Source organism: Necator americanus, chromosome I (assembly GCF_031761385.1).
Source record: "Necator americanus strain Aroian chromosome I, whole genome shotgun sequence".
NCBI lineage: Eukaryota > Metazoa > Nematoda > Chromadorea > Rhabditida > Ancylostomatidae > Necator > Necator americanus.
The window spans coordinates 25,998,589-26,131,607 of NC_087371.1; the positions used below are offsets into that span (position 1 = coordinate 25,998,589).

Sequence of the window (133,019 nt, forward strand, 5' to 3'; positions counted from 1 at the left end):
AAAGCTAGTTGATACCATAGTGAAAAATCCATATGTCCGAATGTAGAAGTGCATTCTGTAGTTGACGAGAATTCCATGTGTCTCGAAATGATTCCTTTTTGGCATGGATTTTCCGTTTTTCTTGTAAACTAAAGGAAAGAGAAATGGTAGTTTTGAACATATTTCAATGTTCTATTTTCCATTTTCTGATTGAGGTGATTTCCGCATTGTGAACCTTTTTATGCAGAGTTCCCTTTTTTTGTTGCATCAAATATGAAACATTCTATTGCAAAAGCTGGTTCCGTCTGTTGTTCATGCCTCATGGGAATTATGTGTCCTTTTGTCGTATTTATTGCTTGCATCATCATTAACAAATTGAAAAAAAACGATCTTGATCCTCATAATGAGGCCTTCTCTTCTGGTTTCGTCTCGGTTCGTGTGTTGGTATTTTTGACATTTTCAAAACAGCTCGGTTTTTATTTCCCACTTGTGTTAACTTGTACACAAAATGAATGTTGCGATATTTAGAGCTGGTATTTGTACAAAGAGAGAAAAAAACTAGATCTATGCATCGGATAATTGGCTGCACACAATGTAGTGTGGTTCTCGATAATTGGATTCTTATCGTATCATCGCAAGACAGCTAGCTATTGGCTGGTTTATTGCGAGGGCGGAGTTAAGTGAGCGTCTCTCGTCTACTGTAGACCCATCGAAAGCAAAACACTCGTAAAGGTCGAATTCTAATTTGGCTAGTTTCGTCGATGCACGATTCACTTTATTGTTTTTGAATGTACATATTTTGTTTAGGTTGAAATATCTAAAATCTGTAAGGGATCCGTGCATTCTCTGTCCCACTGTTCAGTGTTTTCGCAAAAAAAGTTCTCTGGATAAGTAGTGTAATTTAGGTTTGGAAGCAAGGGACGGCACTAGCACTAGCAAAGGACAAGATAGAAAGTGCTTGTAACTCTTATGTGCCATCGCTCATGGGTGAATACGAACAAAAAAGATATAGTACGCGTTCTGCACAAATAGATTAGCGTTGCAAAAATTTTTACAGCTCATGAGCAGAGGATTCTGTGGAATAAACGTCAAAATTGAATCTTTTGGTCAATGGCATGATTGTGTAGATCCAAATCCAGTTTTTGCAATGATTGAGTACATGTGAATGTCTGCAGCTTTGGTACGAAGCGGTAATCTCTGATATGCTGGCTATGGACCACCGCGCGAGTAAATTTCGACTCTCGGATCAGTCTGCCTTGAGAAAGACATGCGTATCATGCCAAACGGGCCCATAAACATCTATCTGTATTTGCCACGTTGAAACCTCGATCCTACTCACTCACATTTCGATGCTTCCATCGACCCAAGTAGGTGTGACCGAGGTGGGTCCGCTCCTTTCCACGTTTGAAGTCAGGAGAAGAATAACTTCGCTCTCTTGCTGTTGTTAGTTCGTGGTTTAAAAACGACTTTGACTTGATGGGAAAACAACATATCTTGAGAAATTGACTACAGAGCAAGTGAGCAACACCACCTTAACTTACCTAGGTGTGTCTAGAAAGAAGTATTGAACCCAGGTAGCACTTCTACTCAGTTTAGCGATGACTAGCGATGACGTTGCCCTCCGAGAACGAATGTTTTCCAGCAAGGAGCAAAAGAAAGGCTTCTCTTTGCGACGAAACGCCGTCATTGTGAAATAATTTAAGAATCAGATGACGGGGAACTTCCTACTTTTGTACCCGGAGACAATGTGCATAAATATCTCAATATTTGTTTTCGCCAGTATTTGTAGAATAATTATTCTTGTATCGCAACGTTGTGACGCACATTATTACTTCACTTTGAGGATGTCTGCAGAATCTACATTAGACGTTTGGGATTTCTACTTAACACCGTCGTTGGGCTTAAAAGCAGCATATCAGGAAATTGACGATGCTGACCTCTCTGTGGATTAATATAGGGTTTAAGGTGTAGATCACAAATATAAGTGTGGCCACCCTCAATTTCCACCAAATGTCCCGAAAAAATGGCGTGGGAAAACTCACGTATTACCTCCTACGAGGTATGTTAGGAAGCGTGGCTCCCTCCACACGCGGCGTGGCCGCGACGCGAGCTGAGACAATCGAAACGTGTTCAAGAGTGGCAGCAACGTATCTCTCCAATACCTATCTTTACAACGTATCTAGTAGGAAATAAGGCGTTTCCGACGCCGTTTCTAGGACGATTGGGTAGAATTGATGTGGCCACACTTATGTTCGTAATCTCTGCGACAACCCGAACTGTACATTGTCCCACAGAGATCCCATTGTAGTCAATTTTGTGGCATTCAGCCTTTAAAGCGCTAGATATGCCATGATGCGGTCCAGCCAAAGCCAGTCAAGCCAGTCATGTTTGTCTCCGAAGCGGTTGTGTTCGGAACGACGAAGTTTTTAAAAATCTTACCTGCTGACCACGAGTGTATCATTTTAGAACACTCAGTGTTTGATTTTCAGCCTTAGGGTGGAGGTGAACGAAGGTCCGATCGCGCCCACTCTACGTCCGTCGGATGTATGTTGGAACTCGGTACGGTGATCGCGGGTTTCTGTCTGCTCGCAGTCACCAGCAAAGAATTTGAAGCCGCTCCCCATATCACCATTAACCAAGACGGCGAACTATACCATGCTAGTCACGTGGCACTGTCATATCCGTACCCGTTTTCTCTAGAAACATGTTGGAATGATACTTGGGTAGATAATGTTAGGAAAGTTCTGGATACTGTCGTAGCCGTCATTGTTCAAGAATATTTTTAAAACAATTATAACGGCAAGAAGCAAGCTTTGAATTTGAAATGTGATTTCCCCCCAGAGAGCTCGGAATCACAACCAGCGAATACATGGACATGCTTTATTCACGGGTGATGATGAACAATTGCGTTCGCCCCTTCTCGTTTTGTAGCGTCGATTAAAGGCATCACCCTGAGCTGGTGCAGATTTCAGGTGGAGCATTCTTACAAGAGATAGTAGATTATGGAGAGGAGGGTGATTCCGTCCATTTCTTCCTAATTACCGTAAAAAACGGCCCGGAAGATGCGGCGCCGCACAAGGCTGGCGCGCTCTAATCGAACTCCCTGTAGAGAATAGTGCGCCGGAACGCCTGAAGCAGTATCTTCCGGGCCGTTTTTTTACGGTAGTTAGGAAGAAATGGACGGAATCACCCTCATCCCCATAATCTACTACCTCTTATAAGAATACTCTACCTGAAATCCACACCACCTCAGATTCGTGGAGCGATGCCTTTATAAAGAAGCGCAAAATGTCATTCGTTAATAGGATAAGGGTCAAATGTTCCTGTTAAAAGTTAATGATTTTGTAGTGAGATTTACTGCACTTTCCATCCGATCCTAACTAGGAGTACGACGGGATCTTCGCTCACTTTAAAACTGTCTTCAAGCTTGTAGCCAGCTAAATTTTAGTTGAGTTCTAATTACACGCTGAAAATTCTACCGCCATGTTACATCACAAATCAAAACGTTCCGACCAGAACTTAGATTTACTGCCCTTTTCGCAACAAAAGAGCAAGCCTTTTTTTGAATAGTGTCAGTTTTATCCAAAACTCCGTATTCACGTAATTTCCTGATGTTCCAGCTTTCAGACTCACCGACGATCTCGTTTGAGAGTGTGCGCGGTATGTGGGATGAAGAAGCACCAACAGTACATGCAAACATTTACCGAAAACGCGACTAAAAGGTGTGAAAATTGTAGTCTTTTTCGGCCTTCTAAGTGAAGTCAGTACGACATGCGTTTATCCGTATGTAGCTTGGGGCGAGGAGTAGTTCACGAATATGTACGTTATCACGCTCAATTCCCCCAATGAACCAGAAAAGCTCTTATTTGCACTCGTGTCCCCAACAATGCAAGTTATTACGGGCAGTGATAGAACGATGGCAATCCGCAACGCGTCTGCGATTGCTTAGGTAGGTCAGCTTCTATTGACTTATTTGACCAATATTGGGATTGTGGACTCTGGACAATGGCAAAATTGCTCGCATCCTGTAGCAGCAACTTGCGTTGTAGAGGAGACGAGTGCACCGAAGCCCGCATCTTACTCCTTTTCATCCGGACTGTTAGGCGGAATTAGTCTGGACTACACCTCCAGTCAAATATATTCGCTTAAAGATCCAAACCTTGGGAACTTCGTTTTCTACTGCCCTTGATGTGGACGAGTACCATGGTTGCATCACTACAGGCTGTTTATGCGTACGGTCTGTCCCGTGCTGCTGAAATATTTTGCCAGGCGGGTGCCGCTGTTGCACCAAACTTGCATACGGAACCGGTCCATCGTCTCGTCGAGCAAAATTTTCCTATTCACGAAAAGATGGGAATGCCGCGAGGTTCACATTCGAAATCCAGGAGCGATCATTGAATTTATTGGCTGGGACTCCTTCGGAAGGGTTTCCAAGACGATAATTTTAAAATCATTAAGAGGTGCTCGTATCGGGAAACTCTTAAGTTGTTACGTCAACGTGGGTCAGTGCGAGATCCAGACAATTACGAGCTTACGTAACAGCTCGCGAAGCTCTGCAGAGAAACGGTAAAAGAAGACTACAAAGAGCAGCAGTTTTTTTCTGTAGTTGCGAAGGTGGGCAAGAGCATTTGCTCGGCCAGTCGGAGCTTCGTCAATCGTGAAGCAAAAATGACAGCCTTTCGGAAATCAAATGGCACAACAACAGCATTGAGAAGGGGAATAGAGAGGGTCAGTCACGACTTCTGCTACAATATCTTCAGCAGTACCACTTGTCTCTTCACCATTTGAGGGAAGATGAACATGTCATTCCAGAGTCCCGCATGCCATCTTTGTTGCAGACCCTTTCTTCGCATTTGGAACCTTTTTCCTTTTTGGTAACGAAGAATTATTTAGGTGGAAATAAAAATAATAAGCTGTTTAGGGAAGAATGGGTTAAACTTCTCTACGACAACGATGCTGTTCTGATGGAACACCAAAGACAGAAACTGGACACCTACGGTCGCAAGTGATTTTTTCGACATTTCTGACCGCGTTTGCCTGCTTTTTTATTAGACTATGGAAGGAGAGAAACTGTTTTTATATGGACTTCGCGTCGTGATTGTTCTGTATTTCTTCAGCAACGGTTCAGGTTCATCTGCTATGATCATTTCGCAGCCGATCAGTTCGAGTCTTCTGCTCAACGTTCGCTTATTCTCAAACGGAATGCGGTTCCTTTGCCGTATGTGAGTAGTTAGTTATTTTGCAATTCTTCTAAGTCTAAATCAAGAAATTTTTGTGCTACCGAACACAGTTAAGGAAGCTTCTACGTTTATACCTAATCGACATCCATTAAATGGTGTAACTGAGAACTCACTCAAACGAGGCGGTCCTTGCGAAGATGAGGTGTGTTGGATTTTGCAGTGTCCGGCTGTATTTTATTTACACCTCTTTCTTTTCTTTTATTCCGACAATTTTTCTAATTTCATGCGTATACTCCTACAGTTGTTTTTCTCATACCGCTTTTGGCTAACCAATTAAATTAAAAAGAGCTCAAAAGCATTCGGTCTTTCAAGAAACCGTCGGTGTTCCTGGCTTCTAAAAACTATATCTTGAACATTACCAGTGGTTCTTCTTTCCCATTGGAGGGCAACGTACAGTATAGTCGGCACCAAAGTCTGTACGCGGCAGCTCGGCGAGTTGGCGGCCTGAATCCGATAAAAGCGACTGAGACTCGCTGCCGTCCACCTTCTCCACGATCACGCGCAGCCGCGAGTCTCTTCAGATATTTGCAGCCAACTTGACGCCTTACGTTGGAAAATGGTCCACCCAGTTCCCTGGACTTCGCCCATCAGGCCACCGCTTGTTGTGGGCCTTTAGGAATTTGCTAAAGCAAAAACTGTTCTATTCTTTCACTAAACTGTCTTTCCAGTGACGCTTTGATTCTCACCCCTCCCCCCAAGCTTCTGCTTCCAGGGGAATAAAAATTCTCCCAAAATGATGGAACACTGTGATAGGCACTCATGGTGAATACGTCGACGGATCGGCAGATGACAATTAATGAATGGTTAAGAAACTACGAGATGGAAAAGTTTTTGCATGTATTAAAAAAATAAGCAGCCAATCAAATCTAATAGATCTACAGCGTCGAAGTAGTAGGAGGGAAACGATATTTTAGAAAGAGCCAAGAATAGCAACTCAGCAAGAAAAAGTTGGTCCTGTAAAGAGCTTGGCTCGAACTTGAGCTATATGTATGTTTAGCTTTTGTTCTCAGGTCGCTAGAACTTACATCGCTCAAAAGAATCTGATACAGCTGAAAATCTTAGATAATAGCATCATCTTAATGTTCGTCGATTCTAGTTATGGGCTACTCCTTGCTATAACATGACCGAACTCGAAACTGCTGAAAATATTGAGGACGACCCATAGTTTCGTTTTAATCATAAACGCATAAGTGTGATGTACATTCTGGCAAAATTAACCACCTATGATTTCAGCCCATTCATTTGGATCTACTTCTCATCCCACCACAAATTTCTTCAATGGAATTTCTTTTGAAGAATATTGAAGTTTATTCGAAAATAAAGCCGAATAATGATTGAACTTTTTTTGAATAGCTTTTTGTTAGTGTTGAATCGTCGTTGTTCGTGCGAATTCACACTTTTCAAATTAGGTGCAAAACTACACATATTCTGCTGACCATTCTGGGGCCCTTTCCACGTGAATGCAAAATTTGCAACAGTGTTGTATGATTGTATGATTTTTATGCCAAGAACCTGTTTTCGTTATTTAATAAACAGATTTTTTTAAACATGGTCCTTTTTGCAATTTTTCTACAGTCTTTTTCGCAAATGTCTTTAAGAAGAATGTCCAGAATATTTATTTATCTGCACACAAAAAAGCATTTAATCAAAGATAAACGTGCACCGGCTAGACGTCAGCATCACCGCTCGCGCCGAAAAGCGATGATATTTGGTCGATCGGAAGGTCTGAAAACAATAAATAAGAAACTGTCAGACCCTACGCAATTGTATGACTGCGAACGCATTTGATCATCCGACTTGTATAAGAAATATCACTCAGCGATTAAAGGCAGCGTTGGGTGAATACGCGAGACACTCCTTACAAATTCAGGAATCAGAGGGATCAGAAATTACCCTTGAAAGGCAACTCTTCCACCCGTTCAAGTAATGAAATCCATTTTACAGATTTCATATCGTCGATGCTATTGGTCTAAGAATTGCTTTGTTTTTTTTTTTAAAGAAACTGATGCGTTTGATTCCTGGGTGTGTAAAAACTTGTACTGTGCATTTTCGGCAAGTGATACTATCGAACACTTTCCTACTTGAATCCAACACCGAAAATTTCACCGAACGCTGCCTCTTAGTATAAGATGACCATTTCAATTAGCTAAACGGCCCAACCGAATGACTGAGGGTCCCTCCTCTCCTTAAGGTCTTCAACTTACAACTTCTATTAAGAACCTGATGATTTTTCAGAATTCCAATATGGTCCTAGCATTGTAAGAGTGAGGTTCTCAGTAGACCCAAGCAAACACCAGTTATGAATTTAACCATGCAACCGTACCCATTTTCTCGGCGAATGCATCTATGCTGCTCAGCACGGCTATTTGTTCATCAAATTTCTTCACAAATACCGACGTTTTCCGTAAGGTATCCAACAGATGTGTTTGTAGCCATTCCATACGATCATCAGAATCGATCTGAAGGTTAGATCTGGTCATCGAGCTCAGCAATGAGGCAATTCCAAACAGGGAAATATACCGGTATAACGTCATTGAAATACAGGTCGACGAAAGCCCATGTTAAACAGATGGGCCGAAGTGTCTCCCATGTGCTATCATGACCTTCTGTAGAGGAGTCAGAAAGCGCGGCTCGCAGTACCTGGAAAAAATAGTTTGCACAGAATGCTGATGATATTAACGCAGTTTACTCACATCGACTCTTTGTTCGCGCCAACTTTCAACTGTCAATTCGGTCATCAAGAAGGACATCACACGATGTCGGGCATTCCTGGTTGGCAAGTCGTCAGCGGGAAGTGATAGTGCTAGCAGGTGCAATACAGCGAGGTACTGAGCATTCGATTCTCTTCCACCGCCTTGCGAAGCCTCGGAGAATGACCTGAATTGGGAAAGCGATCATAAAATAAGAACATCAAATCGTCGAATGAGGTAAACTTATGACTTAAGTTAGGCCTATGACCTGAAATGGACGAATTTATCGATTAATTCGCAGATATCTACGAAAACGATAGCTCGACAAAGGGGAGGGACAGCAGCGGCCACCTCGAGATCAGTTTGGTATCTGGAATCACTTGATTGCGATGATAATCACCAAGAATAATCAAATCCTCACCGGTTTACAGCGGCAGTCCAATCAGCTTCACTTGCTGAACCGCTTGCGATTGGAGTGAGCACGTTGCACTTCGCACCAGCATTATGCAAAGAAGCCTATAAGAATTTATTTTTGGAAATTTTAAAAAATTAACTATTTTCACTATGGAACTCACCTTTGACCATTCATCAACATTCCGTCCGCCTCCGCTTCTTCTGATGGCGTTTTGATGGCAGTCAATATGCACCATAACCATCTGACTGACAGTAGCCAGTTGAGGGACTCGTGATTCGCCGGGTAATGGAGAAGCGAAGGCGTAACTGGAGTAGAATTCAAAAGAAATGAAATTGAATCAAAGCGATCAAGAACTCACGCAGCTGCCACTCGTGTTCCGTGGAAAAGAGGTTCACGACAAATGCAACAGGAAGCCAATGGGTCTACCACACCTTCCAAAGCAGGTTCGTTTGCGATGCGCCTATGGGCCACCTGTAAACGAACGCGGTGGTACTTTTCAGTTAGCAAGCTCATAAAAGACTTTGATAAATTCCCACCTTCACTTCGCCCGATTTTCCCATTTGCATACCCATTTCACGTAATTGTTTGTTGCGCATTGCCATTGCCATTTGCCTCTTCTTCTGGCGAGTTTCTTGCCGGACATTCTCGATTTGCGCTGCTACCTGAAGCATTTCATAAAATCACCACCGAATCAGATCGTAACGAGCACGCACCTCCGAATTTTCTTTGAGGGCTTCAACAACATTCTCGGCCAGAGTGCCAATAGAGTTATCCGACGCCACCTAAACTGTTAATGTTAATGCGCATGCTATGACGGGGTAACGCACATGCACAAAATACCTGCTCCAAACGATGCAAAATATGCAACGTCTTTTCAGCTAGGGCGCGTTGACTAGCTTCATGGGAACAAGCCATACCATGCATGAATGACAACATCTGAACAAAATAAAATATTTCACTTCTATAAGAAAGCAGACTTCTATCACATACCAATTTCAGCGACGGGCGAAGGAGGAACGCTTTCCATTCTTGAGATTCTGTGGCAGAATAAAGTGGTGGATGATTGGAAACGAGATGCGAGCAAGCCTAAGGCGAAATAATGAGCGGAATTCACGTTTGTTCTCAATATTGCACAAATTATACCTTTGAAACGACTCCACTATCGAGTATCAGCTGCTTGAGCTTTGCTGCCTCTGGCGAATTGAGGATACCTGCAGTCACCTCGCACAATCTTTCCACCGCAACGACCCTTTCACTTCGCAGTGAAACATCGCTGAACTTGATATTTTGAATTGTGAAAGAAGCCTTTTTGTCAAGCCACCTCACTTTGTTTCGTCGATCTCCTTCCACAGACATGTTTTGGTATACACCGAAATCAGTGCTTTTTCTGCTTCCTCATTCCCGAGTACGAGATTTCCGATAACGCGTGCCACTTGGTTGCAGAACTTATTCACACTATCCGTACCTTGAAGTACTCTATTAATTACCTTACAGTAATATACGAGAAACTTTGGATGTTACCGGAATCAGGGCGAGCCATAACAAAAGACAGAAGCCACTCGGCATCTTCCTTTGAAATTCCAGTCAAAATCTTTAAAAATAAGAGGATAAATTAAAAAAAGCTTGAAAAACTGGGAGTTAATGAGAGAAAAAAGAAGAGAAAGGAAGCGCTAAGCGGCAAGAAATAAATGCTCACAGAGTGCACAGCTGGATCACTGACTATTGCTGAAATCATCTCAAGATATTCGAGGCCGAGTTGCAGAACTCCTTCATCGGTGGATCGTAGAGATACACATGAATGTAGTACCTAAACGAAGCCTAAGCGAACAAAGAAAAAAAAAGAAAATTGAGAACGAAATTCTAACCTTCATAAACGCGTTGATCGCCCCAGACGAAACTAGGTCGATGCGTCCTTGCTCAGTCTTTACACAGCGTTCGAAAAGCTTCCGGAGCTGACTCAGAAGAAATCTGAGGGCGGTAAATTGGCAGAATCATTGGCAATGTGTTGTGTTATGTTTTGAATCACCTACCTGCCAGCCGTGCCAACGTCAGCCAGCGTAAGCAATCGGAGAGCGCGACTTAAGCCACCACATTGGGAAAGGGCACCCGTAAGGGAAGAAAGTGTTTCATCCTCCTCTGCTTCGCCTACAGAACAATAAGTGATTTGACAGAATGTTTGGAAGAACGTTACAACCGGTTATATATTAACCATCATTTGAAATTTGTGTTCCAAAAGTGCGGAGTAGCACGTTGTCATTTTAAAATTTAAATTTAGCTATTTAAATTGCAAATTTAGCTTACACTGTTTACTTTTCACTCAACTTTCACAGCACTATTTGCAATAACTTCTTTGGCCAATGACCTACAAAGTGATAATATAAGAATGCTTGACTAATCCAATTTGAATCCAATAATGCACCTTCTCCACCGTACGCTGCTCAATCCCCTTTCGCAAACACTATTTCTTCGTCTTTTAAAGTAGCATATAGTACCTACATGTATATTGAGGTCCATACTGAACTCTCCACAACATGAGAATCACGACATGGGAAACGACCACGTCGATCGAATTTTCCCACGAGGCACCAAACAGGGCGTCATGTATGCAAGCGGAGGCAAACCTGCTGCGCCTGCCAGCGAAGGGGAGAGACAGCAACAAAAGCCCATTGATTCTGGGAGAATTTGATCGACAAGATCGTTTCCCGAGCAGTTTTTCATAGTATTTAGGTGTAATTGAGCGCTATCGCGCTCTTACTTGTGATCTACAACCTTAACGGTATCTTCGTGGAGAAATCTAAAAATAGTCAATTTCGTGAGTATGCTACTTTTTAAATGAGATGGACCACAACAGTCCCACATTCTCTCCAACAGGAACTTCAAATCCCAAGCACATTATGAGAATTAACCCGTACCTCCTTCAGCCTCGCCGAGAGTTGATACAAATGTCTCCACCGCATCTCCGAGTAATCCTCTCATCCTGTATACAATCACCATTGGTTGTCCGGGATTTGCTTTCTTCCATAGTTTGTCATAAACAGCTCTCACAGGGAGCGCTAGAGAGATTATTTGGTTGTTCACTAGCAACTGAAAAGAAAGGACAAATATAATACAGGTATGGTTTAGAAGGCATTTCAACTTAGTTCTTAGAAAGTTTCGCATTACCTCCATGCCATTGTCGTCTTCCATCAGAGCAATCATTTCCGTATCTCTGCAGATCTTATTCTTGATGTCACGCATAAGTGGACCCAAACCGACGTCGGTAGACTATAGAAAGAGTAATATGGTAGAGCGAGGAAAATTTAGAGTGGACACACAATTTTCAGACCTTGTATGGGTTCCCAGTCATCCTTCCTTGTAGGAAGTCCTCTTGTGCCGGGTCTTTCTCGATTTGAATGTGAAAATCTTCTTCCTCCTTTTGTTCAGGGTTTAGAACATCTAATATCACAGAGACAATGTGTGCCTATAAGTAGGATTGTTGGTTATACACTTTTTTTAATGATTCGCGAATTTCTATCAAGTTCACTTGAGTATTTAAATCATCGATCGCATCCAACGATTGTACTGCAGCTCTCATCAATGTGAGTGGATCCTTGGCAGAAACACGACGGAGAAGCCTCTCAAGCGAGCATCGTGAGGCCTCGACAGCACGCGTTCTTCTCAACAAAACCCTAAAAAAATTCTCTAGTATCATGATTTTGTCGGAACTCGGCTTTTTGTACCTTTTGAGGAAAATGGTGGACTGCAGCAATGGTACGAGGATATGATCCCTTGCTGCTTTCAACTTCATGGATTCAATTCCACCTCCCGTTAGCAATAAACAAAGCAGTTCTGGAAAAAGAGAGCATACAATTGTTTTTATAGAAGCCTAACAATTTGGTTCACCTACCAACATAGCTGCGCAGGAGGGTTCCGAAAGAATGATCCATACTGGTTTCTTGTTGCTCTTCTTCATGCATTCTTTTACATTCCTGAGCACCGAATAATCTTCTTGTTATTTACAGAATGCGCGCTGAGAATAGAACATCAACAAACCTTGTAGATAACTTTGATGAGCCACACATGAAGACCTTCAGAATAGAGTCGCGCTTTGATGTTAGGCCCACCGCTAGTAATGGTATGAGCTGCTCGGAAGAAATGGTCTGTCATCGCGGCTGGAACGACGGACGCTATAGGAAGGCCGCGCAAAATAACTGACACTGCCGTTCCGAGATGTCCCTGAAACAAATCTAGAATGACCTTCGATAATAAAGAAACACATCCATATACACTGAAATGTTTTAATCCGAAATTTGCGACCATTAAAATGGCTAGAATAAAACGCTTCATTCGACAAAACGCGAATCCTGCCGAAATATTTTCTAAATAGCAAAGGAGAAGGAAAGAAAATTGTTGTCACTGATGAAACTAGAGGGATGAGTAAATTCATTGCAATAGACGATTGCATTTCGAGAGCGTCATCTGTTCACCAGTCATGGTGTAGTTTTGAAGAGACTGCGAGTAAAGAAAGTGCAGTGCACGTTCGGTTGGTTTTTAGTCAACTTGTAACAGTAAGTTCGCCCTATCAGATTATTTTTCTGCTAGCGGGATCACAATTTAGAAAAGATTTCTTTAATCGAAAAGTGTGTGGTCGTCAAAAAACCCGAATTTAATCAAGTTGAGGATAATCGTTAAGCCTGCATACAATTTGAAAGAATTTGTGTTGCTGTTTGAGTTTGCCTACCATTTGGGTGCTTTCTGTGAGGTGATGAGGCGCTTGAGGGCATAAGTCACTAATGGCTTTGAACTTTCCAGGCTCTGACGAAGGCGATAACGCCGAAACGTTAGCCGTTGTTTAATAAAGACTATCAATACCAATGTTGGCTACAGCTCAAGGAAATCCATCTAAAAATTTGAAAGAAATTGGTGTACACGTTGGGTATCCTTTATTAGCAAAAATTACGTGTGTTCAGTGTTCATTTCTGTATCTTGCTCCGGTAAGGACTAAGAATGCTGCAAAAATGTTGGAAACAATAATACAGTGTGTAGATTTTGCTGTTCTGTATTAACCGAAAAAATCAAAATCTTAAAACAATCGATTCATGCAATTTCTCTTATTTGCAAGAAAGAATCATCCATCATAAATGTTTCAGATGTTAGGAAGCGTTCTGCTAATATGAGTTCACAACCACTAAAATCTTACCGGCTGTGCAGCCACAGCAACGATAATTTTAGCAGCAGCTGCACGCACAGCAATCCAAGGTGAGAACAAACATCGCCACATCCAAGCGTCATGCTCCTGTGAATACATGGATGACATTATGGGCCCCTAACAAAATTTTCAGACGAACTTTAACAGAATCAGCAGCCTGGATTGTCGAATGATTCTTCGGTTTCTTCTCCGGAGGTGCTTCACATTCATTCCAATTTAGTTTCCCCTCTAACCAATCACCAAACGTAGCGCAGTTATCGAGATGTTGGTTTGTGATACGTACCCTACGGTGATCGAGTAAATTCTGAACAAATAACATTAACACCCTATCATGAACCGAATTACAATGGAAATGAACCTGTGATCCATCGTTTTTAATTCCGCGCCTTCTTTGTTGAAGCTTTCGATAGATTCTTTTTCTCACCGGTTTCGCATCTACAAGACATTTGTCGATGATGGTTAGAGCGGCAAGAGTTGTGTCATGGTCGTTAAATTTCATCGCACTCTAAAAGATATGCGAAACTTTCAAATCGCAATCTACCTCAACCTCTGCCAAGAAAAATAACTACAAAATAATTATATTAATATGTCTGCAAGTCAAACCTTCAACAGTCCACGGAATTTCTGCTGCCATAACGAATCCGGAAAAGTGTTGAGCGATCGTGCCAGTACTGTACCGCTTATTTTTCCATTCATAACAAGATCGCATAACCTTAAAGCATTGATTTCGCTAAACTTAAGCTTCATCCAAGCTACAGCTCCAAGTTTCAGTTCGCGGTTTTTCAAGCACAGATATGTAGATGGATGTATGTATGGGGGGGGGGTCTGGATATTATTGCCACTTCAACAGTTATGACAGTGATCCGATAGAGATTCAAAGTTTTCCTTTTCCATTAAGTTAGAACACAGTAAAATTTCAGAAACGATAAAACTATTTCGTTACATAAATTAACAAAACAGTTAAAACAAAACTTAATTTAGTTATTAAAACTCCATTAGTTAGTTCCAAAAAAAAAAAACTCGGTGCAAACGCTTATAACACATAAAAAATGTGCTCAACAATAGTTGGGATCTCACAACCTTACGATGTTGTTTCTTTTTCAAATTCAATAAGAATAGAGGATTGGGTTCCAGAAAGCAGACCCATATATCATCCCCGAACCAAGAAAGAGTAATTACATTAGTCTTTCTCATCATCTCAAGTTTAAATAATTTTTATATATGTATTTTATAAGTCGAAGTTTTTTTTTCATAAGTTAAACAACCAAAAAGTTACTTTGCGCAGCACTTTCACTTTTCCGCGAATGATGACGTAATGAACCACTTACATTTTTCGCTGCCGCAGCATGATTTATTGAACCAATTAAACCCCGAATGGGTTAAATAAAGAAGCTTACATTTAATCTCGACTTATCCAGATTTATCATAGGTTTTTGTCTCCTGCCTTTTTGCCTTCCCTCTATCCAACGTATCACGAAACTGACAGCTGGGACCCCTCAACAAGTAGGCAAGGGAAAAGGTGTACTTCATCGCTATGAGCGTTATCATGCTGATTTCTGCCTAGTAATTCGGAAAACAAAGTTAAAGTAAAGTTAAGGATAAGGCGGGTGTAGTGTAGCGGCAAGAGATTCCGCTTCCTGCACGATCGATCGGAGGTTCGAATCTGCCCTAGTGCTCACCAAGCCTTTCATCCCTCCGGGGTCGATAAATTGGTACCAGGCTTGTCTAGGAGGATAAAAACACTGGCTTGACACATCGGCTAGCCACCGTAAGTCATTGTATAGGCCAGCTACACGTTTGTAAACCTCAAACGATTCGATTTGAAGTGAACGTGGGGGCGCACCCAAGCGGATTGATCAACGCCAGAAGCTTTATTCTTTTATCCTTTGATTCGGAAAAAAGGAACAAGAAGCAGATCTAGTTGCACCCGTGTCCTCTACGACACATCTTGTTACGTGGCAGAACTCAGTCAATTCAACAGTCTTGCTCAAGTAAGTAACAAGAGCTTCCACAGCTGCACAACTGTAAGCATTGCGGATTCCCATCGTTCTGCTACCCGTGATATGTTGCATCGTTGGGGACACGAATGCAACTAACGCTGTTTCATGCACCTTTTTCAGGAATGCTAGGGAATTGCGCACCATAGCGATCACGCTCATATTCATGACCCACAAGCCTCAACATCTAATTGCTTGGAGATCCCAATATTGCCAATTTATTGATACGCTGCCTTTAAACTATCTTCAGAAAATCTTTGCAAAAAATCACTGCGAGGAGTAGTGGGTAGTTGTGTTGGCAGCTAATTCTGCAACACCTTGGATACGTCTTAAGCTGAGAAAGTGGAAACTCATCTGATTAAAAAAGCAAAGAGTTAGCGTCTCGATAATCCCTCTGGATGCTTATAAAAAAATAAGAAAAAAGTTAGGAAAAAGTATCTGTGGAATCACAATCTATTACCCCAATTATACTTCCACTGAAAGCATTCTCACATGACTCCAAATTTTTCACTCCACCTTATCTGTTCTATATAATTTGTAGCTCCCGATCCAAAACAATGAAGAAGGCAATGTTTATGCTTGCTTTAACAGCAACACGTTGAAATCCACTCTACACTCCACCTACCGGCAAAAAGCCTAAATCGATCACATTACCGTGTATTGAAACTTTAATACTTTTATCACATTTCTAAAATCTATATCCTTCGCGTAAAATCATCCGATAAGCGCACTCTATCCAAATATCTGCGTAAGAAGTTCTTAAGAGAGAAAGATCTGCTCGCAAAAAAAACTCATCGACAGCCTAGATAACAATGAAAAGAGCCTACTTTTCTGTTCCTCTTTCGTTCTCCAACGAAATCCGACAGAGAAGCATTTCTACTTCCTCAGAGATCGGTTCATATCTTTTGCCGATGTCCACCTAAAAAAGGAGAAGAGGATATGCTCTGGTTTTCGTATTTGTTAGGAGTAAAAATAAGTGTTAGAAAGGACTAATTTTTGGTACTGCTGTCAGTGTCAGTCTGTCAGTCAGTTTCCTCCAGTGTTTGATTAATTAGCTTTCTCAAAAAAAAAAAAACAGTTTCTTATGTCCAGAAAATAATGCTCTTTTAAAGGCATCACCCCACGAATCTGGGGTGGTACGGATTTCAGGTGGAGTATTCGTATACGGGATCGTAGATTATGGAGAGAGGGGATCCTGTCCATTTCTTCCTATTTGCCGTAAAAAACGACCCGGAAGATACGGTTCCGAGCGTTCCGGCGCACTATTTTCCACGAGTTCTATTGGATCGCGCCAGCCGTGTGCACACGCCGCGTCTTCCGGACCGTTTTTTTACGACAATTACGAAGAAATGGACGAAATCACACCCCTCTCCATAATCTACTACCCCGTATACGGATACTCCACCTCAAATCCGTACCACATCAGATTCGTGGATAGTACAAATAAAACAGCACCCAAGTCTCCAAAATATAGTTAGAAGAAAGTTCTACCAGAGTTTCGAAAACTATGTCGGAATTTAGTAGTCGTTCGAGGCAATTTTCGTCATCACAAGAGCTCTGAAGAATGGCCAGCGAATGAAGTATACTTGCACGCAGACATCCGAAGCAATTCGAGCTGAAAAAATGTTCATTGAAGTAATTTTTGGAGATAACGTTGTTAGTACATCGGTTTTTCAGTATGTTATAAGAAACAGAGCCGATAGAAATCCATGAGATTCTGGATTGCGTGGAGCGAGTATTCCACAGGACATACACAATTACTAACTAAATTCTCTGTGCAGTGAGACAGAGATAGAAAAAAATACCTGGCGTTGTAGAAACCTTGGTTAATGGCCTGATGCAGAAGTGGAGCAGTCTTGACGGAACGATCATAGTTACGTAGTTCCTCTCGGAATGCTATTAACTGTTGGGTTTGCATGCATAGCTCTTCGTGCAACGCTTTGCAGTGCGTTGTCGTCAAAAGAAGAGCATGAATTGCTGGCTAAAACAAATTCATTTTCATTATTTTCTCATGGTGCTCGGTCAAGTCATCCCTGCTACACCTGCTGATGATTGATGGGTGGAACAGCAGCAATGAGGGCGTTAGCAGCATCCGGACTTTCAACGTGGAAGCAAATCGGAGGCAATGGACGCGATTGAAGCCACAGTGATTCGCAAAGAGCTCGTCCAGCGGACAGTTGAGCGCGAGTTTGTTCCATTTCACATAGAAGGCGAGCCATTGACTCCACGCACTGGAAAGCAGGGAACCTTGTGAAGACAGCCATTAATATTCCCTCTCGTGATCCAAAGTTCCAAAGTATTGGGTTCAGAAACAACTCGCGGGTGTTTTTTTTTTAATTAAAAAAATGCACGTAAAAATAAAGTGTTGACGAAGTGTTATCCATCACTTCACAGAGAATCCCTTACTCTACAAAGTATTTGTTTTTCGATTTTGTTTCATTTTATCGATCCTTGTTCTCAAATCATTGAAATGGAACGTCAAATGAATGAGACGAAGCGATTCCGACACCGTTTGATTTTTGCATTCAATCGAGAAGATAAGCTCGCTGAAGCTAAAATTATTGTTGTACTCAGCAGCAATGCTTGAAAATACCGCGCACAGTTAGTCGTCACTCTTCAAAAATAGAAATTTTGAGCTCGAAGAGAAATCCCACATCGGTCCACCAAGTGTCGTAGGTTGAGGAAAGAAAAATTATGCTTTCCAATTTCTTTCGAGAACAGAAAGCATTGCAAATTAATTAATAGTGTACTTCTCTTCGCTGTCCACTCTATTGCTCCCAACGTTTTTCGCCCACAATGCAATATTTTTTCGATCCCTGATATTGCTTGTCAGTCCTCCATTATACTTTGTTTTTCATCCTCTCCTGTAATTTTTTTTAGTGGCTTTTCCTGTCTCACTCGGTGCCATCCATGCAAAGCACAAATCTCAAGGGCAGCCTTCAGCAGCTTTAGCAGCTTAATTGAATGCAAAAAGTAAGCGTCCAAAAAACTTTGCATTGTCCCCTGGACACTCCACATAAATGATCTAAAATTAGGAATTGAAAAAAATTAGGTCCTTTTAGAGCGAGAAATTCCCTCTAATGATGAATTACATTTCGTCAGTATTTTTTTTTCAATTTTCATTCTTATGTGCATGTTTGACTTTGTAACGAAAACAGCCGGGAACTATTCCCCAACCCATGCTGTCACTTTCAGCAAATGTGAGAATTCTAAAAGCGGAAGAAAATCGTTGAGATAATTTGCTGAGGTTTTCGGTACTTTCCAAAAGCCTCTGCTGGAAAATGCGATAATTTCAGTCCGTATCCGAAGCTGTGAAGGAATAAAATAAAAGTTTTCCTAGCTCAAAAAAAACCCACTGATGATCTTTCAGCGTCAGTTGTGATCGGTTGCACTCCTGGAAGAGGACGACACACTACTGATATATCCATGCGTGCGTATTTGCAGAAGCCGCACGACTGGCACAAAAAGGGATCCTTAACGCAAATTTGTTGACTTGGAAGTGTAACGTCTACATAATGTGCTTCATTAGGCACAAACAACCAATCACAGCACAGTTACCTTTTCGTCGTAGTTGATAGCGCGACATTTAACACATTGGAAAACATTTTCACCACAGTGTTCGCAGAGGCCAGGATTTGGCTGAACCACCGATGAACACCTGAACACGTCTTTCTTAAGAACAAGGTTCAGTCTTAAAGGCTTGTAGAATGGGAGTACTTTCTAAAAAGTAATTCCTTCAAATATTCATGTTTATGTTCATGTTTACTGTGAGCGACCCTCAATAATCCCAATGCCAAACATAAATAAGCAGAAGGACAGTTTCTATGATGCATGAATTACAAAACTGCTAGGGTAATAAAAAAAATAATAAACTTTTTTTCCTAAAAACTACCACAAATAAAATTTTGCACATACCTTGGACAATGCAGCTCCTGATTCTGTCGGCTTTCAGTTAATTCAGAAAATTGAATAACTAATGAAGCAGTAACAACAGGAATCGCTAGAGGTAGCACTACTTCCGTGTCGTTCGCGGTTACCTACAATTCCTATGTGCTGCTACATTTTTGCGACAGAAATACCAAAACTAAGAATATGAATGTGATAGTCACTTACACTACAGCTTGAAGCACGTTGCCATAGCTCAGGACAGGTCTTTAACTCCACGGCGGACTCGACTGTTTTCGGGCAATAGAAGAGATTGACACGCCTGAAGCGAAAAATCTTGTACAATCGCAGTACCGTGATTGAAAGATGTCAGCACTTAATCATCTTGTTCCGTTTGACGTCTGTCAGCTTGATTATAACTTTGCTGACTTCGTAGTGACATGTCAATTTCAACATCATAGCGTTAGCTGCGAAACGCGCCTCCTGTTTGATCGAGTTTAGTTTTACAGTTTCTGCTACATCCTGGAATGGTCAAAATAAGACAGGCAAGTGGAATACATCTTCATGAGACCAACCTTTCTTGAGAAGCACACGAGGCAGGGACTTGTATCCATAAGCATTGTCTTCCAACCCAATCCAAGACCTGTCATTTGTCGATACCATCCAGCATGGCCTTCCTTCTCAATCCTAAACTATTATTTGAAATTGTTGCGGAAAACCAAAGTCCTGATGAACATTATAGTATTAATATAATAATAACACAGTATATTTTGTTTGGATCAAAACAGCTCGTAGAAATTGGGTTTCAGTTCCTCCAGTCTTTGTTTGTGGATTCATACGCAACGAATTTGAAAATAAAACCCACCTCTTGACGGTTGCGCTGATTGCTTCCAACTCTGTATCACATACGGAAAGCATTTCAGACGTACTGAACAAACGTGAAGCGTAGGTGGCAAGAATGTCTGCCAGCTGCGCGCCATGATCACCAAGACCTCGTGCAAGTGGCCATAAGTCATTCCACAAAATGCGGAGCAGTACCACCTGCAGTACCGAATTTTTTGGGAAAAAAACAAAATGTCGCGAACCCAGAATTCCAGGAAGTGCTACGACTTAAAGAAGTGGATTTTTCAATGAAGCGCAGTACCTGATTCTGACGACTAGCGAGTTGGATCGTTGACCTTAGTAAACCATGCATAAGCCAGCGGCGGCTCTCGTCGCGGCCGATCAGGTAGCGTACAAGAAGCATCATTAGCAAACATCTATTCTCGTCCTCAGAAATTATTCTTCAAAAAAAAACATCAGTAAAAATAAAAAAAACATTAGGTTCAAAAGTGTCAACTAGTAACAAATTTTTCTTAGGGTGGGATTACCACCTTAAAAATATTTATGTTATCCTTGCTTTCAAAAATTTAAAAAAGTTCGCTGGAAAAAACTACTTCTAATAAGTGCAGATTTTTTTTCCTGACGCAGATTTGAACCAAGCGAACTACTAGTGTCATGTAAAAGTATGTCCAAATACATTTGAATGAATTTGCACTCAAAGTAAATAAAGCAATAATGTGTGAAGAAAGAAGAGAAAGAAATTGTTCTATGATTCAACAGGAAGCTGAGAGAAGTTATGAGCGCATACGATTTGGTCGAAAATGTTGACGAAAATGTGTTAGTGCTCCTACTTGTCCGCCAGATAAACATTCTCTCCTTGATGTCCAGGAGTTTCGCGAATTGCAGATACCAATAGATCAACTACACTGCATGATACTGCATCGGCGACACGGCAAGCTAATTGAAGAAGCCAGTTGAGCTGAACTAAGAGTTCTAAGCGGGCAATAATATTGAAGACAAAGTAAACATCGTACCTGTTCCTCACAAATGGTCCTCCATAGCGTTGTTCGTTGATTCGCTATTGCCGCAATAGCGCTTACAATTTCGACCATCTCAGTCAGCTGCTGGTGGTTGAAACCACTGAAACACAACATATGCATAGCTCGGAGCAGCCAGTAAGCTTAAACGCACCTGCTTTGGGCATATTTTTTCTTAAGAAGTTCGATATGGGCTCTCATCATGTGATGGTCGCGGACTTCACGATATTTCTGTTTATCCCCATTAAACATAGCCAATAACACCTTTTTGCTTTGCCTTCGAAGCTGCGGCGCATGTTGGTAGGATACTAACTAAAAAGTAGTGAATAACGGCAACACAGGAATAAAAAAGAAAAATGTAACCTCGCAAAGGATTCGTTGCCATCTCTCATCAAACTTCACGTCCTTTAGAATTCGTCTCATCTGACATGGCAAACGAAGTGCTACATCAGTTATCATGGTGTAGTAGTGCTCGCGTGCATCCATAACCCCAGTTCTGCCTGGAACATTTTCACACATTGGGGAACAGTAACGTAATTAATTTTAGTTAATTAGTAATTTTATTAATGTGAGAGAAACTCAAAATATTACGAAGAAAAAAACTAGAAGTTAATTAAGTTACTTGATATGCCGGTTACAGCAGACTCATGAGACGTTGCATTGTAATCGCGAGACCATGCTCGTGGTGCTGTTCGGTGTTCTCTCGCGGTTCGCCAATAACCGGCTACACTTTCCAACAAATTGCGGCAGAATTCTAGTGCACCCGCGTTGCATAGCTGAGTAACTATCTGAAACAGCATAAATGCTCCCGGGTAAAGGAGAAGAAAAGCATAGAAGACCGAGACCTGTCCAAGCAATTTCTCTGTGCTTCTGCGCTTCGTAGTTGCACGGTCCTCAAACGTGCTATTTGGGGTAGCTTCTCTTGAAGTATCAACTGTCCCAAATTCAATAACACCCGATGTTATCGATGCTGGAGGAGATCCTGATTCTTCGTCAGGTAAAAGAGCAGATTTCTTCTCTGAAAAGAAACTTTGAGCAGGGATCAAGAGATTTTCCAGCTTAAAACAAACCATCCGATTCTTTCTCGTTCTTTTTTCTATTCTCAAGATGCTCACCACATTTCGATAGTAGAACAAAAATAAGACGGAAAAGCAAAAACTGCCTGAAAAAATCATGACACAGAACTATACTAACGTTTTAATCCTACACTGATGCAAAACAATTCTCACCGATAACTATGATCGTTAATGTCAATGATACTTCCCTTCCAGTCGACCATTGCGATTAGCTGCACTACAGTCGGATAAAGGTTTGCTGGGTACAATTGGGCCATCAGAGCCATCGCGAAAATGAGCAGTGAAGTAGATGGTACTGTATCGCCTCGCCTAAAAGTTTAAAAAAAACTATTCAATCTGGGGTTGATAAATTGGCACCAGACTTGTCTGGAAGGATAAAATCATCCTCCCAGACACGTCGGCTCGACACATCGGCTAGCTTCCGCAAGTCATTGTATAGACCAGTCACACATTCGCGAACCTCAGAACCATTCTGAATTGAAGTGAACGTTGTGCCGTATCCCAAGCGGATTGATTAACGTCAGACACTTTATACTTTATCCGTTTATTTATCAGAATTTTTTCTCTTTCGCTCCGTAATGCAAGCCTACAATACAGTAGCCACTACTACGTCACAAACTACATCAGCATTAATCAAGAAGTATTTATTCTCCTAAGGAATTCAAAACAAGAAATTGTCAATGGGGATTTGAGTCAGTGTAGAGTCTCTGGATGTTATTTCCAGTGGATTACATTCTTTGTATTCTAAGCAGCTTGAGCGAGCTCGATATGGTAAATTAGAATTTCATAGCACAGATACAAAACTGGGGCGGGGGAGCAGCTGAGTGTACAGCTCGCTTAAGCGAGTCGGTCTGTCTAATCACAGATAGATATATTTACACTCCTTCTTCCTCTTCCTCAACCAACAATCCTCTAAAGTAATTATGTTTTCATATTCGAAAAGTACTAGATTATTTCAATTTTAATAGAACAATTCCGATATCTCATCTGTTGTCTTGATTAAGGGTAAATACGTAATGAGATACGTTGAGAACAAACAATGATATTTCAAAATGGAGTAAACTTAAAAAAAAAGTCCCAAAACAATGCAGTAATAGGAACTAGAGTGACAGCGCAAGCCTTTTTTAGCCGCCTACTGAGTTCCATTCATGATCTAATATTGATTTTACATTTATTTTTGAACCTTTCGAGCAAACATTGGTAAAGACGTTGGAAATGTGGAAGACTTAAATAGAACTAACTATCCAGATTTTTGAAGGTAAAATATGAGAATTTGTTAGAGTCCATCTTTGATTATATTGTTACCATAAATGGAGTTGTATAGGTGGTCATATCAAGTAAAAATTTTAAAAAAGTACACAGTTCTTCGCATTTCGCAAATCATTCGTAACACTGTAACCACTGCAGTGCGACTTCACACATAATAGGATCAAAAACGACCACAACTACACCGAGCTTAAGGTCGTTTTGGCATTACTATGCTGAATAATCACACAGGCAGAAGCCACTCTAGGACGTTGCTCAGATAGGTTCATACGAAATGAAAGAAAAAAGTTTTTACAATGGTTACGTGACTTACCGGCATCGTTCACCTATACGCCTTGTTTATAATGGACAGAAAAAGACCAAAAACAAAACTAAGCATGAACTGAAAAGAGAACAAAACAGAGCTTACCCTACGGGTACGCCTTCCACTGGCAAAGAACCAATAGAACCTTCGTCACGGATTTTTGCTAAGACAGCTTGCAGGAGATGCAGAAGCCACTCACTCTCTGCAAAGCACTTTTTAAAATGTGCAGTCCCATTTTTTTGTTGGATTCGTAAAACACTAGCAACTCACCCAAATCAAACATGTCGCTATTCTTCTGGGCAAGAATCTCTATTGAATCCAGTGGTCCCATCAAGAACTCCATTTGGACTGGGTCTTCATCCGGACTAATGAGAGGAATAGCAAAAAACTGTCAATGTTGTGAAGTTCAGCTTAATCACATACCTAAGTATTTTAGTTCGATTGAAAAACGGTCGCAATCCACCCCAACGCATCACTTTGGCTGATGAGTTCATGGAACGCGCCTGGGATCTATCATTTCTTGTTGTCAGAGCGAAGGAGTAGATGAGGGTTTGGCCAACAAGGCGAATACGATGAGCAATGTGAGAGGTCTGAAAACTTCTTCGACAGATATTCAAATGTCGAACAATCATGATAGCGTTGAATATGCAAAAGAATGCTTCGAATAACTGTGTTGACAAAAAAAGCTGCAAAATCGTAGGTTCTAGTTGGAAGGTGCATTACCTTAGGGTTGGTGTAAAGATTCAGGTATTCATCCGTCAGTTGTTTGGAATGCGGGTCACTCACAGAGAGAAGAATGAATAACAACACAGTATATAGCTCTAATGCTGGCAGGGGATCCGAAACATTGACAGGAGCATGGATGGCGGCAGCAGATGCAACTTCTCTATGGAGGAAGGACATGATCCCAACAGAGCTACCGAACTCTAGAAGTAGAGACATCCATTCTTAAATATAATGCTCAGAAAGATGTATTCAGACTAACTTCTCTTAACAATGTTCCAAAACTGCTTCCAACGGGTGCACATCATAAACTTTAGTTGCAGAGCAAAGTCCGCCATCAAGTCACTCGGAATAGGCACTTTACCACGAGAAAATATTGCGAGATCATCTAGAAACACCACTTGATTAGTTAACTTTACAAAAAAAAATATATCACACATTATCCACGTATCTCCGAAACCAAAGAAACCTTCGGCAAAATTCTGAACAGTGCAGAACTGCCACCGAAACAAAACTTTAGAGCATCATCATAGATTTAGGTACAAAGCCCAAAAAGCAGAAAAACTCCTTAAACTCTTACTCATTCTACTACTATTATTGTTATTTACCAATCCAGCTCTGGGCTGTAATTTTGAAACGGAAATCTGAACATCGTACTTATTATAACGAAGTCCTTTCGAGCATAGTAGTCGTGGACATTATCAGCAAGGAGAACTCTGAGAAGCCGATTAGCTGCATCGACAAGATCACGATGGCATAAACGCGGGCTCATTAAACGACAAGCTGTCTTCACCATCCACTCACGATCCTACAGTTTGACACATCTGCACACGTGATGCGGAAAGGGGAAAAACTTTTACTAACCTTAACAATAAGATTTCGTGTTGTAAGCGTCGCCAGCATTCGAAGCACATTGAGCAGGAACTGGTCAGGTAGAGATAGCGGCATACGAGCAATAAGATGTGAGCGAGGAAAACCAAACTCTCTTTTTGACATTCCGTAAAGACGCACAGAAACAACAGTCATTCCCACTTGGGATCGTGATCTTCCAGAAAAAGTGAGGGTAATGTTCCGATGATCTCTATAAACCGCTGTCAATAGAACCGAAGATAATCTCAAATCGAAAGGAAAACAGAAAAACCGTCTTTACATACAACTCAAGAGACTGCGTTCGTGTGAATCTTATGTCGAAGAATCGAGCTAGATCTGCAGTCATAGTCAATGGATAGGTTTTCCCTCCAACAGAGACCTTTAAATATATTAGAGGAAAGCATAAAAAAGTCAGCCTTTAATTGAAGAACGAACCTCGGACGGTCCTCGACCTCTCTCAGCCGGTAGCTCGATACGAACAGCACGCACAATTGTATTGGGGTCTCCCACACGCATTGTCAAAGCGAATTGTTCTTTCTAAATTCCTCACCTTTGTTCATGAATCTGCTTCGTAGAATAAAATGTCATTGCTGCTCTTATCAATTCTGAATATTAAGTGGAGCTGTGTCTTTTAAAGCATTTGCTACATCTTATTTCTATAATATAAACTGCAGATCGAGGAATACACGTGATCTGAAGTTGGACTATGTAAAGTGATCTTATCTTGGTATAGCAAAAAGAATAAAAGGAAAAGTAGTTGATAAAAATAAACAGAAAGACATAGAAGCGAAAAAAAAATAAAGGGAACGAAAAGAAACAACCTGAATTGCAGTAACGGGCATAGATCCCACTGTGCTTAGTCGAACATTGAGGTCGTGTACATCATAGAAAATGGCTAGATCCGGACAAGACACCTCGACTCGCTCCACAGGTTCACAACGTTCAAATAACTACAAGTAAGGAGAAGTGGCATACTGCGTGCCTGCAGATAAGAATAAAGCTTTTCGTTGAGTTGGTTTGGTCAAGGAGTTTTCTATTCCTCATATAATAGAGAAATGCTTAAATATCTGCGTCTGTCACTGCTGCGTAAATCTCATCAGCTCAAAGCTACCTCAAAATCCGATTACATCGATGCGATGCAATTTAGTGCAACCCTACTTATATATTTCGGGTAAATCAATATCCCAACCTATTCATTTTATGCTAAGAGATGTACATCGTGACGAGTTCCAGCGCTCGTTGGTTGTGCACCTTCTCCTACAAGACCAGCCGCAACAAATTACCTCGTTGATCAACGAGTAGGTGCTGAATATTTTCACCACAACTACCGCGAGAATCTCAACTCGGCCAATGACGTGTTAAGAAAACTATCGTATCGTCTCTTTGATTATCAATTACTCTCTATCTTCAAGGTCCATTAGTGAACGTCAAACTCCCAAGACCGCAAGAAAATAGGTGATTTCAGATGAAAAGATGTTGTACATTAAGTAAATAAGGAAACGGAACACTCTCTTGACTCAAGTTGACAATTCTGCCAACGTTGTGATTTCTTGCTCACACAAAATTTTCGAAAACGAAAACGAGTACCGTGACAAGATCGCTCTCCTGCAGTTCCGCTTCAGGCTCTTCCTTCTCTTTCTCGGCATGTGCGCACATTTCACTTGGCATGTTTTCTATCCATAAATCAGGCAACGTGGACCATCGTCTACAAAAAAGGTGACAGGTAATAAAGAGCTAGCAATTTTTTAAGGAAAGAAATGACGTACGCAGAGAAAATTAAATTCGTTGGTGAATCATAGAAGAACGGCATGGAGAATATCATATCAGCAGATGAACTGGTAAAAACAGCGTGGGTGAATGCAGACCGTTTGAGTTGCACTCTCTGAAAGAGACATTTTGAAGAACACGATTGTACTGTTGTGCAATTTCAAAATCAAGAAACCTGAACGAGGATTTGTTCTAATGTGGGATAGATAAACACAAGAGAAGAAGCAACTGGGTAGGAAAGACAAGCCATAACGCCGCTTGATTCCTGCCAGCAGTGGACGGAGGTACTAATTTCCAATCTAGAACATGCACGATAAAGATTTTAGACAACCAAAATAGCTTCAAAAATGAGGAACATACTTGGTCCAGCTGAATGTGAGGCCTTCTCTAGCAAAGTTTCCCTTTTCCACAGGTACAAACCAGGTGCCTTTCTCGAGTGAAAGAAAAAGTAGCTCGGAAACTGGGGAGTAATGAACAGACCTAAATGTTGAACGTAAATATAATAAATGCGTGAAATGTAACTTATAATCTTAATAACTTATAATATGTCATCTACATCAACATGGCAACGTGCAGATCTCGCAAGAGCACCATGCTACAAAAACGAAACAAAAAGACCAAAAAGCAAACCATTAAACGGTATGCGCCGACTTCGTTGCGACTTTTAATACAAGAGATGTTACGCGTAAAAATGAAAGACAGAATGAAGGTTTTGAGTTAGTAAATAAACTGACACTCCAGCTCCCAAGGTTTGCTGCGTCTGAGGAAGAGTAACGGTGTTCGTCAAGAAAAAGGACGTGTTCTCTGCAGTCTTTGCAGTCAGCTCAAAGAAAAAATGTCTTTTATCCTGTAAATCAACAAAGTGAAGATATTTACCTTGTGTTCGTACAGGTGACCTGAAGTGCTCAAAACCATTAGCCACATTTCGTCATTAACGGAGCTATGAATCAACTCGACATCCTCCACATTTCCTATATAAAAATGTCTTATGTTACTCAGTAAATGTTCTGAACTAAAAGAACTGTTGGTTCTCGTTCCCCACCTACTGGCAAAACAAGCTCTTCAACAAAATTATCGGCATCAAGCATCAGGTCGTACATTCGAACTAGCTGCATGGTAGCCACTGCCAGAAGAGCGGGACGATTTGGTGCCCAAATTACCTAGACCAATAAGACGTTATTTGTATTAGCTACTAAAATTCTGCACCAGTGAATTTAATTCGGAGAGCCACCTTCACTATAGGATTACTGTGCGTAGTGGTTAACTCCGACAGCTTAATAACCATGCGATCGACGATCTCTCCTTCTTTGCTTAGTCGAAGAGTGAGAATATCACTGAGACCAGCTACAGCGACCTTGTCATCACGGCACGAAACCTGGCGCCCAGCAAAACCAACGGGCTCAGAGTCAATTCGCTGCAAGCAGAATCAGGAGCAGAATAGTCATCGGAAATTACATATGAAGATAGGAAAATAAGCCAAACGTGGATGAACACTGCACTTAAAAAGTCACCATGTGTTCAAGTTCATCCGTTAAGCTTTGACCTGGATGCATATGAAAAATTTGTAGAGTAGTTGTGTGCTCAGATAGCATAAACCACAAATGGCAACCATTTTCTGAGAATAAAAAATAATGGAAAAGAGACAAGAAAGAGAAGGGAGACAACAAATACTCAGGAAGAATAAATAATCCATGGCATACCGAATGGTAAAACCTGACAAATTTCTCTGGCTTTATTTCTGTCATTGGGAGGCTCCGGTGGTCTTCTTGGCTCCAGGAGAGAGTTCAGTTTACCATTATCGTAGTCTTCCTCAAAATCGAGGATTTCTAGAACCACTGAAGCCAAAGAAAAAAACATACACTTTTGTTCTTACCATAATGGCTTGATCATAAATCATACGTAGACGCTGAGGGTCAGCGAGCGATCGCCTTACATTTTCACGACGCTCATCCAGCGACCACCGTGAGTCGCGGGCATGAAGTGAAGCACGAAGGATTCGTTCGATTACCTCTACTCGACATTCGAGACCATTACGAATTCGATCCTTAAACAAAACAACAAAGTGAAAACTAGAGGAATCTACAAATATTTTGTAGTATACCTTTGCCAAGAAAATAAACTGAACCTAAAACGAGTTTATAATTTGTCCTGCTTTGTCACTTGCAAGAAAGATACCAGGAATCTGAGGTGGTACGGATTTCAGGTGGAGTATCCGTATACGGGGTCGTAGATTATGGAGACGGGGGTAGTTTCGCTCATCTCTCCCTGTATCACTGCAAACAACCGCCTCCAGAAAGTTGTTTTGTACGACGCCATCTATTGCAACGCTCCACCCCTTCGCCGCCTCCGCCCTGCGATTCGTCGAAAATCAATTCGGGCTGCCCCGATAGGCAGTAAGGGAAGATACGCGTGCAAGGGTGGCGCGCTGCAATAGGAGGCATCGTACAAAACAGCATTCAGGGGCCGGCTGCTTCCAGTGATTCAGAGAGAGATGAGCGGAACCACCCCGGTCTCCATAATCTACAACCCTGTACACGGACATTCCACCTGAAATCCGCACCACCTCAGATTCGTGAAATGCTGCCTTTGACTAGAAGTCGAATCACCCGAAGATTGCACTGTATGATTTATTTCGTGTTATTCATACTGTCTTCAACAACATACAGTTTTTAAATGCACATGGCAAAGTTTTGAGCTAATTACGTATTCGCTAGAGATTGTTACTTCTGTGCGTACATCGTGATTCTTTTTACTAACCGACCTGAAAGTCTGGAAAGATAACGGTCCAGTATAATTTTGAAGACTGGGAACCAACAGCAGCGTGTCTGTCCCGCGAGAGCTTCAGAATTTAGTGGTGATGCAATTGATAAAATAAGCGGTTACTACTCTATGTTGCAGTAAAAATTTCATATGTCTTTGAGGTCTCGAAAAAACGCAACTCTGCACATAATGAAAACAGATGCACCAAAAACAGACCAAAAGGCCACTCAGCTCGGAGCAGTCAGCATTTGGATCAAGACTGACAGAGAATGAAACGGGTTGAGCAACGCCATTGTCGATTGTCTGAACCGTTTTACAAATAATTGCAACTTTCAAGTCACTCATGAGCGTTAATATTTCCGAACAACTACCGTGTGCACGCCTGGAGCAATCCTGCCTCTAGCAGCACTCATTGCTGAACAACGATATGTCGTCGCGTTTAGAGCGGCACATCCTCCAGCACCGCAGTCGCAGAAAAAGGAGCCTTGTTTGCTAGAAAGAATGCAAAAGAATAAATTAAGAAATGGGTCTTAGTTCCAAATGACTTTACCTGTATGAGAGATCATGCCCACGGTGGCAGTTAACTGCACATACACTGCACACACCTTTATTGTCAGTCATCTTGCATGTGTGGCAATTATACCAATGTTGATGGACAAATTCTAAACTTGGTATTCAAAAACGAGATCGGAGAGCTAAAAAATAAACCTCTGAAGATGTTCTTTTCTGAGAAGACAAACCTTTCCGTGTAGCTGCATAAGTACAGAGAGGGACATTATTCGAAGAACGCGACTCATCTATACGACGTTCTACGGTTGGGAGCGCAGTTGGCCCTCCTCGTCGGGTTACGATGCTCTGCAGCATACTCATTATAAACCGAAACATTAACTACCAATTATGGAAAACAACACCTTCAGTGATTCCGAATCACTGTAATAAGCGTCGGGGAGGCATGGCTCAGAGTGCTTTCCAAGCTGCGAGCAGTACTCGAGCAGATTCGACACAACCATTAGACGGAAAACTAGACGACTTCCGTTCTGAAATAAATTATGTGGAACGAGATTTGCTAAACTTCACTGGACCCCAGTAGCTGAACACAAATCTGAAACACACTGGATCAAGAAAATCTAAGAAGCACTGGTCTATAAATGCATTTTTCTGAAAGAGCATGATGTAACGAAGTGGATGATGCTAATTCCATGAGATTAGGGTCATATCAGAATATGTTAAGAGAGTGGTAATATCCAAACGTATATAAAACTACAACGTATTCATACGCAGTTAGATTTCATTTAAAAAAGGAATAATCATTGCGTATTTCATGGTCACGAATTATGTATCATTAACAAATAAAAAAAAATCGGGAATACATGCAAAAGACCAACCCTTCTTAGAACACAGGATAAAAACTCATTTTCTAGATGAATTTGTCGAATCTGTATTTTTTAATTTTATTTATAATTCAATACCTTTGGTTCGGACCAGCAAACGTTGTTTTTTTAGCTTTTTCGTTTCCCTATGTTCTTTTAACTGACCATAAACTTCTTGTTCCTCGTACTGAAGCTGACCAATCCTGCGTCTCAGAAAGTTTGGCTAACAGAAGTTATATCTTACCAAAAGTAAACTTTGTCCGCGCATGACATTCTCTTCCTCTGTTGAAACATCAATCCAAGAAGGCAAGTTTTCAGCACAGTGACGAAGCACCTGTGAATATTCACTATTCCTGAGCACTGACGTTACGATGGTTAATAAAAACAATAAGGGGAAATAAACGGAGAAAACACGACATGGGCATACCTCAATATGAGTTTCTGTATCAGCATACTTACAAATTATCATCAAAGCTTCATTAAACACGTCTTCACGTCGTGTGAGCGATGCAAGACTATCTTGACGGTCGCGTTTCTCACCTGCTGAATATGGAGTTAACTGAGCGTAATAATCTATGTATAGGAGTAGAAATAGTAGACCTTGCCGCCCAGCCCATGTTAGAGCAGTCTGAGCTAAACGGTCTGTTGACTGCACAACGATTGAATAAAAATCATGCAAATCGTCGACAAGTGATGGTCGCAGAATCGTTCCCACACTGTCACGCATCGCACAATGCATGACTTCTGCATCAACCTAAATGGAAACAGAAATGACACATCTATTTTAGGAGAAGATACGTACAACTCACGTAATCCTTTAAATGTTCAAGAATGGGAGCAAGGCTCAAAATGAGAGCACTAGGAGCTTGGGCACAGCGGAGCCAAGAGGGCAAGAACAGAAGACGACCAGCCAACAACGGACAAAGTTGTTTAGAAAGGTCAGAGGTAGGGTCTACAACAAAAGTATACCTCAATGAAATAGGCAAAAAATCTAAACATGCATACTTTTCTGAAGCATGTTAGACAGCACTTGTATGAAAGCAGGAGTGAGAACTGTGTATTCAGACGCAGAATCAACGGAAGCACATTTGTCGAGAGTGTCTCCCAAAGTAATGAAGTGATTCTAAAAACTCATGGTGCAAAAACAAAATGGTGTAAAAGCCCTTTCTTTGAGAAACATACCTCTATCCAAGACGAACGTACTTTATCACTAGACAAAACTGCTTCATAAAACGTTGAAAAGATGAGAACGAGTGGTCTAAAAGCATTGCTTTTAAACGAACAGCAACACTTTTTAAAAATCTATTCAAAGAAAGTAAATCTAACTTCTTTTCGAAATTCTGGACTGGTTGAACACTCGTGGCTCCAGCAAGAAGAGTTTCCGAAAGATAACAGAAACGAACCTCTGCGGCTTCTTCCACACCTAACTATAATGAGCACTGTGGAATGATCGACAAGCGGAAGGATAGCTAAGTCTAAGAAGGCGAAAACATGTGGGACAGAAAGCACAAATAAGTGTTGTCAACGAATAGAAGCCCCCGGTTTTGTTTACTAAATTACCAGGAACTTTTCACGAGTTTACCTCTCAAAAAGCAAGCGTTCATGAACCTCAAACAGTTCTGAATTGAGATCGAACATGTAGGTGCATCCCTGTAGGGATTTATCGACGCCATGCGTTTTATCCATGCTTTGTACATATTTATAATATTATATATAGTTCTCTTGTACTACGGAAGTAAACGTTAAGTCATGTTTCAGAGCGAGAACTTTTATGTAGCCATGTCAACTGTGTAATCTGTCGGCAAGCAAGAGAAAAAGATAACTGGTTCAGTTACTAAACAAAGCTAAACAAACAAATTTAAACAGCCGGCGAAAGTTACGACCTCAGACATATTTTAGAGTCGTAGCGTTTCAACAAGATTGTGATTCAGCTGATCTGATTTGAAAAGCGGACTAGAAGGTATACAAGTTTTAATAAGCACTAACCTTGTTGAGTTCTTGATCAGCGCGTTCTGCAATCTCTCGCGAATATTGCCCACTACTTGAAACTTTCACCATCCACTTCACCTGGGAAACATCCAAAGCGGTGGGTCCCGTTCTTAATATAAAAGCATACACTATTCGGCTTATGGAATAACAGATTTGAAAACCTCTTCTTCCAGTCTTCTTGTACTTCACGCAAAAGAAGCGTTGCAATTTCATGTCGGAGATGTTGATGAAGTAGGTATTCGTCTACGCTGCTTTTGCCTTCTTCGTTGATATCACTTTCACCCTGAACAGCTTTTCGTGCAAATTTTGAACGTTTCTTCCACTGAAGAGCTAAATATGAACAACCTTCAAAATCGATGACAGTTCACTTTTCCGAGGTGAGCGGTTGTCAGCTATTAGCTTCGTGAGGACTTCATCAGTGAGGGCTTGACGACATTGCTCTTCGAAGGATGGAAGTGACTCACAAAAAGCAGTGTTCCGAAATATTGACAACAAGCAATGAAGCCTATCAATGCCACCAACGGCGTCCCAGGAAATACATGCATCCTTCCTGAAGAAGAGGATTCTACTCAAAACGATGGACATAGAAAGAAATAACTGGGAAGTTCACAATGGTATCTATGGGCTGGATCTGGTGAGATGAAACTCGGCATGGATAAACAACATCGGCCCGAGCAGTGACCCACACATACCCTTCTACGTGTGGTGCAGAACTTTTGTTATGCCGGAAGAACTGCTTTATTATTTATTTGCTCTAAATTTGCTTTATTAACTTGTCTGAACTGCTCCATTATTTATACGTACATAATTGTGACAGATACCAATATCTACATAATATCATTATGTACGTATAAATAATGCATAAATATATGACGATTAGGGGAGATTCGTAGCAAACATAGGTACGATAAGGAGGAGCCAGACCCTCTTAAGGTGAAGGAAGTCTAGTTAATGGGGTACAGCGGAAGTGATCAGACCATCCTAGATTCCCTTCGCCGAGTCCTTCGAAAACCATCCAAGAGTGAAGGGCATCCTTTTGCAAATCACCCAAAACGTGGAGGGGTCCCTTATAAAACCGACCAAAAGTGAAGGGGGTCGGAGCACTGGTTCCGAATATCGCGTCTATGGTAGCAAATCAACAAGAGCCGTATTTGTCAGGAAAATTACTGTTTTTGCATTTACTTCTCGCATTTCATATCTATACACAGGCAAAGTCCTTTCAGTCAACACTAAATAAACCGTTAAAGAATGCTGATTTTCAGATCATCACCGCTCAGCAAGAGATTTCCATATTTTATTGGTCCCATTTTACCTTTGTAATAGATATCAAGAGGATAAATTTCTAGAAAAGTTCCAAGACCGATAACAGAATTCGTATCAGAAATTTCGACTTCACCCGCATGGATCTCAAATTTTGGTGTTGTTCCTTGCTAAGTCAGAAATTCTTATCTGGAAATTAGCAAGAACAGCGAATTTTAGACCAAAGGAGACATGAACTAGTCACACGAATGGCTACCGTACATAGGATTCCAAAAACACCAGGTGAATACTTATGGAGACCGTGGCGAACTGCAGAGATTTATGGCGGTAGCGAGGATCCTTACACGATCCCAACCGCTACGCTCCACCGCGCCGCTTCGAGCATAGTCGCTTATCCGTCGTCCGTGCTTCATGTCGATTTGACCCAACTATACTACATTCTTACTGAGCGAAGAATTGCTTTGATATTGATGCGTATGCGGTTTCCCGACAAGTACTTTACGAAATCGAAATGACGCTTTCAGAGGTTTGGCTAGGAAAATATTCTGAAACACCTACGCTTCGTGTACGTCAATGTTATGCAGAAGAGTTGTGAAGCTTTCGAAGAGAGCAGCACCAAGACTGTTTCCTGTCGACTCGATTATTAGAACGGCCAAAATGAAGCTTTGTAGGTACGGCTGCCAGTTACCCTGGAAATTTTTGCTATGACTCCTCCAATGTGTTGCATCACATGAGCCCAGAATGCCCACCTCACTAAGTAGTTCGATAAATAGTCGCACCGCACGGTCTGCTAACTTTGATATATTATCAGGTTGCACAAACCTTTTAATCAAGACATCCATTCCTGGATGATGCTTGTTGAAAGCCTAGGCTTGCAATTTTTCATAGTAGAATATGATAGAAAGAAATGTACAGAATACCTGAAGATCTCGCTGTCCTTGATCAGAGGTCAAACGTGGAAGATGACGGAGAACGAAGAGAAGCATGGTCAAATCGAGATTTTCTTCTAGTAAATGTTCGTAGCTGAGCAAAGAATATGTGCCAGACAGAAAACCTTGAGACGGGTGTCGAAGAGAGAACTTGGCCAGGGAATGCATCAGCACACCCCACTCACTTTCTGTTTTGCCCAACATCTTCATATCTAGCGACCATTCGGAGTCTGACAAAATTTTTTTTTCATTATAAACAATACTTGTATTGGGAAAACGTTCTGATGCAAATACCATTACTACTTAGATGAAAATAACATAAAAATAACAAGTTTTTGATGAAAACGCTTAAGATATGCTACTGCACAAAATCATGATTCAAATGCATTAACTGTAGAGTATAGAACTATAGAGTATAGATAGAATCGGAAACAGATCGAGATCGAAGCCGAAAACAACTGGATTGGGTAGGGTTACTGTTTAGGTGAAAGTAGAGAACGAAGTGCTAACCATGAAACAGAAAACAATAAAGAAAAAAGAATAAAGATTAGCATCAGTTAGCGACATTTTTAACGTCTAACTACATTGGCTTTGAAGAAAAGCGTATGCTTGCTTTTATAATTCGCAATGTCTATGTGATAATCCCCATTCTATATATGAAGTCTTGAAAAAGTTTTGCACTCACCTAGTTTTCGGTGCACCAATGTGAGCAAGAGCGATATTACACCATCCACGAGAACCACTGGAGAATTCTCACTAAAAGGAGAAGATAATTGGGTGTATATGAGTAAATGTGAGCAGACAGATCAGGGAAGATGCTTTACAAGGGACGGCAACGAAACAACGCATGGATTTTCCATACACTTCAATATCGAAATTATGAGCACCACAATTTTGCGTGAATCGTGAGAAGTTTACATTGGGACTTCTGTAATGACTTCCACAAGTCAACTTACTCAGACAGGAAGGTTTCTAGTACCGTCACGATTCGTTTTGAATATTCCAAAGCATGCTGTTTTGTTAATGACTGTGAGAATTCTTCCAGCACCGAACACTCCTCCCTACATAACCTATATGAAAAAATCATTTAATCGTGAAAGAGACTGCGAGAATGAAGAAACCACTAACCTCTCAGTGGTCTTCGTTCTATCCGCTTTTCGAAATTTCTCCAGTGTGTGTTTGAAAACGGCGGCGACTAGCTGAGATCTAGCGCTTCTACTGCTTCCGGAAATTATAGTTCGCAACAGAGTAGCCTTTTGAGAGCCTTCATTGACAAGGGCTTTCTCGAGTAGTCGACTCTAGAGATTCTAGAGTTTCTTTCTAACAACCATATCAAAGGAAAACAGACACATACTTGCAGATCTGCCCGAATTAGACCGCGACTAGATAGTGAAATGTAAGCATCCTTAAGATAACCGACAATGTCAGCGTTGGAAATATTTTGGACCTAAAATATGCTGGTAATATGAGCACCATAACTGCAAAGTATAACTATATGATTGCAATAACAAACGTCTGACTATTAAAAAAACTGTCTTGCCTTTTTGAAAACGCTACAAATGCTTGAAGTACACTGCGAAAGATCTCTGACGGTAGAGATCATACGAAAAACAAACTCTATTCGTCTAGTTATCTGTAAGAACACTGGTTATTATGAATGCAGGTTATCGAAACAGGTGTTGGATCGAACCTCCACTATCTCAGATACGATTTGCGAGTGAACAGCAGACTGTTGATCTAACATAGCAGGAACTTGTTCAAGAATGCATTCCAACCAATTTTCACCCACAGTTTCGTCGTGGAGAGCTGTAGTATCGCATGTCACAACACTGTATGCATACAGAATATGAAAGTTTGTGACTACATACAATCTTCAGGAGAAGCTATCGGAACTGATTTTGCAGTAGTTGCTGCTTCTTTTGCTCGATTTTCCATTTGTTCCTCTAACATAGTCAACAACACATCCACAGCGGTCCACAACGACAACGACAGCTTGCTAGATTTAGTAGAGGTGAAGTCAATCCAAACAGAGAGCGTCTCGACAGCCTTAGTTACCCGCATTAACTGAGTGGGGTTTTTCGAGGCCTGTAAATGTACTCTTTCTTAGCTAAAAAAGGCACAAACCTAAGAAAAGTAAAGTTTAAGTGAGTAAATTGAAGAACGCACCATTTCCAGTAGTCTAGCTACACAATTGAATATATGCCCCAATGTCGCCGTGTTACCGGATAAAAACGGGGCAAATAATCGAATCACGTTCTCCAGGAGGGAACAACTCAAATCTAGATCTACAGCAGCAGAAGACGTGGATGAACTACTAGTGATTGCACTGCAAGGAGAAAGTCTAAAAATGTTGGCTTCTGGACAAATTATGCCGAACTCAACCTATTGACACAAGCTAAGGCAGCAGCCGTGAATGGAATTGGAAGATGCGAATAGTGTGATCCGAGAGTGACCCAATCAGTTTCCAATATTGTTTGAATTTTATCGGCATTTTGAAAGACAGTACCGTCTCTAAAAACGTTATTCGAGAACAAAAAACAAGAAATCATACAAACATCATAAAAGAAAGCGAGTTGTTGAAAGTAGTCTTACAAACGCACATAGATAAGTTTTGGTCAGCAGAGAACTGATCCACACATTGAGCAAGACTATCCGAAGACCACAGTAAATTCAGTGTGCGGTTGAGCATTCCACTACCCAACAAAGCTGCTCTGTTACTCCGCAGCAAGAGACTCTTTAAAGTTGCGCATAGAAAAAAGCACAGAATGAGTTTTTGAATGGAAACAAAAACTCACTTCTGCATTGTTACTTTCAGAAGAAGCACTCGCTGCATTGGATTCGGTTGGTGCCTTCCATGTTTTCATATTTGCTGCCACCATGCAGCGATCTACGAACTCAGGTGACATTCGCCGGTTTTCTGCCAGGCAACACAGAATTTCAGCGTATTCCTGTGAGCTGAATGATTCCACTGGGACTACAGAGAGCTTCTCGATTAACTGACGACACACAGACGCATACTGGGCAGCATCGTTAAGTGAGCCTGAAACAATAGGGCCATTAGTTCCACACATTCAACAGTTTCCATTTCAGACTCCTTGTGCCCAAAATGAATAACTCAAAGTATGAACAACATAATGAGGCTTCAGGCTCGCAGCAGAACTACGATGGTCTCATGGAAAACCGCTGCGGAGAGATCGCACCTCTCTACTGACATTTTTAGTTTGGTGAATTGCAACTATAGAGACTAGCGCAGTACATTAAAATCTACGTTTTGAACATACCTTCAAACTTGGGCTGAAATGGAAACCTTTCTTACTCCCACATAGATTTGTTCCAAAATGTTCAGAAACCAAACGGTTCAAAAAATGTTGAATTACTCTTTAAAAAAGAAATGATGGCACCTAGTGCACCTCTAATCCCTTCTTTTTCTAGTGGTACCATAGCTCGCAGCCGCTATTATATGACATTACTAGTAGTTACAACTTGTAATTCGGACTATTCGTCTGAACAACCATGGTCCTGGCAGTACTTACGAAATAGACCACGACCTAAAAAATTGATCAGGAAACTGACGCTCAAAAGGTGAAAAAATGTAGAAAAGTCCTTGAAGAAGATATTCGCTAAGCCCTTCCATCGACTTTTCACCGGCATGAAACATATTTCATTGACAACACCATATAAAGGTTGCCATAACCTTGAAAAAATCAGATGGAAATATCCACTTGAGAGATTTGGCGTTAGTCGCTAAGGAGAAGAATTCTCAACTGTATCTGAGATAGTCCTGACAGCTTGATTTGTTAGCAAAGTAAAATCATATAAATTACAGACCCAATAATCCAAATTCCTAATTTCAAACAAAATATCGATGACAAAGCACAGTTCGCACACTATGCACAGTGTTGGTAGCATCCCAATTCTCAGAATGATGGGCGAACGACACAATTAATTTTTTATAGTTATTTTTCTGACTAAATCTGAATTGACAGCACTCACTTATAGCAGCCATTTTGGAAGCACTGGCGCAATACTTCCGTAAAATTCGAAATGCATATAATTGATGACTCGTAGTGATTTAAAGATTTTTTTGTCAACTCCTTAATTTGTTTGCGCAGTAAATTCACAGTGATCAGAGATCAAACCGTTCATGCAAGTGAGGATAACGCAAGCTTTCGCAGATTTTCTAAGCAAATGACTTCATACAAACTGAACCTCTGTGATAATAAAAAATTCAAATGAAACATGCTGGAAAAATTCAGAATCGGTTTGTCACTAGTCAACGTTCAGAGACAATGAAACAAGATAAGTCAATTATCGATCGTTGTCATTGGACGTCAGGGTTTTGCTAGATGGGGGAATAACACAAAATATAACGAAAAAGTAACTGAACCTATCACAAAACATCACGACAGCTGGTGAGCACTTGAACACTTGATGTTTGAAGTGAAATTCGGGAGAAAATGTAATTTGTTTGGTTGTCGCATCGGTTAAGACCTTTGTTTCAGTACCCCAGACACTATCCAACAAATCAAAGATGCTTGAAGTAGGGTAAATGTTAGAAGCAAATCTTATGCTACTAAAAAGAATACGTTTGAGTTTGTGAGGCAAGATGTTCATTTCTTCTCCTATGGGAGAACACTGCACAGCGGGAAACATGCATCGAAATGTTTTCAAAAGTCTTTTTAAGACATTTGCTTTTCGAACTTATAGAGCTGTCACAACGAAACAGACAAAAGGTCGAAAATTGGAAAAAATAGGAAACAAAAAATCGAGAATGCACTGCAAGAATTTGCCTTCGTGCTAGCTGTCGTTATTCAACAATTTACAACATAAGAATATCGCCAAAACACTTGGAGCACTAAGTACAAGAGTTTCAGCATGGACACCGAGCCCTCCTAATCCTCATTGGCCTCGCTAGAATATTTTTCCCGGAATGCTGGAAACGTGAAAATTCGACCTTTTCGCAAGTGTTAAAAGTACAAAGAATGTTAACAATCTTGGCTCTTGCTTTACGTACATTATCGACGGTTATTTTTCAGCTATCTGGAGGCTAAATGAGAATTATTCCTCAGGAGAATTGAATCAATGCTATACTTATCCTCTGTCATTACTACTATTACTATTACTCTTAGTGATAAAATTCTTCATGGCATGCCCTGGAAGCCGGGTACTTACAAGCAAGGCAAAAATCGGAATCTGATGGGACTATGGTGAAGTGAAGCGAAAGATGGTGCAAGAAAGGGTCCTCACTCGATGCCAACTGCTGCGCCTCAGCGCACCGCTTCGAGCGCAGCCGCTTACCCACTGCACTGAGATTCATTTCGTTTGGACCCCACCATACCAGCCCTGCGGGTGGAAAAATGGCCTATAACGAAAAATTCGAGAACGAGTAATGACTTTGACTTAATCGGCGGGCTGTTTCGAGAACGAGTAATATTTTTAAAAACACTCCTTTTATTAGCTGAAGTCTCCTTAAGCATCGAAAGAGTTTCTAAATTTATCTCCCATATCCTAACTTGGACAGATTCTAAAATGTTCAAATCAGGTGGTTCCACAGAATTTGAGCGAAAAAATTCGCCCCAAAATAGCATAGCAATTAAATAAACGAAAAGTTCCCGAAATAAACCAAATAATACCACCGGTGAGTGTTAAATTGCTAGTAAATACTCACATGTAGCATCACCGCAAACCTCTGATAAAAGTACTACCAGTTTACAGGGAGGACATTCCTCCAAGAGTTGATCAGAAATCCAAGCGAGCAGACCACTAGATATCCTTTTTTCTATCATGCTCTGGAAAGAACGCGCTTACTACGTGAACTCAAATATAGTACGAGTACAATGTAGCGGCGGTCAGCAAAAACCATTATGTTGAATTGTACAGGACGCAAGGCGAATATTTAATTCAATTTCGATAACAACAACAAAGAAGCATCAACAAGGATATTATTCACAAGACGTTCGAAAGAAACTGTGGGCGGACGACTCATGCACGTGTTATGAGTCAGAGACTGAGAACTCGATTGACTGTGATCATTTCCAACAGTGAGACTGAATCCTTCATAAGCAAATGTCCTCTGTAATAATGTAATGTAATATTGTGTATTGGTTTGGACCGTAAGGCAGCATGAAATGATTCTTTGCTCACCCGCTTTGATGACCGTAAAAGGGACCCCAAAGGTTGTTCGTACTGGTCCAACTCGTTGTTGACCGCATTAACTATTCTCTTCCGCAACAAACTGGTAACACACATTATTTTGTCATAAGCACCGCAATTGCAGAATGCTGGGGACAGCTCATCACCTATGCAGAACTCCATGTCCTCTTCGCTACTGCGACTTCCCATATCTTCGGAGGGCGGAGGTGGTGTCATGTCTGAAAAGTTAAGAAAATTACATCGAACACTTAAAAAAACACTTAATTAAAGTATAAACGTAAAGTTTGGGGAAGGTGGATAAAGGGTATAGATGTACAAAAAAGAGTATCCGAATAACTTTATATTTCAACAAACATGGGTTGAAGACATAGGTCAAATGACATGAAGCAAGGTGCAGTTACGCAAGCGGCTGCGGTCGATGCAGTGCGGTCTAGCGTAGCGGTTAGGATTGAGTGGTGTTCACCACGAATGCTATCTTTTCGATCACAGAGGGTTTCGCTTTGTTTTTTTTTTTTTTTTTTTAAATTTAAAATTTTTTATTTTTTTCAAAAAAGAAATCCCATTTTTTTTTAAAAAAAAAAAAAAAAAAAGTGGTTTTAAAAATTATTTTTTTTATTTTTTAAAAAAAAAAAAGAAAACAGACGCAAAAAGGAGTGACCGATGCAATTTTTCCGGACACTTACTAGCACCGCCCATGCAGTTCACGATGTTTCCACCTCGATTTCAGCTCTTGTTTCTACCGCACTGCTTCGAGCGCAGGAGCTTACGTGTACCGAAATGTACCGTGCTCCACATCGTTTTGACCCGACTATAGAGAAGTACGAAAGGTAGCAGAGGTTTTTTTTTTTTTTTGATAATTTCTACTTACACAATCACATTTGTTGTGAGCAATAAAGATAAAACCTAACGAACGAGAATCAGAATTAAGTGTAAGTTATCGAAGAACAAACAGTTCTTGACTTTGATGGATCATAATTAAAATCTCGATACACTTAATCGATGTGAATCAAACTCTTCAATTGAAAACTCAACATAGACGCAGAATATTAATAAATATGGGCCATAAGGCCTATTGAAAAGTTTTTTATCGTTCACTTCCTCAACTATTGCGCAAATTTAAAAATTCGTTGCTCCATCACTGGAAGAAAATACCAAAGTAAAGAGTAGGATGCCCGGAGTTTATAAATCTCCCTAAAATGCACCTCGCGTTCGACTTCAACTCACAATGGTTCAAGTTTAATTCAGCTCATCGGCTGTGCAGCCTACGGAATAGATTGCTGGCCAGCCGATGTACCAAGCTCAGGGCTTTTATCCTCCTATACAAATCGAATAACTATTAATCGACACTGGATGGATGTAAGACTCGTTTCGGTTTCGAACCTTAGACCGTGCAGTTGCAGCCGAACTTCTTATCGACTGCTCATTTCCATCGATGATGATATGATGAATACAAAAATGGGGAAGAAAAGATGGACAAATTCCTCGCAAGTTCTTCCTTTATCTGACATGAGAACGTATAAGGCTATCCCAGAACACGAAAGGTAAACGTAGCACATATAATGTGATCATGTCTGAAGATCCATTGAGCAAAGGACATTCAGCTGTTCAACAGGGTCAATATATTGAAACAGAAAGCGAGTAGCTATTCTATTAGGAAGAACGGAGCAAAACATTTGCTGAAACGCATCCGAGAAAATGACGCGCTCCTTCTCAACGTGAGAAAATATATGGTACAGAAAAATTTACTTTTACTAACATATTGCATTAGGTGACTTAAGGAAGACATTCAAGGAAATTTTCCTCATATTGGGATTATGCACACGTCATTTTGTCGGACGTGTTTCCGAAGGCTTCAAATGCGAATTTTTGGCAATGAGTACCTGATGTTTTAAATTACTGGATTTGTAGGAGTTGCGCACTTTAACCGCAACACTAGTAAAACAGGCTAGCGCTTCCGCCTACTGCGGGAGAGATTGCAACATCGAAAATTTCGCGGATGCTGCCTTCCCAACACCAGCTGTTACGAGGCTTAAACGTAACCTTGGGGTTTTCCCAACAGGTTGAAAAAGGGCGTGAGAGCAGAGGGAGTGATAAGAAGAAGAAAAAAAAGCTATATTTGCTTCCCAGATAGCGATCCAGACCAGAACCATGGGTTTTGTTTGCGAGAGTCCCACTGATTAGATATGGTCAAGTCTTCTTGGTTAGTGATGGTGCTATTTAAATGCTATATCTCTTATTACCTTGTAAAACACACCAGCATCACATACACGAACCAACACAGTAACGGCTCAAACGCGAACGTCCGCAATGAAATGCTTACAGGGTAGGAACTTCAAAGCGAAAAGCCGACAACCACGCAAGCCGCAACTATCCATAAGCTTAAACTAGCGCACGTGCCTACAAACGTTCTGTAAAGTAAAGAAAACATATTTCGCACTGACCTCTACTCACTGACTCAAAACTGTCCCTATGAATCTCGATCTTGTTGGTATCGACGAAGACTGAGGAAGTTCTGAATAGTTGTGTAGCAACAACAGACAGTTCTGGATAAATCACTGTATAGTTGAGATTCCACGTAGAACATCAAGTTAAAACAGTATACTAATTACAACACCACTAAGAATAAGCGATGTCAAGTCAGGAACCTTACCTTTGCATCCAAAGTTCTTCTGCTTCACCACACCACTTGGCTTCCTGAGGTCACCCTAATATTTCCTAGTTCCGGGAACACAAACGTCTTCTTCTTTGGTTTGGAAAACAATGAAGAATTCCGAAGCCCTCTCTCAACTGATGTTTCAGCTTACAGCGATCAGCTGTCGTGCTACGATTCTGGAGAATGCACCGTATACTTATCCGGTCAGGACCAGGGGTGCGTATCAGATACTCAGTGGTATGGAAGCGAAATCATGTATTGTTTCAGATCACTCTTTTTAGATTGTGTTCTTCCTAATTTTGCTTGGATTTGGCGTTGATTTGATGTTGGTAAAAGATCGGGTTATGTCTGAAGAAGATTTGAGCATCTTTGTTCCCTTCAAATGTGTGTTGTGTTGCTAAGTTGGTCCGAGGAAACCTTTGCTCAATTTCAATAATTGTTTTCTTTGATTGAGCCGGACACGAGGTTATTACAATCCTTTATTCGTGGCTAACTTTGTTCAATTGTTGTGTTGATGATCGTCAGTGTTTTCTACTTAGAAGAAGTCATGAACTTCTCTTTATTGGGTAGATCAACGTAGGAACTTCATTTTTGTGGTTCTGAGCAACAGTCTCCTCCGCGGCGCTCTTATTATCTGAAAGATAAATCATTCTTTTTTCTCTTAATAACTTTAGCTTACATGCCGGAGATCCTCTTAGACTAATGCTTTGGTCCTAGGCCCCCGACTGTGTAGTTATTTATTTTCACAAATGAGAGCCCAACTACATTTTACCTTTGTTTTTTTTTTGTTGTTTTGGACGGATTGTCCATTCAATTTTTACTGTTTCATGCACTACAGACTTTGGCGTTCATCGAACGAAACGCATGTCATCAGTGTTATCATTTTTACATTCTTCATCACTAGTCTTGAAGGTAATATGGCGGCTCGTCCGCTTGTAACTGTGTACAACGAGAAGTATGAGGCAACGGAGACACAGCTTAAACTCCCGTCGGTCTACCGTGCTCCTATCAGACCCGACGTTGTGAGCTTCATTCACGACCAGATGTTCCGCAACAAACGTCAAGCTCATGCTGTCTCGACTGCTGCTGGTGAGTTACGTTTCGGAACGTAGTCTTTTTTCTATGTCCTCGTATTTTTCTTTTCGGTTTTCACCGCTTTTAATGTTGCATTGCCACCTTTTCTCTTTGGAATATCTTTCATTTTAATGCTCTTACACGACTAAAATACTCTTCTCCGACAGATCTGTCCCAAGATTATTGTTCTGAACTTAGTCTTTTAACTTTTTGTCTTTCTTTTAGGTATGATAACTTGTTTTCACCATAGGCAGTGTCATCGAATGATTCTTTAAAAAGTGTTTCCTAGTTCAGTAAATATTTCAGTCTGTAAGTAGAGGAACAAGAAACATTTCTCCGTTTTGAGTTCTAAGCTCTGTGTGCAGGTGTAAATGTTCTTTCACATTTCTTCACGGGTCTTCTTTCTCTCTTCCTTTCTGTGTTTTCTCCACGACTGATCACTTCCAAATAAATGAGGTCGGGAGAAAACAATACAAGCCGACAAAGCACAATAGAGGCACAGATTTTGCTACGGCGGCTGCGTCGCAGTGCGTCTTAAGAGCAGGAATGGTTTATGTGTCTGCCTGTATTGTGAACGATCTGGAAATGTTGCGCATATAATCTTCTGGTTCTTCTCCAATCAGTTATGTCATAATGTGCAGAGTCTACGCACGTTGTTGGTTTCTTGACTGCTTTCAAAAAGCAAAAGGATTTAGTTTGTTTCAGAGCCTTTTAATCACAGATTGTTTGCAGATATCGTTCTTCTCGATTTCTTCTTTTCTAACAGTCGCTAACACTTTCAGCCCATATGATACCAATAAATCAGTCCTCTTGTGAACTAGGAAAAACTACTAAGGCAAAACTACTGGAGCGGTGCCTGCTCATTACGTGATAGAACGCCTCTGAAACAAAATGAATCTGTTTTTAAGCAGTCAACAAACCAGTAAGCTGTGCAAAACGTGCACATTACGGCATATCTGATTAAAGAAGGATGAGGGAAACGACATGCACAACATGTTCAGGTTGTTCGCAGTAAATTCCTGCACAAACCAGTCTAGCTCTGACGGGATGTCGCGCTCTGGCGTCACATCGCGACAAAATCTGCGCCTCTACTGTGTATAGTGGTTGGAGGTCATCATCTATAGTCGGGTCAAAACTACATGGAGCACGGTGCAGTTGCGTAAGTGGCTGCGCTTGAAGCGGAGTGGTGGAGGTAGGACCATCGCGAGCTGCAGCATCGAAGCGTGCTAGCAAGGGTCCCGCCACGATCCCAACCGCTACGCTTCGAGCGTAGCCGCTTACGCAACTGCATCGTGGTTCATGTCGTTTTGACTCTACTACACTAGGGTTACTCGGGGCGTTCAATGGACATCGTAGCTTCTCTGTCCCTCAGAATTAAAGTGCGTATCTCACTAATTTTTTTTAAATATCATCTTTAAAGTTTCGGTATTTCATACATAATAGGCTTTAGTGAACGCTTGACCCAGGATATTCAACATAGGAGATGTAGTGAAGAGTTTATCTAGCTTGCTCTTTACATTTCCTTCTCGTCCCTGTTACAACACAGGCGATAGAAGCACGATTGGGAAGACAAAGGAGGAAAAATTATGCAACGAAAGCGGACTGAATGGCTTTCCGAACTGAGCAAATATTCTACTAGATCTACATTTTTCACTAACACTTCGAATATCGTAATCCGCAACGTCTCTGTCGTCTTTTGATTCATACAAGGCATTTTATAACATAAAGACCACTTTCCATTCAGTTTTTGCATTTTTCAGTGATTTTTCTTCCGAGATATTTCTTCAAAAGGAGGAATTTCAATTCACAGCAATTACCAACATTTTTCTTATGGACTATGTTGATGTGTTTATTGTATGACGTTGTCATTATTAAACGCAAATATTAACGACGTTACGAGCAAGGTTGCATTAGGATACTTTTCGATTATTTATGTTTGCTTTCCTTTGCGTTCGCCCATTTTTCGAAATGAGTTCACAGCAGTAGATGCACAGTAATTAATTGGACTAAGTGAATGATTGCGGCTTCACAGGCTGGGGATTGATTGATGGGAATTGTTTTAGGAAAAAAACTTGAAATGTCAAAGCTATAACAGTACTGTACTCATAGAAGAATAATCCCGCACATTTTTTCTAGATTTTGTGTGATGTGAATAATACGAAAAAGTGAAGAGAAATTATATCGTTATCAAGATACAGTTTTTTCCCTATGTCGGATATGTGATAAAATCCACTCCCTGACGTATTGAAGCTTCATTCCGTTTTCATTGCCTAGCCATCTGAACTAGCAGGTAATTGGCTCTACGAAAATGGGTCATGTTGAATGCAAACCTTTCGTTTTCCTTTGACGTATGCCCTTTAATATATTCCACATATTTTTCTTCTCGTAGTAGCTATGTCATTCCGAAGAGTTGAGCAAATGAAATTTTTTACCCCATCTTCCAGAGAAGCTTGATATAGTATGGAGTGTTTAATTATTCTCCGCATCTGAAACGTCAAAAGTGCTCAAGTAGAATACGACATGTGTTTTGTTAGCTAGGGTCCAGCTGGGTTTTTTTTTTTCTGAAGCGAAATGAAGTGGACAACTACTTTTACTAATACCAGCATATATCGTTCTCAGATTGTAACACAACTTACGTACTCGGGTCTTAAGACCCTTTCAATGGACTATAAACAAGAATGCTAAAGTCGCGTGATTGAACGTTCTCCATTATGATTACTAGACCTGAAGGAACTTGAAGGCGTGTGTATTACTGGCGTAGACGCATGTATTTGTTTTCAAGAACTAATAATAAAGTAGTAATAAGTAATAAAACTGCAGGAGAAGATATTCATGAAGATAAGTAGCTGACACGTAAAGAGAAAAGGTAATCTCATTTTCTAACTTCCAAGTAATTCAAGAAAATTCTTTCCAACATTTTATTTTTCTCTTAGTGTATATCCAAATAATCGAAGAAGTGATTACTAACTTTTGAGGCATTCTCTTGAAACAGTGCAAGCTCGTTTTCAATATTATAGCATGCTTCTCAGGCTTTATTCATTCACTATCGTAGTAAATGTTTTTTATGCTGGGCTTCTTTCTTTTGCTATAGCTTTTTCCTGTGCTTCATTTTTCTCGAATTGAATTGTGGGTAGATAAAGTTACAGAATTAATTTGAAGGAGCGGGACTAGAAATTAATTTGACATGTTCGATTTGTTAAGTCTAGGACGTGAAATGCAAATGAGAATGTAAAAGAAACTTTTTTAACTGGAACCTGTTAAGAAAAGTACAGTGAATGGATAACATCAAACCTTTCTTAACCAAGTGCAGTAATGGTTGTCCTTCATAATTGTTTAGCCCCATTTTTGGCTTCCTTTTCAGGAAAGTGGTCGATTGTTGATTTGTATAAAGAGTTTGATTTTGGCTGATTTCGATAGGCCGAGAGAGTGAACAATCAACAATGGGGGTGCACACCTACTATTTTTTTTTTAAATTTAAACGAACTGACATGTCGTAATTGTTGGGTGCTTCCTTGAACTGGAACTGTCCGTGAGTCAAAATAGATCTTACGTGTCTTGGTTTCTGGGGATTAGTTTTGGGAGTAATGAGTTTCAAGTTCTATGTAGGTGCTCATAAATGCTTTCTTTTTAGTCCTGACATTGAACCGTCTATGTCGGCGGCTCACTGCATATTGATGAAAAGGAGTTATGAAGCTGCCCCTGCACTACTAAAAATAGGGATTTTTCGTTGTTATTGGTATTGCTCGTTCTTAACTGTTCAAAGGAGGAACATTAAAAAAATTGTCTTCAAAAAAATGGATCTGTCTCACTAGTTTCTCCATCTCTTGATATTTCTACATTGACATTCATCAGTGCCTTGAATGATGCCGCAGTACTTGTGGTTCTCTGTAGCTGTCGGTCAAATCCCGACATTTCGCTCCCTTAAGTATCAATCACTGGCTTATTTCTGAATTTTTTCTTCAAGAAACCATTCCTCCCAGATCGTGTCTGGTTCTTTCATAACAAACTGTCCTTTTCTGTTGTTGATTATTGATTCTATTCATCTTTGATGACAAACCAGTGACTAATACCTGGGCTTTTAAACAGGTTTCGTCCAACGTGGTTGCTGCAATTTTTTCTCCGAAGAGGGAGAGATTGCGAAGGAGAGAGCAAAATGATTTCGAAAATAGAACTATTGGATTGAGATTAAGTGATTAGAAAGATATTCCAGAGAAAATTTATATATGCTAAAAGGCTAGCGGAACCACCGATTTATCCACAATGATTGTTTTTTTTTTTCAGGAAAGCAGCATTCCGCTGAGTCGTGGGGTACTGGGCGTGCTGTTGCTCGTATCCCTCGCGTACGTGGAGGTGGTACTCATCGCTCCGGTCAGGGAGCTTTCGGTAACATGTGTCGTGGAGGACACATGTTCGCTCCGTTGAAGGTCTTCCGGAGGTGGCACCGTCGTGTCAACATCGCCCAGAAACGCTATGCTATCTGTTCAGCTATAGCTGCATCTGGTGTTCCAGCTCTTGTACAGGCTCGCGGGCACGTCATTGATAAAGTCGCTGAGATTCCACTTGTTGTCAGCGACAAGATCGAATCATTCCGCAAAACCAAAGAAGCCGTGACTTTCCTCCGTCGTTCGCATCTGTGGGCTGATATTGAAAAGGTGAATGGTTTAAGTTGAACACTTCATTTCATCTGTAAAACTTTCTGGGTTTAATTGACTATTCACAAAATTCTAATCTTTAGGTCTATGCCTCAAAGCGTACACGCGCTGGAACTGGAAAGATGAGAAACAAGCTACACAAGAGGAAACTGGGCCCTGTTCTAATTTATGGCCAGGATGCAGACTGCGCACGAGCTTTCCGCAACATCCCCGGTGTTGATGTCCTTTGCGTGGAGCGCTTAAATCTTCTAAAGCTTGCTCCAGGAGGTCATCTTGGACGTCTCATCATTTGGACAGAATCAGCGTTTAAGAAGCTCGACGCCATCTATGGAACTCTCAAGGCAAACTCATCTGAGCAGAAGAAGGGCTGGTCTATTCCTCTCAATAAGCTGACCAACGCCGACCTTTCCAGACTTATTCGTTCAGAAGAGATTGTCAGAGCTGTACGACCAGTCAAAAAGAATGTTAAGACCGTGAAGGTGCACAGAAACCCTCTGAAGAAGCACAACCTCATGGACAAGTTGAACCCCTTCGCTGCCACTCTTCGTGCGGCTGCAAAAAAGACTGCTAAACAGTGATTTGTTTTTGTTGATAAACTGTTGTTATTTGATATTTTATTCAAGACAGTTCATTATAGAAATCACTTTGTAAGACCTTTGGAAGTGAAATTTGCCTCCTTTGCCTCTGTTGGCGACTCTCAACACGAGGATAATCAATTTCATCCAGTCTAAACAAACATAAATTTAAGTGGGGTTGAAGGAATGAAATCGATGTGAACGGGCACTCACGTTGACTGTTGTTCAAGCTTCCGCACATTCGAACTAGTATTTCTTATTGTTGCATCAATCCTACTCAGAATATCCATTACGCTTTCTTGCGCAGATCCCTCGTTTCTTTCTGGGACTATCTGTGCTTTGCTAGTTAAACTTTGCCGCTCAGTTCCACTACATTGCTTGTAGCTACCACACTCTATCGGGATACGGATGGATGTTTTTAAGTGTAAAGCATCCATTGACCAAAGTTTATTTGCTCTCACGATCGACGAAATCTAAATATTACAGGATTATGTGATAGCAAAATTTAACTGTCAGTTGTAACGAGAGTGAATCTTACTGTGCAATCATTTTTCAGAGCTATTCCTTGCAAGGTATCGTTTGGTTGCACGGTGTATGTAATGTACTTTTTAGGGACTGTATCAACAGGAGGCTGCGTAGTCCCATATCGGCGAACCTGAAAGGTTGAATATAAAACAGATATGATCAATTCTGCTAAGCACAGCGAAAGAAATTGACAACAATAACTGTACAATAATGTATCAAATATTTGCCTTATTGTAGCCGCAAAGGAAAGTGTGTTCGTCTGGTTGACTGACGCTTGGAGCGTAATAATAGTTCATCCTGTTCCATTGTGAATTTTGATCCAGGGCGTACTTTCCTCTCGTTTTTGCAGCTGTGGAGAGAACAAGGAAGAAGTGACAGGTTTACTTGATTTGGTCGTCTCTCGCTGTAATTGTTGGCATTGACCAAATCCAATGATGGGCGACGCAAGAAAAAATCGGGAATATTGAAGTTGTGAGACTAAAGAAGATTGCACCTCGTAAAACACAGTAGCATATGAATCATATCAAGAAGTGAGCGAGAGATGTTGAGCAGAGTATCGATTGGTGTGAGGTCACTGCCAGCCGATAGATCAAGTCAATGTTGTTATCACAAATAAGTCTGAATCAATTTATCGTCCAATGAGGGATGAAAGAATTGGGGGCAGTCGATTAAAGACATCACCCATAAATCTGAGGTGGTGGAGAAGAGGGTGATTCCGTCCATTTCTTCCTAATTGCCGTAAAAACGGCCCAGAAGATGCGGCGCGTGCACAAAGCTGACGCGCTCCAGTCGAACTCGTTCTAGAAAATAGCACCCCGGAACGCTCGAAGCCGCATCTTCCGGGCCGTATTTTTTACAACAACTAGGAAGGAATCGACAGAATCACTCTCTTCCCCATGATCTACGACTCCGCACAGGCATAACCCACCTGAAACTCGCACCACCCCAGATCCTCCGTGAGGTGATGCCTTTAAGGGCAGAAGAATTTGTGCCTGCGAGGAGGATGATGGCAAGGAAGAGCAAGTATATCCTAGACCCACTGTGAACATTAAGCTCCGCCAGTCCCAGTAAAGTCGTAAGCAGTGTTTCTAATGCAATAACACGGCGAATTTTGCTTCTAAGAGAGCAAAAGGAAAACATAATAGTGATGTCGTAAGTACTGGGAATTGGAATTCATGAAGATTGAAGAAGAGATACCGGAATATTTCTAGAAGTACTAGAAAGTAAATTAAAGGTTGATTGTTGAAGAAGCAAAACAAAAGAGTGCTGTGTTATCCTCTCAATTCATTAAAAATGGCAATTACAATCTGAAATAAGTGTTTGGCTTGGCCCTATGGTTTTTGCATCTTGAGAAAGTTTCACACAACGTTTCCAAATAGCGTCATTAAAAATGGAATCCGTGAGCAAATTCCCAGGCACTAATAATTCAAGACATTTCATAGTTCGTGCCACCCAAATACAGAGGTAGCCATCATTTAACGTTCCATTCCCATTACTCTTCCCATCATCTTCTACTTGTCACTTAACGAGCAATAGCTTAATACATCTCCATATACAACAAGAAAAACTTAAAAAAAACGGCGTCCGTTCCAATGAGATAGATTGGAGCGCGCCGTTGCAACACCTGAAGTTCAACTGATCACCGAGCAAAAGCTGTTTTCGTCGACTCTACTTCTTGCAAAGGGTTTCTTAACTGTATTGTATTTATTTAATGGGTCTGTAGGAAGTTGAAAGGATATTTTTTTACGAACTTCTCAGTTCCTAACGTTCTGGTGACATAACCAAAATTGTATTGCTTCTTAATCGTTGCGATAAAGGAGTACGGCGTTCTCGGGAATTTCCGATGTTATAGTAGGGTCAGCAAGAAGCAGGTGCAGTTGCCTAAGCGGTTGCGCATGAAGTGGTGCGGTGGAGCGTAGCGGTTAGGATCGAGTGAGTACCCCTGCTACCACCGTTCATTGCTGCTGTTCACGATGGTCCCACCTTAATTCCTACCGCTATCTCCAATGCGCCGCGTAGCGCAGCCGCTTACGCAGCTGCACCCTGCTTCGTGTCATTTTTATCCGATTGTACATCTCCTCGAGTGGTAGTTAGAATTCGTGTCTAGCAAGCAGCTAGCAAGCATTATAGTTAAAACCCGAAACATCCACAAATTCAGAAAACAAATGAATCAGCAATCCCACCTGTATCTACTTTATCCGATCAAATGCAGCATGAATCCGACGTGGAATGGTCTTCTCATGGGAAGCTTCTATACGGGATCGTAGATTGCGGAAAACCAAATAGTTCTCATCTCTCCGTGATCGTCGTAAGAAACGGCATGGAGATCGCTTTAGTTCCTACGAGATGCGTTAGAACACATCCCTATGTATTCGTTCCGTCCTATAGGCTGGTGAAGAGACCTTAGTAATCCTCGAAGGGTCGCTCGTTGATGAGGCGCGTGCGGAAGGGTGGGGGGTTACAGTGCAAAAAAAAACGGCTGCTTCCGGGCAGTTCTTTGCAACGACTACGTAGAGATGAGCGGAACTACCTGGTTTTCCGCAATCTACGACCCTTATAGAAGTTTTCCGAGGGGAATGCATACCGCGTCAGATTTTTCGTGCCTGCCTCGTAGGCTGCCTTTAAGCGGTTCTAGTCGTAAAGAGTTGTATGGTTGGTTAGACTGATCAGTGCGTTGTTCTATGTGCTTTCTATAGGGATTCTTTGAAGTTTTCACCATGATACTTGCGAACTGTTCTGAAAACTCTAATAGCGAATTGAACCGAACATCGATAAATTCCACAATCGCTGCCTTTGAAAGAAAAGTGGTCGTTAATGGGTGAGTTCTTATTCTTATTTCTTTTCTTATTTTTATTACGCGCAGCATTTCTAATCGTTTCTAATCGTCCAAGACGTACCAGTACGAAATGTGATGAATGCAGTGATCTCTTGTTTGCTTTCAAGTAGTGCACAAAAACTAGAAGTGAGATGTTGCTTCAATTTCTAGTTTAGAGGCAGTTACATACAAATTGAAAAGAAAGGTTTCTTAGGACGCAACACATTACTTGAAGTAAGAAAGTGATGAATTAATGAGCCATTAAGAGGTTAAATGTGGTGAAAAAATACACTAGACTACAAATGCATCTAATGTACATGCATAATTTGAAGCATGTACTCGATGTCTAACTCTCTAATGTAGTACCGCAGAAAGTTTTTAAAAAAGTGCTAGATAACAAATACTAAATGGAAAGCAGTGCAGTACAATGATCGATAGAAGAAAAGCTCATGAAGGAAAATATGCATAAGTATACATAGCATAACCTTTACAATTTCTGGAATTTGACTCACACTAAGACAAAAGCAGCTGATTTGGAGAAAGTGCAGGTAAGGATTCTGTGAAATAGGAGGTCGAATCGATTGCGTGTTGAGAAGGCGGCGCCGCTTCTGCGCGACGTCGCGAGCGAGGAGGATGCTGATGTCAGCGAGAGATGGGATTCTAGTTAGTTCGTTCCAGCGAAAAGAGATTGAGTGTGCTACGCAAGCGAGCTAAATTATTCCTTAGAGCGAATCAGAAAGGTGACTACACAGAACTAGTAGAGCACGAAACCACATTCACATTTCTTATCAATCGGACAAGTTGTAAATTCGTTCCGGACTATCTACGGTTCTCCCTGTTCCGTAACTTGAGCTAATTCTACCGAAGCATGAAATGTGAAGATATTACAGCAGTCCTGGTGAAAAGAGAGCATGGACGAGTTACCTCGTACGTAATCCAAAAGGCCATTTGCACGTTCACCAAAGTCGTTGTTATTTCTGTACTTCGGGATGGAAGGGGATGCGTCAAGTCCGTCCACATCATCTTCGTCTGATCACGTACAGAGTATCAAGGACTTCAATCTACGCAAATTCGACAAGCTAGTTAAGAGGATGGGCCGGAAATTGCTCCCGAAACCTTGCGACACTATCTTCGTACCCTCGGCTATCCCTTCATGTTCGTTTTGTTTATTTGTTTTTGTTTTATTTTGCTATTACTTACTCATTTTCATTCTCAAAATCTTTGGAGATGTTCTTATTATTGAAAGGAAAATGAGATGATGAGCACTGAATAACGACATGATTAACGCAAAAAATCACGTTCGTAAAAGCCGATTAAAGAAACTATCTTGATTTGCTGGAGTTAAGCGTTTTAGTTTTGCTCCTCTTACACGTTGTGAAATTTGGATTATAGCTAGATGTTTTGCTAAAGTCGTGCGTTCACAATGATCCCCGGTGGAGGTCCTGTCTGAACTTTGAACGAAAGGATGCTCTCTGTCTATGTTCCAGCATGTCTCCCCTACATCTTTTTCTCTTTGAGAGTTCTCAAAGAGAAAATGACGTGGCGGCGTCGCAAACGCTGATACATTGCGCTTTTTCCAAGCACAGACTGATTGCGCCTTTAAGAAGCTTTTATTAGTTAAGTCCTCATATGGCAGTTGCTGCCGACCGTACTTTTTTGACCTGAAGCATTAAATCTCCAGTGGAGGTGGCCACCTGCACCTACCTCCGATGGATGGGACGATAATCGATGGTGAGACTATGCTGGTTCTAAAGAAGAACAGTTTCGCTGTGGCTACGACAAAGAACAAGAAAAAGGGCTTATCAGCCCTATCGATCATCGTTCTTTCGACTCGCGAAGGTGGCACTGGCTCACGTTTTCGCGGAACACGATGCATTCGGTGGCGACAGTTTCTCCATGATAGTCAAGTTCTATATTCGCCACGAATCCAAGTACAAGTGGCTCACCTTATTTCGGAAGCATAAGTTTCCATTATTCACTAACTTTCAAATGCTGTCAGGAGGACATTCTATCTAACTATAAAAGTCTGTGAGCATTAAAATAGTTCAAGGTACTTTTTGCTTCGTTCTCGAGTCGAGGATTGAATTGAATCTTGGATTCGAAATGTGTTCAGTTTGAAATTTCCACGATCAAATTCCGAAACCACTTCGTAATGAAGAAGTTAAAGTGAACGCCAAAGTAGTTATATTGCGCTAACTTTTTTTGGTTCTTAAGATAAAATAGATAAGATTAAAGTTTTGAAGATACTATCTATGTAGTGGTAATACACCGTTGTGCGGAGGTTCCTGGTGACAGTTAGAGTGAGTGCCTTTCCACCTTCGTCTTCTTCACCTGATACCACTTCATTCTCATACTACGTGACATTAATATAAATTCACTTTTGAATAGTAAGCCTCAAAATCACATACTCTACTTGCTAATGGAAACCTCTTTCGAAACTAAACTTTGATGAGATGATTGACTTTGACGCAACTTTAATGAGTCAAAGTAAAAGTGAAAGCTTCGTTAAAGAATAAGAATAATAATAAGAAGAGGCGAGTTATTGCATTAGTTTGGATTGAAAAAGGTATGGTAGAAGCCCATGGGCTTGTCTCAAAGACGAATTGCACAGTGGTGCGCACGCTCATGTTTGAGTTTCGCTACCGTTAACATTGATCCGACCGAGCCGATATCTCCGCATTTTGCGTATATTCATGTGTGTGAGAGAAGCAACCTTTTCCAATTCTTCCACCCTTACTGTTTTTTAAACTGTTCTTTTGTAGACGATCAATGCATTGTTCAGGTTCTAGACATATGTCACATTCCCCATCTGCGGGTGATTCACAAAACCTTCTCCACAATGAATCAGATCGCAGAAAATCAAGTGCACCGGCTTGCGGTGAGCGTTTATTAATGCGGTTCTGTGTATTTCTAGGAGATGTTGTCAGATTTCAAGCCAACGTGAGGAACCAGTCAATGAAGTCCTTTCTATGTTTCTTGAATTGTAGAAAGTGTACCAATTGATTAAATGAAGAGTGTGAGGAATTCAAATTTACTGTTTGCCTCGAAGTCGATGGAACTGATTTCTCATGTTGCCTATTATGAATGGTCCTTTCCCTTGTCGATTTGAAACGTCGCCGTGACATAGCAGACTAAAATTCTTCTCAGTTTCACACGTAGCCTGAAGCGCCTGTTTGTTGCACTAGTGCCATCAAATTTATTCTGCGTTATTTGATTTTTGCACTTACTTTTTACTGCTGTTTGACCACATTTCAGAATAAAACGAATTTTTTCGGATTTACAGTTAAAACCAAAATTATAAAACGGATGGCCGCGATGCATTGCCCTTAACATGACTACATTTCTTCTGCTTAACACAACCTCCCTCTGCCTCAGCCCAATCTAAGGCTTATCGCGACTTTCTGGCTGAAGAATTTCTGGGCTGTCTTTACTACGACGTTACAGAGATACGAGTCAACGTGAACCCTATAGTGTGACTAAATATAATTAAACTGCAAGTCGATGCACATTATAATTGCGTATCATGCAAAGAAAGAAACTGCTCAATTCTGGAATTGTCCATCGTGTATAGTGTAACAGTGAAAAATGCTATAGTCGGGTCAAATGTCATGAAGCTCGGTCCAATTGCGTAAGCGGCTGCTCTTGATGCGGTTAAAATTGAAGGGTTGCACCGAGCTTCATGTCGTTTTGACCCGACTATAACAACCGCAAAGAACTGACCTGTAGTACTGGTCTAAAGTTGATCTTTCTGCTTTGTTGCTCTTTACACACTAGATGCAGTTCTTTACCAAAGATTTTGTTGTATTTCTGTAATCCGTCGGACTCCTGTGACTGCTGTCAGGTTTAACCGTAGACACCTCTGGTGGCGAAACGGCGGGATCAGGATATGGATGGCTTACTGCTTCTGAAGCGCCAGAGCCATATCACGGAGTAGCTTCTGTGGTTCGAGGTTTGTCAGATCTAGTGAATCGTCTCTTATTTTTTTTCCATTCGTGTTTCATATTAAGCACAACAAATCGCCCTGCAGATGGTGAAGGAGCGAATTCGTTTGACCAAACAACAAATTGACGCATGTCGTAAGGACGAGCAACTGATTGCAGACTTTGTCGCTGACGCATTGGCTGAAGAGATGAATGTTGTACGAAACCAATTTTCAACTTGGCAAATAGTAGCTGTCATGGTGACGACCTCCTATAGTACTTTTTAGGATCGCACTAAATTAAGCTACAAAAAACTGGAAGAACAAGTCAAACACCTAGAAGAAGAAATAGAGGAACTTCGAAAGCTTTCTCCCAGAGTTGTTCCTCCTCCAAGTTAGTGTTAGCTCTCTTAGTTTTATTTTTTCTTCTTGTTTTTGAGGTCCTACATGTAGTACTAGAAGGATAAAACGAGTGTTGTATAAAGTTGTTCTCTTGTTTTTCCCACTAATAATATTTTATTCCTTTTTTACTGGTGTTAATAAAATCAGCGTACCCAAATAAATAGTTGGGCCGAAACGACATGAAACACAGATATTTGCGTTGGTAATCGAGGCGAGACCATGGCGAACTCCAGAAATGGGTGGCGGTAGCAAGGATCCTTACGCGAATTCAAGAGCTGCGCTCCACCACGCCACTTCAGGCGCAGCCGCTTCCGCAATTCTCCGTGCTTCATGTGGTTATGACCCAACTATACTTCTTTGTACTCCAAACTACTGCAAGAACTGCTTGGAATACAATTGCGCATGGTAGAAGACAGCTGAGTAGAAATCTTATTCACTCTTTATAGTGCGTGACAAGATAGGCCGCTTGTATATGACTGCTTTCACTGCAGTTTGTTTACTTTATTTGCAAATTTTGAATGGCCACGTTCCAACAACCACGTAGGATTGGGTCTAACATTGCGCTCACTGTGTGTTTTTGTATGTCTTCTAAAAGAATAGCATTAGTTCATAAGTCTTCTGAAAAGTCCTTGTATAAAACGGAGTTACAAATATTGATGAAGCCATCTTGATAATGTCTATGTCTTACTATATGAGTTTTATAGGGCCGGCACGTCCAAATCATCATCTGACTTGGTTTTGTGTCCGTTGTCTGGAGGAGAACACAACATCTTCGTATCGATGCCGCTGTTCATTTCCGCGTCCGGCGATTGATCCCCGTGAAGCAGTCAGATGTAATTGTGCCCACTGCACTCCAGCATCGGGTTAGGTAGTGTTGATTTCTAAGCATGTGTTCATTTGGTTCGATGGTTATGACATAAACACTTAGCATAACGTAAAAATGTTAGTTTTTAACCAGTTAAAATATGGTGAAATCATAGCTGTCATTGGGGTGTACGATAAAACAGTCGTACCAAATCTTTATGGTGATATAGGATGCATCAACAAAATTGAGAACAATTTCAACTCTCTTTGTTCGCTAAGTTTTACATTCTGGTAACGCTATTTAGCATAGAAGTAATGAAGTAATGAAGAGCAGACATAAGTCCGGAGCTCAAACCGATGCAATGCGATTCGCGAAAGTTTACGCGCTGTGGATACGTCGCTGAGATTACAAAGTTCTTCGCTGATCAATTGCTTATTGATCAGCATTCTAAAGAACTTTTCTTTGTCGTATCTAGGAAGAAAACATGAAAGGACATCAGAGCCCCAGGGGATTGGGAAAAGTACAGGATTTTATTTTGAAGAGTGGACATTCCGAGAGGGGTTCATCAAGTTTGGCGAAGCTTTTGATGGAGAATGTAGCCTCAGTAAGATCGTGCTGTCCAGCAAAACGGAACACCTACTTACGCAAGCTATAGTTGGGCTAAAACGACCTGAAACACGCGCAGTTGCGTAAATGGCTGCGCTCAAAGCATCGCGGTGGAGCGTAGCGGTTGGGATCGTGTAAGGATCCTCACTACCGGCACCCATCTCTGCACTTCGCTATGGTTCCACCTCGATTCCTACCGCCATCTCCGCATCGTGCGCAACCGCTTACGCAACTGTCCGTGCTTCATGTTGTTTTGACCCGTCTGTACTTATTCCGATGATGGTTATTCCACAACGGTTTGCTCGGAGTTTTTTCTCAAATAGTCCGTGCTTTAATTCATTAGACTAATGCATTTGAAGGGTGGTTGCTGTTGTTAGTTCTTGAAAGCCAGTTATAAGTCGGGATACGGCATCTATTTCACATTTTTTTCCGCTTTTGCAAAAAACGTGATCAAGTGCGGAGTATCGAATGTCGGGAAGAAGACTGGAACGGTCATCAAGATATGGGACCTTTGTTAGAGAAATGTTAACAGGAACTGTCCTTTGAATAATATATATAAGCTATCCGGTATTTTAGCTAAAGCATATTTCTAAGTTCTCACAAACCATAGCCTGAGCCGGACAGGGTAAATCGTTCTTCAAGCGTGTAAAAATTGCTACCTTTGAAATACACGCTATTCACTAATAGTGACTCACTTTGACTTAATTGACGGACTACTACTATCGCGTGACGCGATTCTCCACATTTTCGCCGAGGTGTGTCGTCCTTGAACATAGTTCTTCCCAACTTTCTCGATCTTCTGCGAGAGCTTGCGCAGAATCAACCCATTCGTCGCTCTTCCATATCCTGCGAAACCTTACGCCTTGCCTTGGCAGTCTATCCACGCTAAGTGTGCTCAAGTCCTCCTTCACCACCCCAGTCCTGAGCTCCCGTTTTCTGCCAGGTGGCCTTTTCCTGCTTGAACCCGACAAACTCCTCAGAACTTGAAAGAGGAAATCTGCTGGTCTCTTCAGCATATGACCAAAGAAGCTAAGACGATTTTCTGTATCCACTTTCGATGTTGGTGCAAGATGTTGACCTTACACGTGTCATCCGCCGGTACACCACTGATTTCCGCGTAAAGGGATTTATTGCGGCATACCCTAGGTAGCCAGGGGGTCGTCTAACCATCTTCCTTTCCGTGTAGTCAAGCCTCTCTATCACCGTGGACTGTGTTGCCGTCTCCGAACCGTACCTCATGATGGGGCGAATTGCGGATTGGTAGAGTCGCAGCTTGACTTCGTCGGTAATAGGGGTCGAGCACAGGTCGTTAAGGAGTTAAAGAGAATCTGCATACGCCTATGGACTGATAAGTGTATGCAGTTCATCTGCATACACTTATCAGTCCATAGGCGTAATAGATAGGCTGCTGCTAGCTTCCATGCATAGTTGATAGCATGTTAAAGTTTCGTAGTGCTTTCCGCGAAGATAACAACATCGTCGAAGTACTCGAGATCGGTCAAGGGACACCCTGATGATGTTAAGAAACGCGCGTTTATGTCGGCAGGACACTGGTCGACTGTTATTCACTTGATATCATCGATGGGAAGGTTGAACTGGAAAGGTTCTGCTGCTGCCATACTACCTCTCTACCATTTACTACCTCTTACTCCCGTTACTACTTCAAATGGTGTTGTACATCCGGCTGGTGTTGCAACTGCAGCAATTGTTTGTTGATTCATGTGATCAAGTAGACCAAAGAACTTTCGTGGTACTGCATCGGCGCAACGCGCGTTTAGAAGACGGGCTCGATGAGAAAAGTCGAAAACGGCTTTAAAGTCCAGAAAGGCTAATTGCATTGGCTTTGAATACTGCCGCCAGATCACCCTCTTGACGATGAACACCTGGTCAATCGTAGATCGGCCAGGACGAAAGCAAGCTTGCTCGTCGCGCGTTGTTTCTTCGCGATGTTTAATGAGTCGGTCCAGGATAACCCGCTCCAAAACCTTGTACATAACACGCAGGAAACAGATTCTTCGAAAATTTATAGGGTTCGTGACGGACAACCTCTTGTGGGGGTGGATTGTGATGCCGTGTCTCTACGAGTCAGGTATCCTTTCGTGTAATATGGAACGGATGATCTTTGTCACCTCACATCCTTGTCATTTCTCGTGTCCACCAGATTTTCCATAGTTCATTTTTTTGAATTTGGATGAGAGCCTCCGACTCGGTCGGCGGTTTCTCATTAACCATATATGTCGGTCTATGAACCTGCTTGAGGAGCTGATTGTGCTTGCCTGTTCGGCATGGTCTTGAAGTGATCCATCTAAATTGGCAGGGTTGCTTCATGACAGCCACTCCGTTGGCTGTGTTGAGAACTGAAGAACATATTTTCATCTTGCCATCATACTTTACATCCTGTCATCATACTTTTCATCACACATCATACTGTTCAAATAGAGCATAGGCTTTCCGCGGATTCTTGTCCTCCAACGCCTTTTCGGATATCTGACTTGTCAGAACATAGTCGAGCTGAAGTTTGAGAGTCCTCAAACTTCAGCTCGACTGAAGCGCTTGCGCTGCTCTTCAGCCTTCGAAAGGGTTGATGTTTACCACGTAAGCTGATGGCGTCGATGATTCCCGATAATAAGCGACAATAAGGTGTTCACATAAGTCGACCAGGCGGTTATCTTTATCCGACGTGCCCCCCCCTGAATAATGCCATTTTCCCAGAACACCTGATTGTTGTTCAATTCCCATCTTCTCATTTGCGTCGATTCCGACAATGACCACTTGCTTTCTGGGTGTTGTAGACATTAAAGCTTTGAGTTCATTATAGAAGGTGTTCTTACTGTTGTCCTCAGTGGTTTCCGTAGGTGCGTGGGGACTTACGATCCAGAGTTTACATCCCCTGCAATCCCGCAGTCGTACAAAGGTGCATCTAGACGACGTTGAGCCAAGTTCCTCCACCAGGATGTTGTAGTAGTTCCTCACAACTATCGCGCAGCCGCCTACTTTCTTCTCATCAGCATCGTCGCAGTTTATGGTGTAATTTTCGATGCTGATGACGGGCCGATCTCTCATACTTGTTTTCTGCAGTGCACAGAAAGTTATCGCGTAGACAGGACGGTTACTTGGAGTTCACTCGACAGTCTTCCACAGTTCAGCGTGATGAAACGAATGGTTGTTCCTAAAGATTCCATGCTCCCTTCAGGCAGTTGACCTTTCAGGTTGTGGGCTCTGGCAATATGTTGGACGACAGCATCTTTTTGCAATGTGTGGGAACCTCGTATTACTGCGCAGATTATAGCTTGTTCATTTCTAACGCGTACACTCGAATGTCTGACTGCGCTTAGTGAAAGCTGGACTACTACGAGCAGGTAGCAGTCAGAATTGCGGCTCCTTTCACTAATAATACACTTTTATTTGAGTATGCGGCTGTCTATGCAACCGGAAGGTGCACGCTTTTTTAAATGTTATCTATTTGGTTTTTCGTTCTTGATGTTCTTGCAAGAATAAAACGGTGAAAGATTTGCTTTCTGGACGAAACACCTGGGCTGTGAGGAGAGGTTTTTAGTCATTTTGTCATTCGGCCTTGGTGGTGGTTTAGATGTTTTGCCAAGTGTTTTTACATTCATGACTGTGTTTAGTGGATTCAATTGAACAGTTTCCTTCCTGTCTAGACTGTGGTGCGCTGAAGAGAGTGTGTAAGGTTTCAGCGTGCCCGGTTCCCTGACGTACATCGATGGTGAAGCTAGCTGCCTAAAAGATTCCGAAGAGCCTTCAGATTGGCAGCTTGTAGGAATGTTTTTAAAAATCCTTGAAAATTGATCAAAATACAGGGATGTTCGGGATGAATTAATGTTGAGAACAGTAGGAGTCATGGTAACAAATGACGAAAACATACTGTTTTTTTTTTCGTAGTATTAAACTACCAGCTATAACCAGCAGAGGAAGCTAGTTGCAAAAAGTACCCCCAGAACATCTTTATTCGGGTTTCTTTGATCCAGTTAGATATTGAATGGGCAAATTGATTTTAAAATTCTATTCCGCTTATGTTTCTTCCATGATGACATTGTTTCAGCCGATCGAATATTCATTTCTCCTACTCCGGGGGATGGCGATTGGCTATTGGTGAACAAACTTGGTATCAGTAATGGAGCCGATGATCCTGTCTGAGAAAAGCAGGTGTCAGAGTATTGTTGGCTTTCTTCTACTATGGACGTTTAGTTGTTTTGATAGGCAGATACATACGATATATCAATTCACTGACTTATTTTGCTGGTACAGCATTTAAATTTGCGTAGTTATTGTAAGTTGTAAGAATGAGGGCAATCACATCCATACTTCACAAATGCAATTGTTTATTGGGTAACAGGTGTAAGTCAGCGAAAAAGAAGCAGGATAATTCGGATAATGTTTGAGTTTATTCAACTCCTAACATCTGCCTCATTTTCTTACACAAAGGAAGGACGAATGTTATTTTTAGTGGTTTCATTTTGAAAATAAGATATGGGATAAAAGATGCCGATTATCAGTTGATTCAAAAGCATGGACGAATCCCAAGTTCAAAGCCAGTTCAGCAACCGAGTCATGCGAGCAAATACAAGTACCGACGTTCGTATAGTCGGGTAAAAACGGTATGAAGCGCGGTATAGTTGCGTTAGCGGCTGCATTGGAAGCTGGAATGTGGAGCTAGCTGTTGGGATCGAGGTGGGACCATCCCGAGCTGCAGCGGTGAGTGGTGTTGGCAAGGGCTCCCTTCGATCCTAACAGCTACGCCGCTTCGACCGCAGCCGCTTGCGCAGTAGCACCGGGGTGTTTGTCGTTTTGACCTTATTGTAACTGTGGGTCATAAGGATTTTTTGTAAAGTGCAGGAGTGTTGGTAGAGAAATACACCAATAATTGGCATAGAAAGGATATGTGCGTAGTACTTTGGAAGGGATGAACTAATAGTTGCAATTGTAGTGCTTTATTTGGGGATCCATAAATTCGCTGTGGTTCTTCTCAATGCTTGATTTTTTCTTCTTCATCACAGTATCAAATTTAGGAGCAGTTTTGATTACGGTTACCCTGCCACTTGGATACCATTCCCGTGCGTCCTCTTATCGCGAACATTCCTGCATCTGCCGAGATGGATTTTGTGATGGACAATTGTATCTTTTTACACGCTTGGATTTCATAACCGAGTTAAATTGTTTTATTATTTATAGAATAGACATTGGTGTGTAACAATAACAAATTATAGTGATAAATGCGCACGATGTGTTTATCGTTCAATATACTATTGTGTCTTGAACTTTTCAAAATGCAATTGCACTTGTTAGTCGACTCTGAGCTCACTATTTGTGCTGATTAAAGTTGTCATAAAGAGTTTCTTGCTATCAATTTGTTCTCACGCTCTCAAATAAAAGTGTTTATTCATCTACATTTTATAGCATAGACTGCGAAAAGTCGTGCTAACTTTCTTCTTTTTTTCTCAGATCTATCGAAAAAAGAGTGGAAGACAAAAATTTTGTCATGACACCGTTTCGAAATTTCTCTATGTGGAATGACTGCGTTATGACTCATTAGTGTGACACCTACGTGAAAGACTGGCACTGGTGTTAACGGCTGCTTTGCGTATTATTACTACGTGAACTTCCTAGTTTTTGCAGTGGCTTGGCTATGTTATATAATTTGCATAACTTGTAGTTATTCTACTGAAATGTACCAAATGATCCATGTTTGGAGTTGATGCTAGTTTCTGTTTGGAGAATTTTGTCGTTTTACGCTTTAACTTTCCGAGTACTATGAAGTGAACATTATGTGTGGTCATCTTTTTGGGAGTACTAGAGACGGTTCGCACTTTTTCGAAGTTTTTGTAGTAAAGTATAGTCATGTCAAAACGATCTGAAGCACGGTGCATTTGCGTACACGCTCGAAACGGCGGGGTGGAGGCAGCAGTTGGAACCGAGGTAGGACCTGCAGCGATGGGTGGTGCCAGCAAGCGTTCCAGTACGCTCCTAACCGCTGCGCTCCACCGCACCGCCTCGAGAGAAATAGCGCAATTGTACCGTGCTTCATGTCGTTTTGAACCTACTATATCTCGAAAATATGCGTAGAAAACCTGTTGCGGAGGAAAACTAGTGTGCATAATTGTTTATTATCTATGGGTTCTCTGAGTTCTGTTTCTTTTCTTTATTTTGCTCCCATCAATAACTTTTCAGATGTCGACTGTGGTGGATCAGCTCGTTGACATGGGGTTTGAAAGAGCGCGTGCAGAGTATGCCTTCGCTAAAACCGGCAAAGGGGCACTGGAGGCTGTGAGTTTGAAATTGTGCACCATGTTCTACTTTCACTGGTGATCCTCCTAATATGAGAGATGTGATTCACGTTCAGCAGTGTACTTGTGCTATTGAGTAGGTTCTTAAGCTGCTGTGCTACGATGAACGGATTCTAGTTTTTTGAAATTGAAATGTGAAAGTGCAGATTTTAGATTGATAATCCGTATATATGCGGACGAATTTACAGCAGGAGCCTTCGTCACTTGAACACGTTAGCATATGCGAAGTGGACATATCACTTGAATTTGCTGTGACAAGGTGCTGTATGTTAATCTTACCTATGTTGCTTGTCAAAATTGAATCATGCCACGAAATTGGTGTGGTAATGCGAGATGTAGTTCATGAGTGTGAGCGCGATCACCTTAACTCCCTTATTTATCTAGGAAACTTTATCCCGCTAGATCTCACTACGAAACGAAACAAAATGCCTAATAGACAAACGGCGTGTCTCATCTGTGAGAGCAGGCATATGCACCGCGTGTGCGAGAGAGCTACCAATCAGGGGACTGCTGACGTTGTCTCTCCTGGCTGTGGCAAACGTAGCACGTATGCCTGTTATCAAAAGCTTCGAAGGAAGATCTGGTGCGAAAAGACAGTTTCCCACCTCGCTTATAAGGGGGAAGTAAGGGTAGTACGCTACACGCTCATAACCGTGGGCTATACATCAGGTGAGTCAAACATGAAGAAGGGATACTACCTCACGAAAATGAGCCCGAGTTCCGTACCCAATTCTTCCAATTCTTTGCTGGCCTAAGTTTTTACGAAAAGGAAAACTGAGAACTGGATCTAAAATTCGAACAATTCAGTATTACATGTATTTCAGTAGTCTATCTCGGACCATTTTGAGAAATACTTAGGGCAAGTTCGGAGGAAAGAGGGTTGCTCTACAATGCGATCAAATTATTATTTTTTGGGTCTTCTTTTTTTTTGTTGAAATTTACGCGAGACGTAGATTTGAAAATCGGGCATTGTTTTCTTTCCTGTGTCTCATCTAAATATTGGAAAAGCTGGGAAGGTCTGAGATGTTGGAAAACTGCACAGTCTGATAGATTAAATTTTCTCCTATAGTAGATTTGCTTTCTATCCACTATGACCTATGTTAAAGGATAAAGAGTCTGGTGTTAATCAATCGTCTTGGGAAGCGCCAACGCGTTCAATTCAATTCAGAATTTTTTGATTTGAGATTTGAGGTTTACGAACGCTGGCCTATACAATCACTTGCGTTGGCTAGCCGATGTGTGAAGACAATGTTTTTATGCTCTCAGACAATTCTGGCATTAATTTATTGACCGCGGAGGGATGAAAGGTTTGGTGAGCACTAGGGCGGATTCGAACCTGCGATTGATCGTGCAGACAGCGGGACTTCTTACCGACTGCGCTACGCCGCTGCTTTTGAAGCCATCACTGAGGTGGTACGGATTTCAGGTGGAGTATTCGAATACGGGATAGTAGATTATGGAGAGGGGGGAGCGAGGTGATTCCGTCCATTTCTTGCCGTAGAAAACGGCCTGGAAGGTGCGGCGGGTGCACAAGACTGGCGCGCTCCAATCGAACTTCTTGTAGAAAATAGCGCACCGAAACGCCCGAAGCGTATCGTTACCCACAGCTTTCGCGACAACTTATCCTTAGGGGAAGTGACTAGCGGAGGTGAAATCGTTAATTGCGCTGCTTTAGCCTTATGCCCCGCCCATCACGTAGTTCACCGCCGCCCCTTTAAAGGCATCACTCCACGAATCTGAGGTGCCACGGATTTCAGGTGGAGTATTCGTATACGGGATTCCGTCCATTTCTTCCTAATTGCCGCAAAAAAAACGGCCCGGAAGATACGGCTTCAGGCGTTCTGGCGCACTATTTTCTACAAGGAGTTCGACTGGGGCGCGCCAGCCTCGTGCGGCGCCGCATCTTCCGAGCCGTTTTTTTTTGGCGGCAATTGGGAAGAAATGGACGGAATCACCCCCCTCTCCATAGTCTCCCATCCCGTATAGGAATACTCAACCTGAAGTCCGCACTACCTCAGATTGAGTGGGGTGATGCCTTTAATAAGGCCTGAAATATGCCTCGCAGGGGCACGCTATTTCTGCTACTGCTTCTCTACGGGGTGTGGATCGTTTATGTGTAGAGATATATCAAAATATTGCACACGAAATCCCAGAAATAGAAAATAAGTGTCTTTCTATTTGTGTAAAACAAAGATCGAAAATTTCAAGTCCCAAGAAGATAAAGTGGAAAGATTTACCAATTAATACCAGCATATTTTGTAAGACATTACTTTATTGGATTTTAGAGAAATTGTCAAAGCACGAAATTCGAACAGTTGTTGCTTGATGAATTTTACTTTGCCCACGAAGCACAAATGGATTCAAATTCAAAGATCAATTCGAAATTTATTCAAAGCGTGAGGTGGTGGAAATGCTTTCGAATGTGCCATAGTGCACCGTTGGAAGGATTCGCATTTTGACAAACGCATCACTTTGGATTCCGTCAAATAAGTTTTTAAGAAAAGAAGAGAAAGTTTTTAAGAAAAGAAGAGAAAGTTTCGAAAAGAAGAAGAGAACGATAGAATATGACTGCTTGTTTGAAAAAAAGAACTTAGACCAAGTAAACATTAGAAAATGCCAGATTTTATTCTGTTTGAGAGCTGTGAGCCAAACACCTTACAAGATTTCCGACTACCACAGCTGCTACGCAATAACCATTACAAAGGTCAAAACTTTGGAACTTTCTGAGCTTTATGCTCTTCGATATTGTTTTGTTCTTGAAGAGATTTTCTACGTTTTGCTTCAATTTCAGCATTTTCGTTCTTTTATATTTTCACTTTCTACGTTGATACGTTGTTTTTTTTTTCTTTTTTTTTGAACCATCTTAGAAACCAACTCTATCACGTAATTAAGATGCAAACACAGCGCACGATCTCAGTGATATGGTGATGAGTGGTCGAGGTTTGATGATCACAGCTAGTCTAAGATCTGCCGGCTCTGAGCTAGCGACAGCCTCTTCTGTAGGCACTTATTCGGCTGCACGTAATCGGCTGTAGGTACCTAACGACTGCCCCCACGAGAACGTACCTCCGCTGTGCATCGATCTCGATCACTTCGATTCTTCAGTCACATCCACACCTTTATGAGTTGGTTAACCGTTGTAGAGGTTATTCGGAATAATTTCTGAAAATTTCTTGATAGTGACAATCCTTATACTAATGTCCTCGACTAATCTAGGAAAGGGCCTTTGAAACAGCCCTGGTTACATCCACCAAATGTGATACTTATTACGGGTAATGAAATGATCGGCAGTACGCAACGTGTTTGGGATTGTGCAGGCGATTTTCTGTTCGTTTCGTTCTGCCACTGATTTTAATTGTATTGTGGATTGAGGACATTGAACCATGACAGGGTTGCCCGCGTAAGAAGTTACAACGCAGGAGGCACGACGCAGCAAAGGCTCCTTCTCACGCATATTTCCAGATTAGTAGGCAGGACCGAACGTGTCACAGTCATAGCCGTGAACTATACCCGCCCCTTCAGGGAGAGATCCCAATATCGTCTATTTCGTGATATGCGGTTTTTAACGTCAGACACTTTATCTTTTTATACTGGTTGCAACGTTGGTCTGTGTAGATGCAATTTCTTCCTTTAGGCAATGGACTGGTTGATTAGTCATGAAGGGGAGGAGATTCCTGCACATTTAGAAGATTCCATTCTTATGGAGGAGGGAAAAGCAGCTGAAAGTTCATCAGAATTAACCGAGTCAACGCCCGGCAGCTACAAATGCAATGAGTGAGCGAAGTTCTTCGCACTCTTTTTCACTTTTTTCAACTATTTCAGTTGCAACAAGTTATTCCGTGATGAAAATGCGATGATGTTCCATGCTGCTAAGTCCGGACATGAGAACTTTTCGGAAAGCAGTGAGGTAACCTTCAAACTCCCACTATCTTCTTGCATTGATAAGTCCGGCTATCCAACAAATCAGAAAGATTCTTTTCCTTTCTCATTTTTTAATTAGTCCCAATCTTGTAGACGATAGCGCCGCTAACTCCCGAAGAACGTGCAAAGAAGGCTGCTGAACTTCGCGATAGAATCAGGGCTGCGCGTGCGCAGAAAGAGGAGCAGGAGAGGAAGGAGCAGGTGTTCTTTATTATGTCTATTAAATGTAATGTATTTTCTTGTTTGCACTACTACCCTTTAAGATAGAGAAAGAGCGACGACGTCGTGAAGAAGGAAAGAAAATGCAAGAGATGAGAGAGAAGCAGAGAGACGACGAATTGAGGTTAAGTAAATGGTTCAGGATTTTTTGGATACTACGTGATCAAACTAACTCTGTTGCGAAAATTTTTGGATACTTCTTTCTTCTGAAGACGGTATTTTCTACAGTACACTATTCTTGCCCTTTCTCAATTTGTTGTCCCAACACGTTTCAGACTCTTCGTTTTTCATTTTCGTGGAATATGGGGCTAGAGCGTTATTTTTGATATCTCGCATATGACCCTTATTGCCCTTCCTTCCAACAGCCTACCGACAAAACGGTAACATTATCAAAATCTCTACTTGTATATCTGTCGAGCCTAGCACAACACTCATCCAATCATTCTGTCTCCTTCGCTAAGTACAAACAATTCGGTATTTCATTGCAGAATCATCATCTATTCATTCCGTACCTTCAGCGAAACACGCTGGATGCGTATTTTTTTACTCCGTTTCAGTGTGTTGCTAAAATAGAACTAGTTGTATACCTATATCTATTTATGGATCCAAACGATTGATTAGGAGAAAGGAAAGAGCTGAGAGAGATACAGCGATTAATAAAAGAAGCCAGAAGTTACTAGTTCTTCCTATATAACCCTTCGAAATCTACATATGTTTACGATGACTATTCTAGATACTCCTTTAGGTTGCAAAAAAACTACCACTCACATTTAGCCCTTGGTAAATTTGAGAGGGAATTTCGTTTTTTTGTTTATTGTCGTGTGTGTCTCTTTCCAGAGCTATTGCTGAAGAACGTCGTCGTGCAAAGCAAGAAGAAGCGGAGGCTCGTCAGAGAGTTCTGGACCAGATCAAGGCGGACAGGGTTGAGTATCTTATTTCAATATCTTATTAGCAATTTAGAACAGGTGCACAATCGCAAAAAAAGCTAGATCTTTACTTCGAACTGTGTCCACTAATGGTCCCTCACGTAACGATCTGGGTTGAGTCTGTGTGCATTGATATTACAAATTGAGAATGAAGAATATTATGCTGAAGAGTAGTCCACGGTAGTGCAGGATGATAGTATAGTCGGTTTCTGAAGGATAGGGATAGGGTTCTGAGAGTGAAAGGACAGATGTCATTTTGCAGTACTTCACCCTTAAATACTTTGAGAAAGAAGACCCTTTGAAAAGATATCAAAGAAGTTTTCCACAGCTCAACAAGTCTTCTGAAGTATGAATTAAAGATTTTTGTTGTTTTAGACTTAATGTTCAGCTTTCATGTTATTGTAACCAGCTGTAAGCATAATGGGAAGTGATTTCAAATTTTGTAGTTTCTGAGGGGTAATTTTGTTCATTCAATAAATCGCCAGTACTTGGAACAGAAAAAAAAATCGGGATTTTGAAAACAAACTTACTCCCTTACTTTTTAGAGAAAAGGCGAGTTCCAGGTAGAAAAATTATTGTACAATTACATACATAATGCACTTCAAGATCATGTGCTTTATGTGACATAAGGTGAACACTGTTGGCAATTAACAAAGTCATATCGATCTTGATCTCCCTTAGAGCGATTTGGACTAAACTACAAATGCTTTGGAGCAGGGCGCAGACTGACTGGCAGCTTGACATACGCTGATTACGAATATGATAATTTCCGGAAGAAAGCATGAATTTTATTTGAAGTTCGCCTATTCTGCGCATTTTCTTTTCGGCATTTCTCAGAATAGAATGTGTGACAACGAGGATGTTGCTCGAATATATAGAAAGGGGAGGCCTACAGTGGCTTTTTTCTCTCGAAAAATAGTGTGAGAAGAAACTGCAACACCTGGCCGAAAAAAGCAGTCCTAAAATGTTTTTCCTTCAGATGAAAGTGGGGAAGCCAAAGTAGGTAGGTGGAAGCAGATACTGTGTATTTCTTAAGGAACTTGAGGGCTTTCGCAACGTATGATGCGCTTCAATCAACTAGCAGCACTGTTCGGACATTTCTACATCAGGCGTGAAACGTGTTGCTACACGTTGACGCTATGCGTCCTTAGTGAGAGTGTGCACTGAGCTCTTTTACGATTTATCATTATTATTCTCATATAATAATACATGATTTAGAGGTTAGTCAGTCTTAACAAAATCGTTTTCCTTAGTTTCATTTCTTTTGGTGGTAAGATACTCGTAAGATACTCTAAGATTTCAGTTTGTAGGGAGTCAATTTCTGTCCTATTTTTGTGTAGTTGTAAATGATTATGATTGTTTTAATTGGAGAGTAAAGAAGCTCACGTAGATTTCCAAGCATGCGTCCGATCATGCCTTCCTTGAGCAATTACCGATGGGGCATATCCTTAGGAGCTTTTTTTAACAGTAGGATTCTACTATACTGTTTCGAGAAATCAGATGCACCTGTTGGAATTTTCTGGAATATTGTTAGAAAGTATGGTTTCAATGATATACATACTTTGAAGCTATCAGATGTAACTTTTCCCCGTATTTCACTTGAGAATTTCTCTTTCTGTGAATTGTTTCTGGTACGGTTACAAGTTAGAGATCATCTTAGATCATAATACTTCTGTCCAAAATTAACAGGGATGAAGAAAATTGATATACTACAAGTTTCAAGATTTTTTTATAGTCTAAGTGGTTTCCATTTGAAACTCAAAAATGGCCAGGTGAACAGGTGGCCAGAGTTGCAGTTCGAGCAGTTCGACACTTCTCGTGTAACAGCTGAAATTTTGAATCGGCCGTAGATTCTCTCACTTTAAGGCATCACCTCAGGAATCTGAGGTGGTGCAGATTTCAGGTAGAGTATTCTTATAAAGGATAGTAGATTATAGAGAGAAGGGTGATTCCGTTCATTTCTTTCTAATTGACGTAAAAAAACGGCCCGGAAGATGCGGCGCGCACACGGCTGGCGCGCTCCAATCGAACTCGTTGTAGAAAATAGCACGCCGGAACGTACGAAGCCGCATCTTCCAGGCCGTTTTTTACTGCAATTAGGAAGAAATGCACGGAATCACCCCCTCTTCATAATCTAATATCCCGTATACGAATACTCCACCTGAAATCCGTACCACCTCAGATTCGTGGAGTGATGCCTTTAAATGTCGTGTACATTTTCATTTTCTAGCCACACTACAAACTAGCTGTATGTAGGCTAGTAAGTTGTAATTATTTTGGCTATCGCTCTATTTGATTCAGTGTTATCAGTAGCTATCGGTTCACTGCATATTCTTCTTTTCTTACTTTCTTGTAATTTTGTAGTTTTCTACGTCTCTGTAGCCAGATGTAGAGCATCTTAGATGGTCTTCTGTGTCTCCATAAACGACTGGAGCATGGTTTCGACGAATTGTCTTCTTGATCATATCCACTAGTTACGTAATCACTCGTAGATATTCGCGAAAAGATCTACAGGAGCTTCTATACCGCTCTCCGTAATCAGTAGAAATTCAAAGCCCGTAATGGAAGAAGGTTAACTATGCACTACTGCACAAAAAACGGCAGAAATCCAATTCAGCAATTAAAATATTTGTAAGTAGTACATAGGAAAGGTTCTTGAATGAGGAGAAACTGTCAAGCTAAAGAAGAATTGTGTGCCTAGTATAACGACTAAGAAAGATGCCAATGGTGGATATTCACGTAAAAAAGGTAGAAGAATTAAATCCTTACAGACTAAGATATTAAAGACGCTTTAGAAAAACAAACGATGAAGCTATTGGAAAAAGACTTTGATAAAACTGCGTAACTCCATTCATCTATTATTATAAGAGAAGTGGTAGTGGTAAACCATAAAAAGTGAAAGAATTTCTTCCGCATACTGTGGAAATGAAAGAAGACAATGTGCATAATTACACAAAAAGAGAGCCTTAACCAAGAACGCGTCGTGACAACCAGTTACAGTACCATCTTCGCGAACCATACCGAAAATGACTAAAGTTTGATGAAATTCCCACGAAATTCCTGTGTGTATAGAGCGTTGCAGAAACTGGGTGTCAACGCAGTGCTCAAGATGAATTAACATGCGTAACTTTCTTGTCTCTAAAAATCGTGCATTTGTATTCAGCAGATTTTATGTTGTACAATGTACAATGCACTACAGGAAATGATCTTTAGAAATATAGTTAACTCATTACTGGGGCTCATTATAGGACCGATATATTGTGAAGAAACTGTGGATCTCTGTGCATAGTAGCTTTCATAGCCGAGTCTGTAGTAGAGTCAAAACGACATGAAGCAACTATGCAATTGCGCACGCGGCTTCTCTCGTGGCGCTTTGGTGGAGCGTAGCGGCTAGGAGCGCGATGAAGTCCTTGCTGGCACCACTCACCGCTGTGGTTTGCAACGGTCCCGACTCGGTTCTAACTGCTGTCTCCACAGCGTCGTTTCGGGCGCGTACGCAAATGCACCGTAACTACACTCCTTATTCATGTCGTTTTGACCCGACTATACATGCTCTGATAAACACCTGATTTACTGTACAATATGTCGTAAGTGGTTGCGTTCGAAGCAGCAACGTCACAACGTGACATTACCATAGTCTTGGAACTCAGTTGTTAGCTATGACCCGCTTCCTCAGTGCTCTCTGGTGGCGATAAAAAGCTGACGAATTCCATAGTAGTATTACGCGAGAATAATTATGAAAAAAAGAAAAGGAAGAGAAGGGAATTCCGGGGGTTTTCCGCATGCTACACTAGATGTTTTACGTCGATTACATACTTGTGTATATAGTAGTCTCAAAACTACATGTAATGACGTGAATGATGCTCGAAGTGGTGCGGCGGAGTGGAGCGGTTAGATTCTAGGGGACCCTTGCTGGCACCATTATTCGCTGTTGTTCGCGATGGTTCCACCTCGATTTCACCGGCTATCTCCACCGCGCCGGTCCGAACCCAGCCGCTCACGCAACTGCTCCGTGCTTCGTGTTGTTGAACACAGCTGCGGACACTTCTCCGAGATTTTTGCAGACGAAAGTAAAAGAGCTTGGTTTGATGCCGTCGATATCATTGAATTCGGCACTGAGTTGAACGTTTTAGATTCGGTGGGTTGGAATGGTAGGCTCATAATATCTGTCGCGGTAATTTTGGACTGCGTAACCATGTTTATTACCTCTAAGTAGAAAAATTGGGAGCATATTTGGCAGCGTTCAAATCTGTGCTTAGTGGCTACAGGTGTGTGAGTGCATTACAGCACAAAATTTGGCTGCTTTTTATCGCCTTTTCTGTTTAGTTATGAAGATAGCATTAACAGCGGATTGGAAATATGAACACTTCTTTATGTTCACAAATTTTTTTAATCCTCTATTAAGTCACTGGTGGTGTACAAATGTCTGTGGTGGCGTTATGAACTCCTGGAAAACTCCAGCGGTTCTCAATAGTTGTTCCAGTTTTTTTGTCTTGAATGTTTTTGTCTCGATGCAACACCTTTATTTAATAGGAAGCTCGAAAAGCAGGTAAAGTTGGCGTCCTCCCTGCTTCACCACCCCAACCAACGGCTCCTCCCGTATCTGCAACTCCCACCGCGAAAGATTACAACCAAACAACCATCCAGGTTTAGTTCTATACACTTAGAATTGACTGTTTTATATGGAGGTTTTGCTGCTTTTTTTGATTTTCATACAGATTTTTTTCCAGTGATATGTATGACGTTCTAGGTTAGGCTTTTGAATGGACAAGCTGTTAGGCAAACTTTTGGAGCATTGGAGCCAGTAAGTGTTTCCCGCAGTTATTCCGTTTGCTTAACTACACTATATCTTTCGTTCATGATTCTCTTCGAAAACTATGGGATTTCTATTACTATTACTACTATTCTATTGTACATGGTACTTTAGTTGTCTGCCGTGAGGCTCTGGTTGGAGCTCAACCACTCTGATGGAAGTCCATTTACGCTTCTTCAGCCTTTTCCTCGAAAATTAATGACGGACGAAGACTACGAGAAACCACTGAAAGAACTTGGTGGCTATTGTTGTTATGCTTCTAAAGTTTTCTCTGTTCCAAGCCTTCCAATATTTTGTGTTAAATTCTGTTTTTTTTCAGGACTAGTGCCTTCCGCCAACTTCGTCATGACTCGTTAGTAGGAATGCCAAAACATAAACTGTCAACAACTCATATTTATTATCATTTTGGGTAGTGTTCATGATGCTTAGATCAGAACATGCAATCATCATTTTATTTCCCATTCTACAAACTCAATAACCAAACGGTTTTTTTATAACGAGTTCTTTCTCGATGATTTTCTCATAAAAAAAATAAATGAACTTTACTTCATCTGTCTGTTTGGTACACTGCATGGTAAGCTATACCTTAGCTTTAAAAATTATTCTCATTGGATAAACAAATGCGAGTTGAACGTGATAAAGTGAATCAGATCTTTGGCAACGTTGGGGAAAACGTTGAATGTAAAGGAAACACTCACACTAAAATTCGTTCCCTGTGTTCTCGTAGGAGTCTTTCCGAAGAATCTCCCAGTAACGGACTACGGAGAAGAAGAAATTGAAACTGCGCTTTCTTTTACTCATATAAGACTGTCTGTTCGAGATAGAAGCGATTAAAGTGGACGTAGTTGGCAGAATGCGGGGCGGATCACCGTTCCGAATCTATAGCGACTCGTTATTTAGTAAGCTAGTAGTCACTGCTGTGCCTTCTCAGTCTACCTTGATTCCGTTTTGATAGCGCTTCGTAGCAAATATCATTCCCATTTTTGGAGTAAATATCATTACCCAGAGCGGCCGTAGTGAGCCAGTAAGAGGTTCCGCTATGACTACACGATTGATCGATGGTCCGAAGCTATAGTGCCAACCAGACTTTTTATCCCAACGAGGTCTAGGAATCGCTACCAGGCTAGTCTTGAAGGATAAAAACGCCGACTTGAAAAATCGCCTAGCTAAGACAGCTCGCGGAGCTAAGACAAGTCCCCTACTGTAAAAATTAGACAGCAGCTCGTAAATTCCAAACGATTGTGAATTGAAGTGGACGCGTTGGAGCATCCCAAGCGCCAGACACTTTGTGCTTTTATGCTTTATAGTATTACCCGCGTATAAAAGCACTGTCGCTTCACCTCTATTTGAGTTCAGTGTAGGTTTTTTTTGTGTCTTTCGGATCAGGCTACAATTTTTCTCATTCAAAATCTGATTTGACATGTTCTTCAGTAAGGATGAAAAGGATAAAGTGTCTAGCGTTAATCAATCCGCTTGGGATGCGTCACCAGTCCACTTCGATTGAGAATCGCTTGAGGTTTACGAACGTGTAACTGGCCTATACAATGACTTGCGGGGGTTAGCCGATGGGTCATCGTGCAGGAAGCGGAACCTCTAACTGACTGCGCTACACCCGCCTCATGTACTATAGTTAAGTGGTTTTGAATATTTTCTTTAAAGGTTTAACAGTTAAGCAACCTATGAATGTACACAGTTGAGTTGGAGTCTTTGTGAAATGTTCGTTTGTAGCAAATTCTACAAACGAATAATAAGTTGCTCAGCACTAATACACACATCAACACCTTGGCGAGGCTCTTTACACGTTACCTGTCGGAATGCAAGGTTCCCAAACAGTGGAAGACCAGCAAGACCGTGTTGTTGTAGGAAAAGGAAGATCCGCATGACATCGGCAAATATCGCCCAATCTGCTTACTGTTCGTCATCTACACGCTCTTTACAAGAGTGATCCTTAATAGGATTGAAAAAGTCTTGGATGAAGGACAGCCATGCGAGCAAGCAGGGTTTCGAAAAGGATTCAGCACGACTGACCACATTCACACTGTTTCGAAATGCATCGAGGTATCACGAGAGTACAAGATGCCGCTCTGTCTCACCCTCATCGATTTGAAGAAGGTCTTCGACTCAGTTGAGACGGAAGCGGTCGTGGAAGCCTTGGACAACCACGGCGTCTCTACTCAGTACATAAAGGTACTTCGAGAGTTGTACAGTAACTTCACGACCGGAATTTCGCCATTCTACAAGAACGTCATCATTGACGTGAAGAGGGGGGTCCGACAGGGTGATACAATTTCACCCAAAATATTCACAGCCACCCCCGAGAACGCAATGCGAAAGTTGGAATGGTAAGACATGGGAGTGAAGGTTGATGGTCGGCAGCTACACCATTTGCGCTTTGCTGATGACATCGTACTGATAACACCTAGCATCAGCCAAACTGAACGAATGCTGACCGAATTCGACGAAACATGTGCATCGGTCTTCAGCTGAATCTACAAAAGACGATGTTCATGTGTAACGGATGGGTCTCGGATGCCCCATTCACGCTCAATGGAACGAATGATATCCGAATGCACCAGCTATGTTTATCTGGGTCGGGAATTGAACATTATGAACGACCTGACACCCGAGCTGGGCAGGAGCAGACGAGCGGCTTGGGAAGCGTATAAGAGCATCGAGGATGTAGTGAAGAAGACCAAGAATACCCGGTTCCTCTTCAACACCACCGTACTCCCTGCTTTGATCTATGCTTCGGAAACATGGGCATTTCGCAGGCAGGAAGAAAACGCGGTGAGCGTCATTGAACGCGCAATTGAGAGAGTGATGCTGGGAGTATCCCGTTTCATGCAAGTGAGGGACGGGATTCGAAGTTCTCTCCTACGTCAGCGATCGAAGATTAGAGACGCCGCCGCGTTTGCCAAGGAAAGTAAAATAAGGTGGGCCGGACACGTGATGCGCTTTGATGACAACCGTTGGACCAGAGCCGTGAGCGACTGGGTTAGGCGCACTACAGGAAGACAACCGACCCGATTGTCGGACTTCTTCCCAAAGTCCTTCAAAGAAAAATACGATGCTCTTCGTGTCCCACGCGAAAGGAGAAACCATTGGGCGACTCTGGCACGCGATCGGGACAAATGGAAAGATTACTGGCGCCCGCTCGACTAGTTCGAAGAACAACGGTAGTCGAGGTGATCAAGATGATTTATATATATATATATATATATATCAGGATAAGCCGCTTGTGCAATCCTGCAGTGTTATACAGGTATTGTACAAGATAAAGGATAAAGTGTGTGGCGTTGATCAATCCCTATTGGGATGCGCCCTCTCTTTCGAGTTCTAATTCAGAATCGTTTGAGGTTTGTAAACGCATATGTTGCTTTCTAATGACTTGCGAGGTTAGCCGATGTGTCAATTCAGTGTTTTTATCCTCTATATGAAGTAGGGTCAAAATGACATCAAGGGGGTACGCATTTACGTACGCGATTTCTTTCGAGGTGCTTCGGTGGAGCGTGGTGAAACCTTTGCTGGCACCACCCATCGCTGCAGTTCGCGATGGTCCCACCTCGGTTCCAACTGCTGCCTCCACCGTACCGTTTCGAGCGCGTACGCAAATACACCGCAACTACACTCGTGATTCATGTCGTTTTGATCCGACTATAAGTCTGGTACCGGACATCGTAGGGGTGCAAGTATTGGTTGGCAGTTTCGAAACAGGTTCGACCGACATCTCTCCGGGGTCAAAATTCGGAGGAGTTTCGAAATATAAATCGATTGTGCAGTAACAGCCGAACCTGTGGTGCCACATGCGCCCATACACTTTGGTTGGCGGTTGGACTGTTAACTTATGCTTGTGCGGTTTCGCGTGTGGTTGCTTTGTTACACATCCTTATCATTACTAACGATGTACTTGACGGACAAGTGTAACATATATTATACCACGCCATTATTGTACCGGCTGACGCCTGACATGAGACTTCTTGTGGTGCACGCCTCGTCCCCTTCACTGATCAATGGAAATTAAATGTAGTGGCATTTTCCAGAAAATTAAACTTGTGTTCTTTTCTAACTACACTCCTTTCGTTCTTTACTTTCAGAAATTTAAGCATTCCCGAAATGATCAGGAATTTCATGGTACTCTTCCCAAATTCTTCACTACTACATTTGGAGAGAATTCGACATAATTGGACCCGTCCCACTCCATTGTATCGCTGTCTGGCGCCGGTGCATCATATAGACGGCGTAGGACCCGTCCCACCCTAATTTACCGCTTGACAGTCTCAGCACACCTATCTAACACACACACACACACACACACACACACACACACACACACACACACACACACACACACACACACACACACACACACACACACACACACACACACACACACACACACACACACACACACACACACACACACACACACACACACACACACACACACACACCACACACACACACACACACACACACACACACACACACACACACACACACACACACACACACACACACACACACACACACACACACACACACACACACACACACACACACACACACACACACACACACACACACACACACACACACACACACACACACACACACACACACTTTGTACTACTGGCCGATACTGAATATGTGAACTAACTCTGCGACTTGGTGTAATAAGGTCACGTGTTGTATTGGTTTGCCATGTATCTTCAGAACTATCTAGAACTGAAAGGTCGGAGTTTGAAGAAAAAAAACTTCAAAAATACAAAAAGAAACAGAAACAAGATAAATTAACGGAAATACTTTGTTTAAATTTCTCAATAATTTCAATAATATCAACGTTTATTCTATAGCAGAACATCGTGATTTCTCTTCTATATAGGGCGGATGTCGTCACTCACCTGGCAAACTGAGAATCCTTGTAAAAATGGTATCAGTGTCTTATTTTAGAGGTGGAGATTATCCTTGGAAATTGCTAGGATCTAAGAGTAGTAGATCACCATCTTAGTAAAAAAAAAACAAACGAGAGTCGTTTCAATGCATTATTGCGAGGAAAAGGAAAGAATGGTGAAAATGAAAGAGGGAATTATAAGTAGGGATTTCACATCTTTCTCATGCTTTGGAAGAATCTTACCATCATTTTCCTCAACGAAATTACCTATATTGACAGACTGGTAACGTCCATATAATTTATAGTATTTGTAGGGACCTTGTAAGGGAGGGTTCATTTTAAAAATTTGAAAGTAACCTGTAAAAGAGAGTTTATAGATAATCTTCAGTTCCTCGAAAGGTAAAAAAGAAGAGCAATTCTTACTGGTCAATGCTTAGTTTGCTCACCATTATCTTGTTTAATGTCACTCTTTTCAGAGGTTAAAACACACCCAAAAGGTTTTACCCACATTTCTTAGAACTACTATTCCTGCTGCATTTAGGTAACCATCTTATCATCTTTTGAAGGACTACACCAATAGAAACTGGTTTAATTCTCGTTTCATTTTATGACTGGCTGTAATTTTGTATTTGGAACATACTTTTATTTATTGTGTTATTGTTACTGTATTATTTGAACTGTTCAGCAGTTTCGCATTTGAAGCAGACTTGAGACCTGTGCATTTGAAGCAACCTCTTAACGAATTAGGATGGAAAGTTGAAAAGGCAGCTATTTGCTGCTAGTAGCGCGGTTCCAATTGTTTTTTGATCACCACGATAAAGATAGCACTGCAAAAAGTGCTGGCTAAAAAAGAAGGATAGTTGCGAATCACAAGGTTGGTGATTCGTGTTAGAACACCCGCATTGCGATGACAAAGAAGTTCTTCGATCGCTCTCAATGACAACATTTACAAACCAGATTCGATCAGCAAAAAGCGGGCGCGGCCAGCGCCGCACATGGACGATGTGACCTGTTTGAAACTTTTCGTTTGTTTCGTGACGCGTTTAAGCTGCGCTTTCTTTTCTCTTGTTGTCATAAAAAAAATTCTCAAAAAAAAAACGAGCGAATGACCGCGATTTTCATAAACCAAGTGCAATCAATGCTTTTGGCATTCTAAAAGCTACGATAACTTTACTCAAATCAAATTTTTAAACAATTTCGTCCAGTTATACGTTTCTTTTATGGATTTTTACTTCTTCTAGTCCCGATGCTCATATTTTAAACGCTAGTATAGAAAACGTTTGGTAGGATCGTCACAATTGCGAGGAATAAACACCAAATAATCAAACAAGTATCTATTTGTATATTCCGACAACTCGACTCACTGTTCAAGGTCTTCGAAAAAAAGGCGCACACTTCTTTTGAAAATGCCGATCATGAACTCGTAGAGTTTTTCCTCCAAAATGTGGATATGCGGGACATTCCTGGCTGCTCCTCCTCTCGAGGTTTTCGTTTTTGATTGGCATTTTCGCTCTGAAGGCTTACTCACCACCTTCTTCCTCTCCTTAAAAACCGTCATCGAACAGTGCTTGTGGAATTGTAGAGTTGAAAAATGGCAAAGAACCACGAAGTGGAGGTTTCTTTACAAAATGGCAGGAATTGTGGAACATTTCAAAGAGTTTCACTCCAACAGTCTAGTTTACTTTGCTGACGAGGCAGTTGAAGTGTGTAAACGACAGTTAGCCTAAATATTGTGCAAAAAGATACAATTTGATGTTTATTTTTAGGAGGACACTTAACGTTTCAAGCTTTCACAGGTAGAACGCAAAAGAAACGAGCACAAATGTCTGTCTTTTCGACGTTGAATGAGTGATTTTCTCTGAAAATGTTGAACTGCAGTTACTCTGTCGACCGCACCTTTTTTTTCGAAAGTTCATGATCACTCAATCATCATTCCAAATGTGGACTCCGGCCGCTTGCTTTCGATTCCATTATCGATTTTTTGAAGTTCTGTTTGATTAAGTCGGCAGAAAATACTTTTTCGCATACGCAAGAGCGGAGAAAACAAACACTTGTTTCCTGGATAGTTGGTAGCTTTGCTAAGTAATATATATCAAAGGCAGGAAACACTTTGAAGTATTGGGCTCTCAGGATTTCAAATAGAGTTCAGAAGCCTAGGACTACAGAGTTAACCCGGTAAAGAAACTCTTTGTGCCCGCGCCAGTGATTACGTCGCAAGCGTATGAAGTTGTGTCGTCAAGAAAAATGAAGCCTTTGATTCCTGGACTTGCAAATGTGTTTTGTTTCTGTGATGCATGCAAACAACGTTTCGAACCCATCTACTATCGAGGGTATCCCTCAGGGAAAATCTGCTTGCGGATGAAGCAAAATGTTTACAATTTAAAAATTTCGAGTTTTTTCAAAAGAAGATGGGGGACTCGTAGAGGTAATATATTTATATCATATGGTTCAAACAGTCTCCCGGATCGGAGAATAGAAAATTATTTATTGTACTAGCAGCATTTTAAGCCACAATGCATTTAGTTGAACTTCCTGCATTCTTTTCAAATGTTCCAGTTTGTATCATGAAAGTTCCAGAAAGTGATCTTCGCAGTTTAAAAAAAACAGAAGTTAATGTTTGCTCAGCGGTCGGTTGTTGACAAAAAAATTCAAAATTTTCAACGACAGGAAAACACTCGCTCTACTGTAACACTTGTTATGACAACTGGCGATGACTGTGCAGCTATCTCGCCAGCCGCATTCCTTCTCCGGTAATTATGCCAAAATGGGAAAAAGAAATTTTTGGCACCGATTCGAGTAGGTTTCTCTTGGTGTCGATCTTTGGAACTTTTGACACAAATTGCACAAATGACCTAGAAGTTGTACGTAACATAGCATGGAAAAATAATAGTGCAAAATAGCAAAATTTGGGACAAAATAACGAAATTATGTGTATTGCATGACATATAAAGAAGATTTTTTGTGTTATTTTCTATTTACGAATGAATTAAATTAAGAAATGCAAATTAATCGAATTAATTAAATTGTAAATTAACAAATTTCTACAACAGTAACGGTGTTTCGGGAAAGCTCTATAACTCATGAATTATCCCATTAGTCAGAAAAAAGGATATGCAAATGCTTAGCAATGCAAATGCTTGCACTTAGGTGCCTGGCACTGCAGAGTAGAGATTTCTCTTTGTATAATTCATCGTACCTTCCCAGGAAGTCTTCGAGGTGCACGTTTCGGCACTCATTCCTCATCATTGCCCGCCCTCATCTTTCGTCATCTAATCCTATGCTTGGCTTTTCCCCCAAATCTTTTCAAACTCCCAAATTTGCGATTTTTTGAATGCACCACTCTTCCTGGCCGGATATCCAGACTGGAGCAAATTACATTTTATTTGGGTGGTCCTATAAGTAAGTCGGTTTCTTTGACGGTACTGCTAGAGCGTTCTTCTTCACGGTCAGATGAATTTTGGAACAGGGACATTGAAGTTGAAATTGAAATTGGAGGTTTACCAAAACTATTTAAGAGGATTATAGAATATAAAGGAAAAATGCTTCAGTTAAAAACATTGAAAATCGTGTTCTTTTTAATTTTAAAAAATCGAGGATGTATAGGATACCGTATGGCCTATATGAGAACCACTATATCGTATCTGAACATATTATAGAATCGATCGCAACAGCTTTTAGCCGTTCGTCATAATGCCATGACGAGCTACGAGCAGTTGTTGGGTCCGGAAACGGGCGCGGGGACGGGGGACGATTTGCTTACACTTAAGATGTTGCCGAGACTAGCCAGCTTTTTGTAACGTCACCGTTACTCGGCGCGCACAGTGGGTGCTTGCCGCTCTGTCGAGCTGAGTGTGCAGCTCCTGCCTCTCTCTCCCCGTTCTCTCGAATTTCCTAAAGCTCGGATCCACTCGAAATGCGACACGTTTCAGTTACTGCAAAGCCGCTAAGCGCCTCGCACAACTCATTTTTTTCCGTGGGATATAGTTTCACTGTGACCTCTGGTTCAAGCTCAACGACTCGCTCCAACTACAAAACGTTTTTCGATGGCAGAATATAGTTCCGTGCGGGAGCTAATTACTATTATTACTTTTACTTTTACTAATTATTGAACTAATCTTTTTCGAATACATAGGATCTTTGTGTAGGAATCAATTTTTTGGTATTGCTAGAGCTATGCTGATAATACTATTTTATAGTATCAGCCAAGAACTGTCGACTACAAATAAAAACAACATTTTTGACACACCTATCGTAGTCCGTCGCTAAAACGAAAAGCGAAGGTATGAATTATACATCAGTGCGATTCTGAAACACCAAAGCTGTAGAAAGTTCGAAGAGAAGTGCTCAGGAATGGAGAATTAAATAGTTAATTAAGTAGGTCTCATATAACATTTATATCTGATTTCGTGACACAACCCGAATATCGGGCTGATGCCAAGAATAAGTCGCAAAAATACTAGAACATCACACTTTATTTTTTGTACGATTTCTTTGTCGTATTTCTTTGTTATTTCATGAAACTAAGGTGATCTTCGACACTTTCTCGTTCAAGTGACTAAAGAAACTAGGTTGGGAAAACTTCACCCTCCTCCATACTTCAAGTTCGTGGAAAAAACTCTTCTATTACCCATGATCTTCAAGATATATATGTTCATTCCCACATTATGCGCAACCTTTTTTTCCAGATTTCACTTCTGCAATAATCTTTGAAAAATAAAAAGAGGCTATTCTACCCTCAAAAAACTCCTTCTTCTATCCAGATTCGAGTGAATGTCACGAAATGCAACATGATTTGAGAGATAATTTGCGGTAAAATCATCCAGATTATGAACTCACACTCTTCCGTCTCCTAACTTCTATTATCTTAGATTGCCTAATTTGGTTAAAAAACGGTGGTTAAAAAATTGGTGGCGAAAAATCCATAGGGAGAGTTATTCGTTCAAATATTTCGTAGTTGCGGATAGGGATTCGGTAGACTTAGAGGGAGTATTGTGGACTAAAACCACCTGAATATTAGATGATAACATCAAAACATCAGCGTGAAACGACTGCTACGGGTCGTTTCTCGCTGTTTTTCACGTTGTTCATGTTTTAAAACACGTTGTCTGATTTTCAACGGTCGGTCTGGTCGTCGAAAAGTAAAGAAGTAAAGAAATCTCTACCTGTCAACTTTCTTTCAGGTAAACTTTGAATGAGTTTACTTTGGTTTGAGGCTGACATTTGTTCTGGAAAAAAAGCGAAATGTCAGAGAATTCCATTTGATTTTCCTCTTTTTCTACATTATTACTGTTGGATCAACATAGAAAATTAGCTTTTTTTCAATTGAAAACTAGCTCTCGGAAATCGGAAATGTGCCTAAGAAAGAACAACTTTTTCACATCGTTTTCTTCATTGCTCGAATATCTCACCTCCTCAGAACTTTGCAGTATGACCTGACAAGTGCTTCGTCAATCATCTTTGACTCTGCTATGAGAATTTCGTATCGACGTTTACCTCACTTCCTTTAGTGCATCGTTTCATCAACGTGTCAAGTTTTTTTGAAAACATTTTCTCTTCATTCCTCTTTGTTATAGCCGAAAAAATGACGTCTAAGTTTTACAATTTTTTTATGATTCTCCCTCCTCTCCATATTTATCCAGAGATCCATTATCCGTGTGCAGAAACGAAGTTTTTCCCCGTACTTAATATTATCCCACGAATGGGGTCAGTCACATCACTGTTCTGGATACATCGTCTAGATTAACGCAAAAAGGCATTATGATGGCTCATATTTTCGTGAACATTCATCTTGGATACACAGAAAGTCTTCCAGCGATTTCTAAGTCTGCACGGTCTATAGCCAGTGCCATTAGGCTGGTTCTCTCTTTATCACCTATTAGAACTAGGAATCTGTCGATTTTTAGATCTCTGGAAGTTCTGTTTCCAATTTGCCAATTTCATTGAGCTGTTTTTCGTTATTCATTGAGGTTGGTTGCAGTTTGAAGGCTCCAAGGCAGATCTCGATCTCTCTGCAAGAACCCATCCCTCTCACAAATATTTCCACTCTTTCGAGTGTTGCGAGACATTCAAGATTTTTTTCTCCTCAAAAATTTCTGGCAATTCCTGTTCATCCAGCTTTTGCTTCTGTAAAAAGCAGCAAATATTTCGATTCTCCAAAGTGAACAGGTTACTTCAAAATACGAACAGTCAGAAGAAACTGTGTGAAAAATTAAAAAAAAGAGATAAATTTGGATCCTTCTATAATTTTGTGAACCTAATGTGCTTGTTTTGTAGGAAAGTGACATATCTCAACGTTATAAGTTCTGAAAATAATGCATAAATAATTAGTGTTGTTCTTGACGGAGCCCTTCCGTTCACTCTGCACAGAATATTGGTCTCGTCCGGAAATTGATTGGAGATGGCCCCTGAAGGTTTTTATCATTTTCGTTTGCAGCGTGCTGAATTTGGAAATTCGATCTGTTATGGTTTTGTTGAATAATATCTGGTCATTCTTCGGCTATTTTTTCAAAAAAAAAGTAGAGAAAATTATTTTTCTAATTTTAATGGTATTCTCTGTTCATTTGTTCTCTGTTTTATTCTTTTGAAAAGTTTTCTGTAAAGAAAAGAGAACCTGTCTGATATACATATGTTTATTTATTTATTTATTTACAGATGGTATCTAAATAGTATACAGGTGAGTTCTGTTGGATTACTGAGTTCTGGAATTCTGAATAAACAGAAAACTTAAACTTGAAACGTTAATCAAAGTCTAGAAACTTGAAAATTCAAGAAAAAAAAGTAAAAAAAAATTTCTCCCTTGAAAAGATGGGAGAAGGAAATATGTATTTTATTTCTTGAAGACAGTTGAGGTTATGATTCTTTTGGTCCAAGAACCACTGACGATGATTTTTCTGATTTCTCTCCCATTTTCTGATAATTACAACACCTTGACATCCGGAGCATCACTATAGGAGTTTTCGCAATGCTGTGTTCCCACCAAATCATGTGTCCAAATATATCGTCTATGGGATGATGTCATCGTCAAAAATTGTAGCATCCAAAATTAAAAGTAGATATAACGATTACGATAATATTACGATATACGATAGTATTATGATTACTGATTACGTTGTCATTTGCAAAGCAATATTTTTCTTTCTTTCTTTTTCTTTCTCATTTTCATTCTTAATGAGGTGAGTTTGCTCAAAAATGCCTCTAACATTTACTTCAAGTAGTACATGATACTCTATTAGATGTAGTTACTAGGCACACCAGATGCATAGGTCTCACTAATACTACGTGGTTTCTCACAGCTGAACTGCATTACTTTTCTCGGCACGTGACGAAGTGATAGTGCGCGTGTGTAGGCGTTTTTTGTGATCATTGCGTAGGATCTCAGACATCTTGTTTTTCTCCACTCTCCTCATTGATTGATCTCAGTTCCGAATGATCGTGACTGCCCACTGAAACAGCTGATTCACCCGCTCGTCAACGTCCGCCAATTGTCGGTCACCGTTGGCACAATTCGAAAATAATTCCAAACAATTTTGTTGCACGTTTTTTTCTTATTTAGTCAGTTGTTCTTTTAAGGGAAAAAATGTGATTTTTGCTCTTACCGTTGCGTTTTAGATCTTTTTTATTTCTTATAATCCTTCCTTGACGTCATTATCCTGCGCCCAGATCCAATTTATTTAGATGGCTCTTCAATATTAATCCATCTCGTTTTTTTTGTAGGCTACGGTGTTCTTTTGAAGATATCCTATTTATATTTACGAGCAGCTTTCCGACTTAAAATTTCCGCAGAAGAAATTCCAATGATAAAATGCTAGAATTTAGAAGAGCATTGACGGATCAGCTGTACTCTCAGCAAATATTTGACAGTACGGCTGATTCCACGAAGTTAAACTCTTATGTTGTAATCCTCTCTCCTTAATTCGTCTGAAAGAATTTATTTTTCACTGAGAATTCGTGACAATGCCTGAGAACGTCTTGGAAAAATCTCTATGTTACCGTACACGCAACTGTAAACAATCTAGAGCATATAGTTTAAATAATAAATAAATTGCATAAATAAATTGAATAAAATGCTAAGTTACAGAATTTCACACGTAATTAAGAAACAACTGAACTTAACTCTTTGAAAACATCACAAGAAAGACAGACAATAGGATTTTTTTCAATTTTTCCCAGAACTTTTTTAAAACTATTCCCATGAACTCGCATCAATGGAATGACCTTGTTCCTTCTTTGCTAAAGATTCACGTGAAGTGAAAATGAACGTCGGAGGTGAAATAGCGATCGAATTCAAATCCAGTGACCCGTTGCTTTCTCGCGATCATTGTGGTAGCGATTTATTAACGCTTAGCCGGTCAGTCACAATAAAATTTCACCAAGGGCGGAGATCGTCGACGCGAGCTTTTCCCATGTTCACATCCATGACATCCACGTCGTCGTATGTCAGGGTGCGTAAAATTTCAGATCCCTTGAATCAGGGGAATTTCCGAAACACTCCTCAAGCCTTTTTCGGGCTAAACACTTCCGCTTTCGTATGTTCGCCTTCATCATAAACGACTCTGTGGTATATGTAGCCCTATTTCAAAGGCTAGTGGATTTATTCTCAATAATCAGTAAACTTTTATACATTTACAGCTACGCAAAAAATAGATCCACAGTTTCCAACATAGTTTTAGTTTAAAAAAGAGAACCGTAGTGTTGTTAAGTCACTATAAGAGCACATTCAACATTAATAACAACATAAAATTGAGCAAATAATGAATAAAATGATGTATTAAAATGGTGTATATATAAATAAGACTGAAATTTAGTAGATATATAAAAAGATTAGTACGACTCTGCAACTCTATATCTGTTTTTCCGTCCCTCAAAAAGCACAGATCGACTTCCAGGAATCTGAGGCACGAGTCTGCGTTGCCATCATTGTTTTGCCTGTTTTTTGTGTTGTCATAAAAAATATTTGACGTGATTTCCCCCCAAACACTTACCGAATCCACTATCGTCGACAAGAGAACGATAACTAGTACTGAATTGCTGGCAAATAAGAATGTAGAGTCACTCCAACCGAACAACTCGACGATATCCCCGTGTGACGTGAACAGAGAAGTGTCTCCGGATGATCGGAATGAGGGTGTTCCTGCCACTGTCGTCGGTAGCTCTCCTCCTCTGTACATAACATGTGCTATGGAGTGTGTGTGTATGTGTGTGCGCATCGCTCTATTTGCCGGGTCCACCTTCTCCCTCACTGGTCTCCGCCGCTGCTGTAATCATATGCTAAGGATACACCTCGAGCGTTGATGATTTTTCGGGCCCGGCAACACCTGAGCTCAGAACTTTTGTGGAGAAGCCGAACTGGTTCCACCACACTTCATTCGTTTCCTTCTTTCTTGATCACATCATTGCAGGCGGGTGATTGCGATCCTTGGCGAGTATCCACCATCGATCTCTGCCTTTTTTCCAGAGCCTAAATAGCTCTGCTTCTTTCCATCTTTTGATCTTTTCTTTCGCCCGCGAATTATGTTTATTTCATTGTATGAGATTCGATTATAACCTCTTTTTCGGTTTTTTTTGTAAACATCCATATGGTTTGAATGCACTTCGCAGACTGCAACTGCAGCGTTCAGCGACCGCTTGGTTCCGACAACGAATACGGCAAAGTTCATCTTAAATAACTCGCAATGAACCAGTTTAGACAATCGTCTTTTCAATAAAACTCAATGAAAGATTTTAAAAATAACCTTAAGAAATAAATAATGTGGATTACAAACATTCTAAGAGCTATATTTTGGAGTTTTTCTCCAGTCCAGTGGTAGGAGATTGAGAAGAAAAAAAATCGTGATGGGCATAAAAATATGAGCTGACTTCTGTGCAGAAATTACGTTACCCGGAATTTATGGCGACATTAAGTGAGGGCGGTCACGCTTTTATGAGATGTTTCTATATAAAAGATACATTTCGGAAATGTCACCTCTTCTACAAAGTGAAACTTGTGTACTAAAGTTTTATTGTTCAAATTCGACCTTCCGGGAACAGTTCGACGTAGTGAAAACAAGCCTGTTACTAGCGGTAGTATACATTAACATGCACGTTAAGCTGATAGGTACCCTAGGGATTCCTGAACGTCGCATGTGCGATCGTATCTTCGTCAAACAGTGAGTATCATCAATCCTGATCTTTTTTTCTCGAAGAATTAGCAGGTGCACCTGCACTTTTTTCTTGGAATCTGAAAGGGAATCCAGCGTGTCTTTTGCTACGGCTGTCTTTCGGACCGGATTTTTCTTTTCATCTCATACTAGGCCAATCGGAAGATAATTCATTAAACTTTGGGGGAAAATTCGGCTTTTTTTCACCTCGTGGCTGTCAGAGCTCCGAGCTTCTGGAATTGAGAGCTTAGCGAAGCGTTGGACTTACGTAGTGGATCACGACGGTTATTATTTTTTTTGACTGATATCTATGAGCAATAAAGTTATACTTGTTTAAAATTTAGTGCGGACTTTCGGATCAACCTAATATATTTACATTATTCACATTGCGTTTACTTAAAGGCATCACCCCACGATTCTGGAGCGGTACGGATTTCAGGTGGAGCATTCGTATACGGGATCGTAGATTATGGAGAGAAGGGTGATTCCGTTCATTTCTTTCTAATTGCCGTAAAAAAAGCGGCCTGGAAGATGCGGCTTCGACAGTTCCGGCGCGCTATTTTCTACAACGAGTTCGATTGGAGCGCGCCAGCCGTGTGCACACGCCGCATCCTCCGGGCCGTTTTTTTACGGCAATTAGAAAGAAATGAACGGAATCCCCCTTTTCTCCATAATCTACTATCCTTTATAAGAATACTCTACCTGAAATCTGCACCACCTCAGATTCCTGGGGCGATGCCTTAAAGTGAGAGAATCTACGGCCGATTCAAAATTTCAGCTGTTACACGAGAAGTGTCGAACTGCTCGAACTGCAACTCTGGCCACCTGTTCTGCTTTCTATGAATGATTTTTTCCAAGAAAAAAAAGAAGTCTCTCATTGTCTGTTTGCTAGTTTTTTTTTTCGCTGTTAACATTTCTTGATCATTTCTGCGTGGTTTGGTTGCTGGAGCATGGATGATCGAACATTACCTGTTGTCCAATGTCCAGCTGTTGCTGAACACTTTCTTCAGCACTTTTTCACTTCAATTTAAAAGACGGAGAAGAAGACACAGTACAGGCAATTTATTATTTATATTTATGTTATTTATATATACATATATATATTTTTTTTCAAATTTTCTTGTAACGATTTCAAAATCTCACTAAACTACGCAGAAGCTCGTTATGAAATTTGATTCAATTTCGAGTCTATTAAGATTTGGTCCTGAGTAGAAAGTGAAAAAAATCAAGTGTTTGCAGTTGAATAGTCTCTTTAGGATGCACCAACGACTCAACTTTAGTTTAGAATCGTAGATGTTTATGTTTACGTTTACGCCATACATATAATGACTCATGAATACCAAGTTGTTGGTTCGGTTATTTTTGTTATTTAATATGTTGGTTACTCTTGGGCGGTCTCGAACCGTCGACCGAGCAAGCATAGTAGTGAGCTCTTGCCGCTACGCTAACCGCTCCCTTATAACTTTTGCGAGGAAAAACCAACCAGCAATGAGTGAATGAATGAACGAGGTGGCAGGAAGATTTTAAGAAGTTTCAAGGATATATTTCGGCACGCGTGTGAAATCTCAGCTTAAGATACGAAAATTACAATTACAATTACAAACGAGCAGGAGAAAAAACTCTTTTGCTTCATAGAATTAAATTAGTGCGAAATCACTCAAATAGTGGAAATAGAGACTCTTAGTGAACTCCCAGAAGTCTTAGTCTTTGAATGTAAAATAATTCTATGAAGAAGTGCTCGTTCACGTAGTTCTCTCGTATTTGAGACAGAATCGCTGTTTGTGGTAGACAAAATAATAACATAATTCTACACATCCAGTTACTTATTTTCAGAAATTTTTCAAATGTTTGCCTTTCAAACTAATAGAGCTTTTCCTTCCTACACGATTGCTACGGAATTTCTCTTGTTTTTGACTTGGTATCCATGTAGCGGGGTAGTATGATAAGGAAGTTATATCAATTTTACTATTTCCTAATTTGGTGCACTTTCTGAACACAATGAGAGAGGTTGTAGTCGGGCCGGAACGATCTGAAATTTGGTGCAGTTGCGTAAGCGACCGCCACTGAAGCGGCGCGGTGAAGCTTGCGGCTGCAGTAACTGCCGTGGGTCCCGCCCCGATCCACCGCGCCGCTTCCAATGTATTGTACCTGCACCACCGGACTCTAACTATACGTGAGGTGTAACCAAGCAAGTGAAGCGCACTACTAAATGTCTAGCTGAAAAGAAAAACCACGAGTGCTTCTTTTCATCTTAACAGTTGAGGAAGTTTTTTTTTTTTGAAGAACAGTAATCATGAGTGTGAGATGAAATTGTGCTTCTTTTACTGACCTCTTCCTCACTTCGAGCGGACACAGTGTCCAAGGAGACTCGCATTCAGTGAGTATTTGATGAACTTCTCCAGGTAGATGCTCTTTCTCTTTTCTATCTTCTTTTGCTTGTTTCTTTCTCACTTCTGTTTCTTCTCTTTTTTCTTTTTTTTTTCTATTCTCTGTTATGCGTTTACGTTCGGAAGGACAAACAATCAATGAACAGCGCGATTTTGCTCGAAAATCAATTATTTGAACTCTGATGCTTGCTTTGTTTTCCGGATGGAGACCTTGCGAATCCTCGGCCACCATCACATGCTACGAAAACTTGTTTCGAGCTTGTTTGAATCCTATTTTCCGCTTTAATGAACATGATCATCATTTCAGATACAGAGAAGCGTGTTTAGTTCACTTTAGTCTCAGCTAATGAGGCCACGTGAAAAAAAAACCATAAAAGAGCAGTATATTATAACAACATAAAAAAGTTTTCAAATAAGAAACCAGAACAAAGAAAAACTGCTAAATCAACAGACGGGACCTTAATTTCTGTGACTTTCTTCTGTAGTCGATTGGCGCTTCCTTTTTCTGTCACTAATTGTTCTTTATGTAAAAATTGCTGGTCCTAATTATAGTGGTTAGAAAAAGAATTCTAATCGAACGAAATTATGCTCACCTTTCATTCGGAACCAAGGAATTTGCTTCTGGGGCAGAAGCCGTCAAGTTTGTTTACTTATTTACTCACTTATTCTCTTGTTTGTTTACTTAGTTATTTACACATCGCAGCTGTTCCATTACACAGATTCGGTGAAATAAACAAAAAATATATCCGCAAAAAACCCCTTAAATTCATTGTCATCAAGGTGTACTGTTAGTTGTCATTACCCTAACATAAATATTTTTTTCTTTGCCTTGCTCCTTGCGGTGTCTGGAATGAATAAACAAATAAAAAACAAGCCGAGATGCTAAGGGGATTTAGAGTGGATAATTAGAAGGGACAAACACAATCCATTTTTTTATAATCAATAAAACTCACTGTTCAATCTCCATTAATCTTCATATTAATGAGCTAATCCTATTATTACCGCGTTCATTTATGATGATGGATATACTTATATGAATTTCTGCGATTGAAAAAAAACTATTTACAGAGTAATGCTTTTCATTTTATATGCGCATATCCAATAAGGTATATTGAATATAATGATGGATGTTATGAAGTATTTGATTCAACTGAAAGAGCAAAAAGAAAGAAAAAAAGAAAGATGGAACGCTACTGAAACTCGTATTAGGTCGACCATTAATAAAAGTGTCCTTTCACCTCCTATAACACAAGCGACCGACTCCTCTTTTACCTCTGTGCTGTGCTTCGGTTCGGAATTGCCAGTTGATCTAACTTTGCCATTGTCGTTGTTTATATATTGAAAGGATAAAGGATCAAGAATAAAGGATAACGTTTCTAGCGTTGATCAGTCCGCTTGGGATTCGCCACCACGTTGACATCAATTCAGAATCGTTTGAGGTTTGCGAACGTGCAATGACTATGCAACAATGCAATGAGTTACGGTGGCTAGCCGATGTGTCAAGTCAGTGTTTTTATCCTCCCAGGCAAGTTTGGTACCAATTTGTCGACCCCGGAGGGATGAAAGGCTTGGTGAGCACTAGGACGGATTCGAACCTCTAACCTCGATCGTGCAGGCAGCGGAACCTCTAACCGACTGCGCCACACCCTCCCGCAAGAGCTAACGTATCTGGCGTAAACCGATCCGTTTACGGAGGCGTAACGCGTTTACGCGTTTGACTTCAATTCAGAATTGTCCGTGATTTGTGAACGGATGTCTGGCCCGACACAAGATTACGGTACCCCATGTATCAAGTAGTATTTTTGTCCTCCCAGATAAGTATGGTCCTTGGCCTGGGGCGGTTTCAACCCGTCGGCCGGTGTCGAACCTCTTATCAATTACTCTGCACCTATCTACTTTTAAATATTAGACCCTCTCAATTCCCTCCTTCATGTCCCTGGTTTTTTTTTGTGATTTTTGAAGGAACCAAACTTTTGATGGGAAGAAGAACTTTTCTCTTTGCCTGTATGAATCATGGCATTGTTTTGTAATGACAACGTCTTGTTCAGATGTATTTTATTTTTGTTCTGTCGAAGTGTTTCCTTTCTGGAGCTGTTTAAAATGCTTAAAATATTTCGACGTGCAAAGAAATTGCTCTATTTCGTATTTATTCGATTTTTTTCATATTTATTACTTAAAATATTTCTACTGTTATAAATAAACGGGTACCAGCCAGCTACTGTTTACTAAATTTTTCTTGAGATGAAAGTTGTGTGTGAGCCGTAGCAGTCCTATTCGGAGCGGAGAGTGACTAGCCGGTTGGTCAAGGAGACATTTCAGGCGCATAAGTTTCTCTTCTTAATAGATAGATAGATAGGTAGATAGACAGGCAGACAGACAGACCGACAGACAGACGGACACACACACAGACACACACACAGTTGGGTAAAAACGACATGGAGCTCTGTACAATCACGTAAGCGGCTGCGCACACTAGGCTGCGTTAGGATCGAGAGGGGATTCTTGCTACAACCATTCATCGTTGCAGTTCGATTCGTTCGATGGTCCCACCACGATTCCCACCTCCCATCGTTCGTCCGATGGCCCCACCACGATTCCCACCTCCCATCGTTCGTCCGATGGTCCCACCACGATTCCCACCTCCCATCGTTCGTCCGATGGTCCCACCTCGATTCCCACCTCCCATCGTTCGTCCGATGGTCCCACCTCGATTCCCACCTCCCATCGTTCGTTCGATGGTCCCACCTCGGTTCCAACTACTACCTCCACCGTGCCGCTTAGAGCGCAGCCGCCTACGTAACTGCACCGTGCTTCATGTCGTTTTGACCCAACAATACATACATGCATGCACACGTGGGTTATAAATAAATAAATATATATATATATATATACACGGACATATACAACCTCTATCACATGCTCGCATTGCTTCGCCGCAATCTCCTACGTCGCTTTCGCGCGGCTGAACACATTCAACGGCGTAGGAAAAGAACGAAGAAGAATTGTAGGCAGTGAAGAACCGATGGGATTGTGGCCTTATTCCCCACCTTCATGGATTAACTCAACTTTGAGTTACATATTTATTTCCGTACATCATAAGATGTGCCTTTACTCCAAAAGAAAAATGGTAATAGGGTACATACCTATTCAAACTGACTCGCATTCTATTATAAAACGCTTATTACTGCAAAAGATAAGTGTAATATACTGCTGGGTCAGTCTCCATTGAAGTGATTTATTTTCTACATGTGGGATATTGGCTTTTTCCGGCTATTTCCTCATAATGGTCGCGTTATGGAATTGCACTCTTGGGCAAGCAAGTACTTCAGTTATCCTGGAATCGAGCCGCTTATCTTTGATTTACTATATTTCCTAGTTAAAAGCGGATCATTTTCGTGCTAACACAAAAAAAATCTGATTGCCGTTGAAGTGTTAAAGAGAAAGCTAAGGTGAGAGTAGCATTTGCAGTCACACACTTTCTTTCTGTGCTTTTTCACCCGTCTATTTTTTCGCATGTGTTTCGTATTTTTTTCCTTGCCTGAGTAATGCGAATGCACTTCTTTTCACGATGAGAGCAAAGTTTTAGAAACCGGTCAAAGACAAATTGTTATGGATCTCCTCAATCCACAGGAGATTAATCGTTTTCCATTTGAATGTTGTTACTGGTGGTTTATAAGTTACTTTAGCAGTGGTAAACATTGTTGCTTAGTGTTGCTTTTTTAAAAGAGAAACTGGAGCTGAACTATTCCGGATTTCTTTATGCTACGCGTAAAAGTAACTGTTCGTAATTATCCTCGCGATGAAATTTTAGCTACTTTAAGCTGATTCCTCCAAAATAACTGTCGCTATTTGATTTACTCTAATGTTTATAAATTGTCTTTTGTTTTTTTTTGTCTTGTAGAAGAACAAGAAAGTAAATATAGCATAGATACGTAGCTATAGACAGTGAAATGAACAGTAGTATTGAAAGAATTAAAGTGAAAATTGTAAAATTTACTTGTAATTGTAATTGTAGTCGAATAGAGCGACTTACTGCATGAAATTATTTTCAATTGTAAAAGATAAGGTCATTCGAGGTATAAAAATTAACCTAAGAAATTAGAATAAATTGAAAATTCTTTGGAAAGAGGCTATTCTCAATTGCTTTTGCGCTGCTGGGGGGTTAAAGCTTGTACTGAAGATCAAAAATAAACAAACAGATTAAATACAGACTGTTACAGTTTACAACTGTCAAAAATATCCAGTTATAAAACAGAGCAAATGGTCAGTGAAAGGTGTACGAAGCGAGCTGGGATGTAAATTTTCTTTCTGAACCAGTATGATTACTTGTTCCGTGATAAATCAGGCTGTAGTTTGCCTGCGGGCGGCTGTAATGCGGTGTCGCCATCACCGCAGCGGTGGTCGATGATTCGATATCGATCGAGACCATTCAATTAATCAGATCATGAGATCATCATCTTCATGAGATCAACATGTTGACCCTAATTTATACAATGAATTATATACATTTATTATTTTGTTTTGTGGTTAAATGAATGAATAAATAAATAAATAAATAAAATTAAATGTATATTTAGGACTCTGAATTGAGGTCCAACAATTTCGGCGCATCCTAGAGGGAATGATCAGCCACAAACGCGTTATCCTCTTTAATCCCTGATTTTTTTTTGGAACATTTAATGGCAGCTAAAACTGCAAGTGCAGAGGAGAATTATTCATAAAATAGTAAAACTATTAAGAAGGATTGGTTAACAACATCGTTGATGCCATTCAATCTAAGAGAATCTGAGAGAAAAAAATCTAAGAGGGATGAAAAAGAACCATTTAATCTAAGAGAATCAAAGGACTGAAGGTAGTAATTGCTTCTCAACCGGTGCTATTTGTTCGTAGTTATGGCCGCATGTAAGAAATGGAAGAAATGTTTGCTTTTTTCTGGTACGGCTTGCTTGTTTTTTTTTAACTCGTACCATCGTACGAAAATAACGTGCAACAATGTCACTCACTGATGTAATAAATGAAATACGTTAGCCACTGCTTTGTATTTTCCAACATAAAATTCGTAAGAATCACTAAGAGTTCCAGAAAATAAAGAGGCAAAAAACAGTGCGTTCCGCAGTCCTTCGTTGTTGGCCACCTGCAGGGAAACACGACGGCTCCATTGCTGGATCGCGTTTCCGTGTCATTAATGGCTATCATCGATCGACTCCCACCTGTTTTTTTTTGGGAACGTTGAAATCTGTGCGCGATATTAATCATTTCGTTGATTTTACGAAGAAAAAAGAATCTATGAGGGTATTTCCCCCGTACTATCCGTTCGTTTAATCGTTTTTAATGCCTTTTTCGAAGTGAAGGGATCGTTCGTGCAGCTGCAGCGAGCCGGACGCGCTTTATTTCGGCGCTGAGATGGTTGTATTCGCCTCTTCCGCTGGTTATTCTTCTTCCTCACAGTGCACTGCATCTATTCAAGGCCATGCGTACACACATTCGCATCGTTGTCGTCGTCGTCGTCGTCGAAATGCTGTTCCCCCTTCCATGCCCGTTTTCGCACCGATCGGATCAAGTTTATGGTGCCATTGACTATTTCACTGCTTTGCGATCTCTGACTAAACCTCTCCCTAAATGTGATCGTTTCTCTTTCGCTCCGTGAATCGTGTAGCGATTTCTCAGTAACATTTCAGCAACAACGCTATTCGTCTTCTAATGATTTTCATTCATTTTATCTACTTCTGGTTTCCTCAGAATTTCCTTCATATTTTTTCCCTTTCATCCAGCTGTTCCCGCACTTTCGTTAATTTCAAATTTGCAACAAAAAAAAGGAACTTTTCATCAATTTATGCTGTTTTCTTGTTTTTTTTTTTGTTCTTTCTAAAAAAACCAACTTTGTTATTTTATTAGCTCCGTGATGCACCTCATATCATGAGATAATTTAGATAAAATGATATTAATTCGCTAAATTATATGAATAAGATTAAACTCAGTAATGAAATCCCCTCAATTTTATCCTGCAAGTTATTTTTTTTTCAACGAAAACAACCTTTTATTCTCGCTTTTTAATCTCATCTAGATAACTGGATATTTTTAAATAAAAAGATAATCTCACAATTATTTATTCATTATATGACAATATGGGTGCAAATGAGCACAACATGGAAATATTGAAAAGACAAGCAAATGAATTTATGACTAGTAGCTCATCGATAGGAGTTAAAAGAGGTCCATTTGCAAGAATCGGAAATTCTTCCATAGCTTTTTCTCAGATTATTAAAGTTTAGCGTGGCGGGAAATTTTCCGCCCATAATAAAGCAATCCAATCCGATTCTGTTAACGAAGACACACTTTCCTGTAACATTGCCGATGTACTTCTGCTGAAGCCTTTTCGAATATTTTGTCGTACGATATACGGATCAACCTATGAATAATGTGATTTTTTTCAATAAACTCAAAAAAAAAACAAAATAAATATAAAAATATGAAAAATAATTATAAGATTTATAATAAAAAATAAAATAAAAATAAAATATTCCAGAAAAATGTCATTGGAAATCTATCTGAAAGATGGAAAAGATTGCAGAAGGTGAAGATTAGTGCATGTTCAGATTAGAAAAATGTTATTCATTTTAATTTCGAAAAAAAAGGGAGTTCGGAGTACCACATTATTAGTCGGATGATCCGTAAATATTTGAAAGAGAAAGCCACTAAAAAAAAACGAAGGGAATTAAAGAGTTAAGGAAATTGTAAAGGAATGAGAATCCAGTACGTTGTCAAGCGTTGGTAGTGTCATTGTCTACCGGTCAACAGTGTTTTCGAAGTTTTCGATCGATCTTGCTTACCTCTTTTAATATTACTTTTCTGGAAAAGAAAGAGAAGTAGTGATAAAATGAGACTTGTTATTTTATATTTTAATTTTTTATTATTGCATTTATTTGATTGTTTAATTGGTTTGGTAATTTTATTGCAGAGCAGAACGCTTTTTAACGGTTTTGATGTTTGAATTTGAAGTTTCTGGAGGTGGCGGTCAGCTTCAACTAAGAAATCCGCAAATCTCTGGTCCTCAAAGAGATCGTTCAAGTTCCTATTAGAATCGTTTCACTTCATATCCTTGTAGTTCGCTCTCATTGATAACGGTTGACCAATTCTTCACGAATTCTCTCGGCAATCATCGGGAATCACCTCAAAAATTTATCCGCAATTATGTTCATGTGAATTTTCAAAGAGAAGTATATAGGACGGAATATAATTCGTAATTATAGCTTTTCTAAATTTCTATATTTCTATAGGAACAAAACCAATGGATTCATTTCCGAATCGTGTCGTGAAGAACGTTCCGCATTTGTTTTATGTTGAAAGTTCCCAATAGCTGGCATGCTGCGCGTATCTTACGAATACAGGATATACAGAAGTACGGTAGCCAAGTGGAATCAATCTACATAGGTTTCATCTATAGCAGATCAAAACAACAATCGAACTTGAGCGATTAAAAGTTGATCTTTAGGGGTAATAGAGAACTTTGTGTTAAATTATTTATCTCGTTATTTTTGTTGAAATAGTTAAATAAATAACTAAATAGAAATAAATAAATAAATAGAAATGGATAGAAAAACGAATGCATCGTTGCTCAGGAAACGAAAAACAACTTTTGATGGCTCCTCTCGGGATTCCATTCTATCAGATTAAGACGAAATAAAATGATATAAGAAATAAATTGAAATTTTTTATTATAACTGCATGATAAAGGCTGACATAGACGAATTAATAAGTCGAATGGGCGTCGTAGTGCTGTAACTTCGCTAAGAAAAACAACGATCTTTTAGTTTTTCGAAGACAATTTGATTGAGCGCATAATGGCGAGGCAAGCAGCCCATGAGTATTTTAAGGTCAATCCTCTTCATTGGATGGAAAACTTTACGTGGAGACCTACTCCTCCAAATCGAAAAAAAAATCCAATCATTCCTTATCAGGAAAACGAAACGTGATATGTACGACTGATATGGCAAAAAAATTTATTGTCCACAAATTAAGATATAGCCAGTTTCACTAGATAAGCACAATATTAATGTGGTATGGTGGAAAATCAAAAACGTATCCATTTTTATTGCAATTGCACCAACGCTGCAAGGAACGCAGTTTCCGTGAAACCTAAATGTAGGATTACAGAAGTACTGCAGAAGACAAAGAATGCTTCGAGTTCTTGTGCCGGTTGGATCAATCAGCGATGGATCACAGGTCCTGGCCTGTAACCGTATCTAGTTTGAATTTATGAAATGTTCTATAAACACATTAAAAAAATTACCTAGGGAAACTCTTAAAACATTAGTTCTGCTGAAAGAATGAGGTAATCTCTTTAGACACTAAAATAAGAATTACTTACATTTTAGAAAAAATACTAATGCTATAGTCATGGTGGGTGGGTGTAGCGCAGTCGGTAAGAGGTTACGCTGTGAATGCACGATCAATCGGAGGTTCGAATCCGCCCTAGTGCCAACCAAGCGTTTCATCCCTGTGTAGTCGATAAATTGGTACCAGACTTGTCTGGGAAGCGAAAAAAACACTGACTTTACACATTAGCTAGCCCCCGCAAGTCATTGTATAGGCCAGTTACACGTTCGTAAACCTCAAACGATTCTGAATTGAAGTGAACGTGGGGGCGCATCCCAGGCGGATTGATCAACGTCAGACACTTTATCTTTTATAGTGTGAACGGCGAGAAGAGTCCAGTGGGTGTGCGTCGTTCAACCGGGTAAACGCGACGCATCTGTCGCAGCGCAACTTGTTCTTCACTGCCCTGCTCGAATCGAGAACGCTTCGCGTTCACCTAGTTAAATAAGTTCGGTGCTGACCATATTTAATTTTTGAATCGGGCACTCTTGGCTGAGTTGTGAACTTCTGAGTTCTGAGACGCGAACTTTAGAACTTTAGCAAAAGAAAAAAAAAACGATATTTTCAAGAAAAATCCCCTGCACTGTGGTGAAATCTGGCGGAGAAGGTGGTTTCCATTTATTTTCCTCCCGCTTCCCCTCATTTCATAGCAGGTTTTTTGCAGAAATCTCCATTTGGTAATGTTTACCGTTGAAGTGAAGAAGTATTGCACTATTGCTTTAATCCAATCTTCGTCGTGTTGTTTCATTTGTTTTCTACTGTACGATGTTAAGAAATACATCATAGTGGCCCAGTTTCCACGCTTTACCACTCTAGATTGGCTAGTATTCATCAGCTACACAGATCCTTGAAAGTATTACATCTACAGCATGAGAAATACGAAATACATGCTGTAGCCATTCACTTCTTACGTCCCTCTTCGTAAAAATCCTATTTCTTTTTCACGTGGTGAGAGAACTGTGGACTTGAAAGTCACGGCATTGCTGCTCTTTTCGCGTGATCTTATCAATTTTCTCTAAACGCACACGTTCAGAGATATTTTGTTCCGAATACTCTTTCGTCTTCATTTTTCGTACCTTCCTTTAATTGCTTTCTATTCACATCACGCGTGTGTCCGCTGCTTTTCAACCAATTTTGCCGACTCACCATTCTATGAACTTCTATGACTAATGACTTCTGTTGAGTCACTTTGTATTTGTATTTGAACAACCCTTATTCGTTCCATTCAATGTCTATTTCCTTCCAGAGTTTTCCAACTATGGGAAACCGCCAATCCGGCGTTTCGCCTACGGTCGTCCCGAGGTCGAGATGTGGATTCTTTCATAAACTGTTCGCGAAGACACGACTTGACGCTACAGCTTTAGCTCAAACCTGTCCTCCACCGGTGAGTTTTAGAGAAGGAGCGGATTTGTTTATTCTAACTGCTTAGCTGCTTACTACTCGATTTGTCTTTTACAAGTCTCCACACTCAACTTCTTCTTTATTGAAAGTAAGCCTTAAGAACATCAACACGCAAATAAAGTAAATAAGTAATAAAGTAGAAAAGTAAACAATAATATAGTAGGGTCAAAACGAAATAAAGCTCTGCACGGCTGTGTAATCGGCTGCGCTCGAAGCGGCGCGGTTAGGAACGAGGTTTTTAGCCCATCTAGCACCGCTCATCGCAGCAGTTTGCATTCGTGTCGCAACTCATCAGCGTGCTTTACGTCGACTATAGTCGGCGTCGATTATACTCAACAGATCGAACGGGATCCGCGTGTCATTGGAGCGTGACGATGAGTAAAACTAGCACGTTTAAAGTAGAAGAAGAGTTTCAGCGAATGTTTCACGTTCATCCGGTTGAATGTATTCGGTGTCGAACGTGCCCATTGTGATTCATCATAATCTTTGCAAAGACAGCTGTAAAAAGCATGAGAGACATTTTGCACAAAGCCCAATCCACGAAAACCCCATTAAACAAAATACATACGATCTATAGTCATTTCTATAGTGTCATAAATTACACTTAAATTACACGATTATGTCGAGTGTACAGCGAAGCACTTCATTTTTTGGAAGACTAGTGCAAGAGCTCAACCATTGAAATATGTTGCTGTCGCGCCTACTCTCTTCTCTTTCTCAAATTTCTCTCATCCTCTTTCGTTTTTTTCTCGATGAAAACGACAACAAACCATCTGAAATATGATATGAGGGACGTAAAGTGTCAAGTTGTGCCAAGATTTATCAGCGTTCTAAGCGAACTTTTAATATCCTTGAGGGTACAGCTTTCCTCCTTTGAATAATTAGGTAAGGGGTCCGGTATAGAAATTGTTCTTGTTCGTAGTTACCGAATCGAAGCTCCTGACGTTCTGGAAATTTCATTATAAACGTTTTGAACGTATTGAGAAAACAGTTGAAGCTATATATATACCCGGAAAACAGAGTGGTTATAATAACTTCTTTTAGTGAAAAACTGTCAGTGATGTACAGAAATGATAGATCTATCCCTCCGTTAATTACAGTTGTAGCTCCTCACAAAACGTTTATAGTTGATTGTAGCCGAACGGTCTGTTCAAATAAAGGTCGCGACGCGTCTGTTGCAACCCGTGCTCTTCCTCTGGTCAGCCAACATTACTTCTGCCTGCCTCGTTCCAATTAGAATCGCATCGCTCTCAGCCGGGACAACGTACTAAGAACAGAAAAACCGATATGGTAAGAAACGAGAACAGCCCAGTGAAAAGTGAGGTGATTGAGGGCACATCCAGACCCTCTTACAACAACGAATTGTAGGTACATACACAGATCTTCTCAAAGTCGTCGGTGGAGTATTCTATAGTGGTGCTTTATTCACAGATGTTGACGACTGAGAATGCTGGAAATCGACCAATTCATGGTCATCACAACCAGTGCCATAGTAGGGTCGGGTCAAAACTACCTGGAGCATGGGGGTGTTGCGCAAGCGGTTGCGCTCGAAGCGGCGCTTGCGATCGAGGGGACCATTGCTAGCACCTCAGTGCGACAAGAGTTTAGTTAAAGGCATCACAACACGATTCTGGAGTGGTACGGATTTCAGGTGGAGTATTCGTATACGGGATCGTAGATTATGGAGAGAACGGTGATTCCGTTCATTTCTTCCTAATTGCCGTAAAAAACGGCCCGGACGATACGGCTTCGAGCGTTCCGGTGCGCTATTTTCTACAACGAGTTCGATTGGAGCTCGCCAGTCTTGTGCACGCGCCGCATCTTCCGTACCGTTTTTTAGGCAATTAAGGAGAAATGGACGGAATCCACCTAAAATCCATATGGGGTGATGCCTTTAATTCCGTGCGGAGTTGCTCGAGTAGAATTAGCACTGGCTCCACCTCGATCGCAATCGTTGTCTGCACTGCGTCGCTTCGAGCGCAGTCGCATACGCAACTGCGCATCAGGCGTTTTGATCCGACTTTATACTGTCCGCTTATTAACGACTTGATTTACGGTGTAATGTATGTAAAGTAAGCGCCAACGCAAGCGCTGATCGTTTGAAGGGTGTTACCGATCAGGCATCTGGTTCGTCGGGAGCGAAATGGAGCGCACGCGATTATCCGAGCGTTTCGACGAGATCATTGATATCGTTGATATTTTCCGAATATTCCAGTAGAAAAATTAAAACTCTGGGACATTCCTGTGTCATTTACTTTTCTTTTGCTGCTTTTTTAATCAACAGCCTATTCCAGCCCCGTCCCCTTAACCAGTTTATAAGTACGTCTACTGTTATTTTTTGCTTAGAAAAAGAAAAGCGGTCGTAAACACTGATTTATTGCATGACAGAACAATTTCTTTGGTCGCATATTGTTACACTAATGTTAAGTGGGCAACTATACGTTCTCTGAAGAGCACCGCACACAAAGTTCGGATTGTTTGCGCTTTGTGATGGATTATTTTGTTTCTTTGGGAGAAAAAGATGAAGTGATTTACGTAGGCTGCAGTGTAAAAGATTCATTCTTGTCTAGGGAATAATGTATCCACTTAATCTGTTTCTAGCGTTCCATCAAAAGAAAAAAAAGATCGACAGACCACCCAAGTGGTTGCGGTGAGAATCTGTGCGAGTAATGCAGCGGTTCTCCTTTTTCTCTTGGTTTCCGTCGTTTTTGAAGATTTTTTGTCGATTGCAGTCTTTGGAAACCTTTTACTATGGAATAATTAAAAACACAAATAAAACCAATATTAAAGGCATCACCTCACGAATCTGGGGTGGTGCGGGTTTCACGTGGGTTGTACCTATACGTGGTTATAGATTATGGAGAGGAGGGTGATTCCGTCCATTTCTTCCTAATTTGCCAAAAAAAAATGGCTCGAAAGATGCGGCGCGTGCACAAGGCTGGCGTGCTCCAATCGAGCTCGTCGTAGAAGATAGCGCCCCAGAACGCTCTAAGTCGCATCTTCCGGCCCGTTTTTTTACGGCAATTAGGAAGAAATGGACGGAATCACCCTCTTCCCCACAATCTACGACGCCGTATAGGCATAACCCACCTGAAACTCGCACCACACCAGATTCGTGGAGTGATGCCTTTAAGTTCTCTGTTTATTTTGAATGCAACAATAATGCAACAGAACTCACCTGTATACTATTTAGATACCATCTGTGAAGAAATAAACAAATTAATTAATTAATTAATAAACATATGTATATCAGATAGGTTCTCTATACTTTACAGAATATTTCTCGGAAGAAATCTCGAAAGAAGATTCGTGGGGTGATGCCTTTAATAAAATAAAAGATAAGAATATTACTAATAACTAGGCATTTTTCGCTATCGTCACCCGGTTCCTCACTGAAACGCTTACAAATGCACATTCTAAAGCGGAAACTTGACGATTTCTTTTCTCTTTTTCTAGTGGGTCCCATGTTCTCCACTATTATAGTGCTATTTATTCGAGAAACAAGGACGTTCGTTCGATTTTTATGCGAGAATGTTCCATCAGGTGCACTGACTCAGCGTCTACCAGCAAGTTTTCCACTCATGGTAGGGGCAGGGTGTGGCCGGCCGAGTGGCTGACTGCTGCCTCGTTCACCGAATGCCCTTGCGACTTCCCTTAATGTATAAACATGAGTGCTCTTCGTCACCGTCTTCCACTCGCTCCTCCGCGACCTCAGCGATTAACTCAGTAGCGTTCTACTAATCACCCTAAGAAGATTTTTTAGCAGATTATTCGGGAAATTCACGGATTTTTTCGGCATTAATAGAAATTTTATGGATTTTAGTATTCTAGTTTCTCAATTACAAGTGCGCGTAGCATCAACAGGAGTGTATTTGAGGATTTTGGTGTAAACCTAAGGAATCTTTCTTATTTTTCTTATAGGATTAGCGGGGTTTTTTTTTTTAAATTTGACTTTTGATTTTTTGTTTAGATTAATTTTTAATTCAATTTCATTTGTTTTAATTGACTGCACTTTGAGAAGTCATTTTCTCATTTCCGGCGATGGAATTACGAAATGCGCGTCATTTTCTTGCGCTTGGACTCAAAAGTATAAACTATCATTTGTTATCGTAAAATTCGGTGTAGGACAACTTTTTTCTCGGGGAAAAAATCAAATTAGTCGGAATTACGTGTTCTTTGAGTTCTCGACGTTAATGGTGACTATTTTTGTTTCGCTGAGAGTAATCTGCGCCATTCAAATGAGTATGAAAATTTTTTCTACTTGTGGTGGTCCTTACCCCTCATGTAGACTTCGACGATTTCACGACATTAGAAGATTTCGCGAAAAATTGCTGCAAGAAATTTATCTTCTTATTTCTTGAAACTAAGAGATCACTCTATACTCACTTCTACTATTCAAAGAAATTTAAATTAAATAAATCAATTTAAGAAAAAAATGTCTTCATCTTTTTTCACTGACAAAAAAAACTCAAAAGGCTCAGATTAGTAAATCTTATGTCCTGAGCCTGAGCACTCTGTGTTCTATCCGATTACATCGTCTGAAACACTAACGCCCCCTAATAATCCGTGAGGCAGAACGTATTTCGTCATCGAACAAATAATACAATGAATATTGTTTCAATATTTCAAAATTCAGATAGACAGAATTTTTCGTATCTAAAATGTACTTTTTTCATTTCTGCTGTCCTTTTTTATCTTCCCCTTAGAGCTTCAATGCCCGCTTTCCACAGTTCATTTTTCCATGGCAATAAATACTCCACAAGTACCGTAGCACTACTACTAGTAGTGGAGAAAAAATCAAATTATTTACATGATGACTTAATATTTGAATTAAATACTCACATCAACCCTAAGTTATGGTATTCCTTTCGGTACGTTTCAATCCGCAACCAATTTTTTATTTTTGTTTTCGTAAAATTCTACCCCAATTTTTTACAATCTACAATTTTTCTGCTCTGCAACTCGTATTTTTCACCGGGAAAATTCGTTCGTTAATGAAATCGACGATTTCATTTGCAACAAGTTGCACTTTTATATCCATAGAGCGCTCAAATATCCTGTCGAACAAACGCAGTGTAAAGCAACGATTTGAATACAAGATCGTTGCAAATTCCACATGTTGGATGTAACCTGAAACCAAGGAATTCAGCGCCAAGTCGTTCTCTGCAAAAAGATCTGTGATATGTTGTATTTGAGGGGAAAAAGGCCGTAAGATTTGAATTTCTTTATCGATTTATTTCTTGAATAGAAATGAATAGAATAGAAAAAATTAGATAATTGGAATACAATTATGTAACAATAATAACAATTTTCTAAGGATTAATTCAGGATTTTTAGCGCGTTGTGTGAAATTTGGGAAACCTTTAGTTGTAGTTGAACCACAATGGCAGCAATAACTCTTAAAAAGTAGGGGATCCTTGACACGAATTTTTCTCCTTTTCTTCCCAGGTGACTGTAAAAAATACGATCTATTTTTTGGGCACCATTGTTCAATTTATCATTTGCCAATGTTCAGCACTCGTTTAATGTGTGCGCCTGTGTCTTTGATTTAATGTGGAAGGGAAACTTCTTGCGCATAACTACAACTCATTTCCTTTCGTGGACAATGGAACTGGAATTTCCAAGGAATTGATTTCGAGGGACGCGATTGTCCAAAGTTCTTTTACGTTTTCTTCGAATTAATGAAAAATCTTCATTTTGAAGTTTTGTTTGGTACTCAACTTTTTACTATTATTTAAGCGTTGTTACTATAACTAGTTTAATTTCGAGAAAGATTTTCAAATCCTAACAATTCTGGTGACGCTTCGGCTGCGTTTTTTCGCTTGTCTGGTGAAATCGGGAAATATTAGGAGTTGGACAATTATTTAGCTATTTCTTTTTCAATCTTCTTTTTTTCGCTACAGTTTTTAAAACAACAAAAAAGGCGACTTGAAATAGTGCTGTGTACTCGGTTACCAGCATAAAACGCCCCTATTCCGGAAGAAAAAAAATTCAAAAGTTACTGAATTCTCTGCTTCTGGGTGTAATTTGACTGATAGACAAAATTTTTATCGAGAACTTGCCGCTTTGACTTTCCTCCTCTTTTTTGTTTGTTGAAGTTTCATGAGAAAGTGTTCATTTTGATCGATGACGGGAGGTCTTTCCATGGTTTCCAGGAGAAATGATGGTGCAGTACGTGCGAACGCTTTGTGTTGCTTAGAAAACCGTTCCTCCGCCTCCTTCCCTCTTTATTTCTTTCTAATCGTCCATAAGTATGAGCGTAAATCTGTCAAGACGTCAGACATGCTGGAAAACAAAGTCGAGGTGATAAATGAGAATTTATAGGCGAGCCGCTCTGTGTACTCGCTCAATTCAAAGAGGAACCATCAATAAAAACACTCGGAGTCATGAGTTCGTTCCATTGCTAACCAGTGGATGGGATAACGTTTATTTCTCAATTATTCGGGAGGGGAATATTCCAGCAAAATAAAAAAAAAGAAATATTTTTGAAGAGACTAATGGTTGGTGAACGTGTAAGACATGACATTCCCGATGTGACCCCGCAATCTTTTCATACAGAAAATATATTTCAAACGTGAGGCAATTAGTTGTCATCGATTTCCAAACTTGCAGAAAAATGTTTGAAATACTACCCGCCACGAAAAGGGCTGAACCAGGTTTCACGGACGAGAAATTGGGTTCTGATTTTTCTCATTGTTCTGACTCAGATAAAATTTTTCTTTTCTTTCTGGTGGACCGTTCGTGTATGTGAGTAAATAAATAGATAAATGAATAAATAAAAATGCATCATAGCCACCCAGGATATCAGTAGCTGGATAGGCTAGGGCAATAATCACCGATGAAACTTCGTCAGAGTTTCGACGACATTCGATTAGCGGCGCGATTTCTTGATTTTCGCGATTTTACAACAGCAATTTCTAAGCTGTGAGGAAAATTTGGTCTCCTTGCTCGCACTAAAAACTTGAAAGCGACTTTTCCCTATTCGTTTTTGGATTCAGTTCCGCTTTTCGCCTTAATCGCTAGTACCAGGAACGGCTAGTCTAAACGAATCCGCTGTAATGTGTACTAATGTGTTTCGCGATTACCGTAGTCCGCATCGAACCTGTTCAACCGACACGCTACGCCTTCGATTGTGCGGGAGAGAGAGAGTAAGCGCTTAGCAGAGAAAGAAAGTGCGTTGCGGTAGAACCGCCGCGCCAGCACGGTTGCACATGTTCGGCGATTGTATGTTGCTGGAAATTGCTAGGAATTTTTTTCTTTATGAAAAGTGAATTTGGTGAAATTTTAGCAATTTTTTTCTTCCAATGATTTTTCAGTAATTTTGTGTTGTTTTCGATGCGTACATCAGTACTGAGTTCCTTTTTTTGCTACATTTTTCTTCTCTTGACTTCCATATTCTTAAAAACGTCTCGCAGCAAAAAAGTCTCCCAAGGTCAACTGAAACTCTTTGTTTTTCGTACCAAGGATCATTTTTGTAGGGTTGTTCTCCTTTTTAAAGTAAAATTCTATTTTACAAACAGTAATGACCGGCGTCATTCGAGTAAACCAGTGTGATGGAAAAATGGAAATGAAAAAAATGGAAAAAATGTATCCTGGAGTTTTAGGGCGATTTAGTAATGGAGAAGTGTTGGTGTTCGACGTTGATCAATTTTTTTTAGGATGCGACAAAGCGTTCGACATCAATTCAGAATAGTAAATGTTTATGGACATGCGAACGGCTACAAATAACTTTTAGGACGGAAATGCTGTGTCAGAACAACGTTCTTACCGACCCACACAGATATGGGAGCAATTTATTTGCGCCGGAGGGATGAAATGCACGGGTTGGCACGTGACGGTTCTGAGCTGTCGACCACACGCACGCGTTGTTTTGATCTCCCACTGCGCTACACCTCCCCCCAGCGTGATTTGCGAGAATAAAACTCGAATACGAAGATATCGCTTGAACTCATTGAACTTTTGGACCACTAAGGACACTTTGTTAAACTTTTTTTTTTTGATCAGAACAAATTTGGATTAAATTTCTGGCGAAAATAGGAAATAAATGGTGTAGAGTGGAAATACCGCCATGGAAATGGAATACGGTGGGTAGTTGCATTTGCAGCAGTTTGAAGGCTCTGCTTAGCACGATTCTCTCTCTTTCTCTCTCTCCCAGCGAATCTCCTCAAACACCACTCGAAACATCTCAGACAGTACAACGTTGTCAAGTGAGGCGATCGGCACTTCAACGGAAACTTTCTCTGGCACAAATTTTCCGGATCTGTGATTAGTTCCGCTTCGTAGACGAGAAGCTGTAGGGTTGCTGCGGTGGGAAAGCAGAAAATTGGAACTAATTGAGCATGAAAGGCCCCGATATAAACCAGATGTTGGAGCGAACTCTGCTCATTCGTTAGTCGGAACTCACATAAGATAAATGCATCAGTCGGATAACTGGTTTCTTACTCATGTTATTTATGGACGACGTCTACCACGTCTTGTAATGTCCTTCACGTTTCTTTTTGCTTTTGTTTTGCTTGACGGCGCATAACTTCGGATAGGGCTAAGAATACGGCCGACATTAAAGTTTCGTTCATGATTTGATGAATGCGGACATAAGAAGTGAATCGATCATTCGATTTGGATCACACCATTTTTTGATCTTTCCTCTTCTTTTCACATTGATATCGTCGTTCCGTTATCATCTTTATTTCGTGAAAGGAAAGGCACCCACGTCTGAACCCATCCAAAGGCTTTTCATTGCTGTTGGAAATGTTTCTTGATAAGAAACAGAAGTAGATCAAATGATTTTGGAGTGTGAAATCCCGGTAATCTCAGCCGTACGAATGACACGACGGAAGATGGGAACAATCCGATAGGGAAATATAAAAAATGAGCAACCGGTGAACGATTCATCACCCATTCACTTCATCTTCTGTCCCGCTTCATTGTCCCGAGGCGAAAATATTGCTCCTTCTTTAAGAATGACTGCTTTTCTTATGGAGCCTTTGTGGGAAGCTTGAATACATAGCGCTCTAAATCCTCCCACTATACGCGAGTCTCGGCTGCCTCATCACTTCGCTTTTCTTTCGTTCTCGTTCTTGTTAACATTCATGAGCATGGACTATGGATTTAGTACGTCTCTCCGGAGTCTTTGTGCTATTAACTGAAGCATAATACTAATTGCATAACTACTACTCCCCGATGAACCAAAACTGGCTGGGAGAATGAGGGCATTGAGGTGATGGAACGACTGAGCCCTGCACGTCAATGCACAGACCGCACATGAATCACTCATTAGTCTCTACAGTTTTAAATTGATTTTAGGTTTTTTTTTCTTATTTTTTATCGGAAAGAAATTATTCGTAACCTCTTTGATTACCTCAGTTCCCATTGTTGTCCCATTCCTTCGATATTTCCTCGATATTGTTAATTTTCGTGCTCTGGAAGGGTCCCGTCGTATGATCTCTTTGTACTCAGAGTTCACAGAAGCAGAGATGTTCAGAGATGTCTATGTCAAACCATATTAGAAAAATTTTATCATATTTTGAGGTTAGGAGCAGTGCAGTGGAAGAAACCGTCAGCACTGTCGATGATGACGATACGGCTGAAATTAACGAAGATTTTCACTCCGCGATAAACCAGATTTGTCTGTGAGAGTAAGAGCATCGACCTCTACAACGGTTGATCTCTGAGGGTCATTGCACGGAACCTACATGACTCGAGTTCTTTAGTCTAGGCGTCCATCTTTGAACTAAAAAAACTAAACTAAAAGAACTAGGAAACTCAACGCTAAAAACTGCTTCTTTGCCACCTTGATGGTCCTAACTCTGATGTTGGATGAAAGATGGGAGATCAATTCACCTTAGAAGAAAAATTCTTAGAAGATTCGTTAGAAGTTTGACGATAATCCTTTGTTCTAACCATGAAAGAACGATGTACTTAGTCATTCTACTTACTCATTCATGACTTTCTTCGCTAAACGACGTCACATTAGAATGTAATTTGTGCACGTGAACGCGAACATCCTTTTGAAGAGAAGAACACGCCTTTCGAGATGCTGCCGAATGGATGGGGAACATTCTATGTTTTCCCCAAGGGCATAATTTATAGTTATTTTTATTTCTTCTTCTTGGAGCTTTCGCCACTAAAGTAGCCAAGGAGCTCTACCTTATCCTTATCTCATCCTTCTTTCCTTCGGTTCATAGCCAGAGAACTGATACTTGGCCATAAACTTTCGGAGACTGCGTATCATTATACATATAATGGAGCTGAGGCACTTTTGAAAGCATCATCTGACGAGATTACGTCTTTGTGCTTGACAGGTCCTATGTATTTATGTCTTATATATAGCGTATCTTATATGTTGCTACACAAATTGTCATTTTAAAGGCGTCACCCCACGAATCTGAGGTGGTGCAGATTTCAGGTAGAGTATTCTTATAAAGGATAGTAGATTATGGAGAGGAGAGTGATTCCGTCCATTTCTTCCTAATTGCCGTAAAAAACGGCCCGGAAGATGCGGCGCGTGCACAAGGCTGGCGCGCTCCAGTCGAACTCCTTGTAGAAAAAAGTGCGCCAGAACGCTCGAAGCCGTATCTTCCGGGCCGTTTTTTCACGGCAATTAGGGAGAAATGGACGGAATCACTCTCCTCCCCATAATCTACTATGCCGTACACGAATACTCCACCTGAAATCCGTACCATCTCAGATTCGTGGAGTGATGCCTTTAATCCGAGAAACAACAAAGTACGAGTGGTACTGGTTTGTAAGTTTTATAGCTGGTTTTATGCGCATGAATAAAAAAACAAAAAGCGCAAATGAGAGTCTAAAATGTACTTCAATAATTTCCTTTCATTCAAGTTGAAAAAATGGTCGCATATGAAGTCGTTGAAATTCAATCGGTGCAACGAGATTTGTGCGAAAGCAATGAAAACTTCCAAATTTACCCTTCAGCATGAGAGATAAAAATATAAATTTTGGTTTCGAGATCAATAATCCATCGCTTTTGAATTGCGATCATAAGAAGTCATACAGTATCAATAGATTTCATAGAGTAGGCACCAAAGAGGAGCTCTTTGAGCGCGTTATGATTCTAAATTCGTCGTGGATGTTTCTGGAATTTTAATGGCAATCGTATATAATGATGTATTTTTTTAGGAGAAGTAGCCTAAAAGGGTTTCACGAAGGTGTCAAATGCTTTTAAGAGTTCTTCTCTTTGGGTTTCTTTTCAACGGGAATCATTATAAGGAGTTTCTCAACAAGCACAAACGTACGTTGAAACTTCCCCAACAGAGAAAACGTCGCAGAGGACTAGAGTGAGGGAAAAAAAGAAAAGAATTGAGGAGGGAAAGAGAGGGGAGGGAAGAGGAAGTGAGAGCTAAGCTGTATTGAGTTACTGACGTTTTAGAAAAACAAAACATGCATAAAACATAAACACACTTCAGCGGGCCACAGCAATTCATTGTATTGGCCAACTTGCGTTACAAAACCTGAACGATTGCGAATTTCAGTAAAACGCGTTGCCGCATCCCAGGTGGATTGATTCGCTTTCCCTCCTTAATTCTTTTCTTTTTTTTCCCTCACTCTAGTCCTCTGCGACCTTTTCTCTGTTGGGGAAGTTGTTGATATATCAGAGACTTTATCCTTTATTCTTTTAATTGTAATAATAATAATAATAATAATAATAATAATAATAATAATAATAATAATAATGATAATAATAATAACAATAATAATAATAAGTGATAATAACAATAATAATAGTAGTATAGTAGTGATAATAATAGTAATAACTACAACAATAATAGTAGCAATAATAATAACAACATTACTAATAAAATGAATAATATCTGTGCGGACGTGTAAATTTCCCTTTATATGCACCTTTTTAATCCATTAAAAAGTTGTTTTTTGCCGCTGTGTACTCCTTACAATCCAGAAAGTTCGGAGCGAAAATTGGGAATTTTTGCGACGAGAACACGATGTTTTCAGGTGGGTGGCGAAATGCCGATCGGTGAATGTGCGGTGCTGCAAGATCGGCCAGCGTTGCGATTGGATTCTCGACTTGTATGTAAATACGAAATTCTATCTGTCATAGGAAAGGGGAGTTTCTCACAGGTGAATTCGATTTATTGTTTTGGACGCAGAACTGTAAAGTTACGATAATTTTGTAGGTTATGCGGGTGCAACATCGAATATCTCGGAAGTACTTTGCAGTGAAGTTGGTCTCATCCGATTGCGGTTCTGTGAACAATGAGTTGAATATTCTCAGCCGAGTCTCACATCCATTCGTGATACGATTGGAAGAGGTTTGTCGTCGAGTTGAATTTCTCTCGCACCCGTCCACAAATAGAGTTGTATCATTTGTGTAACAAGGGGTACAGAAGTGCGAAAAACCAGTTTATGAATCAGTTCGGGGGAAATTGTTGCTAAAAGAACCGTTATGGTGTTGTCACTGCGTACATCGACAATTCCGAGATAGAAAAGATAGTGAGGTTACGGATCGCAGGGTACTGCAAGGGAAACATTGGAAAACGAAGGTTTCGGAAAGACCTTCGTTTTTCCATTATTCAAGTGGTCCTCTAAAACTACTGACCATGATTTGAGCCGTCATCGGTTTAGATCTCAGAATTAAGGAACTAGCTGATAAAACTAGCAGAAACTTGTCCTATAAAAAAATCTCATGAAACGAGATGCGAATCACTGAATCCATCAGAACTGGAAGCTTCTGGAAGAGACGCGGCACGGAAAAAAGAGGAAGAATCCCTCGCTTTTCTAAGCTTAGTAAATTCTACGACTTTCAATAATTTCTGCAACGATCAATGAAAGCGGAGTTTGAGCGGAGTACGCTCATTTTCAGCTTACAATTTAGGATAGGAATTATGATCTTTCAAAATCCAAGAAGAATCTGGTGCTTAAGAATTATGAAAAAATACAGAGGAAATTGAAGCGTTTTCCCACGACCTCAGAAGTACAAAAAAAAAACGCTTACGACCATGCGTCGATCAGTGAAGTCCCTTGTATCTCCATAGTAAACATTTATAGGGAACATTATTTTTAGAACTGCTGGTCAGGACAACCGAAAAGGAAGATGATCTAAAATATTCTCTAAAATATCTTAGCGTGTAAAATAAACCTAAAATATCTTAGCCATATCTTCCCGGCCGTTTTTTACGGCAATTAGGAAGAAATGAACGGAATCACTGTTCTCTCCATAATCTACGATCCCGTATACGAAAACTCCACCTGAAATCCGTACCTCAGATTCGTGGAGTGATGCCTAAAATCCGAGAAACAACAAAGTACGAGTGATACTGGTTTGTAAGTTTTATAGCTGGTTTTATAGCTGGAATTTGGCGCGTAAAACTGTCATTTTTTACATGAATTGAAGACAATGGTTGAACTGAATCTTACTGTAAGTTTGATTCAGTTCATGGATCTCTTTTCAACCACATAAAGTAGGAGAGAAAAGTTAGAACGTAGGTGGCTATGTCAAACTACTTTTTAATTTTGTTAGCACGGAAAAAAACCTCCGATTCACGCTCTACTGCACTTCGTAAGCATGGGTATGGCCAATCAGAATCCATTCACCTTTTTCCGCGAAAAAAAAAAAACTCAAACTCTTTTCTGTCTGGCGTTCTTCATGTAGTTTTCATCGTTGTGATTGCAAAACAATACAATAGATGGGAATTTTTTATAATTACCATTCATTGTTGTATATAAAAGAATTTTCTGCTTGTTTAAGGTGTTTAAATCATCGTCAAGGTTATTCATTGTGATGGAAATGGCGAGTGGTGGAGAAATGTATGAAAGGGTAGTATCTAAAGGAAGGTGAGCAATGAAACTTACTATTATAATTTTTTCGGATCACAATGCTCACCTGGAAACTCCTTCTTAGATACTCGGAATCAGAAGCACGTCAAGCGCTTAAGATGCTCCTCAGTGGTCTTGCATATCTTCACTCCCTTCGAATTACGCATCGTGATCTGAAACCAGAGAATTTGTTGTACAGTGATGTGAGGCCGGATGCAAGGCGAGGCTCTTATGCTCACATGCATATTTGTTCGAATTCTCATAAATCCTTAACTAATTTTCAGATTATTAATCACAGATTTTGGCCTGGCTCATCAGGCAACTCGTCCAAACGAAACAATGACGGAGACATGTGGTACTCCTGAGTACATCGCTCCTGAATTGTTATTACGAGTACCGTACACCGACAAGGCTAGGCAGTTTTCTTTTTAAGACAACATCCACAACTTTACTAGTTGCAAATATTCTTCTTCGTAAAAAACACATATTTTGGAAGCGCTAAAATAGCTGAATTGATCGATAGGACGGTTGAGTTCCAAGAAGTTTCTACTAGTGTTGTGAATCTTATTTTCTCAAACTATTTGCGAAATTTTTGACTTTTGTTCTTGGGGAGAAGAACGCTACCTCTCAAGCTACACATGTCCATTCTGCAATTCTTTCTTTTACCGACCTTTTCGCTGTGATGATAAGTTAAGGAGTCAGAAATTTAAAGACGTCATTGGAAATTGTTGAAACGTAGTTTCCTGTGCTAACAAAACAAACAAATAAGTTGCTGCTTTTCTAAAATCGTCTTGCTTTCCTTTCTGTCTCTAGCTCATCTTCTTTGAGAAAAAATGTTTTGAAACAAACTTTTGAAATGACAACGTTGGATTGCACCTCGGTTCCCCCCAAAAAATTGCCTCTACGGATGTCCATTCTAATAATCCATGCATTTTTGCAAATTGGTGCGGCCTACGCCGTAGATGGTATGGTAAATTGTAAATATTAGAGTATACTGCGGGCAAATCGACCAGTGATTGCCAAACTTTTACTATTACTGCTACTACTTATTACTGTCGAGCCAGAATACTGTAATTGATTGATGATGAACCATCGATTGTATAAGTTCGTGGAGTACTATCTCCTGACTTTATATTGTTTAGGTTCGCGCTTTACTATAGGATCGCTTGATTTAGGCATATATGGTCATACGTAGCGGTGTATAAAGAAAGGGAGGGAGGAATGGGGAGGGGAGAGGGGGAGAGCTCTGGGCCTTCTAGGATAGTTCATTGGAACAATTCAAGTATAAAGCTATCATGGTGTGTACTGGTATTCCAAAAAGTAGGAAAAAATCCTACGTGGTAACCTAACCACCGTACCGTCACTACATATGTGAAGCACCTAGCGTAGTTTCTCACTGCGCTTTGCCGACAGAGGCGGCGCGAAAGTTTTTCAGCTTGAAGGCATCACCACACGAATCTGAGGTGGTACGGATTTCAGATGGAGTATTCTTATAAGGGATAGTATTATGGAAAGGAAGGTGATTCCTTTCATTTCTTCCTAATTGCCGTAAAAAACGGCCCGGAAGATGCTTCGCCGCACACGGCTTGCGCGCTCCAATCGAACTCGTTGTAGAAAATAGCGCGTGCCGGGTCGCTCGAAGGCGTATCTTCCGGGCTGTTTTCTACGGCAATTAGGAAGAAATGGACGGAATCACCCTTCTCTTCATAATCTACGATCCCGTATACGAATACTCCACCTGAAATCCGTACCACCTCAGATTCGAGGAGTGATGCCTTTAAGTAGCGCGACGTGTCATTGCTCTCACATCCTTCGGAGAAGCGGATAACAATGTTAGTTCAACCACAGCATCAATCCTACCCTTTTTTGTTTCTATTTACTTTTCTAGTGAATTAATTTTGTTTTTATTGGGTAATGAAATAATTAGTAATAACATTGAAAAGTACATGTACACGTAATATGCAGACATTCTTCAAAGACATGTATTTGGTTCTTGAAAAATCTTATTGCTCTAAAATAAAGTGAAAGGGAGATATTAATTATTTTACAACAGCTGCTAGCAGTATTCAGCAAGAGCAAAACAACTATGAAAAAACAAAGCAACAATTTAACGATAATCGATTCAGGTGGATATGTGGGCAGTTGGAGTGATCACGTACATCCTCATGTCAGGGATAATGCCGTTCGATGACGATTGCAGATCGAGGCTCTATACGCATATCATCACTGCAAACTACGTTTACTATCCTCAGGTATGATTATCTCATCAAATTGGGGCTTGTGCCTCATCTAGAGGCTGCGTATCGTGAAATTGACGTAGTGTCGAGACTTCGTGGAAAGTAAAGAGTTCGGAACGTAGATTACGAATATGAGCGTGGCCCCATTCATTTCCTCCTAGTAGTTCTAAGAAAAGGTGTGGGAATGGAGTTTTTTCCTACGAGTTACGTTAGAACGCGCTTGTTCTGGTTCTACTTGAACAAGGCTGGTGATGAGACCTCATCGATTTTCGACCGTTCGCACATAAAGTGGCGTTTGCATATGTGTGACGCGTTCCAACTTGCCTCGTAGGAAAGAACGCCGTTTCTCACACCGTTTTTATGACGAGTAAGTAAAATAGAGTGGGGCCATACTCGTATTCGTAATCTACGTCTCGAACTCTATATTTCCCACTAAATTTTCACACTGCATCATTTTCGTGATACGTTGCTTCTGAGTGAATATGGTAGGCGCAGAATTTCTCCAACCGGACGGACGCAGCGAGTCAGCACCATCTCTCTCTCTCTCTTCAAATGTTATACACATTGCTTTCTCTCTTCGAGGTGCTCCAATCGAAGACGCATCGCGTCGAAGCGCTTGAACACGCTCGATGCTAATAATAACACCAGTTCCGGATTACGATAACTTTGAAGGTAGTGGTTCAACACCTGAAAAGCAGTAGATGAGGAAGATGATAGCTCCTAAAATTTGGCTAGACGATGTTTTGACAACATCCTTATGTCGAGTGGCTAAAAATCTGTGATTGCCCGTAGCATAGCATTCGATTCCGGAAATCAACCAACTCTTCTCATTCGAATCATGCGCTTCCAGAAAAAAATTGGAAAGCTCGACTGTAATACGAAAATAACAATAACATTGCATATCTGAACTACGAGGAATAGAGGATGAAGGATAAACTCCGCGGTGTTGATCAGTCCCTATAGGAATGCGCCTGCGCGTTCGGCTTCAACTCAGAATCTACAGCCAACTCAGAGTCTACACTTTATACAGCCTTTAAAAAAGTAGGAGAGGGGGACGAGCCAATATGTCAAGTCACTGCTTTTATTCTTCCAGACAAGTCAGGTACTGATTAATTGACCCTCGGGAGATGAAAGGCTTGGTAGGGACTAGGGCGGATTCGAATCATCAGTGGATCGTGCAACCTCCTAGCGAGATACGCAACTCTCGCCCATAAGTTGAGCAATCCTCACGCCACTGGTGACTTCAACCATTAGAAGTGTCTAAGAAGGAAACGCCACCTGAAACGCTACACGAGAATGAATGGTCGTCAAGAGAAATTGAAAAGGTGTTGGATGACAAGGACGAAGAAAAGTCTACGCTCTTCTAACACAATGTAGCCGCAAGATGAAAACTCTTCAATACTAGTCGCTGTCGATGATTCAACCCCCACGAACTGGAGAGAACTTACAGAAGCGGGAAGGGGTTGAAGTGTTTCCTCCATACTGGGAGGTTTCAGAATAAAGAACGTCCAGCGACCAAGGTTTTTCTCCCTGTCTCTAGAAAGTGGGAAATACACGGTGAAACTGTATAGAAAATTGCGAAATCTTTTCTGAGAAGAAGAGTGAGAGATGAAGAAGATCGTCCCTTCAAAATGATTTTGACGATTCCCCTCCAAAAGAAGGCATCCGTAACGGGATCTAAGAACTAAGAACAATGTTCTTGAGAAGATAATCCTGGGTTGGTTCATCAAACATCGCGATGAAACAGGTTGTACTCAAGTAGTGCGACTGACCAGGAGATGGTGATTTCAAGGCAATAGTCGAAGTATGGGGGCAGTGCTGCCCAATAAGGCTCCGTCGGCTTTAAGATCACTTCCGACTTGTTTCATTCAGACCGTCCTCTCAACACCCTTCGAGAGAATGGGATTCCAGAGAAGTTTGTTCCATTCATTCACGATATTGAAGAAGTACTGTTGCGTTTCGAACACCACCCAGATGCACTTCATCATTTGGAGTGGAAACTATAGTAGAAGTGCACTCTTTGTGTTCAACTTTGCATCGTGCATCTGATGACATCTGATGCGAAGAACACTTGTTTGTAGTAACGTTGATTTCGTTGTAGCCCCACCAGGACATCTCTTAGCAGAAAGCAAATATAAGTACATTGTTGGCAGTATAACGGCGTCGTCATGCGAACACCTTAATGCTCTTCATTCGAACGTTTTTTTAAACTATGCGTTGCAAATCGGAGTTATTCATAAAACACCTTCTGCTGCTCTGCTGCTAGAGCTAACGCGAAGATGTAATAATTCAGAAATGACGTCGTTTCCTATGAAAAGCTCTGGATATTTCCACTGAAATTGATCTGGGTGGAAGCGAACGAACTCATACTCGTTCCATGGTTAATTTTTTGTTGTAATGGAAACCCAGGTGTCCACGACGCAAGTGTGCTTCCACGAAAAAACCTTGTATTCTTGTAAAAAAGGAAATGTAGCCTCAAGCGAAGCAGCTATAGGTTATTGATGAGTATGCTACCGGTGTGGAATGACTTTGGCTGTGGTCTCTATAGTCACCTCGTGAATTAGCAAGGAAGTACCTATCCAAGGCCTTATTTACATTTTCGGTACTCATCAATAACCTGTATCGGATGAAGCTGAAGTATTGAGTTGATCAAGGAGTGGAAACGACGCCTCCTCTTTTCGTTCCTCGAAACTACACTTGATCACAGGGTCTATCAATAAAGCTTAAAAGCTTCTGGCGTTAATCAATCCGCTTGGGATGCGCCCCCACGCTCACTTTAATTAAGAATCGTTTGAGATTCACGAACGTGTAACTGGCCCACACAATGACTTTCGGTGGCTAGCCGATGTGTCAAGTCAGTGTTTTTATCCTCCCAGACAAGTCTGGTACCAATTTATCGACTCCGGAGGGATGAAAGGCTTGGTGAGCAGTGGGGCGGATTCGAACCTCCGATCGATCGTGCAGGAAGCAGAACCTCTAACGGCTACACTACACCAGCCCCTGGGATCTTTCAATATCTGAATAAATTGATTGACAGTTTAATGTCGTGGACGGCTCGAACTCTTCTCCATTGTATTTGATTTGTTCATCACCTAGTCTTCATGGCATGTACTCCTACAATATTTCAGTTCTGGTCCGGTTCGGAATTGGCGAAGCAGTTTGTCGATTGTTTGTTAGAAACGAACGCAGTGGAGCGAATGAGTGCTGTGGATGCAGCCAGACACGAATGGATGACAGGGGAGCGATCAGTGCCGATAGTGACAACTAGGACATCACGACCTGCTTCAGAATATAACAACATACAACGGGTTTGCCAACTTGATTTTTAAAACTTGATCCGTTCTGTTAAGCGTGATTTTCAGACGAAATCGACACGATCAATTCGCTCCGTTACTCGATCTGATCACGGGCACCGGGTTGACCCACGCGAAGTTGACCAGCTAGCCAACGACTTGAAACGGGCCGCGCAGAGCACAAAGAACTACGGCGTCTTTTAGCGTGCTAGCAAGCAATACTAATATCTCACATGATTTCTCTACTTAAACGCTCATTGACTTCGGAAAAGGAGTCTATTGATCTGTGAGATGAGGTCGCTTCAGCCAGATTACGGGATTTTTCTTATTGACTTTTCTCTAACCAGTTATCAGGGATTTTGGAAGTAGCAGTGGGTCTACTACTGTGAGCTAACTGCTGAGTATCCTCATCAAGTGAGCACAGAGCAGGCACTAACTCCCTCCACATCAACAAGCAATTCAAAGTTTGTGGGTATAGTCGAGTGTCGCTAGGATATAGCATGTCATAACTGGTGCGCATTAATTTCATATCCAAGGCCGACTGTCCAAACTCCATGCTACTTGATATCCTCATGTTTTTTTGTACATAATAGGTGTTTTATAGACTTTACATTGTTACAGTGTGCCAGAACCATCTAGTCTAACGTTACAGATGAGAATAAGATATTCATTGTTGAACAAATAAATCACTTGTAAATTGTTTATTGTATAATAAGTTAACCTTTAACACCAGCCGGAAGAAAGTAAATTTGAATTTGTTGGAATTATGTATGTCCTGTCGAGCAGGTGCTGAAGGTTGTGCTGTTCATTTGGTTCATCTGGGTGGAAAATCTTCTACAGAAGTATATTTAAACAAGAACGGGAGAGAAATTGATTTAGTTCCACGAACTAACCCGAAGAGCAGTGGTAAGTTACACAGTTATGGAATTACTTTTCTTTTTTTTTCTTTCGACTAGTTATCTCTTTTTATATTAAGCCTTAGACGGACTCCTAGAAAAGTAAAGAATCTAATTTCGGGTCTTAATACTGTTTTCAAAACATTGTTTTAATTTTTTGGATTTATGTTCGGACTTGTGGCTGTGGGGTAATGGTAGGCCATTTTGTGACACTACGATTGAAGATTCGAACCTACTCTCAGCCAACTAAGTCTCTCGTCTCTCCGGGGTCTATAGCTTTCTACCAGGTTTATCGGAGGATCAGAGGGATGAATAGACGCATCGAAGGTAGCCTCGAGGAGTGTATATGCTGCGCTCGAATTTGAAATCCAAATTTGATAATTGATAAGCACTTTATGCTTCATACTCGAAGTATGAACTTGTTTAGTAATCTTTTCACATCCTTTAAACGAAAAACAATTCTTTTTAATGCTTAACAACTCTGAAATTTCATTAAAACTCGCTACCGCTTCGATGCGAAATCTTTCGAAGCATCCTATTTATCACCTGTTGATACTATGGCATTAAGGTTATTCAGAGAGATGAAAGTAGTTGACCAGCCATCGGTTTGATCCGGCCAACTTCTGAATAACATCGATACTATAAGGCAGTATTCAGGGACATTTTCGAGGCTGGAAGTTCCCCACAAATTGGTAAAGATCAAAACGTGGATTAAGAACCACAGTTCACGCAAATTCTGCGGATACTTGTTGAACAGAATGAGTTGGCGTGGCAGAAAGAAAGATTTGTATCATTCTAGAACAGTAGGGTGTTTTACTAAGCTCTTGACAACCTACTCATAGGCAGCGCATCGTAAAAAGTTTCCTTATTTTCGTGAGAGCGCGTTCAAGTCATTTTTCCGCCTCTGATTTCCCAGATAGTAGGGACTGACAAGAAAAGCATCTGAAACTCCAAGTTTTGGAATTTGTGCGGAGTGTTGAGAGTTTCTGCCAAAATTTCTGTGAACTGCGCGTTTATCCATCTTTTATTGTTGATTATTTCTAGGGCAAGGCAAGGTCTGGAATATTCACAGAAAATCTGCCGAGTTAGATCAGAAGACCATGGGGAGAGGTGAGGTGACTGGTGAACATTTCTCTCAACATCGAGAGTGATTTGATTGAGGAGAAATATTGGGATGGGCCTCCTCCTGTTGAAAACAAACATTGTCTTCACATTCAGTTTTGGCTGTAAGAAGTCATGAAGCATTTCACGATGTCAATTTGGGATTGCACTCGTTGTTCCTACACTTTGAAAACAGCGTCACTCGCCTTATCTGAAACTCATAGCTAACTTGCAAAAGCTTGCAAAAAAAAATTACCCTACCCCTCCCTGTATAACTTGAGTGACAGCTCTGAATGGAGAGTTATTTTTTCGCACCCAGCACGACACATTCCTCCGCCGATATGACCAAACTAGTCTGTACTTTCTTGTGGAGTTGGCAGGGAAGAGTGAACATCATCGCATGTTTAGATCATTCTTTCGGATCACCTTGATCAGAGGGACTCCTGTTCTTCTTCGAACTGATCGAGCGGGGGCCAGTAATTCCTTCACTTGTCCCATACGCGAGCGAGAGTCGCAGAGTGGCATTTCTTTTTGCGAGGGACACAAAGAATATCAAATCTTTACTAAAAGGGCTTTGCTAGGAAATTTGATCGTTGGGTTGGCGGTCTTTCTGCGTTTAATATCGCGTGAGACCCGATCACTCGCGTCTCTGGTCCAACAATTGCCCTTGAGACGCATCACCAGCAGCTCACTTATTTTACTTTCTCTGGCAAATGTGTGGAATCTCTAATGTTTGATCGCTGACGGAGAACAGAAGTTTGAATTTCCTCTCTTACTTGTGTGAATCGGAGTGCCATCGGCATCATTCTTTTGACTGAATGTTCAAAGATATTACACGTCATTCTCCCCTTGCTGCTTGCCAGATTCTTGAAGCACAAATCAAAGTAGAAAGTACGGTGGTGTTAAAGAAGTGAGCAGTCCTTCTTCCTGCTAAAAGAAGAAGCCCGGGGGGAGAGGGGGAAGGGCGCCCGCTTACTATCCAAAAGTAGAAATGTGTTTAAAGCATACAATACTACTAAAGTACGCGGTTGTTAACAGGGCAACGGAGTATACGTACACCCACGATCTGGCAATTTGTACACAAGACGGAGTGACATACATTGACAATAACGACAAGTGACATATGACGTGTGAATATGAGCGACAGGACAGTAAGTGATGACTGTCTAAACCTAGCACTATATTTGTGTTTAGAGGTTCCAATTAGTTGGGAAATGTCTCGTTTCCAAAATCCCTGCGTATGTACATAGTCTTAATCACCTTGATCACCTTGACTCTCGTTGATCTTCGAACTGGTCAAGTGGACACCAGTAATTTTTCCATTTGTCCCGATCGCATGCCAGAGTCGCCCACTGGTTCCTCTTTCCTCTGGGAAACGAAGAGAATCATAATTTTCTTTGAAGGACTTCATGAAAAAATCTGACCATCGGGTCGGCGGTCTTCCTGTAGCGCGTTTAACATCGCGCTTAACCCAGTCGCTCACGGCTCTGGTCCAACGATTGTCGTTAAAGTTAACGACAACCGTATGTAGTCTATCTATCATTAATTCCGTTCAAATGTTATAATTCCGAATGATGTTTGATCGACAGAAGGTGATATCATTCTTTTATATCTGTGCCATTCCATTCGTCTGTAAAGCGGAGAGAAAAGCGCATTGCCTGAAAGCAAAGGCCAATTGATGAGTTTGCAGAGTTCGGACAATCAACTTATGACGTAGCGAGATCAACATTACCAAAATTATCAAAATAGGGGTCAAGGTTAGGCTTAACGTCTCAGAATAGCTTTAAATACAAAATAAAAGATCATAGTTGAAAAAAAGTGTCAAGAAAAATGATTGTGAGTGTAAATGAACGAGGAAAAATCTCACTTGATAAAATCTTGTACAAGAAGTGGATTATCAGCAACAAATCCAATCTTGGATTTCTGTTCTCATAAGGGCCTCAATGTGAAATTTCTCGTTCAAGATAGACGCAGAGCAAAGAACTGCAATAGCTGTGATTAAATCTCTTAAGGTGGTAATCGTTTATTTACAAAGCTGCACCGCCACACTTTGAAAAATAGAAATGAATGAGGAATTACAGCGCAAGACCTTCTGTCTTCAATTTTAATTTTATAGTTGATCTGGAACGTTTCTGGAAAGAAAAGCAAAGAAAAAAGAAAAGAGTTACTCAATATTTATTCCTCGATTTTCCCTGCTCGTCAATGGTCCGCATTGAGTGAGGAGTAAAGAAACCTTTCCCAGAATAAACCTACTTTCTGAAATTAAGAAATTGTCCAAGTCACTGTAAAAAGAACTATTCCTCAACAAGTTCTCAACAACAGTTCAACAAAGTAAAATTTTTCTTTTGTTTTCTACAAAAAAAGTGGGACGGTTTCGAAATATTTATAACCTTTAAGGATATGCTAGGTTGGCTAGTTATTGTTTTACACTTCGATAGAATTTTTCCTTTGTATGCTAGGGGATGCCTCTATTCGAAGGAGCCGAGGTGAAGGCTAGGTGGCTCTAAAAGCTTTCTGGCCAAGGTATATGAGTGCTACCATTGCAATCCAAATAGATCGACGTAGTCTCCGAGTGATCTTCTTCAATGAGTGCAAGTAACGCCATACTGCACATCAGACGACCGCCAACATCAACGAAGCATCGGGGAATCACTACCTACGCTACCACCAATGACTGTTCCGCAGCTTTGACGGAAACTTCTTCGAATCAACATCGACGGAAGGTTTTCCTCTGCTGTTTCTACTCGCGTGGAATGCTATGGTGCAAGCTGCACGACACACAGACGATCGACGCCAAAGTCTACATGCGGCAGATCCACGAACTGCCCGCTGCAACCTGACAAAAGCAACCAAAACGTGCCGAAGTTTACATCCTCCTCGACAACGCATGCCCTCATGTCGCTTCGGACACCCGCTGCGAACTTGATGCTCTGGGTAAGGAAACAGGGTACTGTTTCCCAACCCAGAGCCTTGCAGGCCTTGCACCATCGGACTGTTTCGGTTGAACACTCCGTGAAGCGAAATCTGTCCAATTCTTTCAGTGATGTCTCTGCTGTAAAGTTGTTCCTTGAGTCTCAGCTCTTCGGCTTTTAGTTTCATGGAATAGTAACCGTCCCAGAAAGGTAGAAACCTGAGATAGACACTTACGGTGGATGCATCGACGGATGACAGACAATGAGTGATTGAGAAACTACGAAATTCTTAACCGTAGGGGTGTAAAAAAAATAAGCAGCCAATCTTATAGAAGGGTCGAGTTCAGCTAATATTTGGTGGCAAAAGTTTTTCCTCTGTTTCGAGATGGCTGAAATTTTACAGACAAAAAGTATGTCCATGTGCAGTACTCTTCTGACTTCGGTCCAAACATTAAAACAGCCGAATCATTTGAATACTTGCGTATGTCAGATATATGAAAAATGACAGAATACAGCTTGATCAACAACGGATCAACGTAACGAATAAGTTAAGGATTACTATAATAACTGCATAAAGTTTTTTTCGACCATATCTGTAAAATTCCCATCATAGTAGTTTGTTCGTCGATGGTGTTCCCGTTCACTTTCATTAATTTCGCAAGTATTTATTGATCTTATATTAATTTATTACATAACCCTCGCCATTATTACAAGTAGAACAAAACAAATAAAACGAACAGGCAAAAACCAAAGAGCCAACACAAGAGACAAATATATTACTTTGAGAAAACAGTGTAGAAGACAGAGAGGAGGAAAAGACACGAATTACTCAAGGTTCATCGGATGGCGAAAAGCAACAAAAGAGTAATCAACTGCCATCGCTAATTAGGAGGAGTATGGCATACTACAACTAGTACTAGAGTACTAATTTCTTCACTAACTAGTACTCTAGTACTAAGTGGGGCTCTACTACTAACTAGTGACCTAGTACTACTTGTATTCCATACTAGCATGCTGTCATTAGCAAACATGTTGTGATTAACATGACGCAAATTAATAAAAGTCGAAAGCTAAAGAAAGGACTCATGATCACTTGAAGGTCCTATCGAGTAGGAGGGTACAAAGTAGAAAGAGACTCAGACGAGTTCTAACTCTTGTCAGTTTGTCATGAATGAATGAATAAAAGACTAAGCATGCTAAGATTTGACTCCCTCTAGACTAGATGATTTGTAAACTTTGGATTCAGAAGGCTTGTTAAGCACCGAAGAGAGTAAAACGGATGATGCCAACATTTATCGCTGCGGTTAGAATCAACCGCAGCGTTTAAAAGCTTTCAACACATGCAGTTATCGTTTAAGCCAGAAGGATATTTCGCTGCTGCACAGAGAATAATTTAAGAAAATAGGTAAGGACATAATCAAGTCCCCAACGATAAAAGAACACACTTTATATAGGTGACTGCAGGCAGTTATCATGAACCTAGATCAGAATTCATTGCAACTTAGCCTGAAGCGTTGTAATCCATCGCAGTAGCGACACTCCACTCCCGATGAATTGTCCTCCTTAACTACGATAAAAAAAAATATGATTACAAATAATTCTGAACTATGACTAACTAACTACGAATAACTGAGAGTGAGACAACATGGTTGCACCAACTTTAGGATGTCGCGCTCTATCCTTGCTTCCGATAGACGAGAGAAAACTCAAGTCTCCGGGCAGATCAACGTTGGGAATGATTAAAAATTTAATAAGAGAAGGGTAAACAGTGAAACATGGAAATAAACAAACAATCCCCAAATCGGCCATCATAATATCATAGTTACATCATAATCAGAACAACTCAATAGTTGATTTCAATGATGCCAGGCATATGGTCTTGAAGTACGAAGAAAGCAAAAACAAAGGCAACCACATAGAGAGCGGACACTAACGTTCCTAACGAATAGGATTCAGTTGGCTCTTTCGTGCAAATTTGAGATCACGCATTTCGAGTTCCTTGCGAACTATTCCGACTACGTTCACTATGAGAACATGAATGGGCATAACGCCGGTACGTGTCTTTTCACTTTTTTTCTGCAAAACACCTGGTGTGGACATGAAGTTTTTGCATACGCTCTTTGAAGTCGCTCAAAGCTGCGGTAATATCGCAATCAGTTGGGTATGAGTGTGTGGTTGATCCACATGCAACTTACGCTTCTCTTTTTCAATAAAAAAGGAAAAGAGCGAAAGAGCGAGGCTGAAGTTGCTGGATGTCTGGCGCGGCAGATTGGGACAAAGCTCGGGAGGTAGCTGCAGGGGCCGGTTTGAGAGCAAGAACGGCAGGCAGGCATTGCTGGAGACACCTGCAATAAAGATTGTAGTTGTTTCTCGACGTGACCGGTGCCATCTCTTGCTCCTCCTTTTCCGGCCATCTGAATTGCTGAAATGTGTCCCACGTAAATATGGTTGTGGTGCTACTGACGCTTCCAGTGTATTTGCGCCGATTATTAATGGAGCGGAGTGCAGAAGTGCAACCATTTCTTGATGGTGGAAAGCAATCTTTCGAATCCTATAGTTTTCCCATAACCTCTTTTTCGTTAGCGTCTTTCTGAAGTTCATCCAACTGCGCAACAAAGTTCCCGTAGGTCGTGATTTTTGAGGTCGTGAATTGAAAATTATCTAGTGTGACCTTAATTTGTTGTACTGGCCTATCTTTAGAAATGAAATCTATGCATGCTTTACGTGTAAGCAGGTTTTTTTTTGTAATTGTATTTTTGACTGAACGACAATTTGTTGCATTTTGAGAACATTGTCTACTGTCTATCATGATCGGGAAAACTTGTTGCCATGTGAATATAGGTGAGATCAAATCGTTGCTGCTGCTGCTGCGATACTTACAACTAAGGATTTCTTAAATTGTCTACGATCTGACGAAATAGTGGAAGTGGTGAATGTGACTTCTTCTTCAACATTATTCCCTTGTATCGTGCGCATATTAGATGTATTACATCTTTGAAGTTTCCTCATAATTCGCTTGCAAAAGCAAATAAATAGTATTTTGAGCATGATAATAAAAAGTAAACAAGCACCGCAAATACAGCTACTGCTGTACGTGGCCAACAATCTCTATTGTTCACCATGATCAAGCAGAAAAAGCAGTCTATAAACTCACAAAATGGGTTTGATGGGCACATGAGAGTGCTGATGAGTGTCTCATGTAAGTACTTCGCTTTTGCTTTTGACAAGAATGGAAATAATAAATGACTTCAAAGGGAAGATATTTTTCCTGTGTTTGATTTTCTTTTTATACAGTCTCAACCTAAGTTCTATTCTTATTATATATCAAAACATTACTGTGGATATCGCAGTGGTATCACTTGTTTGTAAGAACGCGAAATTTCTGATAAATTTGTAGTGTGAAGGACTTCTTCTGACTACTACATGTATTGAAAGAAAGTAATTTGCAATATTGTTGCAACTATGAGTTACCATTTTGCAGCTGATGGATCGGGCGTAGGTAAACATTCATTTATCTTCCCTTTCCATCAAAACAAAGAATGCCATCGCGCACTACAGAGTTTCAAGACCTTATCACCTCATCGCGTCATCGCCTCAAGCGACTACTTCAATACCAACGATCTTCGTACAAACCAAAAGGCAGTATCGTCTACCTCGATCTTCTCCAAATCAACAATCACTCGATTACCTTCCCTTCAATAGTGGGAAAGTAGAGCAGTCGACGTCAATGATTATACCTATTGACTACTATAATAACATTGTCAATAAATCTATTAAAGATTAATCGAGCACATCTCAGTATACCGCGTGGCAGTTCCTATGGGACTTGGGCGGCGAGGACTACAACTCCCAGTTCGACAGTTTGTGAAGAATCGATGAAACGAATGACTTGAAGAAAGCAATAGGAACAGCCATTGCAACAATATATAGTCAAGTAAAGGTGGCGGCAGCTCTCGACAAAGAATTGAAGCACTTCAAAATTCAGCACATTTGTTCGGAGTCGGGAGAATGGGAACAGATCACTCCCATCAATCTCTTACTGAAGACTGAGTGTGTCACTAAGGAAAAATTACGAGCAGCAACTCAACAATATCTACTTCTGGACGCAATGCTTCGAGTCAAGTCGGAAGGGTCTGAAAATTTCACCAATACCCGACATCAAATCCGAGGACATCCGAAGGAAAGTGGAAAGAACGCTCAAGAACCTGGACAACAATATCTCAGACATAGAGTGTGACTTGGTTCTAGTCGCAAAACTGTGAATAGTGAAAAGGGAGGAACGGTAGCCATCAAGAGCCAACTGGCACAGATCGAACAAAGACTAATTGCTATAACTCCAAAGCTACAGCACCTGGGATTATCCCGTCCGTAAACTCTAGCAAAGGAGACCGTCACCGAAGACGACGCTCCTGGTAAAAGTCACGGAGAACCGACGAAAGAAAACGGGAGGGTGGAGATCCCGGCAAACAAAGCGACAGATCAGGAGAAAGAAATCGATGATGATGAATACTCAGTCCTACTCTACGCCGAACCTGTACCAGAAGATCGAGAATCTACAAATTCGGAAACCCAAAGACAGCGGAACCGAAAACCAGCAGTGGAGGAAAGAGTGCAGCTGAGGAGGAAACAAAAGAAGTAAGAGCAATAAGGGCCGAGTCAAGCGGCAGCTCCATAAAGCTGAAGAAGAAGCGCAGCCGAATCAACGATACCCAAGATCGAACCATCAAGGAAAAGGAAAAGGAGATTTGGATGACCTAAGGTTTGGATTTAGCTACCTGCCTCGAAGAAAGATAGGGGATCTTCAGCATGGAGTATTATCAGATGTTTAATGTACATTCTGTAAGCAAAAAGGGCACCACTTCTCGGATTCCTGACCAAAGTTGGAAAAGAGCGAATGGGATGCATAACAAGGAACAGGTTATGCCAAGTTTGTCTTATGAATTGCAATCCTACTAAGAAATGCAAAAACGAGTCAAAAGCATGCTGATATTGCTCAATAGTACGGAAGACAACACTCGGCTTCTTAATCACCCACGACGGAGGCCATCACAGAGTTCTGTGCCCCATTCCGGATTCCAGAATGAAGATATTGGAGAGAATCCAAGAACTTGAGCGGGAGATTACTCGCGCAAAAAGAACTCGTCATCAGTAAAGCCCTGGAAGTGTAGCTTTGCTACTATTAATATATAGTACGATCGGAAGATTGTACAATCGTTCTCTTTGATTATTTTACATAACAGCAACGTATCTTATTTTGATACCAGCCTGAACGTCCGGCTAAAGCCGGACTTCAGGCTTATTTTGGTGTTCGCTCCGCTCGTTTTCACCGACCAATAAGAAATAGCAGTAGCGACATTTTTTTGGGAAATTAGAATTGCTTTTTATCAAAGCTTTATCCATTTTTTTTACCTGAAAACTTAAGTATAGATGAATGATTTCATGGTTTTTCCTTAAACTCTCAGTTCTATAAAGTGATAAAAATAACGTTCTACGTCAGATCGCGTAAACTGTTGGTTACTATGTATTGCATTTAAGCAGTCGTTTGCACGTGTGTTACCTCCTTTTGAAAAAGGATGACAACAGCGTTAGGGAGACATGCTGGGAAATAGATATGCGAAGGAACCACAGAAACCCATTCTACCGCCTTGGGGCTCCCGCGCACCAATCC

General features: G+C 40.7%; 15 protein-coding genes across 20 annotated transcripts; 7 read left to right on the forward strand and 8 right to left on the reverse strand.

Annotated features, from left to right (window-relative positions):
- Positions 1-1,328: 1,328 nt before the first annotated feature.
- Positions 1,329-6,557, forward strand: RB195_006894 (uncharacterized protein; the record flags this gene model as incomplete). The annotated part of the gene is made up of 6 exons (XM_064180232.1): positions 1,329-1,361; positions 3,607-3,701; positions 4,901-4,984; positions 5,108-5,201; positions 5,275-5,361; positions 6,453-6,557. 6 exons carry the CDS (start codon positions 1,329-1,331, stop codon positions 6,555-6,557), a joined length of 498 nt encoding a protein of 165 aa, XP_064037120.1.
- Positions 6,558-6,885: 328 nt separating this feature from the next.
- RB195_006895 (uncharacterized protein) lies at positions 6,886-41,353 on the reverse strand (the record flags this gene model as incomplete). 2 transcript variants are annotated; one of them, XM_064180233.1, is made up of 100 exons in its annotated part: positions 6,886-6,944; positions 7,543-7,678; positions 7,740-7,859; positions 7,913-8,096; positions 8,178-8,279; positions 8,331-8,425; positions 8,485-8,629; positions 8,683-8,795; positions 8,861-8,986; positions 9,038-9,106; positions 9,165-9,260; positions 9,315-9,410; positions 9,468-9,597; positions 9,651-9,789; positions 9,846-9,915; positions 10,021-10,131; positions 10,190-10,292; positions 10,355-10,469; positions 11,237-11,408; positions 11,487-11,588; positions 11,650-11,784; positions 11,848-11,992; positions 12,044-12,152; positions 12,211-12,292; positions 12,357-12,539; positions 13,504-13,599; positions 13,652-13,816; positions 13,871-14,017; positions 14,116-14,224; positions 16,337-16,428; positions 17,001-17,124; positions 17,315-17,490; positions 17,552-17,740; positions 18,866-18,982; positions 19,068-19,167; positions 19,425-19,546; positions 19,623-19,716; positions 19,771-19,916; positions 19,970-20,081; positions 20,260-20,435; positions 20,539-20,677; positions 21,068-21,195; positions 21,251-21,356; positions 21,408-21,565; positions 21,617-21,753; positions 21,876-22,041; positions 22,099-22,271; positions 22,324-22,415; positions 22,483-22,638; positions 24,005-24,101; positions 24,170-24,264; positions 24,323-24,489; positions 24,623-24,825; positions 24,885-25,010; positions 25,280-25,430; positions 25,487-25,703; positions 25,777-25,871; positions 25,928-26,029; positions 26,314-26,442; positions 27,080-27,197; positions 27,259-27,374; positions 27,435-27,558; positions 27,620-27,739; positions 27,994-28,082; positions 28,136-28,230; positions 28,302-28,419; positions 28,491-28,673; positions 28,771-28,874; positions 28,960-29,068; positions 29,133-29,303; positions 30,236-30,322; positions 30,391-30,511; positions 30,570-30,681; positions 30,760-30,874; positions 30,931-31,056; positions 31,634-31,723; positions 31,817-31,929; positions 31,990-32,143; positions 32,199-32,341; positions 32,395-32,512; positions 32,572-32,647; positions 32,716-32,816; positions 33,376-33,487; positions 33,540-33,661; positions 33,724-33,928; positions 35,197-35,327; positions 35,388-35,504; positions 35,559-35,797; positions 36,253-36,323; positions 36,524-36,637; positions 36,696-36,865; positions 36,922-37,014; positions 37,108-37,200; positions 37,258-37,373; positions 37,436-37,652; positions 37,734-37,893; positions 37,950-38,078; positions 38,168-38,301; positions 38,363-38,607; positions 41,236-41,353. In XM_064180233.1, 100 exons carry the CDS (start codon positions 41,351-41,353, stop codon positions 6,886-6,888), a joined length of 12,828 nt encoding a protein of 4,275 aa, XP_064037121.1. The 2 variants fall into 2 exon arrangements, with proteins under 2 accessions (XP_064037121.1, XP_064037122.1); XM_064180234.1 differs by having other exon boundaries at positions 31,817-31,932.
- A 110-nt stretch (positions 41,354-41,463) lies between these two features.
- Positions 41,464-44,378, reverse strand: RB195_006896 (uncharacterized protein; the record flags this gene model as incomplete). Of its 2 annotated transcripts, XM_064180236.1 has the most annotated exons (6): positions 41,568-41,640; positions 41,712-41,714; positions 41,784-41,802; positions 41,867-41,938; positions 44,162-44,232; positions 44,371-44,378. In XM_064180236.1, the coding sequence occupies 6 exons, from the start codon at positions 44,376-44,378 to the stop codon at positions 41,568-41,570; spliced, it is 246 nt and encodes an 81-aa protein (XP_064037124.1). The 2 variants fall into 2 exon arrangements, with proteins under 2 accessions (XP_064037123.1, XP_064037124.1); XM_064180235.1 differs by having other exon boundaries at positions 41,464-41,640; positions 41,712-41,938.
- A 102-nt stretch (positions 44,379-44,480) lies between these two features.
- On the forward strand, positions 44,481-50,677 carry RB195_006897 (uncharacterized protein; the record flags this gene model as incomplete). Of its 2 annotated transcripts, none has more annotated exons than XM_013453728.2 (5): positions 44,481-44,576; positions 44,655-44,757; positions 45,286-45,462; positions 49,729-50,099; positions 50,183-50,677. In XM_013453728.2, 5 exons carry the CDS (start codon positions 44,481-44,483, stop codon positions 50,675-50,677), a joined length of 1,242 nt encoding a protein of 413 aa, XP_013309182.2. The 2 variants fall into 2 exon arrangements, with proteins under 2 accessions (XP_013309182.2, XP_064037125.1); XM_064180237.1 differs by having other exon boundaries at positions 44,557-44,589.
- Positions 50,678-50,717: 40 nt separating this feature from the next.
- RB195_006898 (uncharacterized protein) lies at positions 50,718-51,495 on the reverse strand (the record flags this gene model as incomplete). The annotated part of the gene is made up of 4 exons (XM_064180238.1): positions 50,718-50,826; positions 50,888-51,147; positions 51,213-51,329; positions 51,427-51,495. The coding sequence occupies 4 exons, from the start codon at positions 51,493-51,495 to the stop codon at positions 50,718-50,720; spliced, it is 555 nt and encodes a 184-aa protein (XP_064037126.1).
- Positions 51,496-55,003: 3,508 nt separating this feature from the next.
- On the forward strand, positions 55,004-64,873 carry RB195_006899 (uncharacterized protein; the record flags this gene model as incomplete). 2 transcript variants are annotated; one of them, XM_064180240.1, is made up of 9 exons in its annotated part: positions 55,004-55,169; positions 56,797-56,892; positions 57,856-57,963; positions 58,022-58,152; positions 58,222-58,327; positions 59,040-59,198; positions 63,810-63,859; positions 63,888-63,913; positions 64,777-64,873. In XM_064180240.1, 9 exons carry the CDS (start codon positions 55,004-55,006, stop codon positions 64,871-64,873), a joined length of 939 nt encoding a protein of 312 aa, XP_064037127.1. The 2 variants fall into 2 exon arrangements, with proteins under 2 accessions (XP_064037127.1, XP_064037128.1); XM_064180239.1 differs by lacking the exons at positions 63,810-63,859; positions 63,888-63,913; positions 64,777-64,873 and adding an exon at positions 59,616-59,833.
- On the reverse strand, positions 60,466-60,762 carry RB195_006900 (uncharacterized protein; the record flags this gene model as incomplete). Its single annotated transcript, XM_064180241.1, has 1 exon — positions 60,466-60,762. One exon carries the CDS (start codon positions 60,760-60,762, stop codon positions 60,466-60,468), a length of 297 nt encoding a protein of 98 aa, XP_064037129.1.
- Positions 61,375-61,740, reverse strand: RB195_006901 (uncharacterized protein; the record flags this gene model as incomplete). The annotated part of the gene is made up of 1 exon (XM_064180243.1): positions 61,375-61,740. The coding sequence occupies one exon, from the start codon at positions 61,738-61,740 to the stop codon at positions 61,375-61,377; it is 366 nt and encodes a 121-aa protein (XP_064037130.1).
- RB195_006902 (uncharacterized protein) lies at positions 62,312-62,809 on the reverse strand (the record flags this gene model as incomplete). The annotated part of the gene is made up of 1 exon (XM_064180244.1): positions 62,312-62,809. The coding sequence occupies one exon, from the start codon at positions 62,807-62,809 to the stop codon at positions 62,312-62,314; it is 498 nt and encodes a 165-aa protein (XP_064037131.1).
- Positions 64,874-65,935: 1,062 nt separating the features above from the next.
- On the forward strand, positions 65,936-78,417 carry RB195_006903 (uncharacterized protein; the record flags this gene model as incomplete). Of its 2 annotated transcripts, XM_064180245.1 has the most annotated exons (10): positions 65,936-66,031; positions 69,686-69,825; positions 69,874-69,958; positions 70,066-70,173; positions 70,236-70,315; positions 71,029-71,113; positions 75,651-75,764; positions 75,868-75,921; positions 76,045-76,168; positions 76,250-76,287. In XM_064180245.1, the coding sequence occupies 10 exons, from the start codon at positions 65,936-65,938 to the stop codon at positions 76,285-76,287; spliced, it is 924 nt and encodes a 307-aa protein (XP_064037133.1). The 2 variants fall into 2 exon arrangements, with proteins under 2 accessions (XP_064037133.1, XP_064037132.1); XM_064180246.1 differs by lacking the exons at positions 69,874-69,958; positions 70,066-70,173; positions 70,236-70,315; positions 75,651-75,764; positions 75,868-75,921 and adding an exon at positions 78,354-78,417 and having other exon boundaries at positions 76,250-76,286.
- A 42-nt stretch (positions 78,418-78,459) lies between these two features.
- RB195_006904 (uncharacterized protein) lies at positions 78,460-79,092 on the forward strand (the record flags this gene model as incomplete). The annotated part of the gene is made up of 1 exon (XM_064180247.1): positions 78,460-79,092. The coding sequence occupies one exon, from the start codon at positions 78,460-78,462 to the stop codon at positions 79,090-79,092; it is 633 nt and encodes a 210-aa protein (XP_064037134.1).
- Positions 79,093-95,849: 16,757 nt separating this feature from the next.
- Positions 95,850-96,191, reverse strand: RB195_006905 (uncharacterized protein; the record flags this gene model as incomplete). The annotated part of the gene is made up of 1 exon (XM_064180248.1): positions 95,850-96,191. One exon carries the CDS (start codon positions 96,189-96,191, stop codon positions 95,850-95,852), a length of 342 nt encoding a protein of 113 aa, XP_064037135.1.
- Positions 96,192-102,889: 6,698 nt separating this feature from the next.
- Positions 102,890-122,646, forward strand: RB195_006906 (uncharacterized protein; the record flags this gene model as incomplete). Its single annotated transcript, XM_064180249.1, has 10 exons — positions 102,890-102,898; positions 102,967-103,104; positions 115,092-115,217; positions 115,274-115,408; positions 116,845-116,930; positions 116,998-117,132; positions 117,197-117,323; positions 119,039-119,164; positions 122,278-122,457; positions 122,512-122,646. 10 exons carry the CDS (start codon positions 102,890-102,892, stop codon positions 122,644-122,646), a joined length of 1,197 nt encoding a protein of 398 aa, XP_064037136.1.
- Positions 122,647-127,100: 4,454 nt separating this feature from the next.
- Positions 127,101-127,538, reverse strand: RB195_006907 (uncharacterized protein; the record flags this gene model as incomplete). Its single annotated transcript, XM_064180250.1, has 1 exon — positions 127,101-127,538. The coding sequence occupies one exon, from the start codon at positions 127,536-127,538 to the stop codon at positions 127,101-127,103; it is 438 nt and encodes a 145-aa protein (XP_064037137.1).
- Positions 127,539-131,459: 3,921 nt separating this feature from the next.
- Positions 131,460-131,990, forward strand: RB195_006908 (uncharacterized protein; the record flags this gene model as incomplete). The annotated part of the gene is made up of 2 exons (XM_064180251.1): positions 131,460-131,582; positions 131,736-131,990. The coding sequence occupies 2 exons, from the start codon at positions 131,460-131,462 to the stop codon at positions 131,988-131,990; spliced, it is 378 nt and encodes a 125-aa protein (XP_064037138.1).
- Positions 131,991-133,019: the final 1,029 nt, after the last annotated feature.